At 35.1% G+C, this 140996-nt stretch overlaps 16 protein-coding genes and 2 long non-coding RNA genes across 22 annotated transcripts in view; 11 read left to right on the top strand and 7 right to left on the bottom strand.

Moving 5' to 3' along the window:
• Positions 1-1417, top strand: part of LOC128679866 (keratin, type I cytoskeletal 9-like) — a 1789-nt gene extending 372 nt beyond the window's left edge. Inside the window, exon 2 of the mRNA XM_053762349.1 lies at positions 98-1417. Coding sequence (XP_053618324.1) covers positions 98-1287 — 1190 coding nt within the window. The 3' untranslated portion in view covers positions 1288-1417. The remainder of the gene's footprint in view (positions 1-97) is intronic.
• Positions 1418-3213: 1796 nt separating this feature from the next.
• LOC128679874 (uncharacterized) lies at positions 3214-4477 on the top strand. Its single transcript, XM_053762361.2, has 2 exons — positions 3214-3348; positions 4048-4477. Exons 1-2 carry the CDS (start codon positions 3282-3284, stop codon positions 4353-4355), a joined length of 375 nt encoding a protein of 124 aa, XP_053618336.1. The 5' UTR covers positions 3214-3281; the 3' UTR covers positions 4356-4477.
• Positions 4478-9379: 4902 nt separating this feature from the next.
• Positions 9380-11053, top strand: LOC128676287 (filaggrin-2-like). The gene is made up of 2 exons (XM_053756318.1): positions 9380-9489; positions 10140-11053. The coding sequence occupies exons 1-2, from the start codon at positions 9417-9419 to the stop codon at positions 10847-10849; spliced, it is 783 nt and encodes a 260-aa protein (XP_053612293.1). The 5' UTR covers positions 9380-9416; the 3' UTR covers positions 10850-11053.
• Positions 11043-12471, bottom strand: LOC128676295 (uncharacterized). The gene is made up of 2 exons (XR_010370147.1): positions 11809-12471; positions 11043-11582 (listed from the first exon to the last, which is right to left on the bottom strand). It is a non-coding gene; the product is annotated as an uncharacterized LOC128676295 (long non-coding RNA).
• Positions 12472-13529: 1058 nt separating this feature from the next.
• Positions 13530-14747, top strand: LOC128676657 (uncharacterized). Its single transcript, XM_053756920.2, has 2 exons — positions 13530-13647; positions 13938-14747. Exons 1-2 carry the CDS (start codon positions 13578-13580, stop codon positions 14618-14620), a joined length of 753 nt encoding a protein of 250 aa, XP_053612895.1. The 5' UTR covers positions 13530-13577; the 3' UTR covers positions 14621-14747.
• A 317-nt stretch (positions 14748-15064) lies between these two features.
• LOC128676664 (protein SPT2 homolog) lies at positions 15065-16239 on the bottom strand. The gene is made up of 2 exons (XM_053756934.2): positions 15950-16239; positions 15065-15846 (listed from the first exon to the last, which is right to left on the bottom strand). Exons 1-2 carry the CDS (start codon positions 16020-16022, stop codon positions 15116-15118), a joined length of 804 nt encoding a protein of 267 aa, XP_053612909.1. The 5' UTR covers positions 16023-16239; the 3' UTR covers positions 15065-15115.
• An 18950-nt stretch (positions 16240-35189) lies between these two features.
• LOC128676180 (uncharacterized protein) lies at positions 35190-36969 on the top strand. The gene is made up of 2 exons (XM_053756175.2): positions 35190-35374; positions 36154-36969. Exons 1-2 carry the CDS (start codon positions 35281-35283, stop codon positions 36786-36788), a joined length of 729 nt encoding a protein of 242 aa, XP_053612150.1. The 5' UTR covers positions 35190-35280; the 3' UTR covers positions 36789-36969.
• Positions 36970-38465: 1496 nt separating this feature from the next.
• On the top strand, positions 38466-44834 carry LOC128677860 (uncharacterized). Its single transcript, XM_064436511.1, has 6 exons — positions 38466-38585; positions 38777-40164; positions 42758-42905; positions 43288-43629; positions 43954-44137; positions 44692-44834. The coding sequence occupies exons 1-6, from the start codon at positions 38528-38530 to the stop codon at positions 44696-44698; spliced, it is 2127 nt and encodes a 708-aa protein (XP_064292581.1). The 5' UTR covers positions 38466-38527; the 3' UTR covers positions 44699-44834.
• Positions 44835-46169: 1335 nt separating this feature from the next.
• On the top strand, positions 46170-47099 carry LOC128677825 (uncharacterized). The gene has a single exon (XM_053758952.1). It carries the CDS (start codon positions 46170-46172, stop codon positions 47097-47099), a length of 930 nt encoding a protein of 309 aa, XP_053614927.1.
• A 4262-nt stretch (positions 47100-51361) lies between these two features.
• On the top strand, positions 51362-52910 carry LOC128677339 (uncharacterized). Its single transcript, XM_053758097.1, has 2 exons — positions 51362-51855; positions 52447-52910. The coding sequence occupies exons 1-2, from the start codon at positions 51789-51791 to the stop codon at positions 52695-52697; spliced, it is 318 nt and encodes a 105-aa protein (XP_053614072.1). The 5' UTR covers positions 51362-51788; the 3' UTR covers positions 52698-52910.
• Positions 52911-54201: 1291 nt separating this feature from the next.
• Positions 54202-55906, top strand: LOC128676848 (uncharacterized). 2 transcript variants are annotated; one of them, XR_010370259.1, is made up of 3 exons: positions 54202-54329; positions 55020-55143; positions 55524-55906. XR_010370259.1 is itself a non-coding variant. In XM_053757252.1 (3 exons), the coding sequence occupies exons 1-3, from the start codon at positions 54263-54265 to the stop codon at positions 55675-55677; spliced, it is 327 nt and encodes a 108-aa protein (XP_053613227.1). In that variant the 5' UTR covers positions 54202-54262; the 3' UTR covers positions 55678-55906. The 2 variants fall into 2 exon arrangements, 1 of the variants encoding a protein (XP_053613227.1); XM_053757252.1 differs by having other exon boundaries at positions 55542-55906.
• A 154-nt stretch (positions 55907-56060) lies between these two features.
• On the bottom strand, positions 56061-57435 carry LOC128676859 (uncharacterized). Its single transcript, XR_008405472.1, has 3 exons — positions 57308-57435; positions 56582-56795; positions 56061-56212 (listed from the first exon to the last, which is right to left on the bottom strand). It is a non-coding gene; the product is annotated as an uncharacterized LOC128676859 (long non-coding RNA).
• Positions 57436-64066: 6631 nt separating this feature from the next.
• Positions 64067-109809, bottom strand: LOC128682032 (solute carrier organic anion transporter family member 74D-like). Of its 3 annotated transcripts, none has more exons than XM_064436897.1 (11): positions 103230-103580; positions 88495-89225; positions 79054-79194; positions 73555-73686; positions 72177-72341; positions 70976-71101; positions 68853-68989; positions 67607-67737; positions 66502-66686; positions 65745-65921; positions 64067-64362 (listed from the first exon to the last, which is right to left on the bottom strand). In XM_064436897.1, exons 2-11 carry the CDS (start codon positions 89150-89152, stop codon positions 64229-64231), a joined length of 1986 nt encoding a protein of 661 aa, XP_064292967.1. In that variant the 5' UTR covers positions 89153-89225; positions 103230-103580; the 3' UTR covers positions 64067-64228. The 3 variants fall into 3 exon arrangements, with proteins under 3 accessions (XP_064292967.1, XP_064292968.1, XP_053622474.1); XM_064436898.1 differs by lacking the exon at positions 103230-103580 and adding an exon at positions 109385-109809 and having other exon boundaries at positions 64087-64362; XM_053766499.2 differs by lacking the exon at positions 103230-103580 and adding an exon at positions 89296-89527 and having other exon boundaries at positions 64087-64362.
• A 906-nt stretch (positions 109810-110715) lies between these two features.
• Positions 110716-113759, bottom strand: LOC128682039 (deoxynucleoside kinase-like). Its single transcript, XM_053766513.1, has 5 exons — positions 113596-113759; positions 113237-113415; positions 112879-113131; positions 112379-112533; positions 110716-111371 (listed from the first exon to the last, which is right to left on the bottom strand). Exons 1-5 carry the CDS (start codon positions 113630-113632, stop codon positions 111195-111197), a joined length of 801 nt encoding a protein of 266 aa, XP_053622488.1. The 5' UTR covers positions 113633-113759; the 3' UTR covers positions 110716-111194.
• An 824-nt stretch (positions 113760-114583) lies between these two features.
• CaBP1 (calcium-binding protein 1) lies at positions 114584-123730 on the top strand. Of its 2 annotated transcripts, none has more exons than XM_053753136.1 (8): positions 114584-114742; positions 114841-115034; positions 115437-115658; positions 118396-118554; positions 119434-119643; positions 121381-121535; positions 122013-122171; positions 122817-123730. In XM_053753136.1, the coding sequence occupies exons 1-8, from the start codon at positions 114721-114723 to the stop codon at positions 122971-122973; spliced, it is 1278 nt and encodes a 425-aa protein (XP_053609111.1). In that variant the 5' UTR covers positions 114584-114720; the 3' UTR covers positions 122974-123730. The 2 variants fall into 2 exon arrangements, with proteins under 2 accessions (XP_053609111.1, XP_053609121.1); XM_053753146.1 differs by having other exon boundaries at positions 114592-114742; positions 114844-115034.
• A 2711-nt stretch (positions 123731-126441) lies between these two features.
• On the top strand, positions 126442-128031 carry LOC128674534 (uncharacterized protein). The gene has a single exon (XM_053753124.1). The coding sequence runs from the start codon at positions 126481-126483 to the stop codon at positions 127912-127914; it is 1434 nt and encodes a 477-aa protein (XP_053609099.1). The 5' UTR covers positions 126442-126480; the 3' UTR covers positions 127915-128031.
• Positions 128032-128649: 618 nt separating this feature from the next.
• On the bottom strand, positions 128650-136416 carry eIF2Bdelta (eukaryotic translation initiation factor 2B subunit delta). Its single transcript, XM_053753110.1, has 11 exons — positions 136196-136416; positions 136086-136119; positions 135007-135756; positions 134256-134426; positions 133659-133786; positions 132908-133007; positions 132035-132214; positions 131176-131303; positions 130557-130734; positions 129611-129791; positions 128650-129176 (listed from the first exon to the last, which is right to left on the bottom strand). The coding sequence occupies exons 1-11, from the start codon at positions 136210-136212 to the stop codon at positions 128971-128973; spliced, it is 2073 nt and encodes a 690-aa protein (XP_053609085.1). The 5' UTR covers positions 136213-136416; the 3' UTR covers positions 128650-128970.
• Positions 136417-137535: 1119 nt separating this feature from the next.
• Galk (Galactokinase) lies at positions 137536-140019 on the bottom strand. The gene has a single exon (XM_053761649.1). It carries the CDS (start codon positions 139531-139533, stop codon positions 138034-138036), a length of 1500 nt encoding a protein of 499 aa, XP_053617624.1. The 5' UTR covers positions 139534-140019; the 3' UTR covers positions 137536-138033.
• Between the last annotated feature and the right edge of the window lie 977 nt (positions 140020-140996).

Genomic DNA, 140996 nt, shown 5'->3' with positions numbered 1-140996 from the left:
TAATTTAACAGTTTTACTTAAACTACTGTAAAATATCTGATTAATAGCTTTGACTGGTGACTTTGATCAAAAATAACACAATTTATGTTGTTTTCAGATGTGCTATTAAATAGAATAGCCCGTTCTCCATGTGAAACATGTGGAGATGGATTTCCTCGGCCACCTCCGCCACCAGGGCCTCCCCCACCGCCATTCTTCCATACACACAACTGGAGTGGTTACCAAAGAGGACGTGATGGCCAGCCACGAGGGATCTTCAGTGGGGCAGCTGCTACTGCGTATGGCGGATCACAGGATGCTGGTCAAGCATTTTCATTAGCTTCTTCTGATGCTGGCGGCGGCAATGATGAATCAAACTCAGGACGTTTTAGTGGCCAGTCGTCGGGTACTGGTGGTTCTTCTGGAGGTTTTAGTGGACAACAGTCAGGTTATGGTGGCCAAGTAGGAGGATTTGATGGCCAGTATAGCAAGGCTGGTAGATACAAAGAAAGTCATTTCTCAAGTGGTAATCAACATTCTGGTGGATTTTCTGGCAATGGAGGTTTTGGCAGCGGTGGTCAACAACAGTCTCAATCCGGTGGTTTTGGTGATTCTGGAGCGCAGAGCTCAGCGCAAGCTGGAGCTCAATCTTCGGGAGCAGGAGGATATGGCGGCCAAGGACAATCTAAATTCAGACAGGGTGGAAGCTATAAAGAAAGCCATTTCTCAAGTGGTGGAGGCAATAATCAACGATCTAGTGCATTTTCTGACAATGGAGGTTTTGGCAGTGGCGGTCAACAGCAATCCCAATCTCGTGGTTTTGATGGTTCTGGAGCGCAGAGCTCCTCTCAAGCCGAATCATTTGGAAAAGGAGTAGGTTCAGCACATGGAGCAGGATTTGGTCAAGGAGGTAGTTCCGCGCAAGGAGGAGGCTTTGGCCAAGGTGGACTTACTTCAGGCTCGAGTCACCAAGTAGGAGTTGGTGGTGGTGCAACTGGAGGTCTAGGAGGTGGTTCTGGAGGTGGATATAGTTCAAGATATGAAGCCGGTGGATCATTTGAAAACGGACACCAATCTCAGGGTGGATCAGGATTTAACAGTCAAGGATATTCTGGTAGCCAGAAGAACCGGGAGTCGTACGGTGATGCCCAGTCTGCGTTGTCTACTGCCCAGGGTCTAGCTTCCCAAGGATTGCAAACAGAAGGGCAGGCTGGTTGCAGCACATGTAGTGGAAAGAGCAACTACGCTCTTAGCAATGCTAAAAGTAAATCCGGAAACGCTATTGCGGTGTCCGTTGGAGGAAAGTAAATGCGAATATTTGTGCCATAATGAATTATCGAAATTGAAATATTATTTTTATAACCTTTGTTATTTAGATTTTAAATTGTGAGACTATTGTACTTAAATATTGTTATATTAATAAAGCATCTAAATAATATCTAATCATTTTATTTATTATCTTCTCCTATAATAATAAATGCCAAATTTGTGCCTAATGCTTTGTTAGCCTAGTGGTATAACCAGACATTTGCTACAGCAGATGCAGGTCGTAACATCGGCCTTTAAATCCTATGACTCATCATAGGGTTTAAAATCCGATTAAGATATTAAAAAATATATATTCACACCAAAGATCAATCAAATCTTCATAAAGATGTTCAGAAAAATCGTTAAGAATAAATTGCAGAACCTCAGAACATCCTATTCAAGACAGGAGTCTTGATAGGAATAATCCTATCAAGACTCCTGTCTTGAACTATCTATATTCAAGACTATAAAGTCTTGAACATAGATAGGAATCTATGTTCCACACGATTGCGATTTGGGTAATTATTTTGTGGAAGGAAATGCATGAAACACACTCTAAGATTATGTAGATTACATATATAATAAACATCGGCTTGATGTCAAGGATGATATGCATGTTTATGGAAAGACGCGAAGTGATGAAAAAAAGATAGAAAATCGGACCTTGGGCTCCAACGATTACCGGCTGAGGTAGAAACCGGAAAAAAGCTGATGAAAAGGAGATGTAATAAACATCACTTGACATGATGTGATGTCCAAATCAGCAGCAAATTATATAAGTAAAACGGCAAATTACTTAAGGAACAAAAACCGCTTACGCCTGCTCCTAGCACAGGCGCAACCCAAGGAAGTGTCTTCAAAGATTAATAACATTAGTCTAACAACAGCCAAGGATGCCAATAATCGAACGAAATAGATGAGAAAACGTAGGAAGATACCCAAAAAACACATTTCCCCACATGGAATAAGCCCGTCATTATACACTTATCTTTCGTACCTCAAATGAAATGAAGTTAAAATTTATTAAATAATTAATTGATGTATTTTTCGTATAATAAAGTTAATACAAACAAACACTGGAAGAGATTAGTCATATATTAACAGCAATAGCAAACAGAAGTAAAGATAGAACGCCAAACAAATAAAATTATAAATTATATAATTTCGATTAATGTTGCTGTTCGCTGTTTGTCGGCCGATTTTGATGAAATTTAGAATGGTTCTAGTTAATGATCCGAGGTTAAACATGGAATACCGCCAATGCTGTTATGATTCACCACAATACCCTTAAAATTTGTCAAGTCTGTCTGATTCTAAGAATTCTTATTTTAAACTACGATTTTGATGCAGTTTTCACTGTTATTTATACAATTTATTCCAGAATGTTTCTATAAACATACCAGCGACCTCGTGCGAAGCCGAGCCGGGACTCTAGTAATAGATGTAAATTGTTTTTACCAATAGATTCATTAATTCTTATTAAGTATCCTATTGCTAACAACGCATTCAAGTCGCCTAAAGGCATCTGACATGACTTTTTATGACTCTCATTTACCAATAGATGAAATTGACAGAAGAAAACTGTGAAGAATTGTTGTAGGTATAAGTAGTGAATCCTCGCAGACATGCAAAAGGTCCAAAGAGTAATCACTTCACCAGGATGTGTAATATTGTTCGTTACACCTAATTTGTCACAATTCGAAGAATTCGCTTAGTTCCCTATTGCTAAATATTAAATTAGATTCCCAACACATTTTCCTAGCAATGTTTCCTTAATACAATACAACCACCTTACATCATCGAAAACCACGTGCAAACAAAATTGTATACACAATGACCACAATGGTAAACAAACATACAAATATTCACCTAACCACGTTTTGGCACCTACCAAAGTGTGCCTTATCATTTATCACACAACAGTGATATATTCTTGTTAGTACAGGAGACATATAAAATGTAACGTGTCACAATTGTATTCAGATCACCTCGAAATGTGGCGATTAGGGGCTTTGCTACTGGCTGTTGTTGTGATAGAAAATGTTACGGCCGAAGTTAGACGTAAGTACGGTTTTTTTTATGGGCTATCATTATGACCTTTTACTTGATTGACAGTGTACTTATGTACCTATACTATTTTGATATTATCTAATTAACTCACATACGAAGGGCTAGAAATATAAATAGAATAGCTACCTGACCTGTCACTATTTAATCTAAAATCCAACAATATGCCCACAATACAGCTAAGAGTCGGCTTCGAGTCTCACAACTAATGACTCTGTATACCCCGTAAGGGATAATATCGCGTTACTGTATCTGATTCTTATCGATGGAATATTCCTTACATCTCTCTTACCTTGGCATTTTCTAATATGATTAGCCAAAATATTTTCACTTATGATGAGAGAAGACAAGTCGTTTTCTTGATTATTCTTCATGATTTAGCATTTACTGATGCAGTTGTACTTAAAAAGCAGTTTATTTGACTATGCCAAGCAATGAAGGTCATGAAGGTCAAGCTAAGATCCTTTAACGATTTCCCTGATTAAGTAAATAATTAATTGTGAGTACTTTGCGACATTATTATATTGATAGATACATACATAGATGAACTCTTTATGGCACTATTTATAGAAATACATAAGTATTTGTCAACAATGCGTCTCACATCTACTTAACCAATCGTCTTAAAATATTGCATTAGTGTAATTGTGATTAGAAATACGTATTGGGATTAATGTATAATTTGTTTTCCAGACGGTGACCTCAAAATAGTGGAACGATTCAAACGCTCCCCCCATTACTGTCCTCCCCCTCCCCCACCACCGCCACCATATTGGCCTCCGCCGCCGCCCCCTCCTCCCCCGCCACCGCCTCCGTACTGGCACCACCATCACCCACATTTCGAGAGATATCGAGAATACAACGACAACCAAAACAAGCCATGTGATACTTGCGGAGGAGCAGGATATTCAGGAAGCAATGCGGAGAGTAACGCCAAGAGTGAGACAGGAGATGCTATAGCTGTCGCTGTCGCCAGAGCTAAAGCACAGAGTAGGAAATAAACTAAAAGACAAAGTAGATAAGATTTTGTCTATCGATTGGACGTTGTATATATTAAGAGTAATAATGTTGTTTATTTGTACGTAGAATTGATATTTAAAATAAAAGTGTTGGAATTACATAATATGTGTTATTATTAGCTAAGTCTTCGGAATAGTAGGGCTCAGGATATTTTCTGGTTGAGGACGCGAGCGCCAGCATAAGGACTGTTTATGATAATAAGGTGCAATTCTAAAAATATGTTTATTTTAATTTAATTTTGGAACTCATCGCTCAGATATCTGTAAAGATTTATCATTGTATTTTTACATGCTATTGAAATGTCTGATTTGGTAGGGACGCTAAATTGTAATCTTCCGCGTTCTATTCAATCTATATCTTTATTTAGTAACCCAATTTTCACTGTGAGAACTTTATTTCAACCATTTACATTGCTCTAGTCCAGAATTATATGGCCATAAAGTCTACCATTAAAAATAAATTGCCTATAGCCGTTATGATCAAAGTAAGTGAGATCAGAAGTAGGTAGAATTATCTATTTTTATTTACAGCCTTAGATAACAAAGGTCTGAGTGTTCCATTTTCATTACAGCGCAAGATCTCTTTAACTTTATCTATTTTTAACTTTGTCTATTTTCTGTCTAATGTCGACAAAATTGGCTACTCATTTACCAAAGGCTAAAAGTTAAGATACAATTGACATTAAACCTGAATTGATGCTTCAACAACAAACCGTTAGAGATCTAGTCTGATCAATGGCCTAACATTGCAAGGAGTAATAACCATGATAAATGCTTTTTAATCTCCCGTTATAGCTCTTTGTTAAGACATTATCGGTTTTTTGCCAACAATGATGGTGAAGTGTTAATCTTATATAATTAAAAGATGTTTTATTAAGTGTTCAGGTAGTTGTATTTTCATATTTTATTTAGTGTTTAGTTTAAAGATTCGATAAAAAGTGCACAAGTAGAACCTAGAATAGTCATTTCACTTGTGCACTTTTCATCATTATATCGGGACAAAAAGTGTTTCCTATAAGGATATAGGAAAAACATATATCCTATAGGAAACACTTTGTCCCGAAGCTCCTGAGGGAACGGAACCTCGGATGTAGCTATATAAATTATTAAAACAAAAAACAAATCATAGAAAAGATAAAAAAATATTTACCTATAGCTAAAAACGTAAAGTAGACCCTTATTTCAATCGTCATTTATCATTCATTCGTTCATTCGTCATCATCATTTCAGCCTTTTCCACCACACACTCTCTTCTCGTACGCTACCCTACTCTGTTCTTTGTTTCTCTCATTCGTCCATCTCAACATCATTTTCTCGGATTTGTCCCAAAACTAAATATTGTCCGTTTGCTAAATAAAAAAAAAACAGATTAGTTATCCAACAAAACAAGTTATCTTTAATTGGACCGCGCCTTACAATATCTGTGCGAAATAATCTAAGTTCAAGTTCGCATGCACAAGGTTGCGTGATTCAAGCCGTGCTTGTGATCCACTAAGCCGAGCGAGCGATTAGCTTTAATTTAAAAAAAAGAAAGAAAGAAAGAAAAATAGTTTATTTGGTACATAATGACAATTAAATCTAAGTTGACAATACAATCCGGAATTAAAACATGCACCAAAGTGGCCCCCACTCAGCATGTGTCGTGTCTGGGCCATGACGCTGGTTTTCTGCGGGTACTATACCTAAATTAAAAACTAAATTTAAAACTTATAACTACGTAACCAGATTGTGGCACTACGCAACAGTTATGTTAAACTAAATTACACATAGGAAAAACACAACATTCCAATGCTGCAGAACTATGATATCTGTGAACTACTTAAATATTTTTTGAATTTAGTCTTAAAAGTAATAACAGTAAATGACATTCTCATGGGAGGTGATATATTATTCTAGCAGCGTATATTTAGGCTAATTTGTACGTATTGTGTATTGTAATTTTTTAAACTCTTATTTTTTGTGTTGAGGTAATTAAGTTGCAAGGCTCAATAATGTTATTATATGGTACCTTAAAATTTGTATTTTTGTGAAAAAATAAGTGTATTTTATGTTTTTACGTCGGTTAAGTAAATAATTTATATCACTGAATTCGCAATATTTAAGACGAACACGAAAAATCCTTATTTTTCTTGCAAAATACTCAAATTTTTTTTTTATAAAACCTAGCTTTTACTATACAACATGCTTTATACTTACACCCACGCAGAGCCTTGTATTATGGCGCGGATTTTGGCAAAATCTGTAATTATGCAAACCATTACCATCTCAAGGAATTAGGAAACAGAATCTTCCGGTCCATTGTCACGAAGCAAGAACCGCCCGGTATGGAGCGGATGAGATGGGTTGCAAGATCTATTAGGTCTCCAGATTATTTAAATTAAGAAAGAAAATGTAATAATAATATCCATACATATAAAAAGAAGTCCCCCTGTCGCATCTGTATGTATGAACGTGATAAACTCATAAACGGATTTTCACCAATAGAAAGTGTGTTTGCAGAAGAAAGTTTAAGGGCAAAATCATTATTGTTTTAATTAATTTAATTACTATTGTTTCACCCGAGTGAAGCCAATATGGGGCGCTAGTTAGCTATTCCAAATAAGAATTTCTAAAATTTGTTGGCAGTTAACAAATCTCTCATTGTTACGAATTGTACAAGATGTTATGGATACTGTGTATGGATACTAATCTGACCTCTCGGAAATAGAAGGAAGGATACAATGGTACCCTATTTTATATTCCAGCTAGTTAAAATACCAATTGAAATTTCAAGACGGTTAATCCAAAAGAAGGTATTGTTTACAACTTACATTGTATACAAGTTACTTCCGTGGGATTTTCACGAATAATTTCAATGCCTCGATACACTGGGCGTGGGGGATGGCCTCGTGTAAAGATATAAAACTGCTTTGACCCGCAAAAAAATTAACACACCCAATAACGGAATAAACAGCAAAACATGGCTGTCTTTCGATTGTTACCGTTGTTTTTTGGCATCGCTTTTATGGGACCGAGTCCGTCTGCGGCCCAAGGTTGTAATTTTTTATTGATACTCTATAATCTCAGCGGGCTTATCGAGCTCGATAGATCGATAAATTCGCAATATCGGCACCGTTAGGTAATTGTAAGTAATGGGACCCTTTGTGATCTTTAATTTGCAGATGCCTCAGCTGTTAGTGGAGCGGTCAGTGGCTTAGTTCGAGAGCCCAGGAGTCACGCCAACAAATTATGTCGGAAATACGGCATCTGCAATAATGGCGGCTTCCAGGGAGGCTACCAAGGAGGCTACCAAGGATACCAGCAGGGATACCAACAGGGATATCAACAACCGTATCCACCAATCAACATAGCTATCAGCCAGTCTCAATCTTCGGCGAACGAAGCCGGTGGTGGCTATAGTAATGGATACTACCCTAACAATTACCAATACAATTATCCTAACCACGGTTACCCTAACAATGGTTACCAAAGGCCAGGTGGCTACTTCGGCAACGGTCAGGGGGCATTCAATAACCAATTTAACGGAAACTATTATGGTCCTTCTTTGGGTCAACAAGGAGGAGGTGGATATGGGTTCCATGGGCTTCTATTTGATGAGAATCCAGATGAAAATAACGGACCAAGAGGTAACCAGAATGATGGCCCCAGTGGTCCTGGCGACTATAACGATTATAATCAAGGGCGGTCTAATGAAGGAGGTCCTCAAAGTAACAGTTTTGCCGCAGCTGGTTCTTTCGCAGTTGCTGGTAGAAAAAACTAATTAATTATAGATTAATAGAGAAAAATGCTTTATTTTGAAAATATCACAAAAGTCGGTCGATTAGTTTCGATATATTTTTACACAATGAATGTGCTCAAATTTTAGGACAATTTATACATCAATGGTAGGTAACAAAATCAGATTCTGCTCCATATTGCAATAAAAATGATGACCTCGATGCATTTATAAAGTCAAGATTAATAAAATGTCAGATTTTATTTTTTGTTTAGAGATAAGCATTGGAAAAACCAGCGCTTTTAGTTTAATTAACTTTGCATATGATGTAGAGATATCGGAGTGGGTTATTAAGTAGATTTGGATTCAGATTCTAGATTTTATTACATTGCCATTACTATAAAATTGCTTTACCAAAAAAGGATATCGCTCGCTCATTAAAGATATACCGTTGAAGAGTTATTTAAGATTAATCTGTATCCTAAGTGTTTAAGTCATATATTATTTATTATGGTTATGCTCAATAAATTATTTTAAAAAATTGTGTTATGTTTTATTCCTCTCGTTGCTTCATCTAGTCCCTGAAACATCTTGATATACATATGTAAATCTATATAACTATATACATATTGTATACATGGTATATAGAATTTTTTGTAAGAAAAAAATTGCTTAATTCTGTCAACCTAATCAAACAAACTATTCATTCAAGTGTAGATTCAATTGTTATTTTTATTATCTAATTAATATTTATTATTTTGGCCTTATTATGAAATTATTTAACATTAAGTAACTTAATACTAAAGTCTGTTTTTGTTTTATGAATTTTATTTTTAAATCAGTCTACGACGACCTCGGTGGCGCAGTGGTAAAGTGCTTGCCTCTGAATCGAGATGTTCCGGGCTCGATCCCAGGTCGGGTCAAGATGGAAAATGATATTTTTCTGATAGGCCCGGGTCTTGGATGTTTATCTATATATGTATTTTTTATAAAATATAGTATCGTTGAGTTAGTATCACATAACACAAATCTCGAACTTACTTCTGGGCTAGCTCAATCTGTGTGATTTGTCCTAATATATTTATTTATTGTTATTATTAGTCTACGCTCTTTCTATTGTGGGTCAAGTAGGAGGAATATAATCTTCTCGATCGGTCATCTAATATAATTACTATACGGTAATTTGCTGTAACAATTCGTCAATACAGTGACCCAGTAAGTGCGAGTGGGGGCTATGTCTTTACTATAAAAGCTAGGAGAAATGTTGTGCAAGTGCTCATTGCTAGAGAAAGGTACAGCAGTGCAATTATACAAGTAATCCTAGGACAATGGTTGCTAATAAGCTGGTCATCTTGATGGCTGCCCTGGCAGTCGGAAATGCAGTGCCGGTATGGATCACTGGTAAGATATCCCTGAATTTGAAGTTTATTGATAATTCCTTCTTTTCGTCGTGGTCATTGTATGGAAAAAAACATACAGGTTTTTTTCCTTTCATCAGCACTTGATCACAATCATAATGTTTCAGTATACCTTTTGACTATGTACTTACATTGTTATATTACTGATAAAAAAATATACATAAATTTATATTTAAAAAATGGTACGCCCTTGTGGCATAATAAGGACCAACACTGTTTGAATGAGTTTCTTTCGGCATTTCTTCTCAACAGTGGTCGTTCCGAAATGCTAGTAGTTTGTAGCTTTGGTAAATATCATTTAATTTAGAATATGATGTGAAAAAGTGCCAGTGAAGGCCTAATTTCTGAATAAATGATTTGATTTTGATTTTAGTTCAGGTTCTTTTATTTATTTCGAACTTGAATTTTGTGAACTACCTATACCTAAATTGAATATAGTATAGGATGTATTGATATAATAATTATTGTATCGTCAATACTCATATGTACACAATGATCCGTAAAATTTTTAATTGATAACTCGGTGAAATTTCCTGGAATATTTCAAAATCGGAAAAAAATACCTTTTAAGAAAGCAAAATCTAAATAGCACCTATCATAGAAAAGATCTCCTACGAGTATTTTTTTTTTCAGGAGCTGAATTCCTACCTACCACATACATGCGCATCGGTCGGTCTCCGAACGTCGCGTTTGGTTTCGGCAGCGGGTTCAGCAGCAACATTGGCGGCATCGCACACGCCACAGGCATGAGCTCCTCGTTCTCCACCGGAGACGCCCAAGCTTACGGCTCAGGCATGGCCGGGGGCGACAACGGCTACGCCCGAGGGGTTGGCGTCGCCAACGCAAGACCATCGTACCCACCGATGCCTTATAACAACAATGGATTTGGACGCTTTGGATCAGCTGTGTCATCAGCACAAAACTTTGGAGATTACAGCTCGGCTATCTCATCTGCTCAATCGCATGGACATAATGGAGCCGCAGCATCAGCTGTCCAAAGCGCTGGACCAGCTCGTTACCAATCAGCCGTATCATCTGCTCAGAATTTGGGTTTGGGATATCAATCTGCCGTAGCTGCAGCTAATAGCCATGACGGGCACTATGGATCCGCTATGTCGGCTGCTAACAGTGGCTATGACGGTGCTATTGCCCAGTCTAGAAATGATATAAGTGGCTATGGTGCTGCGGTGTCTGCAGCGCAGAATATCAATGGATACAGAGCTAGCACGGCTCAAGCTGTGCAGCAACAAGGTGGAGCTCTTCAGCAAAGTGGTGCTTCCAGCATTAATGCTCCTGGCATTCAGGCTGCTCAGTCACATGCTGTTAACACGGGGTACTACTAAGTTATAATTAAATTAGTTACTTAATGTATTCTTTTGTAAAAAATGGTTACTTAGACACTGAGATGACCAATACTTGCTTATCTCACTGTCTTTGTACATTTGTATGGGTACGAAAGGACAACACACAATCAAAATGGTAATTGCTATTGTTTGGGAGAATATAACATAAGGAATTGTCAATAAAAGACTGACAGATACTTAAAATTTTGTTTATTTTAAATTTATGACATAAGTTATCCTATTCCTACATACAAAATGCCTAAATCATAAAAAGTGACCTTCCTTAGGTTACTGTATTATGATTTGTTTTCAATGTTGACAGTTTTCACATTTCCAAAAATACGCCCATTGTCATTGACGGCGGCGACTGTCGTAATTTGTCCATTTCCCGACAAGGCAGGGTCGTAATAACCTTCGACGCCTTTCTGCCAGTTCCAAGAGCCTGAATTTGCTAGTCCAATGCCTTCTAAATTTAATGGTGAGAAGAAAAATGGCAGCAAGAACGGATTGAACGAAGAAGAGGCAAAACTTCTTCCCGTATTCAAATCATTAGCTTCTGGCGATAATCTACTGGATACTGCTACACTTTTGATGTTATCATCAACAGTTTTTGCCTCGGTGACAATTGCGTCATCTGTGTTGTCAAGCTTTGAGAATCCGAATCGTAAATACTTCTCGACATCTGGATTGTCTGACGAAATGGCAATAACTGCGTCTCCAGAGGGGGATGATCCTAAAATAAATATATTTTTTCCTTGTATATATAAAATATCTATAGAATTTCTTCAAAAAGACAAAAAAACTGTTCTAAATAAAAAAGAAAGAAAAAAGAAAAATTAAACTAAAAAGATATAATTTTATCTCAATCATCATCGATATTGGTAGATTATACTCTTCATTATTCAGTAATATTGGTGAAGATTTGAGTAAAATAAATTAATTTAATAAGAAATACACACCTGTTAGAAAAATTGGTGTTCCTCGAACGATTGAAATTAAACTAAATATAAAAAGTACTTCCATAGGACAAACCATTTTTATAAAACAAGTCAACTATTTAGAAATAATGTCTGGAGTCTTATTACCCGACAAATGAGTATATACTCTTAAGAACAACGGCTTATATAGGTTGATATGATCTATAATTTAATAAATTGCAGAGTATAGAGGTCGCTGACACCTGAAGCACGTTTAAGACCAAACATATAAAAAGTTAGGTACTGTTAACGTTAATCTGCCAGAGGACTGATTGGCAGGTGATACTGAAGGAAGTCAAGAGTGTTTTGATTGATATCATAAATCAATGGACATAAAAGGTAGTACATCAAAATCCGTTACTAACTAAATAAATTCCAAACATTGCCGCCAGCCTTGGTTGCGCAAATTAACACGATTTTTTATTTCAGATAAATTTTTCTGCATGATCCTTAAAACTCATATTATATATATCTCAATCTACTCTATCTCATAATTTCCTGATCCCTTCGTCTTTCCGGTTTCTTCCACGGTCGTTAAGTGTCGGGTCCACTTTCCTACTTTTTCTCCACTTCGCACGGTCATCGGCATCCTTGGTTGTCAGACCACTGGCACGCTTCTTGACTAATAGGAACATATATGTACAAATGCAATTCAAATAAATAACTTTAAAGTGGAAGAGGTGGAAGAAATAAAATAATTTCACCACATAAATGAATATAAATAATATATATATATTAGGACAAATCACGTAGATTGAGCTAGCCCCAAAGTAAGTTCGAGACTTGTGTTATGGGATACCAACTCAACTATACTGTATTTTATAACATATACTTGTACATATATAGATAAACATCCAAGACCCGGGCCAATCAGAAAAAGATCATTTTCCATCATGACCCGACCGGGGATCGAACCCGGAACCTCTCGGTTTAGAGGCAACCACATCTCAAAATTATTTCACTGTAATAATTATGCGAATTTCACAAACAGCTACATCTGCATAATGAAATATGATTTTTAATGTAGGTTCTAATTAATTAATTAACGTAGTTTCTGATTACCTTTAATATGTTACAGTTATTTCAGATCTCAATTAATAAAAAGAAAACTAATTTGACATTATTGTAATTTTAAATGATAATATTTCAAATGCTAAATTAATGTAATTTACCAACATAAATATTTTCAAATAGTTACAATTATTATGGAAAACATCAACATAACATACAAAAAGTGGTCATCTAATGGACAGATACGAAATGTGTATGAATTTCATATGATCTCATGAGAAAATTAATAGGTGTTTCGATAATTGGGTGCCTCTGATAGCTTTGCAAGAGCTCGAATACATCAAGGCATTAAAATAAAATATGCAAATTAAGTAACAAACAAGTCTTTACTAAATAACATAATGTCGAAGCCTTCGTTTACCACATTTAGATTTTATTATAAGTTCTAATCATCTCAACTAAGTAGAAATTGGCTAATCAGGATATCACACGAGTGCCATACGCAGTTTTATTTTTATTGGTTATCAACGGAATTGGATGATACCATTTCGTTAGAAAGGACATAAATTTTATCATATTTTATTTATGTGTACCGGTAGCACATATAATTAAAAATCTAGTCGGGATGCGAGTGGGGGAATATCTTTTTCGTATATAAGCTTGGAGAAATGGTCCTCAGCTATCCATTACGGGTGAAAGTCAAGTCAAGACTTTACAAGATATAAAACATTTTTGTAACAATGGCAGGAAAATTTGTAGTTTTTATTACTGCTTTGGCTATGGCCAATGCTGTACCTATATGGGTTATTGGTAAGTTAAAACAGATTTTTTTTTGTTGTAATTAGAGTTTGTTTAGAATACTTATATTACATATACGTGACGTGTAGTGAAAAACTTGTACCTAGCTAAAATACGGCAATTTATTTGATATAGCTGATATTGATTGGTCCACTACTGACGTAAAGAATATTACCCAGAAACAAATATTGTCATCTTTTCCGAGAACACAATTAAGGAATACTATATTAATATTTTATTTCCTTAATTGTAATGATGTCATTTGAAGTCGAAGTCCTTAAAATGTAATTGTTTCCCATCAGCTCCAAGAAACGACCCCAACATTGGCCAAGCTCCAAGCCTAGCCTACGGCTTTGGCAGTGGCTTCAGCAGTGACGTCGCCGGCGTCAAGCACTCGACCAGTATCGGGTCTTCCTTCTCCTCCGGCGATGCGACCGCCTACGGCCAAGGCATCAGCGGCACTGGCAACTCCTACGCACGAGGAGTCGGCGCTGCTAACATAGCCCCGACTTACTACACCCAACCGAAAACAAATGACTACGGTTACGGACAGTATTACAACCCAGCATTACCATCAGCTCAAGCATACAACTCTCCTCAATACGGAACAGCATTAAGGCAGAATATTCCACAATACCAACCCCAATATCATGGTTACCGTGCTGCAGTAACGAACGCTGTAGACAACGGTCAGTACAGAACAGCGCTGTCTTCTGCCCAGAACGTAGAAGGTCAGAACTTCGAGTCAGCTGTATCAGCCACCCAGCAAGGCCAAGGGTACAACTCTGCTATATCCAATGCTCAGTCGTTGAATGCTGGTGGTTTGCGATCGGCGACGGCGGCGTCAGAAGATGTCAATGGCTATAAGGCCAGTACTGCTCATGCTGTGCATCAGAATGGCGGGACCCTTTATAACAGTGGAGCCACCACCATCAACGGACCTGGTATACAAGCTGCTCAGTCGCACGCTATTAGCTATTTCTAAATTAGTACTCAATAAGTACACTTTGTTAGACAACTCTATCGTTGTGTGGACTGGATCAATGAAGTAAAAATATAGAGACGACTAATTAAAATACTTGTCTCTTATATTTACTCACTAAACAAATGTAATCAAATCAAATCAAATCAAATCATTTATTGCGTCCTTAATGTAATACAGGTGTTTTCATAGAATTAGAACCAATTAAGGGCCCTGACGGGCGCTGCAATGAGAGAAGGGCCATTATGTTATAAAAACTAATCATATATATGCGTGCTTTATTAATTTTATTGATAGATTTCTGTTTTTTTATTATAGGGGTATTAGTTTTATGTCAAATATTTAAATTATAATTATTAAGATATTGAATATATTTTGATATATTAAATTATATTATTAATAATAATCGTTAGAAATTTCAAATATTAATTAAAATAAAAATCATAATGAAACTTACATACTTATTTATTACCCTGTATCAATTAACCACATTACATTTTAATTAGTCTTAGGTCTACTATTATACTTGATAGTTTTAACATTGCCATAGACACGGCCGTTGTCGTTGACAGCTGACACAGCGCTGATTGTCCCCGGTCCAGAGAATCTGGCATCAGGGAAACTTTCGAAACCTTTAAATAGATTCATTGGTTCAAAATTTCCGAAACCGAGTCCTTCAAAGTTTATGGGATTGAAGAATAAAGGGGTCAAAAATGGGTTGAAAGCTGACGTTGAAACGAAACTGCGTCCAGAACTGGAGGCGGCCTGACCTGGAGCTGATACTGCTGATGTGGAGACGAACTTGCGTCCAGAAGTAGTGGCCCGACTTGGCACAGATAATGACGATGTGGAGACGAAGCTGCGTCCAGAACCAGCGGCGGATTGACTTGGTGCAGATAACGCTGATGTGGAGACGAAACTGCGACCAGAAGTAGTGGCCCGACTTGGCGCAGATAATGACGATGTGGAGACGAAGCTGCGTCCAGAACTGGCGGCAGTTTGACCTGGGGCTGTTAACGCTGATGCGGACACGAAATTGCGTCCGGAACCGGCGGCGGCCTGACCTGGTGCAGAGATGCTGAAGCTTCTCGACTCGATTCCGCCTGGACTTCGAGTAATCACTGTCTCTTGTTTGACGGACTTAGCAGGGAAATTACTAGTGAAGTATCGCACTACAACAGGGTCATTGGACGATATAGAAACCACCGCATTGCCAGAGGGCGATGAACCTGAAACAATAAAAAAAAATAAGTCAAATGTGTCTTTTTTCAAATCGCATATAAATAAAAGGAATGGTAAAATTTATTTATTTTAATAAAAGCAAAGACATACCTTTTAAAACAACAGGAATAGCCTGGATAGTGTAAAACATGGCCAAAAACACGGTTAATACTATCGAACTCATTTGGAAAGTATCACTAAGATATAAGACACAAAACTGACAAAAATGAAACGGCGTAGTCCAAATCTCCAGTATATATAGAGCTGGTATAATCAGGCAATAATTTTGGTGATCAACGAAATTCAGCGATCGTTGAACCTAAACGTGAGTTAGTTCGTGTAGCTATCTTATAGCTATTAATTAATTTGCACTTAGCTCGGGTGGACAATCTCTACTGTTCGCAAAAGCCACCATAGACTACTTATATGGTCTCCAAGATACTGTTATACGTTTAATCATTATGCTTTATTTGACAGAGAAATAAATAAAAACTGAGTTAAAATCTTTCACATTATTCACATTCAAAAGCTATATTTTATTACGGTTGACTTTATTACTCTTTAATATTGAAAGGATACTATATTATTTCTTATGCTAACATGCTTTTTTATTTGTATGTTAATTTCGTTCCTTTTTTAAAAGTATTATAAATATATAAAAAAAATATAAAAAAAATGCTAATTCGGCCAGTATAGACCTCATACTATAAATTATATGTATGCAATTATTACGTCTACTAAGAATATCGAAAACCACACGAGGTGGAGAAGAAAAAGTAGTACAAACACACTGAAACACACCCTTGTAGGTAGTTTCTTGGAAATATTTTTTAATACTTATCTGTGTTGTGTAACTACTGCGAATCAACTTCAAATAAAATTACTTCATTTAAATACAACTTTTTCCCCATTCGAAAAAAGATTTTATTGAAAACGTGATTGAACTAATTTTCAAATTTCATCAAAATCGGTGGTCCAGAGCTGTACAGACTTGCCAACATTTATAATATAGTATGCTCTTTGTTCTATGAGCATCTATACACTAAAGGTTTTGAAGTTAAATAATGTATTGAAAAGTGTATATATTTGTATATTTCTGTGATAAAAATTAGGAACTGGATATTTAGACGCGGATGAGATTTATGATTTACAGCCTCCCACTTAACAGCTGCATCACCTTTGAACTCTCATAGCAATAATAATTAACACTAAGATTTTATTGATTTCGTAGAAAGTAGTAAACTATATGGTATTTGTACAAGAATCTAGACTGTAACTGATTTATGTATGATGATTTAAAGGCGAAGTAGATATTATTAATCTTAGAACGTATAAACACTCCGATAAAGTAAATTAATATAAAAAAAAATATTAAAATATATTAGATTTTAGTGTCTGATAGAATTGGGATGGTTTTGATTTTGTGAGAAATTGTTATTTCTTCCTGTGGGTACCTCTATCTACACATATGTCTATACCACTGGCTAACATAATCAAATCGCAAAATACAGACATCAACACTTAATTAATATTGAGATTACGGACAAACAATCAAGGTACAGTTATCATATTGAGTTGCAAACATCAATAGCGAGCAAAAAGACAATAATTGGCAGTCGACACAATTGGCAGTTTGGCCAAATTAACACAAATTAAAGAAGTGACAGATACAAGATACAGACTATAATGTATCTGTTAATTCTTGTAAACAAAAGAAAGAAAAAAAAATAAGGCAACCCGCACACTACTAGCTGACTGTTTAGCTCAAATTCAAATTCAAATCATTTATTCAGAAATTAGACCTTCACAGGCACTTTTTCTCGTCAATATTTATAGTTATTTCTCACAAGCTACAATCTACTGGCGTTTCGGAACGACCACTGCTGAGAAGAAATGCCGAAAGAAACTCATTTGAACAGTGTTGGTCCCTATCATGCCAGATTGGCTTACCATTATTGTTTCTTACAAATGTTTTTTTTTGTTTCTAATAATATATAAAAGTACATAATGTACATAGTCAACAGGTATATCAAAACAGGTTATGATTGTGATCCGAGTGCTGATTATAATATATATATATAGCTCACAAGTTAAACCATGGATTTAGTAGGTACACCGAGTATGAGTTAAACATATTGCATTAGTCATGAAATGACAGTTACTGAAGTATACGACTTGAAAAAAACACTGAAGAAGGATCACTGAGAAATAAAAAAATACTTTATATAAGAAGTAGGTACCTACAGTATTTGTATAAATGTGTACACTAAAAAAATAGATAGATATTGCAACTAAGAAAAAGTTTACCTCCTTCGTTTAAATCCACAAATAGGATTATAGATATATTTCCTGTATGAGCAATAACGCTATTCTTCTGCACAATGATTATTTTGTGACATCAACACAGTGATTTCGGCTCTGCGCATAAATATTTATATTAATTCCCAGGTGTTAAAATGGTAATGATAGCAGAATTATAGTCATAAGGCTTCATGCCTTTTGATCTGGAGCCGATTTTAATATGGAGAACCGTTCTGCGCCGATATAAAGTGAAAAGATAATGATGAGGCTGCATTAAGAGTTAGAACTTGCACCATGAGGACATTTCCGGGTGTTTTGTCTATATTTTTCGTTGCAACCGCATTGGCTGGCAAACCAAGTAAGTGATTGATGATTTCGGAAAACTGTTGAAGGATAAATTGTATTCAGATCATTTTGACAAGTTACACTCTAAGATTACACTAGTAAACTCTCAACTTAAACTATTAAACTGTCTCTCTCTCTCACACACACATAATCTAATTTATGAACACTCCGAATTGTAACTTAGTATTTTACATTAATTTTCAGATGACCAAAATAACATAGAACTTCAACCATCAAATGGAATAATAGGCGTGGCAAGTATCGCTGGCATCACCAACAGGAACGGAAGGGTCTCCTCCATAACCGGGGTCAAGATGATACCATCACTCGACTCTTCACAAATACTATCCAACTCACCATTTCTATACCCATTAACAGTCACTAAGGAAGCTGACGGCAAATATGCTTCTGGATCCATCCAGTTTCACCCAGGATCTGTCATTGTTTCTTCTTCAGCTGGATATGGACCTGATTGGAAGGTGTGGCCGAAAATAAATGTGCCTCTGCCATCAAACATGTTCTTACAGACTCCCCTAAATATCTTTGGAACGGCAAAGGCAATAGACCCGTGGTTTCCGAAGGATATATTCAAACCGATACAACCGCCGCAAATCAATCTTCCTAGAGACTGGTTTTATCCACATTTCAATCCATTTACGAACATTTGGCGCTGAATCCAGGATGAAAGATAAGATTAATACTTAATGATAAGTAAAATTATTCATTTTTTTAATTTGCCATGCCCAAATAAATTTATGGATAAATAACATTTCAAAACTATATTTAAATAAAAGTTATAGATGATTGTTCTAATCTCTGTTTGCTCCCTTTACCTTTTCATGTGGATAAACTGAACAAAGAAAAACCTCTGTTTGCTAATATTATTAGTGATAATTAATCAAAAGTTCCATCAAACAAATGCATTTGTTAGCATAAAATGCAAGTAAAACTCATGCAAGTAAGATGCATGGATCCGTATCTTTTTACATTACTTACACAATTGTGCTATATTGTGGTAATACTAAAACTATGCAATTATCTGGCCAAATATAATAAATACCTACCATTTATAATAATAATATAAACGCAAAACTTAATATATTATATTATATTTATTTTTTTTGATAACTGTAAGTATTTACATGCACTAAAGCCGTTGCAATTAACTCCAATAAATGTTGTCAGTTTTAAAGGTCACTTCATTATTACAAGAAAACATTGCGTGCTTTAAATAGATTTGTAAATATAGTACTCTAATTAAAGTAGAATTTAAGTTACGCCAGTTTTACAATAAGTTAACATAGCTTGTACATTTCAATTTTATTTTATTAATATGCAAAGCCGTGGATTTTGACGGCAAAAATATATCGTTATTCGAAATCACTAAGATCACAAAATTTTAATAAATGCTATGATATAAACAAACAAACAGTTATGTGTGCTGTTGCCTCAAGCTAATTATGTCGGCAATCAGCATTGGAAATCGTACACCCACTCCTTCGTTATGCAACTCTAGAGGATTATTCTGCAAGAAATGATATACTGGAATGGAAAAAAAAGTATTTCATTAACATTCAAAGATGACTGACGCTCATATCTAGATTTCACTGTTATCACAAAATCGTCGGTTGATGTTTAACAGGATTGCTGAAATCTACGATTTGTTTGGTAGGTACCTATTCCCTTTTATACAGTTGTATCATGAATTAGAACTAATTATGAATTAATTAACTTATGAATTAGAAGAAAAATTTAGGTTTTGACAATTTGTTAGGCTATTGACAAGACTGCATTAATATTGTCAAATAAGTAATTGTTTGTCAGAGCTACATTTTTATTTAACAAACTTATCCAATGTTTACAAAGAAATCTTTAATCATATTTTAATTGACTATATTCGTATTTTATATAAGTAATTATTTTATTATGTGTAGCACGAATATTCAATGTCTTTATATTGAATTCACTCAAAGGACATGAGAAAATAACTATTTGCAGAGGATATCCAATAACACTGCCAAAACAAATGAAAAATATATCTCGTCTGAGAATAACGCAACGCGCGACAGACCCGCGACACGCTTACGACTTACGTGTATTCGCCACAGTATAGTAAGTTCACTACTAGCAACCAGCAGTCTACGATGCGTGTGTTACCGTTGTTGCTTGTCGTAGCCACACTGGTGGTGTGCCACGCCGCGCCACAGCGACAGACCAGTCTGCAAGCAGGGAACCACCGTGAGTCTAATTTTAAGTAGACTATTGTGAGGTCGTGTGGGAAACTGGTTTGACGTCTTGGAAATAAAAATTGATTTTAAATATATACATATTGGGAAGTACGGTACGGTACGGCCGTACCGTCCTTTACTCGAAGCAATACAGGCCAATTTCAAACCCCAATAACTTCGTTTTGGATTTATAGTATTTCACAAAACGCTACAAACTGCTAGCATTTCGAATCGACCACTGCTGAGAAGAAAAGCCGAAAGAAACTCGTTTCAACAGTGTTGGTCTCTATCACGCCCGAAGAACTTAATGTTTCTTAAATATATTTTTAATGATAGTATAACAAAGTACATGGTGAATGGTGATATTAAAATTATGCATAATTTTGCATATTAATTCAAGTCCTCCAGAACTAAATTTATATGTAAAAGTTAATAACAAAGTATTATATCGCATCTTATGCCATTTCATGACTTTCGTCTAAGTAGGTATTATTGTTTCCTAGAATACTAAATTACGCGAAAAGTGCGCGAAAAGTGTGTTGGTCCAAATTTTGTGGATAATATTTATATAACATGAGAATAAACTCAAGGCTAAAAACAATGGAACATTCATGTGCAGACTATACTGAGTCATATTCCTATTGTTTAACTCAGTAGGCCTATGACCCATCAGAATCATTGCGAAAAGCAACTTCCACACTTTGAAGTGACTTATAAATAAAAGATCGCGCCGAATTGAGAACCTGAACTTTTTTTAAGACAGTTAAATTTAGAACGTAACGAACCAAAGATGTGTCTGAGGATATTATGTTACTTAATCATGCAAAATCTACTGTCCGAATGGCGAAAAAATTTGGTACTCTGGTAGAATAGAATAGGAAAAATAGTAAATAGATAAGTACTTTTAACCCTGATTTTTTTGCGGTGAATCTAGAAATGTTTACAATAATAATAGTGACTCATTTTCTTGTTATATCTTCATCAACATAGAAAATATATCTTCATCAACATGACACAATGTCTAAATATAAATGAGCGTATCGTAAAAATGATTAACATCGAGATAGACAACGGAAGATAAACCTGTCCTTTGTCGTAAACTTGGAAACATACAATTAATTCTATACGTATAATAAATTGAATAACGGTAGTATCACTGGCCGAAACACAGGTCACAGTTGTATGAAAAAGTTAATTTGATTTTTAAGATGAGGAGAATGGATAAACAATTCACTCAGATGACATTAACCAGACTACGCAGTCTACGTGACACAAAAAAATATCATAATTCATACCTAGTTATTGTATTCCAGTATTTCATATACCACCACACCCGATAATATTCTGTATAGGTTTTGGATTCGATTTCCAGCGCAAGCAAGAGCAATAATTTGTGATCACAGTTTATGTGTCTACAGTTCTGGGTGTGTCACACCTGTTTCTGTGTCCATCGGAACCAAGCTTAATGAGTTGAGAGTTGTCCATTTTTTTTTTATAACTTTCAGACGGTGACAGTGTCCCATTCATAGAGGAAGTAGTCGTGGAGTCCTCTCTCCATGTGAAGACACCCACAGCTCGCCAGGGGCGGACCAACACCAAGACTAGTCTGCAAGATGGCGCGCGGATCTCGGAGATGAAACCCAAATATGTTAACTATTCCTAGCTGAAGAAGCATGTTGCGGATACACTTTTATTTAGTGAATCAAACATTTTTTAAGAATATATATTTTTAATAATGTCGAATAATAAAAAAAAATCAGAAAACTAGTCACTCAAAATTCCACCCTCGATAACATCCGGCTCAAAACTATTCATCACAAATAGCTGGCAGATTCCCTCTCTGGATTGGCGCATAATTTCTAGATTATGCACCAACCGAAGAGGTAGAGTAACCTAGATAATTAGGTTACTCCACCAATGAATCTTCCAAATGATATTCTTGGCTAAAATTGTATGGCCGAGCGGCCGGTAGATATCGTTAGTGAATATTCGCGTTGTAGAAACAATATAGTTTATAAAAATGTTGTATTCTGACCTTTGTGACATGGATACCCAGAGCTAAGAATACTTTATTTAAGTTTATAATGTACTGTTAGCATTTAGAAGAGGGTTTTTAATTGTAATAGATAAATAATAAGCAGCACCTTCTACTTTTTCTATTTACTGTCTGTTTCTTTCTTAAATAAAAAACAATAATTAATTAACTTAAAATAACAATAAAAATAACACAAAACAAATAATATTATTATTCGTTATTTCTCTTTCATGTAAAAACTATGGAACGGATTTAGGTCAATTTTGTATACGGATAAAAATTAAGAAGTCGCGTATGTACACGATAAACTCAAAAACTACCGGGCTGATTTTTGTGTAGGTATTTCGGAAAGTGGGAAGAAAAACAAGATTTTTTTGGCTTGTCGATGAAATATATAAATATAAAAGATATTCAAAATAAAAATAGCATTCTTTCATAAATGATATTTGAAAAACATATTACAATTTATATTATAAGTTTAATTTAGTTAGTTTTAATTTAATTTATTTAGTTTTATTTTTATATTTAAAATGTAAAATCAAGTATTTTCCAGTAAACATAAATTAAGTGTATCAATTGATATTAGAAAATATCTTCAATTTTAAGTGTAGAACAAACACAAATATCAGATGCATGTATCCCCGTATATAGAATTGCAGGCGTATTGAGCACAGTTAGTTTAATGGCATGTCCCAGAATTCAGAAGTGAATGCAATAAACCTGTCTCACTAGATCCTCAGACGTCTCAAATTAACTGCAGTTTGCAGTCACGTAGGACACAATGCTCGAATGCAAAATCAACTAATTACAATAACGAATTAATTTAATTAGATGTTTTACTGCGCAGAGGTACTTTTGCGAATTTATGCGTGTTGTTCCAGAGATAATTTTCTTTAAATTAACTTGGAATAGCTATTCTAAGTTAAATTATTACTCTCTAATAATTACTTACAATTATTCTATAAATATAAGTAAATACCTATTTACTGAAATATTTAGATTTAATTATTGTGCATGTACCTACATGCACAATAATTAAATCTAAATATTTCATATTCCATAATGATGAAAGATGCGTTAATGTGTGTTTTGTAAGAAATTATTTTTTTCACAGTTATCATTTCATCTTAAAATACTCGCAATCTTATAATCCTATCCTTTTAAGACTTTGCCAAAATATTGAATGTGTATGAGAATGTTTTGTACTTGAACTAAATTTAAAGAAATTCTGTACACATGTAGATAATAACCTGGCATATGGCATAATAAGGTCACGTTTTATCTCAGGCGATAGATACTCAAGTCGCAACTACAAGCCCACACGAAACATACAAACACGAAGCACGTTACTAACTGAATTGTAAAACATTTAAGAATTAGTTGAAAACTCTTTACCTGCCTAAACATAATAACAGCGACTCGCCGATGCCCGGATAAACCCTGCGTGGTTTTTGTGGTGAGGTTTTATAATGTTGTTGGATATTGGAGATTATACTGAATAAAGGATTTGATAAAAAATGATAATAACGTATGTTACATGGTAGCCCCCTAGTTAAATGTTTCAGATTTTTTTAAACTCCTCACCAAATTACAGAGCAAAAATGTGAAACTGGCACGTCAATGTAGATGTGGTGTCAGGTTCGCTAGCTGACTACTAAGTTTGTTTACAGCAAAGTTGCATAGACATGTTATAGCTGATTCGATTTAATTCGGGAAAGTACCCATTGGACCTTTAAAATTGGATCCCATTCAAAAATAGGGTCCATTCGTCCTCCCTTCAAAATCAAAGTACCCACTGGACCCAAAAAAAAAATTACCTACACAAAAGGACCCATTCGACCACCTATCATAGTCACTGGACCTCCAAAATCACTCTTTACCTATACCATCAAAATGGGACTTGTACAATAATGCTGAAAATTTAAATGACATAGGAAAATTCGGTTCGTATTAACTTTGAAGATGGAAGACGTTTGGATTTTTTTTTGTGAAATGCAATTTCCGTAATAGTATATGGTACTTTGGATATTGAATTTCACCAAAAAATTAAATGGGTTTATACTAATTAGTAGTATCAATTAATTTGAAACAACTTAATAGTAGCGGTTAGACGGTGCGACATACTTAGACGAACGGAGTCTCCGTTCGATAAGACTGAACGAGTTTGCAGTTACTTCCTCAGCCATGCTTTAGAATAGAAATAAGTTTATTCAAAAAACTACAGATACACACCAAAAAAGAAAATTAAGATAATAAAAAAAAAACAAAACGTACTTACCCATAAATACAAAAAGTTATTATGGGTGTGTGTGCTGCAGCAATCTAAACAACTCAGTGATGTTATTACTCTAGGAGCAATACACTGATTTTCAGTTGGAGCCTTTACTACTAAGTAGGTGCTGGTGCGAAATATGAGTGCAGTAATATAGTGCTTAAAATATGTACCTAGTGAGATACATACTGGGATACTACGATAAGTAGATAGTTAAATAAATAAACTGTTTATTTGATTCTACAAACGCTAATACAATACATACAGTTAAAGCAATAGATACAGTAATGGTCCGTTAATTAAGGATTTCGAGACAACGACCGTCACCGGCGACTTGTTGCATTGTTCCGTTTTTGGATATTTAATAAATGAGATTTTAATTGTTGCTTGAATGAATTTATTGTGGCTTTCGGGTCCAGGGACGCTGATTTACACATGTTCACAACAATATTTGTTTTTATTTAAGTATAGTATTTATTAATAATATTCAATATATATAACAGTTTCGTGAAAACATATTTTTTGTTTTATTATTTAGCAAATGCGTTTATAATTCTTCGTTTTAACACCTACTTAAATATAATGTATCCGGTGGAACAAAAGAATTCAAAACTCGTTTTAAACATGCCATTTATAAACGTACGTTTTTAACATAAAAATGTTTTTGCCTAAAACAATATCATAAATATACAAAATGTTTCTATATTTACCCGGCGTCTTAGGTGAGCGACAAATGCGTTTGGCAGCACGATTCGTGAAATGAAATGTGCGTGTATATATACATACTTGTGGGCTACACAATCACGTATACATACACGCATCGTCGTCGTACAGATTGCCGTCGTTTATTTAGGATTCATGCTTTAGCTGGGTTAGGAGACACTGTCGGTGTATCATAGACGAAGTGTCAAATAATAATGTTATTCTAGACAAGGCGCGCGTCAATAAGATGCGCACGCGCTGCGAATAATGTACGGTTTGCGCGTGTTACGCAGATACAGGGGGATTAATTTAAGAGAAATACGTTTCATATTTTTATTCCATTTTTGAAACCATATGGTATTAAATATACAGCCTGTGTAGTTAATATGATTTGCATGACATTATGTTGTAACGTCCGCGGTACAAAAGGTGTGTGCGCGTTAAATGTCATTATTAAGCAATTAGTAATAAAACGCGAAAGTTTAAAATTAGTTAATACTAGTTTATGCTCGCGGCTTCTCCCGCCTGAATTTCCCACGGGATCTTTTATTTTTTCGGGATAAAAGGTACCCACCCTATGTCCTTTTCTAAGTCCTGATTACCTATCTAACTGATATCGACTGACCTATATAGCCGGCAAAACCTAGAAGTAGCCAAACTTTGTGGTTTAACCGTAACACTGTACATCAACCTGTATTAGTCGTCCAAATAAAAACTACATATATTTGAATACAATCACGGTGAAGTTTGTGTTACCACCGTTAAGAAATTAAATATTGTAGGGTTAGTAAAAATTCCGTTTTACTAATTGCAACATGCGCAAAAAAAACATGCGCAAGTTTGGGTGCAGCTAAATAGTGATGGTAGTTATAATGTGTAACTTTTTAAACACCAATCGCAAAAGTGTCACAATATTTTTAGTACATGTAAAACAACTGATATAAACAAATTTCTTTCTATAAAAAATAATTGAATGAGTGAATTTTTTTTTCAATAAAAAAAATAAAAATATTACCAATAAGTAATAATAGTATGTTATAAATAGATTGTATGTCCGAAATAGAATGTACATGTGATATAGAATTGCGAAATTCTTATTGAAGTCATCATATATAAGCTGTGACTTTGTTCTTAGTATATCCCGAATCTAATGAGAATTGGTTCATTTTTAAAAAGTACTGTGTACAGATGTTATAACTGTATGATATATTATACTAGTACCTCAATGTTGCCTCAAATTCGTCTTACTCTGAATCTTAAATCATTATCAGCTAACCCGAAGGTTTTGCAAGTAACTTCAAGTATCAGTGATCAGCTTCATAGACTACTAGCATTTCCCCGCAGTTTCGCCCGCAAATTTTACAGGAACAGTATTTTTACGGAATGAAAGTTACTCTATGTCCTTCTCCGTATTTCAAACTGCATGTACTTAAACAAAATTCAAGAAGATATGTTGAGCAGATGAAGAGTGAAGAGGTAACAAACAAACTGACTTTCGCATTTGAAAGAAAGAAAGAAAACATTTATTTGCCAAAAACATGAGTACAAATATACAAATTGATGTCAAAATGAATTAAACCTACATGTTTTACCGAATATAGGTATGCAAATGTAAATAAATAAAGAGGAGCATGCTATCCACTACAAATAACAAAAAAAAAAGAATTATAATGTATACTAGCACTAAATTCTATCCGAGTCTATCATTAAAGAAATCATTTTGTAATATTGGTTAGGATAGTCAGCCCTATTGATCCCACAACGACGTCGGGTTACGTTCGCACGCAAATTTCGCGATTAACTTTTTTAGAATTCCGCGCGTCGTCGCTATCATTTCTCGGAAGGCGCGACGATTTCTGGGCCGGATCTGCGACCGTTTGTGAATATGTTACCCGAAATTTTATGGAGGGGGCGGCTAAGCAATTAAATGTACTTACAGTACATTTGATTGCTTTGCCCCCTCCCCCCTCCCCAATAAACAAAGGAAGAAACTGTGAATGCGCTTAAGTGAGAGAGATCGTAGGTGTCTCATTTTCTTTGGACAGCGGAGTTAAATTAAAACATCGAAGGGCATCATCATCAATTCACTCTTTTACTTGATAAAATTGTATATATTTTGATGTTATTTTTGGATTAACGGTTAAGATATACTTAATGAAAAAATTCAATCTTAATGACTATGTTTTTTTTTAATGTAAATGTATTTTAAATGCATTACATTGTTTTATAAAGCCATTATCGTATAATCAAATCGACTTCGAATTGAACATAAATATATTTGACAATAAAAAACTTCATGAAAAATTCATTAATAGCCTATTGCGTATCGTCCTAGTGGTAATTTATGACATAGTCTAAGGCCGTGTAATTAAATTCAGGTAGGATTCCGACCTCAGCTAGGATTTATATTCTGTCTCCGATATTCGCAGGTGTTTTGGCGGAATTGTTCCCCAAAAGAACAATAAAATACGACGGCATCTGCTGCATCTTAACTAAGGAGATTCGATGAGTACACAAATTAGAATTTCCGAATTATAAATAGGATTTTCAAAGGATTTGTGTCTAAAAATTAGCTTAAACTAAACGTATGATAATATTATAGAACTATATATTAGCACAATATTTTAGCAGTACGACGTTAAAAAGATTAAAGCATTTTTTAAATAGCTATAACATGACCCACTGCTGGGCAAAAGCCTCCCGTCTCTCTTTTTCCATGTGTCCCTTTCTTTGGTCTTCTCCATCCAATGTCTGTCGAATGCCCTAAGCTCATCCGACCGTCTAGTCCTATGCTTACCTCGCTTTCTATACCCGTCACTTGGAATCCAGGTTATAAGAATGTGGGTCCATCTCTCAGGCTGCATTGGGCAAACTTGACCTACCCAGCGTGACTTAAAGCATACTTACTTATTATTATACTGGAGAAGGCAATGGCAAACCACTCCATTACTTATGCCAAGAAAGTTATTGTGTGTGTTTCATTCCACGTAATGACCACGACCCTCAGCCATGAGGAATACGACTGTGAAGAAGACTTATTATTTGCGAATGTTCTTTTTTTTTCGATGCAACACAATCTAGGACTAAAAGTTGAGAGGCAAGCCATCAATCCATTTCTGGACAACATTGTCGGCTTCGTAGATCATATCATACTACTACTTAAAGCATACTTACTACATGTAGACTTAGGCACAACGATCGCCACACCGACACTCTCTGTCTCTCTCTCTCCTCACCCTCGCGTAATTTAGCCGCTAAACAACAGTGCTTGCATTGCTGTGTTTCGGTTTGTAGGGTTTAGCCACAAGGTCGGCCTTTGCAGCGTCCATAGGCTGCAATGATCTCTTCCTGATGAGCAGCTACCTGTTAACCTGCTTGATAGTATAAAAAATATTTTCAGTTCTCAGTTTGTTACATATTATTGCATACTATAAAAAGATCCTACCGTATCTGTTTGTATAAACGCGACATACTCAAAATCTACCATAAGTATTTTTTCTTCCTGTATTTTAAGTGCATAATTATAATGGTTTAAACTTTATTTTTAGTAAACTGATTTATCGGTTTACTTAATATATTTCTATTATAAGTTTAACTAACAAACTTGTATGTCTAATTTTAAATCAGACTATAAAAACTTAACCATTGTGATTGATGACTAACCACTGATGATATAACATGGGAACAATACGGCTCGTCATACCTCGCTCGGTCAAGTATGACGTAAGACAGAAACCCACTGCCCTATAGGGCATTGGCGGGTTTTGGGAACATCTCTTCATCTATTATAATGAATATTTATAAAATGGAAATAATTATTACATTTTTGGTTTTGTGATTGTTTGACTTAGAAACTGCTACACAAAAGCTCATCAAATTAACATATTGAAAAGGTGTCAAAGCCGATAGATTATTATTTTATAACGATCATTTTTATTATTTTAAACCGATCATATACTTTTTCATTTAATATACAAAAGATTTGAAGGTAAAAAAAAGACAATAAATCTATGAAAAATAATAATAAAAAATCAATTAAATGGCTTGTTGACAAAAGACATTCATAGACTATTGATTACTTTATACCTAAACATATTTTGTACCTCTTTTTGTACATCTGTAACATCTTGTATTATCATGTTTTTAGTAAATTACGATTATGAACATAATCACAAAAGACGCGTTGATGTCTGTTGGAAGCGTAAAAAAAAATTTAATGCGCGCATACTTTATACAAATGACGTGTAATAAAAGAGGATAAAAATTATCGATTCCGAACGAGTGCTGATCCAGAATCGATAAATCAAATCGATGTGAATCGAGAAAACAGGCACGTCCGCGCTCACTCGCACCTCGGCTACGGAGGAAAATTTGTTAATAAAAACTATTTTTTATCATTATAAATAGAGGAAGTCCAATAGATTTATTTGTGTTATATTTGTCAGTAGGTGTTTGTGGCCTCACAGCCGATACAGATGAAAGAGCTATATGGTTATTATCAATTCTAGTGAGTTAATTTAACTCGTGTCCGGGTTTCTTTAACGTTGAACTGAAATTAGCGTTTCTTTTTGAATTACAAGTCTTCAGACAAATTACTTTTTTTAATTTTTTTTTTTTATTTTACACGGAGCTTTTAGTTCGATTCCTCAAGACATATATACTATGATTTAAGCTCGATTAATTTATTTGTCATGACTGATGTAAACTATTAAAAACTTTTTTTTTTAAATACTCAAGTAACTTTTTGGGGTGTATATGTTTTTATTTTTTTATTTTTACTTTGTTTTAGATTTTTATTTTTAAGTGCAATAAGACTAAATGAACATAGTTTAACATAGAAACAAATATTTTTAGTATATATTATAGTTATTACTTATTTATTGTATAGCACTATATATAACACTCCTATTCACCCTATTTGAAATTTAAAACATTTTCATTATACATTTGTTGACGACCTCGGTGGCGCAGTGGTAAAGTGCATGCCTCTAAACCGAGAGGTCCCGGGTTCGATCCCCGGTCGGGTCATGATGGAAAATGTTCTTTTTCTGATTGGCCCGGGTCTTCTATGTTTATCTATATATGTATTTGTTATAAAATATAGTATCATAAAATATAGTATTGTTGAGTTAGTATCCCATAACACAAGTCTCGAACGTATTTTGGCTCTAGCTCAATCTGTGATTTGTCCTAATATATTTATTTATTTGTTAGTAGCAGTTATCGGCCCATAATATACCCAAGTCCTGCATGCAAATGTCCTATAGTGGTCAAGACAAAGAGCAGGAAAATGCAACTGACGTCAAAACGTCAATCTACATAGAATGGCGGCGCCGGCGCAGCGCAGACCGAACTCAGACAGGGTGGGGCCACGTCACTGCACTCCATGACTGTATTACAATGCAACTGGCATGCAAGATCTGGTTGCGTTGTGGTTGTCTTTCTACATCGACGGGTTGACTATTCTTGATGCCTTTCCTATTAAGACAAATAAAACTATAAATAAAATTAAAACTAACTAAATTAAACTTATACCAAAAACTTACAAATTACATATTTATATTTAAAAGAAGGCATGGAATGACTGCCCAAACCACAGGGTCTAGAAAGTTCAAATTTAGCACGTAGGTTCCTTATATGGTCTAGGGGTACACTAAGAAAGGATTTTTCCAAATTCATCCTCTAAGGGGGTAAAAAGGGGGTTCAAAGTTCGTATGGGGAAATCAGATTAGTTAAAGAGTATAAATATATCACTGAAGGGAACATCACGAGGGCTGAGCCCGCGGCAAAATCTATTTACAAAAATGCCAGTCCATTTTTAGAGAAATCTTTCCTTACCTCCTTGCTCCTCACCATTTAAAATAGGATTTTAAATGGGGTCGGCGCATAATATCTTAAAAAAGAAAATAAACTAAGAAAAGAAGAGAAACACTGAAGTACCTATTAGCTAGACCTTGTAAACGAAAAAAGAATGTTATTAATAATTATAAAGTAGAAGCGTGAAAAAATATTTAGCCACCTTGTACGACATGATAATCTAATTTAAAACCTGATAGAAAGGAAAATAGAAGTGAAAAAAGAAAGAGATAGCTAATAAGGCTATGGACCAAACAAAGTACAGAGCAAGAGTGGTGTCGTACAGAGAGGTCAGAACGATGGCTGAAGATAGAGAGAGATGGATAGAGCTCCACCGACTAAAATATTGAATGTTGAATGAAAATACACAACTACTTACATTTGATTCTTTGCATCTGTAAACTGTTATGACATTATTTTGAAATTAATTTATGGCCGACTAGCCACGCCCCGGAGCTTCGCTCCCGTGGGAATTCCGGGATAAAATGTACCCTATGTGTTATACATATGAGTATGTGTGTACGTATACACACACATACATCGTCACAAACTTCCGCATTTATAAAATTAGCAGGATCACTATTTATTTTAAAATGTGCCATTCCCTTATCTTTATGGTGGCATCTGTACCAGACACTTTTTAGAGTCTATATTAATCCGAAATATAAAAATTATCTTTCTCATATGAGCTTATCCGGGGTGCTTCCACCTTACTTGACCTTTAGTTACGCCACTAAAATACTCCCTGATAACATTTTCAGATTCACAGTAACTCTAATTGACCGAGCGAGCAAAGCGAGCACGGTCTACAAATCAACTTGGGGCAAAAATATATTTTTTGTATGTATATTTATAACGCGATAACTTTCGAACCGTTGGTCTGATTTTGATGAAACTTAAAAGGTATGTAGGATATGTCAATAGAATTTTTAAGTTCGCGGGGCATCAAAATTGGTTAAGACGTTTTAGAAATATTCACAATTTTGTAAAAATGTATTGTGTTAACGAGGTCTAACTTCGCGGCGAACGACTAGTAATAAAAATAAAATATAATAACAATATTACCAAATAAGCTGTTTAAATAAAGATCTTATCCAAACGACTAAATACCGGGGCTGACAGAAATACAGGTGTTATCGTGTTTAGTAGTCCGCGGCATGAATCACAGGAGTACAGCCGACATACTAATGACATGTACGTTATTGTACATGTTTCCGGCATATATTCGTTTGCCTACTTTAAAGGACGTTTGCAAAATTCGCATTCGATTAATCAGAATATTTTTAAACTTGCCAACTGAGTATTTTTGTAGCACGAGTTTTTGTGAGTGCGAAATGTTATCACAACTACAAATGAACAGCTTCTACTGCAATCTACAAATGAAAATCTTACGTAACTTTTCCATATAAAATTTAGTTGTCGAAACGATTGTGACTTCTCTAAATATCATGCTAACCGTGATAACCTCTCATTATTTTTAGATAATGTATTGATTTATGACAAAACTTATTTCAGTCTAAAATATTTAATTCATCAGCTTTTTTTGGCGTCAGTTTGTTCATATCGACAACAGTCCAGCAAATACTATAATTTTCCGAAGAGCTCCCCGAGGTTGTGATAGTGCGAGGTTGAATCTTGAGGGTTTAGAATAATTATAATAGAATTAAGATCTTTTTCTATTACAACATCGTATTTCACAGAAGGAAAGTCTTTTGGTGAAGTCGCTCTTTTGCTACTATCTCCGGGGCTCGCTCCTGTGGGAATTTTGGGTATTTTTAATACCCTATATATAATTCCAGGTTATATCCTACCCGTGTACCAAATTTCATAACAATCTGTCCAGTAGAATTTGCGTGAAAGAGTTACAAATATACATACATCCTCACAAACGTACGCACTACTATTTAGCTGGCGAAAAGCCGTGATAGCGATGGTATCTCAACAAATGGTAGACGAATTGAGATACCATCAGCTTGGGCACGGCGCGCCGTTCTTAAATGTACGTCATGGACTGAATACAGAGAGGCATGTACCCCAATAAACGACCATTATGTTTGATGGGGGCGTAAATCAACTTTTAAAGATGTTTACTGCGCGTTAGATCCGTAAAGGAAAGCGGATGAAATAATAAACCTTAGGTACATACTTATTGCTATATTTGTGTATCTTGCTTGCCGTCATTGATTTTCCGAGCATGTTTATAGTATTAAATATTTGCCAAAAATATTGTCTTTAAAGTTAAAATTAAGAATTCTGTAATAAGACCTTCACAGCTGTACACTTTTACGACATATTCTAAATTAAATATTTTATTATCAAAGCTACAAAATGCTTAAATTTCGGAACGACCAATAAGAAATTGAGATCCCTTAATAATAATTAGAAAATCAAACTAAAGTGTTTAAATTAGTAAACAAGACAAAATCACATTCAAATTTATTTAACTTCACATAGCCCTTCAGGTAATAAAACATGTTTACATTTTATCATCGATCATGGCGTGGTTGTATTTTTTCCAAGAAAATGTAGTAAGTATTGTAAACAATAATGTCTCCAAGCGACATGTTGGGATTAGTCAGACATAGTCTGAATGAACCCTTTTGTAATTCCAGCCATTGCAGGGGAAGTCGACTTTGTTTCTACAGAATGGTCTTACCTTATTCAAGAAAAGTAAAACATGTTAAACTTGTTAATATATTACTAGCTTTTATTCGCATTATTTTATCTGCGAAAGCGGAATAGACATGTTTCATACAAACTTTCAGCCCCCACATTATACCTAGTCGCTTGGGGGTTGATTTAAAAAAAGTAGCCTGTTTTTGAATAGGAGCCTTTAACTACATACGTTCCAAATTTCTTGGTGGAGACTGCCTAGCAGTGGGACGGAACAGATTTAAAAAAACAATCAAATTTCGTCATCGATCCAGCGGATTAGCCGTGAACTATTTCACAGACAGACTTTCGCATTTATAATATTAGTTTGGATTAGTAATGGATATCCCTGTTATTCATAAAAAAATTAAATTACACATTAAGCTAAAGTATCTTCCGTCTCTTTCTGTCAATGACAAATATAAGGGCGAATGCTTTAACTTTTTTAAAATAACGGGGTGTATGTATAAATAATACAGCGCCTGTATTGTATTGCCTGTACCTACGTGATTGTTAACTATTTATATATTCTCGAATTTACCTTCCATGGCCAGGTCATGGATAATCTCCTCTAACTATCCATGGTCTAGGAAGATAATCCTATAAGTATAAGACACGCGATTCTTCCTTTTGACAGCAATACTTCAGGAAACGAGATTTCCCAGAATATTTGTTAATATTTTTCCATGGGCACGACACCTGTGATAAATGCGTTATTGTGTCAACATTTTTCCCAACTCTGACTCACTTTATTCAAGTCTAAAAACATCAAAACAAAGCGGTTAAATAGAGACATGGCTGGCATCTCCCGACTAGGACACCCAAATGTGCAGTTTCCATAACGGTTGGAGAACTCTGGCGAATGGTGTAAAATGACGGGCGAAACGTGCGCAGGCGCAGCCGCGGCGTGGCTAGCATCCCAATGAGTCCAGATCGTCTGGAGTATATAAACTGAGGTTTGCCTGGCTTATAGCTGTATACTGGACAACACTGCACCTGGACTCACTGTTGCTTTATACTGGACTCCGTAACGGTTACTAAACTTGGAAAGATGAAGTTGTTAGTTGCTTTTTGTTGCGTGTTGTGGCTGGCTGATGCGTACCCGTATCCGTTCCCGTACTATTATGGAGCTGATATGGATACATGTAAGTTATTGTTCAAATTGCTTATATGTTTTATTACCTTATACCAAACTTCTCAAAGTAATATGACCCCAAAGCTTAAATCAAATCATTTATTCAGAAATTAAGCCTTCACATGTATTTTTACGTCATATTCTGAATTAAATAATACTTACCAAAGCTATAAACTACTAGCATTTCGCTGAGAAGAAATGCCGAAAGAAACTCATTTAAACAGTGTTGGTCCCTGTCATGCCGGAAGGGCTTACCATTATTCAAAAATAAACCTTACCTTGTGGTAGCGTGACTTACGCATTTATGATTTAATGATTTTGATGTCTTCTCATTCTTCTTCGTGTCGATGATAAATCCGACACGCTAAACTACTGTGGTATTGGTAGTATAGTAGTATTACTAAATCCTACCAGAATTGGAATACTTCAATGGCTTCCTCACAAGATGCCGTCATGTTAGGCTGATTATGTTTGATGATAAATGCTTCGAACCTACTATGTAATCTTCTTTGGAATAATATAAACGACTTAAATCTACTCTTGTGTTGTAAGATTTTAGAATCATTTTGTCTTATGAAACTATGTAAATTATTTTTTCTCTCATGATGATCATACAAATAGCCAAACGGAATTATTGATAAATATTTTAAAATTATATTTTAAATCACAGTTTTTTGTGAGTCTTATTTTTATTTATGTATTAAAGTTTACTCGTATTTTTATTTAAACCAAAGAAGCACAATTTTAATTGTAACTCTAAAAAACATTAAGTGAAATTCATCGTTACAGTATCTTATGGCTCAAGCGACAGTTCCCGCGGGGGCATGGTGCTCAGTCGTTATTACAACCCTTACTACAACCCCCGCGTCGCGGGGGGCGGCATGGCAGCTTTCATGTTCCGGCAGCCCGAGCAGAACCAGCCACCATCCAGCCAGTACTACTACCCCGACAGGCGTCGACAAGTCCAGCAACCTGATTTCTACCCCCCGCCCCAGCAGAATGAAGTCTTCTTCCCCCAGTCGCCGGAGAAACCAATAACTGAGGCGACAGAAATCGCTGATCCAACAGAAAAAACTGAACTATTTTCCACCACGCCCAGAGTCACCATCGTACCTGAAATCTTAGAGCCTGAAGTGGAAGATGAAGAGCCAGTACAGAAGCCAAAGAATAGGGTGTCAAAGAAGAAACAAGCTAAAAGGCCGGTAGATGATGAAGATGACGAAGAATACCAGCCAAGGATGCCGGCTTCGGCGTATTTCCCCATGTTCTTTGGGTGGGGAGGAAGATCAGCTAACGGTGGTGGGCCAGGTGGCGCCACGGCCATCGCGAACGCTTACAGCACCGGCCGCGGAGGAGTAGCCACCAGTCATGCCACAGCCTATGGCGTGCCACAACAACGGCCGGAACATAAATTACAGCCTTAATTAAGTATTATTGTTATTATTAGTCATATCATTTTGAATCTATGTCAGTTTGTGTATTTGTAAGCCAAAGTCGCAAAAAACTTTGAAAAATTTAAAAAGTTGTAAAGCGTAAAATGAAACGAGCACGCTCAATAGTATAAGTACATATTTGTTAAACCAATAAATAACTGCCAAATATTCATTTGTGTTTTTTTTTGCTTTTAAATAAATCATTTGGTAAATACCCAAATAAATACTGGGATTTTATTAAATACTCACTTTTGGGGAATTCGTCTCAGCATCTCATAAAATATATTAATTAATGTGTTAATTATATTACGCTTCGCGTAAAGTCAACAAAAACTATTTCGCGCCGTTTTGGGAATTACATTTATGTAAGTAATTAAACTACTTTTGTTTTATACATTTTCCTAGAAATCCTTGTCATTGGGATTATTTTCATCGATTTGTTTTATAAATAAAAACGCTGCTGTGATATAAATTTCAAGCACCATCAATTAAAAAGTATAAAATTTGGATAATAGATCTAATTGAATTAAAATAAAAACGTGAGAAAGAAGTACATATGTAGGGAAATACATTATTTATGTATGTATATACATTAATAATGTATTTTATTGAGTCTTCCTTGAGACAAAAAAGTCCATATTATATGATAGCACGCGGATGTGGTTGTTTATGCATGTATTTACTGCAGTGATGCATATAAAACAGTATAAAATTTATATAAAAATTATATTTGTAGATAATGAAGTCGCAAGATAATAGTTTAGGTTTATTTGTAATGTATTTATGTATTATCTGTAGACTAGGTATTCCCGCGGGTTCGTGAGGTAAAAAGAATGTCGTATATTTTTCAAACAAAATAATTCGTAAAAAATCATATATTTCTTGACCTATATCTATCTATACTAAATGAATTTAAAACGGTTTAGCCGTAAACTGTAATAGACAAACACACGGTTGCATATAGATACTATATTGGATACGTAATAAAATAACATAAATAAACAGTAACCTATGACTTACTTTTATGTTGTAACAACAGATCACTATCGTGGTAGACAGGGCCGTGGGTTCAATTCCCGCTCGATTCCGAAGTTAATAGGACAAAATTTTCTATATTGTATTCCCATTAACATTAATCGATATAAATAATAATTAAGTAAAATAAGTTAATTAAATTACTTTTTAGAAAAAAAATTAGGTAAGTATGGTTGTGTATTTATAAAAAACACATTGTCCGGCGTAAAAAACTGACAATTACTTGATAAAAACATTGAAATTAAATTTCATCATATGAATCAGCCGAAGAATTAAATTTTGAAGAAATACACATACATAGAATAAGTTGATGAATATTTTTACCGAATGACTAGGCACGAGAGCATAATCAATTAATCTTGTATGTATCGTACTCTACATAATATAAAACATATAGTAAGTTCCCAGAAGAGAAAAAAAAAACGTAATACTAGTTTCAAGAATCGAATATACATTTGGATATTTCAAGGCTCCAGCTGAGAAGATCTTGCGATACGACGGAGCCTAAACCGTGCACAAAAAAGTCTTCGATCATATTTACCTGCTTGAACGTTATTACCACTTAAACAAAAACTAATTGTTTCTTCGTATAATACATTTACGCGTGTAGTCCGACCACACGTTTTCTCAATTATACTAATGATATAAAAGGATGCTAAGTGATAATTCTATGTTAGTGAAGTTACTGAGTAGACATGAAGCGGGCGGTGTGTATCGCTTTAGGCTTGGTGTTGAGCTTTAGCAATGCATCAGGTAAATATCAATTTATTACTTGAAGTCACAACGTCGTATAGATTTTACGCTATTTGACAATATGATAGAGATAGTCGTATATAGACATTGCATAGATGTCCGTGGTGTATGACCACTACAAATAAATTAATTGATAGTCAATATATTCTATCTATGGTATAATTTTAATCCAGAGTGTTATTCATTTTCAGTGAGAGTGCGCCGCGGTTACGGCAGTAGCTATGGCGGTAGCAGTGAGGGTGGCGGCGGCGGCGGCGGTGGTGGTGGCTTTGGATACGGCGGAGGGGGCGGATATGGAGGGGGTGGGGGCGGAGGCTTCGGCGGTGGCTTCGGAGGAGGCTTAGAGGGCATACAGGAAGGAGTCAGCAAGATCCTAGGAAAAGTGCACGATGGCCTAAGCCATCTTGGAAAATTAGGTGCAAGTGGCGGTTTAAGTGGCGGAGGGGGGATTGGCGGCGCAGGGGGGCACGGTGGAAGTGGCGGATTTGGGGGTGAGAACGAAAAAGTGATCTACACGAAATCTGAAGACGGCAATTCTGGAGGCTTCGCGTTCACCGGCACACTTGGCGGTGGTAAAGGTGGATACGGCGGCGGAGGGGGATACAGTGGCGGTGGGGGTGGATACGGCGGCGGAGGAGGAGGAGGAGGAGGATTGGGCGGCGGCAGTTCTGGTAGCCATGGGGCAAATGGCGGATCCAGTGGACTCGGTGGTGGCCATGGAGATGCAGGGTTTGGCGGTTCTGGGGGTAGTGGAGGAGGTCTTGGAGGCGGCTTCGGAGGAGGATATGGAGGCGGTGGTTCTACCGGTGGCGGCCACGGTGGTTCTGGAGGTTATGGAGGCTCAGTAAGCGCAGGCGGTGGAGGCCATGGAGATTCAGGATTTGGAGGTAGTGGGGGCGGTCTCGGAGGTGGACATGCTGGAGGTGGCTCTTTAGGGGCAAGCCACGGTATCTCTGGCGGCTATGGCAGCTCTGGAGATAGTGGTTTAGTAGGTCATGGTGGAGATTCTGGAAAAACCAGTGCAATAATCCTGAGTATTGATAGTTCACTTGATAATGGTGGATCTGGATTAAGTGGAGGACATGGCGGCGGATACGGCGGTGGCGCCGGATTCGGAAGTGGCGGTGGATTGGGCGGTGGGAGCTCTAGTGGCCATGGGGGTAGTGGGGGATATAGCGGTGGCTATGGAAGTGGCCTTGGTTCTGGAGGTGGATTAGGTCATTCTGGTGGTCTTGTAATCTCAGGAGGCTACGGAGGTGGTGGCGGGGCTGGCCTCGGAGGTGGCATCGGAGGTGGCCTCGGAGGTGGCCTCGGAGGTGGCCTCGGAGGTGGTGGTGGAGGTGGCCTCGGAGGCGGCCATGGAGGCGGATATAGCGGTAGTGATTCTCTCGGCGGAGGACACAGTGGTTCTGGGGGTTACGGCGGAGCAGATAGTTCAGGCGGCCATGGTGGTTCTGGTGGTTGTAGTGGTGGTTGTGGGGGTTCTTCTGGAGGCTATGGAGGATCTAGTTCTTTCTCTTCCGCCAGTGCAAAAGCTTCTGCCTCAGCCAGCTCCGGCAGTTACGGTGGTTATGGAAAATAATTCCAAAAATGTTATTTGAAAATAAAATCTTATATAGAAATTAATCAAAAGATCTTATATAGAAATTAAATTATGCAATTGTGTTGTTGTGATTCTTATTTAGTAAAAGTAATTTTAGTATTTATGATTTTGTATAAAATAAAGTGTTTTTTTTACAGTAAAGGCCTTTTTTATTATTTGTAACAAGCTTTTGCCCGCTGCTTCTCCCGCGTGAATTTCTCTGCAAAAGCGAAACAGACATGATTTTCATATAAACTTTCATCCCCTTTATAGGCATTTGGTCTTTTAACTAAATGAACCAAATTTCATTAAAATCAGTCCAGTGGTTTAGTTGTGAAAACAGAACAGTTAAGACAGAAAAAGTTTCGAATTTATAATATTAGTATTAATTTAATAATCAAATTTACTAAATAAACGCCTATAGCTAAATTTCATATAAATAAAGTTTTTAATAATTTGTTTGGTCAGTTAAATATTTCAAATAAAAAATATCACATAATATTTTTGCAAGTAAGCACGTGTTCCTATTAGTGTTGCCCCACTTTTTCGATTAAAACTGTCGTTTGACTATCGATAGTTCGAAAGCCATATCTGGCTAGTATAGTATCAATACTGTCTAGTATATAACTATCGATGCTATTGTTTTTTCTCAAACTATCAATAGTTGACTATCGAGCGGCAAAATTGACATCGACAAAAATTATTATAAAGAGGTTAGCGTTTGTGAGTTTGTATGTTTGAGGCCAGTAATCTCCGAATCTACCAAACCGATTTCAAAAATTCTTTCACAATTACAAAGGTATATTATCCAAGATCGCTATATTTTATTTCAAAATTCCCACGGGAGCGAAGCCCCGGTCAACATCTATTCATATGTGAAAGGGACACCGAATTCACCACTATTATACTTTTCCAGGTCCTATTCGATGAGTACCTAATTAAAATGTGTCACTTCTAGAGCACCTCGGGAATGTTATTGTTGCCTATAGCAGCCAAGGCTATGTACGATATGTGACATCCAACCACAGACAGCCGGAAGCGACTTTGTTTTATTCTGTGTAGTCTAAACTATTATTATAAAGAGGTAAGGGTTTGTGCGTTTGTGAGTTTGTGACTTTGTGAGTTTGAATGTTTGAGGCCGAAAATCTCCGAAACTACCGAACCGATTTAAAAAAATCTTTCACCATTAGAAAGTTACATTATCCGAGATTGCTATAAGCTATATTTTATGACAAAATTCCCACGGGAGCGAGGCCCCGGGCAACATCTAGTGATTATAATAAACTGCAACGAATATAATAGCTCCATATCATCCCGTGGACGTCGTACGAGGCGTCTAAGGGATGTATAGTTTTTGAAGACAAAAATATGCGTACAGTTTTAAATCCACAGCCAAATCTTCAAATTGTCAAGGTATTTTTGTAAAGACCCGAGACTTTATTACGTACCGGGACCAAACGGTAGCTTACACAGACACATAATAAAGTAGCTTACTTACATCCAATCAAAGACCTAACCATATTTAATATTGTGCCAAATCTTTACGAATCCTTGAGACACGCTAAATAACAAATCAAACTATGTATACATTTGATTGAGGAAAATTTAAGTACAATTTTAAGTAGTTCCGTGAATGCATCTTATTAAAAAAACTTGCGTATAGGCATTCTAACAGTGTTTTAAATTGTAGTATACCTTTTTTTTAAGGTTCGCTATTAAATTCATATTATGACAGTGCACAAACACTAGCTGAGTATATCCTTCTTCTAATCATCATTTAATGCAGTGTGTGGATCCGGTAATGGGAAGAAAAAAACATTCTATTTATTTAAATATATGAAAAAATATTATGTTAAAGGAGGATTTAAAACCTAAAGCTTTCTACAAGGCTTCTTTAACATTTTTTAATATTATAAATGAAAAGGATACGGATATTTCGTCAATTTACAAAGTGGCTTGTAGTTCCCGCCCTATAAGGACGATGCGACGACTTCAGTAATACGGTAGTCGCCAAGGTCAGAGAATTGTAAAAAAAACTTATAATCTAAATAAAATAGATATATTTAGGATCATTAAAATAATTCCATAAACCCAATGTCTTTTAATCTGCAATGTCTGATTAAAATGTTACAATACATTAAAAATATTTATAGAAATGCATAAGAAGAACTGAAAAAGGCAGTCAAGTACAAATACATTTTTTAAATCAATATATAGAATATATAGATAAATCATTTACTGGTCCAAGACTAATCCAAAGGTTCGGGAGGGTTATCATAATCATTACTACATTTTAAAACACTGTTGCATATTATAAAAATGTCTCACTATCGCGTCTGTCTGTATGAATGCGATAAACTCAAAAACTACCAGACAAATTTTTGTACGTTTTTCATCAATATATAGTGTGATTCCTAAGGAAGGTCTTTAATTTTTATGGTTTTACCCGATCGAAGCCGATACGTACCGCTAGACTTATCTAAATCATAATCTATAACCGAGGAACCGATAGATCCTTAGGCACGTGAGTTCAGATCGAACAAAAATGAAGACAAAAAGTTTCGGCAAAAACGACTGAAGAGGATGGTAAACAGCAGGTTATGATTATGACATAAGCGGGTGTCTGAAGTTAGTATATAAGGCGAAGTCGGGAGGACACGAGTACAGTCCAACAATGGCGCGACTCGTGGTGGTCGCGGTAGCCCTAGGGCTCCTTGCCTACACTAATGCAGCTCCAGGTAATATGATTTTCTTATATTTTTCGTAAGGATGTTGAATGGTTTCATATATCTTTACATTACCAGTGCTAATCTGGAATTTTATAACTTCGTACCTGTCAAATACCACAGCCATAATATACACAGATATTGGGATGTTCCATAACCAATATCGATGCAACGATAAAAGTCCGTGTCAGATGCCTTTACCTGACTTAAATAAAATGTGATAATAACAGCAATAACATACTCGATACAAAATAAGGAGCCAAATCAAATATAACTTGTTAGCGAGTCGACTCAGACAGTGCAGTATCTGTTAATAGGCTATAAGTATTACGACTACATCTCAATAAGACTGAGTAGACAAATATAAATTATTGTTAATATATTGTTTCTACAGGATACGGAGGTGGTAGCCTCGGTGGCGGAGGCGGTGGCGGTGGCGGATATGGCGGTGGCGGAGGCGGCGGATATGGCGGCGGTGGCGGCCTAGGAGGCGGTGGTGGCCACGGCGGAGGTCTCGGCGGCGGCCTCGGCGGAGGCTCAGGCGGCGGCGGAGGCTTTGGAGGAGGCCATGGAGGCGGCGGGCTGGGAGGCCATGGTGGTGGACTGGGTGAAGGCGGAGGATTAGGCGGAGGTCATGGAGGCGGTGGTGGCCTCGGTGGAGGCGGTGGCCTCGGTGGAGGCGGTGGCCTCGGAGAAGGCGGTGGCCTCGGAGGAGGCGGTGGCGGCGGACATGGCGGTGAGATTTATTTTTTAATTTGAATAACTTAGTTACAATGTCCGCTAGAAGTGTGCATTAGGTCATCATAAATTATCCTTATATTGTATGTGCAGCAGTGCAGTCATTCAATGTGGGGATGATTCAAATTCATTACATGTTCAACGTTCAACATACATTTCCATATTCAACTTAGAATGATATACTCTCTATCACTTATTGGCGTTAAAAACTTACATATCAATGTTTTGACGAAAGTTTGGATCATTCAAAAGTATGTATACAAAAGTTGTGCTAACACTCCTAGAAAATCTGAGTATTTTTATAATGAAATCGTGTCTTCAGGCGGTGGTGGACTGGGCGGTGGCAGTGGTGGTTACGGCGGCAGTGGTGGTCTTGGCGGCAGCGGCGGACACGGCGGTGGTGGACACGGAGGCGGTGGACACGGAGGCGGTGGCTACGGCGGTAGCAGCGCGAGCTCTCACGCCAGCGCTAGTGCCAGTGCCGGAGCCGGGGCCGGCTCGTACGGGTGAGAGTGTTCTTTAGCTAAATATACTATAAAAAATATTTGCTAATAATTGTTACAACCTAACAATACAATATATTATATTTAACTAACTTAGTTATAACTGTCTGCGGCCTGTCCCGGCTTTGCTTGGGTAAAAACATAACCCTAACTAATATCATAAATGCGAAAGTAATTTTGCTTGTTACCTCTTCACGCTGTATTTATTGAACCAATCTTCTTGAAATTTTACATCCATATAGTTTGACGTACGGAGAAGGACATAGGGTACCTTTAATCCCTGAAAAATAACTACTCCCGTGGGAAATCACGCGGGAAAAAGCTGGTAAATAATATACACCTGAACTTCCTCAGGAATTACACAAACTATTGGCATTAAAATCCGTGCAGCAGTTTTTGAGTTTAACGTGAATAGACAGACAGACAGACGCGGCAGAACTCTTTGTTATATAATAATGTAAGGATGCATGGATAATAAACGAAATATTTTTCGGAACGGACATGATGGCTGTTTTAGCTTTCAGATCAGGGAATAAAACTTATTTATATTGTTACAGACGGTGAGCAATACAAAGACACGAGGAAGGAGATCCAAGAAAATTCCAAAAGCAAATTGTGATAAAATAAATAGTAATATTTTCGCCATAATTACGTACATTGTTCGTTATGTATGTTTATAAATAAAATAGCATAATGTATATTTATATTAATTTATTTAAAACCCAATCACCATTCGTGGTTTAGCAATGAAATAAAACAAGTAAAAGATTTTAGATCATCGGGATTTAAGATGTGCTGACGACGCCATTTCTGTTTGGCATCATACTTATATTTACATCGAACAAATTGCGCCCTGAAGTTTGCGTTCATTGGAAATTCGAGATAATAATAAAGTTGCCGTCTTATTCATCGAAACCAGTCTAGCCGTCCGCGCCGTTTTGCGTGACTGAGAAATAAGCATATACATACTAATATTATTAATGTGAAAATCTGTCTATGTCTATCTCGCTTTCACAGCTAAACCGGTGGACAGATTTTGTTGATGTTTTGAAGTCAAACATAGGCTATCGCGGGTGGAACTGAGGGTAACAGCTAGTACCTAGTACCTACATTGTACATATTATTAAGAAAGTTATAGCATGTACGTACTATTCATAAAAAGTTATAGCATTTACGCGTGTGTTTTGTCACTAAGTATAGCAATTACAATATTTAATATAGACTGGTACGAGACAAAAGATAATTTAACTTATAGATGCTTTAACTTTTTTTATAAATGAGAGAACTATAGCTTATTTTGTAAGGTTAGAATAATGATAATATACGTATACCCTGTGTTAAAAAATGAATAAATCCTAGTCTTGAACCTAAAGAAAACTTTTAGAAAAACTTATGGGAGGCTCCTAGTTACTTAGATCAGTATCTTGCAATGTTATTAATTTATCATTAAAAAATCAAGTCAAGGTTACGGAATAAAAACCCCCGAAGTTCGCAAACACTACGTACAATTTTTTTGCTCAACAACCAACATTTTTTAAGCGCATGTCAATCATATAATAATTTATTGTTCTGCTGACTAATTAGTTTTATTTATTGCGTCGGGTTGAATTCGTAAAATATACAAAAAATGGCTAAGCGCGAGTCGCCTTTTCGATTATAGCTGTACCTAGTAATATGCCAGGTATCTACGAATGATAGAACTAGGTTTCGTTTTTTTATTATGCGTGTTAGGTAAATCAGAAGGTTATATATATATTTTTGTATTACGCAGTTAATTCAACCATATAAATAAGAAAAAGGAGTAGTGATACTGAACATCACTATATAAACAGACAGAAATAAAGGATAAATATATATCGTGTTGTACTGATCTTATAATTTCTAAGTTTTTGTGCGGCGATCGGCTGGTCATCTTTTGTTCTCAATCCATTTTAACAAGAACTACATTAACATAAAATCTCAGTGTCTACGGGGATCTACGCTATCTGGTCGTACTGCAAACACATAAACTGCGAAATTAGGAACAAAAAGAAAAATGTCAAAAGTTTTAAGGTCGCCACCTGGTAACAGTGTACATCAAGTTTCCTCGGAAAATGATATTACCAACCTGGATCCTGATATACCATTGAGTTATGTGAGTAAACGAATGAAAAGACCTCGTCAGGAGGACCAAGAAGAAAATAATAATAGTAGTCTATTGACGAAAGAAGAATTATTAACTATATTGACTCAGTGGAAGAAGGATCAAGACGTGGTGCTAAATAGACTATCAGTTGATATAGCGGAACTGAAAGAACAGAACTCCAGTATCAAATCATCTAGCATGGAAGTAGAAAAGTCTATTCAGTTTATTTCCAAACAATATGAGGAAATGAAGATCAAACTACTTAATATGGAGCAAGAACGTAAAGAAAACTTGTCATATATAGCCTCGCTAGAGAATCAAATTGAGGACTTGCAAAAAAGGTCGAAGTCCGCAGTTGTCGAGGTCCGCAACCTACCTGTTAGCACACAGCAAAATAGGTCGGAAACACAACAAGATCTTTGCGACCTTATGCAAAAGACCTGCGGGACTATAAATGTCGATATAACGAAATCCGACATAAAAGATATATATAGGATTAAGAATAAAACTGGATCCACAATAGTGGTGACAGAATTAACATCTGTATTATCGAAAAACAAAATACTAGATGGAGTCAAGGAGTACAATAAAATTAATCCCCACAGTAAACTCTCAACGACATCGATTGGGCTACCGGGACCACGAGTGCCAATTTACATAACTGAAAGCTTGACGAATAAGGATCGCAAACTTTTCGGGCAGGCCCGGGATACTGCCAAAATCTCGGGGTTCAAATTCTGCTGGACCAATCGGGGCCGTATTTATATGCGGCAATCCGAAGGCGGTCCTCGTATAGAGATTAAAACTGAAGAGAATTTAAAAGCACTGAAAAAGGCATGACTAATTTTTATAATCTTAGTTGATATATTCAATTTTGCTAACGTTAAGTTTACCATAACTCAGTGTATCCCAAACCTCTATTCCAATACTCGATCCGCTGTTTTAGTCAAACTACCCACTTTTTATTATTATGCTATTGATAAAGTTGTCCTTGTGTCTCAAAAATCATCTATATCGCATACTAATTACTTTTACACTTATTTAGAATTAACATTATTTTTAATATCATATATAAAGATCTACTGTTCCAACGATTTAGATTACTTCATAAAATTACAATTAGGAAATACCTACACTTTGCATGGTAGATTATGTTTACCATTGTATAAGTGCCTAATATATATATGCCTATATTATAGTAAGAAATACCATATAAAAAAATACTGTAAACATTTTATACATAAAATATGTCTATATAACGTAACTACATTATTTATTTACTTGAATACGATACTTGCCTTGTTCTACACCAATGTAAAAAGCTCTCAATCACAAATTTACAATGACTTAATTTGTGCGTTTTGTACCTCTGAAATATTAATACCTCAATTACATGACTTACTTGCCCAACTTGCAAGCTACTACTTGCCCACCGTTATTTTCTGTCTCGTAGGATTCACTGGCTTGATTCCGCATTGGATACATGAGTATGAAATGAGTCATCGATATGAGTGCGTCAAGACTGTTTCTGTAAAACTCAAATTTATGTTTTGTCAATTTTTAAGTGTATTGCAATGCTTTACTAAGGATTATCTAAATTATAATGTGTGCTATACCTATTTGAACAGTGAAGAAATTATGATTCATACTTGTGTAATTGTTTTATTTTATATATAAAATTCAATACATTAGTATCATCTATTAATGCTGAAATTGACAATTCGGACCAAATTATTTGTCATAGGGTAGAGGACCCTAGTACTTGTCCAGAATTACTGCAATATAGCTCTAAGAATGATAAATCACTCACTATAGTAACATGTAACATATGTAGTATCAATTGTAATATTGATTCTTTTTTAGTATTTGTCTCAAGGATTGAAATACCCATAGACGTTATGGTATTGACAGAATGTAGAACTAGTGAACAACGAAATCCACCAATAATACCTAATTACAATATGTATCATACTAAGATCAGTTTAAATCAAAATGATGGTGTGGTGGTATATGTGCGGAACGGCCTTGTAGTTACCTCTGTTGATGAACCCCCATTTAATGATGGAAATTGTTTACTTGTTTCTATAAATGACTATACTCTGATTTGTTCTTATCGCCCGCCATGTTTTTCTAATACTAACAATTATATAAATTCATTGGATAGAGTCTTAAAATCAATTAAAACGAAAAATATTATTTTGACTGGCGACATTAATATAAATATAATTTCTACAAACCCAGACAGTAATACTAATGAATATCTCAATCTCATAGCGACTTATGGGTTGCTTCAAGGGATTAACTTACCGACTAGATACAATAATTGTCTAGATCATTTTTCAATTAAAACTGATAGAAAGTGGCAGACAGTTGTTTTTGATAGGTTAACTGACCATTCTCCAATATTACTGTTCTTATCTGACGCTCAAGTAAATAAAAAAAACCCTGCACTTAATAAAAATAAACTAGATTATAACCGCATATTTGAACATCTGAAAATTAAATCTTGGGATGAACTATATAATTTCAAAGATGCAAATATAGCAACTGAATACTTAGTTAACTATTTGCAATGTTTACTTAACCAGAACACTAACCGTGTAGTTGTCGCTAATAAGAAACGTCCTCTGAAACCCTGGATTACTCCAGGTATAATCAAATCAATACGCAAACGAGATAAATTACATAAACAAGCTAAAAGAAATGTAAATAATGATGAACTAAGTAAAACGTATAGAATATATAGAAATATTTGCAATAATATTATCAAATATGCTAAAATACAATACTACGAGACAGAATTTAACAAAAATTTAAAAAACAGTAAAGAAACTTGGAGATTAATAAAGGAAATTTGTCGTTTGAATGTAACAAAGACAACAAATGCTAATATATTAAATATAAAAGATAACCCAGTAAATTCTTTGAATGTAGTCAACAATTATTTCACGGGTGTAGGTAGTTCCCTGGCAGCTAAAACAAAAAATAAGCTAAAAACGAATGACATTTTATTAGCCAAATCAGCAAAAAAAGAGAACACACCGGTAGAATCACTAGCATTGTTTTTTACAGACCCAATAGAAGTTAGAAACATCATCAATAGCTTAAAATCAAATAGTGCTCCTGGTTGGGACCAGATATCAACGTCGTTCTTAAAAACCTTTTCTCCATTTTTAGTAGAACCCATATGTTTTATATGCAACCTAAGTTTTGAAACCGGCATATTTCCAAATTTATTTAAAAAAGCTAATGTATGTCCTGTATACAAGTCGGGAGATAGGTTGGATCCATCTAATTATAGACCAATTTCACTTCTATCTAGTCTTTCTAAAATTATTGAAAAAGTTGTAAATACTAGGTTGATGAGTTACTTAGAAAAAAAGGGTCGTATTGTGGATAATCAGTATGGGTTTAGACAGGGCAAATCGACCGAGGACGCGGTACTAAGACTGACGAGTTTGGCCACATCCTACTTGGATAAAGGAGAGAAATGTGTCGGAGTTTTCCTAGACTTTAAAAAAGCTTTCGATACTGTGTCTTTACCCATATTGATTACAAGGTTGGAGAATGTTGGTATACGCGGCTATGCCTTGGCATGGTTCAAGGACTATCTTAAGGATAGACAACAATGTGTTAAAGTTGGAAACCATGTCAGCGACAGTGCAGTTAGCAACTACGGAATCCCTCAGGGAAGTACGTTGGGTCCTAGTCTCTTTCTGTTATATATTAATGATCTGTGCAGCCTAAATATAAATCAAGCAAACATATTTGCATTTGCTGATGATACAGCGATCCTGTTTCATGGTAAAACATGGGAACAGGTTAATAACCTAACTGAAGAAGGTCTGGCTTGTATCAGCTGTTGGCTAGAAGATAGCCTTTTAACATTAAATACATCGAAATGTAGCTATATTTGTTTTTCAATAACGGATGCAACTAGTCCAGATCCTAATTATAGAATAACTCTTCACACGTACCCGTGTAACCGTATGGACCGACGGTGTTGTCTGGATTGTGCAGAGTTAACCAGAGTTCATAGTGTGAAATATCTTGGTGTATTAATCGACTACAGACTTAAATGGGATGTGCATATTACTATGCTAGCAAAAAGGGTCAGGAAACTAATATATGCTTTTAAAAACATAAGAGAAGTTGCACAATCACGTCTGTTGTTGAGAATATATGTAGCTCTTTGCGAATCTATACTGAGCTATTGTATTTGTGCATGGGGAGGTGCTGGCAAAACTATTATTATGGAGCTAGAACGTTCACAACGGGCGGTTTTGAAGGTACTTATGCGCCTACCATTTCGATTTCCAACGAGTGAGTTATACAAGGTTACCAAAGTCCTCTCTGTAAGAAAATTATATTTTTACAATTGCATTCGTAGGTATAATTCAAAAGTAGTCCCGAGCCTACCTGTGCAAAATAAAAGAGTCGACCGCTGCCCAGTTCCCTACACTAGGACTAAATTTGCACAAACTCAATATGACTTTCTTGCTCCATATCTCTATAATAAGTATAATGCAAAATATACGGCAAAAAATTTAAACAATTATAAAATAAAGACGGAATTAAAACACTGGTTAGACAGTTTTGATTATGATGGTACAGAACAACTACTTGAAATATTGGGTTAAGTGTATAATTTAAAATAACATTGCATTAAATACTTGAATAGTAATAATTTTTTATAAGTAATAAAATAGTTACGTCTATTAAATAATTAGTACAAATACCTAGTTATATATATAAATGAAGATACTGATTTACTCCGGGATACCTTGTAATGTCAAACATGTGAGGGGGACCTGGTGACCCAAGACACAGGCTTTTGCCTAGTTTGGTGTCTCCAGAGCTCCCACAAGTTTTATATTTATAATTGTGATCTGTGTGTTTATTTATGTCCTTGTATACTTGTGGAGCTAAATAAAGGTTATTTGTATTGTATTGTATTGTATTGTATTGTATTGTATTGTATTGTTATAAAATATTTAGGTATATCGATATTTTATACAACCATTTTGATGTAGTATTTACTATTTGGATATGAAATTTATTCAGAAAAAATACCTATTTTAAGTGTGTCTGTCAGAGTTGATTTAGAATTATCCCGTCGTCAACATTTGAACAACAATTCTACTCAGCCGTTTGTAAATTGTACACAATTTTAACTCATGAAGTGCGGTAATTCTTATGTAATGACTAAAATAAGACTATATTCCTAAGTTTATCTAGGCGTATCAAACCGAAGACAATTAATTTTACCGTTTTAGTAACAGGCTAATTGTAGTTCTAGAACGGTTGTAACTTCGCAGCGTTAAGTTTTTGCACCAAAATAATTTCCTTGAAATAAGAATGTTTCCTTTAAATTTAGACAGTAAAAGTTCAGTTAGCAGAGTATTTAAATGGTTTCCAAGTAGAATATATAGCAGTTACATTGAGCTCTCATGAATAACCACACTATTTGATAGTAGTGTAGTTAAGAGAAACTTCTCTGAGGGATAAAAGTTATTTTATTCAATAAACATGAATAGAGCTACAATTGTGGTCTTAGCTGTAACTATATTAGTGGTATACGTCGCCGGATTGCCTGGTAAGACCACATATTTTCCTATTTTCATTATTCTACCGATAAGATAAACTCTATGCCATGGCCACCACTACGTACGTAAAACCTTTGTGAAAGAGCATTTATTTTAAACAGATAGTACACTATTTATATATATATAATGCATATGGACATCGATATAGTTGTCAGATCAATGAATAGTGTGATCATATGTTATCATAACTAAAGTAAGTATGTCAGGACTTTTCGAAAATTAGACGAATTCAGTATATGCGCAACGCAATCACAATATAGTCAAGCATGTGAAGTTGCCCATGCTCTTTTACGGTATGATGACAAAAGTGGCAGTGAATTTGCAATGAATTTAGTTAGATGTGCTGGTGGCTGTACGTACAGTACATGCGAGTACACTCAAATTTCGAAATAAAATAGTGATATAGAAGATCAGAAACGGGTATTCTCTCGATTTGCAGAGTATAATTTTGGAGAACAACAAATTGTTACAATATTTTGCAATTTATATATAACATGCTCTATTCATACAGTTAACGAGCAAAAAGGAACCTTACACTCGGTTGGAAAGTGACAAAAGATGATACATTATCCTATTTTCAGGTGGATTTGGAAAAGGCAAAGGAAAGGGAGGAAGTAGCAGCAGTGAAAGCGGTAGTGAAGAGAATGGTGGCGGAGGTGGGAAAGGCGGGGGCGGAGGTGGAGGCGGCGGCGGCGGCGGTGGCGGCAAGGGAGGGAATGATAGCGGCGGAGACAACGGAGGGAAAGGCGGCGGCGGAGGTGGCAAGGGAGGGAACGGAGGCGGCGGAGGTGGAAAGGGAGGCCAAAGAAAAGTAGAGTTTAAGAAATGGTAATAGAAAGACAGCGGTATACCGAAGTTGCGGATAAGAATGGAGAGTTGCGCGTCGCTTTGAAGTAGTCAATGTTTCTAGTTTTATTAGAAAATAAAATATAAATGTAATTTTGTTATATTCTTGTAGTGCTACATGCTTAGTATTTAAATTTAATATACTACTGTTGTGATGATATAAATAAAGTAACTTTACTTACAATATATTATCAAACATTTTACTTATATAAGATTTTAATGTTCCTTACCTTCTTCCAAAGTCATATCAAAATGTTTCCAATCAAATCGAGTTACAAGAACATGGATACAATTCTCCGAAACGCAATGTGTTCGTCTAACTATTAAACACTTTTTATTTCGCAACTGAAGAGCAAAAAACTCTCCACTAACAGCTAGTAAGTGAAAAAAGAATAAGGTATTGACCGATCTCAGACAAGGTCAAAAATGTTTGTAGTCGTGACTGAACACAGGCTGGAGTGCGTAAATAAATAAAGGTAGGTACAGTCAACGTTAAAATGATATGACCGTCTAGAGTAGATGAAATGATCAGAAAAACATAAAATCAACTTGATATATTCATTTGGAATCTTCATATTGTTGTCAGCAACGAAGGTATTCAAAATATCGTACTACTCATATTCAATATGACTAATCAGGTCCTTCGAAAGAAAGAGAGGAAGCCGTAAGAGTGTCAATTATCATAGCTGGTTCATATTGTTTGAATCACCCTAAGCAACTGATATAAATATGAAACATTGTGAAGTAACATATTTTGTTAACAACAATATGATGTGTGTTAAGACCTATGTATACACGTGTTCAGCGTAATCAATATTGATCATCATCATACTCGTATCCTCATGGCTGAGAGTCATCAAGAGTCGTGAGCACCTGTGGCTTTCTAGACCACGTCCTTCCGGGCTACACGATCTTATGTCTGTTTTAAGACCTGAAGGATTTTGCTGTGTATGTTGGTGACCTTATCACATCTTCCATTTCCAGTCCGACTAATACAGGATTCAATTTATTGCGCATGAAAATACTTAGAAACCCGTGACCCCTTACTTTTGGAATTATAAAACATTTTATTTGCCATTATGCGAATAATTTTTTTCGGAAGTAAGGGATTTTTCTTCAATCGGGAACCAGGTGAATGTTCTGAGGCGACAAGATATAACTTTATGGAAAAATATTTATCATAGGAATCAAATATCCAAATCTAAAACATCAAAAAATGTTTGATCCAAACTAAATCCTGGCTTGTAAGGGGTATGATCTGACATGGCCATGATAGCGAAATGTAATTACCCCAGTTATTTATATAGTGATAAGTTTGATCGAAGTAATACTATATTACTTATATATCAGACACTTGAATTATTTTTTAATTTGAAAGTCAAGGGCAAATCGAAATTGGGCCGAATTATGTTGTCTGTCCACCTTTGTGTGTCAGTCACACGGTGTCACAGATTTTTGGTGACCGTGACGGGTCGTCTGGCAGGTGTGATGCAGCGTGACATCCTGATAGCATATATAGAGGGTTCAGAACAATAGGGACATAGTAGCACCATGGCGAAGTTGGCAACTACTGTGGCTCTCATGGCTTTGCTAGCCATCGGGATCTCGGCAATTCCTGGTGAGTTTTTTTATTGTCACTAGTTCATTGGTTGAAGATGTCAGTCTTGGTCTGGAAACTAGGGACGCCGATAATCGTGCAAAGTGTAGGCGAAAGAATTTGAAAGCGGACCACGGACCCCGTCTCTCAACGACTGGGAAACAACCAAGGAAACTCTCCGATGAGAGAAAGAATCGATTGAAAATATCTTACCCATCAGTAGGTCCTGATACTAACGGACTAGTGTAAGTAAAAAAAGTATAAGATAGTCTTTTCTAAATCAAAATGAGTTAGTTATTGCAAATAAATATTAAGTAACTAAATTTCTATTTGTCTATTTTTCCTTCTTCCGGAAGTGTAACAATCGAAACGTAAGATACCTATTTACAAAAGTTAATTAACACTGGACCAGCAAGAGAACAATGGAGATAATTATTTTACATTAAAATAATTTTAACAATGTGCGCTCACGGCTTCCAGGTAAAAAAAAATGAGACGCGTTTACACATTTCATATACTAGCTGAGTTATACTTATATATATAAGGATATTATTACATCGTAATCAGTGCGCCAGTCAATCGACTCGCGCATTCTGTTTTCAAATTTCCTAAAATGGCTTGACTATAATCATTATAATCAGACGATCAGCCAAGAACTTATCTTTTTTTCCTCCTATCGAGTGATTCATCCAGCAAATGTCCTGTTTTCAGGAAAGCGATTGAGACGCGGCTTCAATAACAGCGGGTATGGAACCAGCCAGTATGGCCGCGGCAGCGACGAGCGAGACAACAGTAGTCAGGAAGGGAATGGGTGTAGCAGCGAGAATAGTAGGAGGTAAACTTCTCCATTTTTGTTCCTTTTTCTCTTCATGTTTGATTCATAAAATAATCTTATTACTACTGAACTAACTTCTAAAGTCATGAAAGTTGAATTTAAATCTATTTTAGTCGAAGCTGTCTCATTTACACATACACACTGAGACGGCAGTACTATAAAGTTGAAAATTCGTTTTTGCGGCGTATTTAGATATATAGACTCCCTTGTTGCTATAACTAACGTCACTGCGTCATTAGCTATTGAATCACAATATATAATGGACCCAACTTCAGAATAATGGTACTAACAAACTTCTGACCAATTCTAGCTAATCGCAGAGATAATTATTATATCATCAAACGTTATCCAAATGTTCAATATATTAATGTAAAAGGAAGAACTAACCTTGATTACAGTCGGGAGTTTTCCTTCGACCGAAACGGCCGTCAGAGCGACAACAATCGAGGGACACGTTCCTTCGCCAAAGCGTCCGCTTCCGCTGCCGCTACCGCGTATAACCAAAACCATGGCTCGAAAAATTTTGTACTATAGTGATGGAAAGCTATTTAAAATATTTTGATTGCAAGTTAATCAAAAATAGGGTTATAAAACGTTTATGTGAATGCTATAAGTGAAGAATATAAAGTTATATATAAAGCATAAAACTACGGCTGGTAATTCTTATTTTAGGTTGAGGATTAAGTACTATTATTATATTATTAACTTAATAATAAAATAATAATTATTTTATTGGAAACTATGAATAAAGGTAATGAGCATTTCTACTTTGTATTTATTCAGCGTAATTGTTTCAAGTTATATTATATCTATATATATAGATAAGTAAAAACCATGACCATTGAGATCACCTAATTTAGATGCTTTCCCCTGCATACTTTTTAAGATTTTAAGGTATTGATAAAATCAAACCAATATTGCGATTGTGGACAATTTACTATTAATTACTTACAGCTAACAATAATATAATTTACAAAGGAATATACATTAGATAATTAAAATATCACATGAATACATCGAATAGCGCACTCTCGGTAACACAGCTTACCTAATAAGTTTCATTAATTATCTGAAACAAAAACATAGACTATACATTCATACATAACTACGTTGGTAAACAATTTATCTATTTCTTGCCATCCACAATCCTACCCTACTAATAACTATTATAAATGTGAAAGTTTCTGAGGATGTAACTAGAGTACCTAGTCACGCAATATCTACTGAACGGATTGTTATGAAATTTGGTACACGGGTAAAATATTACTTGGAATAAAACATAGGGTAGATTTTACCCTGAAATTTCCACGAAGCACAGTAAATGTATAAATGTCTCGGGTCGGTAATTGAGAACATTTTCAAATTTTTGTCCAATTAATGTTTTGTTATCTGACTGTTAATTAGATTAAGTAGGTATATTAAAGATAAACAGACTTACATTTAGCGTTTGCCCACGGCTCCTCCTACAGAAGACGAGCTAGCGCTCGCGGTAGACTTAGAGAAGGATTGCGAAGCTCCCCCGGGGTAGTGGGGCACTCCGAAGCCGGGGCCCCCGGCCCCGTAGCCGCCCAGTGCACCGCCGCCGCCACCGCCGCCGCCGCCACCGTATCCTCCGCCCAGCGCGCCTTCATAGTTCCGTCTCACCCGCTCACCTAAATAAAGATAAATAATTATTGTGCTGGTCATATCATGATTGTATGCAGAACAAGTATTGCAGCCTGAATTTTGTATTGCTAACAAACTTTTTGCTGGATTATATGGGCTGTTATTTTTTGAAGTGTAAACTTCTTTAGTGGCGTTGTGCACTTTTTGTGATGGGTAAAAAATATCTCGCGTCAGGACACGTGACCCTGAGCGAAAATTCGTAAGACATCAAAAGTGCACAACGTTAGTATTCAAATTTTCACTTCTGCCTGCACTCCCGGAGTGCAACACGTTTTTTCTAATTAAATTATAAAATAACCCTTTTAAAACAAAACCTAAAATTATTGTACAAATAAACATGAAAAGACAACGTTTACGGCTCTCACGAAAAAAGAATAATCGGCAGTATGAAACCGGGAACACATACTTTTCTTCCTTCTTTCGAGAGGGTGCATAGAACATTACATTTAAACAAAATAGTTAAGGAAAATATAAAAACATTAATAAAACATAATATTACCCGGTGCAGCAAGCCCAGCAGCCACCAGGGCCGCCATGATGAAGAATACCAACTGCCGAGCCATGCTTCTACTGGTGTACACCACAAACTGTGTCCAGTCCCATTTCCCACTGCCATTTTATACCACACCCGCTATAAACTGTCCACTCATCCCAGCTCGTTTACGCCGATTTGCAATTTTCACAGTCATCCAGTTTTTTGGCGTAGTATCTAAGTTATCTGGGTACAGACAGCTACACATCAAGTCACTGCAAAGACCTTTATGCAACAGTCAACAGCGGTATATTCGGGAACTGGGTAGATGTGCTGTTGAATGTACTTATTCAGTAGGCTTTTTTCATATCCGCAAAAAGTATATGACACGTATTTAGAAAGATGTACCTACTCTGAATAAGGTTGGACAGGAAACTTTTTGATATATTTCGTGGAATTCACAAAATAAAGAAAATAATTCCACTTACTTGACCTCATTTATTAGGAAGAAATAAGAAATGTGAAAGAACATGAAAGTTACAAAGTTACAGGATTGTCCATATTAATTACTTTGCTTACATGACAAAAAATTTGTTAACAATTTGTACCTATTTCTAAAAAAAGTTAAAATATGATTTATCTCTTTGGTTTAATTTAATGATTACCATTAGACCATTAACTCATCTTTTACAGATATGTTCTGTAATTTTGTGTAATATAGGTTTTAAATGTGTAAAAAATGATTTTTTCAATTAAAATCAGACGAACTGATATCTATAGATACTAGTATTATAAAGAGTGTGAGGCGGGTAATCTCCGAAACTACCGAACCGATTTTAAAAATTATTTCACCATTAGAAAGGTACCTACATTTTCCTATATTGCTATAGGCTATATTTTATCTCAAAATTCCTACGGGAGCGAAGCCCCGGGCAACATCTAGTCTAATATAATGCTGTAGGTAGGTATATACTAAGGTGAGCCCCCGTGTTGACCGACACGGTACATTTTCAACAATAGATATCTGCTTTTTGTGGTCATGCTTTGACACGACAATAGTCAGGAAAATCGAAAAAACTATTCCAATAAAATACAAAGATAGCTAGTACAGGCATCTGCACATCGAACTAATAAAATTCATTGTCAATTCAATGCTATTATCGGCTCATAGAGATTCACGAATCTGATCTAAAAACATCCACCTCTGCTGTAGGCCGGTTTTACATGAAAAAGTACATTCCATTTTGAAGTAAATGAGAATCAGTACAACTCCAGTTAGAACGGGCGTCCGAACAGAAAGACGAGATGTTTTTCCTCAGGCAGGAATTTGCCACGGACTAGATAGCGAGAGCCAGACTCTCTCTCTATTTTGGCTTGTCTAAAAATAACCTTAAAAGTTTTAAAGTTTCCAGCCGCCTTCCTGGTGTCAAACCTCTTTGCGAATACTATCGTAGCCTATCAGCTGGCTAGGCTGTGTCCTTTGGTCGCCTAGTAGGACATCCACGGGAGGATAGCCCTCCTACTCTAGAGCGGAACCTCACGCTAATACAATCAGCCAGTAAATAGGTATTATCGACATTATTAGCACTCTGCGAGCAGTACTCTCAGGAGACGTGACGTCTTCATGTTCTATGTTCAGTTCAATGACTTTCCAATCGGTTGGTAGTAGGCAAATGAAGCATCCATTTTGTAACACTGTTTTTTAGGAATTGAATGATTATTGTATTTTTAACTAGCGGCCAGTGTTTGGCTTTGCTCCAGTACCATAATAAATTATACACTTACCTTCCTTAGGAATCAACATCACAATATCAATAGCTAATTATTACAGCTACCCACTTATACATATGTTACAATTATTTATTTGTAAACAGTACAAAAATCCGCCCGGTAGTTTTTGAGTTCAATTTAGTTCAATGCGACGAGGGGCTTATTTTTCAAATATATTAAGATTTTAATCGTTTATGTTGGTCTTAAACAAAAAAATAAAAAGTACTAATGTCTCAATATTTTGTTTATTTACAAATAATTAAAAATATGTGACCCATGTCACTGTAACAATCTATTATGTACTTAAATTTAATTATTAGGTTAATAACGGTACGCTAAATACCCAAGTAGAAAATTTTACAAACGTACACATGACTACTACTATATTTCGATTATATGCTATATGTAACTTAACCTAGGTATTCCTAGGGCAAACGTACGTCAACGTACATATTTTATGCATAGATAACGTATGTGTTGTTTTGGTTCATTATAAAAATGTAATAAATTTTACTAGTCAGTAATTTGCAATTGCAAATTATACAGACACCACATGATAAAATATTTCTTTTCTAAAGGCAATGATGAAAACCTACTGACTTTGTAATCGAACCGGGTACTGGGTAAAGGGTGTATACTACGTGACGTGTAACCATAGCGTGTATTCGTCGCATATGACACATATCTGTGACTGAACCACGTAATATTATACGCGGGACAGAGATGAACGACTCGCCATCGCACGTGAAGTGTGTGAGTGAGACAGACTGGATATGCGTTATCAATAAGTGTCAGGCAGCTGACACCCCATATACAACCCCCATTCAATTCACAATAACAGCAAATAAACACTTATTTTTCACTTTTATATAGACATGCGTACACCAAATATATTTTTTTATAGTTGTTGTTTTCTATATTAAAATTTCCAGATTTTTAAAAATTAAAAATACATACCCTCATACTCATAAAAAAGTTAAATCATACTTTTAGCTAAAATATGTTGTCTCGTTCTGTTAATGTCAAACATATTTCATATGATTCACTTTTTTTCGAGTAAAAGTGATAATGATAAAAAAATAAGAATATAATTACAATTCAATGTACAATATTATGCTATTACTTTTGTTCCTATTAACGCTTCGAGTAGATTATATTATGTCGTTACAACATGGCATTAAAATGGGCACCGCAATATGCTTAACAAAACTTCATGGTCATATAAATTTAAAACTAAATCAGAGGTATTATTTTCTAACACTAAATCGTAGACTAGTAAAATTGTGTTCACTATTACAATATATATTTTATCTTATGTTCGCTTATTCAATACACAGCAACAATCAACAAAATTATCTAAAAAGCTACCACTGAAACAATTACAACTAGACACCAAATATAAACATTACTATTGTAGATAATGGCCCTTGTAACTAGTTAATAAAAAGTCATCTATATAATGACGACCTTATTACCATATACCAAAACCTAGATTTCACTACACATTGCACAAAGTTAATGCACGAATAATAGAAATTAGGAATCAAAATTGTTAAATTGTTTTAAATTACAATTTAGAAAGATAATATTCGTAATTACTTAACAAGCAAAATTAACGTTACAATTTAGAGAACAGTATGGCGCGAATATATTTTTATATTTTTTATTTTAGCGGGAAAAAACCATAAATTTACTATTGCACCGAAAATGTCCGCTGCACCAAATGGTTACGCAATATTCTAATTTCTGCCAATATTACTTAAAAACTAACAATAATATCCAATACAAATGAAAAAATATTAGAATATTTTTACTAGATTATTAAATTATAAGTAGTTTCAAACTGGGTTTTAGCCGGTCAATAGACGTAAGTAATATTATTCTCGTGTATAATGTCTCTAAAACTTATCAATAATACAAAAAAATGTGTAAAAAAAATTAAATAAAGAATTAAGCATGACCAAATGCAGAGTATAATATTAATTATTAATGCCTACATATTGCACGCGCTTGTGAAAATGATTATTCGATTTAAGTAAGGGAGTGCCCACACAATCGATCGGAATCGGAATCTTTAGCCAGCCAGAAAAACCTTTATGTCTATGGAATAAGGGTGTCGCTAATACCATTCGCATTGACTTGACATTGATCGTTGTTCGCATCGAGCCGATCCAAATGGTGTGGAAACTTCCTAAACCCTAAGAATTTTAGTAAGTATATTTATTTATTATGGGAAAGTATATTTTTTACATCACAGTTTTTAGTTAAATATAAGAAATATTCTTAGAAAGCATAAAAAGTATGTAAATAAATGGATACAAACAAAATAGCTAAGGTATTTTAATATATGTATGTAGTTGCTTTAATCTCATTGACATATAATATTAAATTTTAAATAAATAATTGTGTTGTCGTAAAAAAAATATTGTAGATGCGCAAAAGAAAAATCATTTTACTAATTAATTTAATTTGATACTCAATAGGGTAGATGACATTTTTATCTTTATTTTGATAACAATTCGAAGTTCCTTATATTATTAGAACACCAGTGAATACTGTCTGGTTTCAAAGATATGACAAAAATAACATCACACATTTTTGAACTCGTCCAAACAGTTCATAATAAAGAATACTCTATGATCTTAAATAATGTTAATCTTTCATCTAGAGCATAAATATATTTTGTTTGTAATAACTTTATTGCACGAAAATAAGCACATTAATCAAAATTAATACAAGAAAGACACATTGTACAACGGCGGACTTATCCTATGTAGGGATCTCTTACAGTCAACCGGCGATAGGTTGAGAGGACGTGTATACAGTAGCAGGCTCATCAGAAGTAATAACGTACAACATGAACAGAGAAGACTATAAATTGTAAGATAATAAATAAATATACTTAGGAAAAGTAAAATATTTTTACAATTTTCTGACCTTGTCATCTACCCTATTCGTTTTCAAGTTAAGAGAGTATTTTTAAAACGTATTTAACAATACTTATTGTACGCTTTTAAGAATGTCATCCATTTCAAATTACACTAAACAAACTTTAAATCAAATTCTATTTCTAATGATTTTACACGCAACCCAGCCCTTATATTTATTATATTAATTTTATTGAACTACGGCTCGTTCTGTACTTTTTGTCTTGTTTAATAAAATAATAAAATTACCATATAGTTATAAGACAATGACAACAGATATAATATAAAAATGTCATCTTTATATAGTTATGCCATATCAGTGATTAATAAATTGATAAAATATAGAAACTTGCCGACGGTAGCACAAGCCTAGCTCGAAGTAAAAAAAAGTCTATTTATGGTAAATATTAAAAGAACAGTATAACGAATTTATTTCTTAAAAAATATATAAATATAACAGACCATTATCTAAAATCGAGAACGCAAGAACTACACTTAAAATATTGTGATTATACAATTCATTTATTTATATTTACAGACTTTTATTTATATAATTTGTATAAAAACAAACTAATCTAATAAATCTAATCACTAGCCATGTGCTTCGCAAATATCGAATAAGGCTGAGTATACACTAAAATTTATCGTTATTTTAATACAAAATATTATTATGTATTTTTTAAGACGTAAAGTAATACCTAGATACGTATGAGTTGTGACACGAAAAATGTAGTGTATACTCAGACTATGTTTTGTGTATTCAGTCCCAGTTATTGTGATTATGTACAAAAAATGTGATGCATTTACTAAAAGGAAGTATTATTATATAAAGGGACTTTTGTGTAAATTCAGCCAATAAAGCAAGATTTCATTTCTCCTTCATTCATCTAGACCTGTACACTTAAAATACATTTATAACATACATTTTCATTTAGAAAGTAATTCTGTTGAGCAGCATTCAAGTAACTAGTGTACATAAAATTATTCCCAAGTTATTTATGAATATTAATTCTTACATTAAACACTGGTTTTAACAAATAAGGACATGTTAAACAAATGGAACAGCCTTTTGAATTTGAGATGTATTTATATTTATAAATTGACATAAATACAGATTAAGTGAACAAATTTATTTTATGTTATTCTCGTTGACCTCGTTGTGTCAGTTGTTTATATTTGAGGCATGTGTGGCAGTATTTAATAGAGGTAAATAAGAATCAGTGAAAAATCCGTCGTCATATGTTAAAAAAATCCACCCGAACGTACGAATGTTGTCATTGGCCATAAGTCTTTAGGATTCTGGTTTTTTCCACCTTTATAACAAACATGTGCAAGTGACAAATCGGAACGTCATACGTCTGACGATAATTTTACGACGTCCTGCATTATTTCACATTATACAACATATAGAATTAATATTACCAGCTTTATGAGAGCATTTAAAACTGTGGCTCGTGTAACATCGACTGTGTACACGTGTAATGTCATAGCTGCGTAAATAGCTGTCTCGAACTAAATAAAAGTTTTATTGTTGCAGGACATTTTAGGCTAATTGATAGATAGTTTACTGGGCTAAATAGATAGCCCACCTTCATATTTACAACAATATTAAACTGTAAAAGGGAATTTCGAAATGTGTCTCATGCATGTGACGTCAGAGCTTTATACTAGTCAATCGTTTTGAAACAAGATAGTTTGTTCTTGTCTTATTATTTGCGGGACATTTTAGCCGTCGATTCGGCTCGTCTTCAAATTTATTTAAATGGCGGAGGTCAATTCACAATTATACACTGCAAAAGCCTCGAAACCACAAGTCGGTTTATTATTACAGGACATTTTACTGTCTATTCGGCCCATCGTCACATTAATTACACTGTAGAAGATTTAGAAATGTATCGTACTGGTAACATCAGAACTGCGTATTAGACAATGGTCGGTTGTACAATTCTGCGCCGTCGAACAATGCCGAGGTAACTTGTAAACGTGGTACTACTGTACTATTAAGGTCAATTGACATGGTTCACAAAACAGTGTATAGTATTCAGAAGTGGGACTCATACGTGTGAAGTCAGAACTGCAAATTACACAATTTTTTTTCTTTAACCTATCAACTCTGACCTGACGCGATCCTATTAATGTTCAATTGTTTCTAAAATCTCCATCATCAAAGAGTTGGGGTACTTTTGATGTCAATTCACATGATTCACAAGACAGTGTACAGTATTCAGAAGTGGGACTCATACGTGTGCCGTCAGAGCTGCGTGTCGGGCGCGCGCGGGAGACGCGCGCGCGGCGCGTCGCTGGGGTTCATGTCGATGCGGCCCGCCTTGCTCCACACCAGCATGTCCATTATGAACGCCAGGAACATCAGGCCAGCCGATAGACCTGCGGTACAAATTATCTATACATATAACTTATAGTAATCAAGGATACAGAACAAAGCTGTTCAAGCTTCCGGCCCAATAATTTTCCACTGACTAACACAGAACAACGCAGAATTACATCTGGAACAGACATACTTTACTAAAGAAAAGTATGTCTTGGGAGAACAAACTAAATTCTATACAACTGAGTCCTAAAATAAATTTCAGATTTATTCATATTCCACTTTTTCTATTTCATTTAATATCTAAGATAAATGTTAAAGTGAGTTTGTATGTTCCTCTTCAAGTTTCTATTCAATCGACATTCGTGAAATATTGCTAGAAATGATAGATCTCTGAACTGTACCCGTGACACATTGACGCGGGCGAAGCCGCAGGCAAAAGCTAGTACATGCAAGTGAGATATATATGTACATATTTATTTATTAAATCCTTTATTTAGTACAATCTACGATATCCAACAAAACATTATAAAACCGCACCACGAAAACCTCGCAAGGTTTATCTGGGCATCGGCGAGTCGCTGTTATTATATTGAGGAGATATTAAAAATTGTATTTATGGAATTTTTGTCTGTCTGAATTTGTTCGGAATTACTTGTTTAATTAGTCCAACTTGAAATCTGGCATAGGTTTCATCGCGATACGTTACTTAGAACCCGAGATATAAACAATGATAAGAACACGTAATTAACGTGAGCGAGACCGCGGGCAAAAACTAGTAAACTAGCACCTCGCGCGCTCATTTCACTTACCGCGTTACAAGATAAAATACTCCACACGGTGGACGACACATATAAACTCTATGTTACTAAGTACAGCGTGGCCAAATAACAGGTTTTGTAATTTTATTTACAACTTCAGTTTTGTAATTTTATTCCATGAGATATAAAATGTATCAAGTATTCCTTGTTAAATATAGTTTTTAGGGTCGTCAGTTATACATGGAAAATAATGTCAGACAAATGTCCGCCTCTAACAGCACCGCAGATGCGAACCCCTTTCATCGCGTTTTTCATCACATTTTCATACATTTCCTGCGTTATCTCAGTGACTTTGTCTCGATTATTTTGTTTTAATTGCTGAAGATTGTCCTTGAAGGTCACACATTCCTTTAGATAGCCCCACAAAAAAGTCAGGAGCTGTTAAATCAGACGATCTTGGGAGCCAATCAATGTCACCGTTTCTCGAAATTAATCGACCGAGAAACATTATTTTTAATGTTTCGTAAAACGTTTTAATAATTAAAACATGTTGTTCCGTTGCTGCACAAAGTAATTTTCGTGCAACAATTACTGTCATATTTATCGCCAAAAAAGATGTATACCTCCAAATTGGCCACGCTGTAGATAAAGATATAATTTGGTAACTAAAAAAAACTCACCTAGGAAGAAATGTCTCAAGCTGTGGTTGTCGTAAGAGGCGCACGCGGCGAATAGTCCGCAGGCGGTGTCGCGCAGGCGGCAGGCCGCGTCCACGGCAGCGCCGAAGATGATGGGGCACGGCACGTTGCCGAACACACCGATCGCGAACTGAATCACGCCCATCGCCATTGCTTTGTCTGGACGTAATACATAATAATCCTTACAGTCGTATTCATTTTTTATTTATTCATTTATATCTTTCTTCTTTATACTCATATGCCTCTTGACTGAAAGTCGTGGATGACCACGACCTTCAGTAGTAATATTCGAATTTTTGTTCCTTTTGATGTGTTTTTCAATACAAGTAATGATACTTGTATTGAAAAACACACAACTTTCTTAGCACTTAATGGACGACGGATGTGGATTAACAAGCGTTTGTCAGATGTTTGTCAGAATATAATTTACTAGCTTTTACCCGCGTCGTCTCCCTCGTGATTAAACGGGAGCAGTTATTTTTCCATTAAAGGTACCCTGTGTCCTTCTCCGTACTTCAAACTATATGTATGCAAATTTTCAAGAAGATTGGTTGAGTAGATTGGAGCGTGAGGAGGTAAAAAACCAACAAATAAGCTTACTTTCGCATTTATAAGTTAGGATTAGGATAAGATTATTAAGAAATCTGTTGCGCAGTTTTAAAGATCTATATATACATACGGACAGACAGATGTAAGCTACTTTATTATTTACTATCTATGTAATTATAGATTCACTCACCATGTTTATCAGTACACCGTATAATGAGCAAGACTGCGCCGACTTCGCCGCTCGCGTGCACGAACATGAGCGCCGCAAATATCGCGATAAACGCGTATATCTTGTTACAGGGGCCGCTGCACTCGCCGCTCACCGCAAACCCTTCCAGCACGGACAGATCGTTGTACAGATTGTATTTTTCTACACTGAAAAGTGAAATAGATATTTTAAGCAATAGCTGGCAACACTGCGATACTAGCGCCACTACAGCGGAAGCGGCGTGAATAAGGAATCAAGATAAAGATAATACTAGAGCCAGCTCTGAAAAGTACATATGTGGCGGTCCAAATCAAAAGGGACCTTATGGCGCCCGGCACTTACGCTATTATTGCCGATGTTTTGTATGCGAACAACGGCTATAAAGACCTAAGTGCCAGCCGCCATAAGGTCCCTTTTGATTTGGACGGCCATTATATTGCTATCTCTTCGATTTAGTACATGACTTTCTTGACAACAGGTGTTGCTGAACTATCGATAAATCCACAATCGATAATTTCAACCAAAAAAAGGGGGGCGCAGCCCCCCTGCACGGGGGGTAGGGGGGCGGTACCCCCCGCAAAAAATATATAGATAACAAACCTAGCTGGGTCGGTTAGGTTAGTGTTGTGAACACACCAAGCTATACCAACAAAAGTTAAGATGGTTAGGTTTGGATATGTGTCCAATAAGTTAGGTTAGGTTGGAAAAAAAAAGGTTGGGAAGAGCCTATACTTGATGCATGATGGTAGGTAAATAAATATTATTGAACAATAAAGATTAGGCGTTATACTTTTGTACTTAATTATTTAGTGAGAAACATAATTAAACCATTATGAATATTAGAACTATATTAGGCTATACTTAGACTTTATGAATATTAGACTAGACTAATTTGGGAAATAACTGAACGGCGATAAAATGTCAGGGCAATCAAAAATAATAGGCTATATCAAATTAAGAATTTTAAGCAAAAAGTTAGTGTACCAACCTAAATTAGTAATACAAAAAATTAGGGGAACCAATAGAGACCCGCAACACGCAACACGTTTGCCTGTAACTAGATACCACAAAACAATGGAGTACTAACGCGTGCATGGCCTTCTCCCCCCGGCCGCCGTCGTCGATGCAGCTGCAGTTGTAGTATATCCACGTGCTGTTGTCCAGCTGCCGGCTGTCCGCGCACCCCGCCTGGCACGGCGACAGGTACGTGAGGGCGTCCTGGGAAACACATATCGTGCTAGCTGCGCCCCGGGGCTTCGCTCCCGTGGGAATTTCGGGACGAAATGTACTATATGATCTTCTCCGTACTTTAAACTACGTGTATGCAAAATTTCTAGATTGAATTCTAGCAGGTAAAGCGTGAAGAGGTAATAAGCAATCTTACTTTCGCATTTATAATATTAGTTAGGATATACTAATTGACAGATAAAACAATCTATGTTAATTATTATCATCTCAGCCCTTTTATGCCCACTACTGAACATAGGCTATATCTGTATATAAGAGATATTAAAGAAAAATAATTTTAGGGAGTATTTATGCGACTAATAGATGCCAAAACTTTTTTTTTTTTTTTCATTTGTCTGTCTGTATGTTTGTTCGTGCATAACGCTAAAAATGCTTTATGGAATTCGACCGCCGCGGCCATTACAATTTGTCAATTTTTATCAAAGACAATAATTAGTTTTATTATCTGACTTCGAAATAATTAATATGTATTGTAGTAATGTAAATTTTGTAAATTATTGATTTTGGAAATTATTCCTTCAGCAAGAGAATCGATGGATGGTAATGACAGCGCGGCAGCAACGGTCGAAACGCTCTGAGAAACACCCATACCATATATTTATTTATTTTATTATCAGCAAGAGGTGAAACCGAAACTTACAACAAAAATATTGTCTTTGCTAACAAAAGTTGCCGCCAACAGCGCACTCTTATTGGAAGGTTGTAAAATTGTACTTATATTGTGTAAATGTTATGATAATTTAAACTATTTTTTTAATGATAGACTCAGATAAAAATTTAGTTAATTTAGTTACTTTTTATTCGATTTTGTTTTGTGGGATGATAGCATGCTCTCCATTTAAATTTGCATACCCGTGGACGGTGAAACATGTAGGATTAAGATTTTCTTATAACACCACATTGTAAATATAAAATGTAAACTCATGTTTTTGCAAATAAATAATCTATGTCTTTTTTTTAACTTCGTGTAATTTCTAATATAATTATAGTGTTGACGTCGAACCTTTTATTAACAGCACAGCCCTAACCTAAACCTCACTATACGTGTGTCCCGTATACATGCCATTATATATTTGTACACTCACCTGTCCACACACAGGACTAAACGACACGTTTTCACAGTGACAGTTGTTGCTGCACGATAGACTGGAGTTAACACTGCCCGTCTCCAGTAACCTGAAGTTTTCTTCTGGACAACTAACGAACATTAGCACCACCATGCCTGGAAGAGAAATCAAATTTATAAATTGAACTTAAAATTCTATCGCTTGAATATTTGAAAACTATTTATACAGAAACCACAACCACTCTTTGATATTTAACACTGACAAATTTAATTTGATATTTAAAACTTGCACTCTAGCGCCACAATCATATATTTATCAATTTATTTCGATTAATAGCGAAAAAAAAACGGGAATAGCTATTCTTCCGAGGAAAGATATCACATGTCCTTGTCCGTAATTCAAACAACATGAAAGCAGAATTTCAAGATTGTTAATTGAGCAGATAAAGCGTGAAGAGTTAAACAAACATACTTTCGCATTTATAATATTAGTTGGGATAGTTTCCTATCTGTAAAGTGAACTAATTGTGATTATAAAATACTAGATATTGCCCTAGGCTTCGCTCCCGTGGAAATTTTTAGATAAAATGTAGCCTATAGAGCAATCTTGGATAATGTACCTTTCGAATGGTGAATTTTGGAAATCGGTTCGGTAGTTTCGGAGATTCTACGCCTCAAACATACAAACGCTTACCTCTTTATAATAGTAGTATAGACTAGCTATTGCCGGCGGCTTCGCACGCGTTTTTTTCCACAGTAAAAGTTTTTTTTCCGGAATGAAAGGTAGTCCAGCGTGAAGAGGTAACAAACAAACTTACTTCCACAGTTATAATATTATTAGGTCCTTACATATGAAATTGGCGTTTTGTTGTACTGGCCACTATAATCACAAATTTCTCTTCTTTGGCTAGGAATTCCAAATTCAATAAATTAATTTATACAGCTATTTACACATGTATGTGTTTCGTTAACCTTCATTCATTTGTTTTTTCTTCTGATTTTTCTGTTTGCATCACTCAGTTTACAAAATGGAAAACTGGAAATATCGCGTATTTACGAGTACAAGTTCCACCGTGGCACCAGTGCTGCTGAAACGTCTCAAAGGGCTAATGATGTGTATGGCGGTAGTGTCGCAAAAGAAAACACAGTGCGTTTTTGGTTCCGACGTTTTCGTTCTGGAAATTTCGATCTGCACCCCGTGGACGGCCGGAGACCTAGTTGATAATGAAGAATTGAAGGCTATTGTGGAAGCGGATCCATCGCAAACCACGTCCGAGTTAGCTTCAGGCTTCGGTGTTAGTGATAAAACTATTTTAATCCACTTGAACCAAATTGCGAAGTTTAAGAAACTTGAAAGGTGGGTACCTCACGAATTGAGTGAAGCAAACCGGCAAACGCGTGTCGACTGCTGCATTACATTACTTAATCGGCACAATAATGAAGGGTTTTTAAATCAAATCATTGAATGTGTAACCTGTGATGAAAAGTGGATTCTCTACGATAATCGGAAACGCTCATCGCAATGGCTGGACCCTGCCCAGCCAGCCAAATCCTGCCCCAAGCGAAAATTGACCCAAAAAAAGTTACTTGTAAGCGTTTGGTGGACTAGTCCCGGTGTCGTTCATTACCGTTTTCTCAAATCTGGCCAAACGTTTACGGCAGACGTCTATTGTCAGCAATGCAAACTATGATGGAAAAGCTAGCTGCTAAACAACCGAGGCTGGTCAATCGCTCCACGCCATTGCTGCTTCACGATAACGCTAGGCCATACACTGCACAAAAGACGGTTCCAAATTAGAGGAGCTTCAATTGGAATGTCTAAGACATCCACCGTACTCCCCGGACCTTGCTCCAACAGATTACCATTTATTTTCGAAATTTGGATAACTTCTTCCAAGGGAAAAAATTCAACTCCGATAGGGCAGTCCAAACCGCCTTCAAAGATTTTATTGATTCCCGTCTGAATGGTTTTTTTTTTAGTAAAGGGATCAATTACTACCTATGAGATGGCAAAAGTGCATTAAAATAATGGTTCTTACTTTGATTAAATAAATATGTTATATTAAAAAATATTCGAATTTTTGTTCCTCCTATACCAAACGCCAATTTCATATGTAAGGACCTAATAGTTAGGATACACACCAGCGCTGTAGATGGCGGCAGTGGCGGCGGTCCAGGCGGCGACCTGCCGCGCGGAAGGAACCAGCTTAAGAATAACTACTCCTGAGGTGATGATGCCCAGTCCCATCACAAGAATACCGCCAAGACCTGATCAAACAAATGTTCGATTAATTTTTATTATGTAAATGTTATACTCGTATTGAGTGGACTTCGTGTCGCACTTGACTTTGCATATGCAGATTATGAAAAAAAATGTGCCTTTAAATTTAATTAGGTAAAAATATTTTGGTCTAGTGCCGTCGAAAGGTTGCATATATTATGTAAACAGAAATGATATCTGGATCCAGGTTAAAATATCAAGTTTTATGTGCGATTTAACCCATTTCTTGGGTGTGTGTATGCAACAAAAATTATTTTATTATATTCGATAAGATAACGGATTTCACGATACCCAAACGGCATCAAAGTCCAAAGACAAATCAAGGATATATTTTCATTGATACGGAGATTTGAGAGAAGCCACACCACACAATCTCTCATACCAACTCCACACTGTCGCGGAACACATGCCGACACGAATGCGTGAACATTGCGTACTTACTTATGAGTGCTTTTATTTACCGCAATAAAAAACCAGCAATGTATACCGAATCCGCCAAAGTTTGGCAAACTGTGGAGCCGGTATCACATTGTCGCGAGTTCTCAGTTTCATTCAGGCTGTGACGTCGCGAAATCCGTTACAGTATGTTCGTCGTCATACGTTCATCCGAGACAAAAGAAGAAAGAAGACGAGAAGGAAATGTTTCTCTAGGTATTTGGGTAGGAAGCTGTGGACTCCGCTTATCCGCATCAGGTGAAGAACTGAGTGGATGAATTCCACGAGTGTTTTGAACACCGCCGTGGGCTATCATTAGTGTTTATAAAATTATACCATACACAGTAATCAATTCAATTATCCTATTTTATAAATAAGTAAAGTACTGGTACAGTGTTAATTTTATAAATGTTTAATTTAAAAAGATTCTTTATTCAAAAAAAATGTGCGACACTAATGAAACGCTACACGCCGCGTTCGATCTCAGAGTTTACTATGCTTAACCAATCCACTGGACCATGGAGGCAGTTTAAGATAAAAAGCCATGGTAAAAGAGACACGAGGTTACCCCACATAACCAAGACACCAGCGTTGGATGTTACAGTAATGTTCATCGTAGTACCTCACCCGAGACAAGGTTTGCATCGTGCGTGGGCAGACGGAACTGCTTCTCCAGGTATTTGGGCAGGAAGCTGTAGACTCCGCTGATCGGCATCAGGTGCAGGACCGAGCTTGCTGTCCGCCACATCAGGATGTCGTTGGTCAGCTGGCGTTTTATTGTCGCGAAGAAATCTGGAACGTAGCATAGGTTGTTAGAAAAAAGTATTTAGTATAGGTTAAGATTAATGTTACATTGCTGCCTCACTACGGGTAAAGAAGAAACACGAAAAAGAAGTATAATGCTAATTTAGCATAAAACAATACCTGATTTTTTTATAGTGATTCTGGCAGAAACCTTGTTTGAAAATAAACGGGGAAATACTAAAAAAGAAAAACCCATCTCTGACTATAACAACGAGTAGGTATAAATCCTTAAAGTAACAAATACATTTCAGTCAGTGTTTGAAATCCGAATCAGAGAATAACACATATTTGAAAATTATGATAGATATGACAATGTAGTCTTTCAGTATCGGGAGGCATATCAATAGTTCGAAGTTTGCACACACAATAAACAGAAAATAAATATCGACGAACATCAAAATATTATTTGAATTCTTGTGTGTATGTTCCTATCTCGATAACGGCTCGGAAAGCGTAGTAGTACTTCAGAAGATTTCAATGAGACTACATACTCTATATCGCGTTTTAAATTCGGGCCATAATGACTCTTCTGATGTAAGTAAAAAATTATAATTTCCAATTTATATGGGCAGTGATGTTTTTCATAAAGTTTTTTTCTAACGTCGCAATTACTACATCCTTCACACGCTTACTGCCCATAATGTGAAAAGCGAACTAAGAACACCAATTTTGATCTATAGTATAAGTAGACTAATAATACTGGCTATTATTAATCTGTTCATAATATCTCTAAATTTCCCAATAATACATTCCGAATGACTTTTCAATAAAAATAATTCTATCAGATATCAGAAAAGCCACCATCATTGCAAGAAAGAAGTTGTACTTAGAAACATATTTATTTAATTCCAAATATATGCTTCTCTATCCGGTACACACGTGTAACGAAACATTTTAGTGGCGTTATCTTATCAATTGCCTTACTTTTGCCAGGACAGAGTCACCTTGAACTTGCTTCAATCATTGTGCTGATTATATCTTTTATTCGAGAATCTATCGAATAAATATCTAGTAAAGATATAAATCAAATATGTTTTCAACTACATCTGTATTAATTATTGTCGCGTGAAGTTCCGACTTTCAATAGGACCACTCCATATACTCCCGTGGATGTCGTATGAGGCGACTAAGAGATACATGGCCAAGGTAACTGATAGGCATGTATAGTAAAAGATTTTTTAATTTGTTATTTTGAGCTTACCTTTGAAGAAGGGTTCTCGTTTCTCTGAGAGTTTCTTCGGAGGCGGCGGCAGCGGCTCCTGCCTGATCTGGCGCGGGAAGAAGAACATAAGAGTGGACAGGATCACGATGAACCCGGCTATGAACACCATGCCTGCCAGAGATATACATACATTTTAATACATACTAAATGAAAAAAAAAGCATAACAAGAACATAATGTATGATAGTCACTGTCATCGTAATAATTATATACTTATATGTTAAAACTATAAGGGGGACCTGGTGGCCCAAGGTACAGGTTTCGGCCTAGTTTGGTGTCCCCAGTGCTCCCACAAATTGGATTTTATTAGCTCTCAGTTTGTTACATATTATTCCTTAACTTGTGTAGTAAATAAAGATATTGTATTATTATTATTATTATATAGATAGACGAATAGTATATTCGATACATTTGAACCTCATAGAAAATAAATAAAAAGAACTCCAATTAAAAATTAAATCGATTTTGATTCTTGGCTTATTTGCTGCAATCACAGATCATATTGACGACGAAATAACATTCTAGATTTACATTTTTCGAAAATTTCGTAAGCTCAATAAATATACAGATTCTTCAAATAAATCCACATTCCGTACATGCCACTCGCTAATGAAAACTGAACACACATAGTTGTATTTACTAGCAAGTACAAGCACCATTAGGTTTTATTACTTCCTTCCACATAGACGGCCATTCAACCGGCCAATGTTGGTTTTTCGCGTTAGGCTCGCTAGCAAAATGTCTACCTATAAAATGGCAAATATTGTACTTCATTAACACGCAGTAAATGAACCACAAATACTCTTACTCAAAGGATACAATCGCATATTAATGAACGCGTTAAACGATCATTCATTTTTGGCCAAAACAAAAATTGCTAATATCAAGAGCAAAAAACTGGCTAATGAGGAAACACAACATGGCGTTTATTTAGCAGCAAACTGTTCTTTGTTTGAACAATTTATAAGTAGGATCGAGAATAAGAAATGTTATAAATGTATATATTATTGCCATAGAAGTGAGAATTGGTGTGAATCTGAACTGAAAAATAGATGAACTAATCCGCTTGAACTTTTCATTTGTAGTAATTGAAGACTACAGTGGCGCCATGAGTAACAGGAACGTTTAGGAAAATTTTATTTCGTGAACAACTTCTTTATGAATATGCCACAAAATCCATGGTCTGTAGGAAAAGATAGAATTATTAAAAGAAAATACATTCTAATAAACGTAAGTATACGATACTAGTACTGATCCCTCATACATATAGGATACTTTTTATCCCAAAATTCCCGCAGGAGCGGAGCCCAGGGCGCAGCTAATTGCACAAGTCACCTAGTGATTCTCTCTTCTTTAAGAAAAAGAACATTAAACATTTTAAAAGTAATTACTTAGGGAAGGATAATTTCGTCATCAAGAGCTGACACGACTTTCCCTCCCCTACTGAATCTAAGACGCAATATCGAAAGATAGATCCAAACAGAAACATTTGCGCCGACACAAGGTCGCCCGGTCGACGCTCAGTCAAGGGCGTTCGCTTGATACACTGTTTAACGCAGTTCAAACTGTTTACGTTAACTATCAGACGGAACTTACTATCGAGACGAGACATGTGACGCAACGAGTCCTTTATGCAACTATGGGACTTGACATTTGTATCATAGAAGAGCCAAGGTCAGTTCAAAACCGGTTAAAAAGTAAAAGTGAGCTGCGTATCCTGTCCACCCACTAAATCCTCATTACGAACATCGCACGCATAATACCACAAATACATTTGTTCTAGACGTGATGGCGCTAGGATCGCACTTTCCATATAAGAATTCTTCGGAACACTAGTTCAAAATTTGGCCACTCGCTGAGATAGTTTTGTGGCAGTGTAATTGTCGGCAACAAGACGGCCGCAGCCTTGGCCGTGACCGGCCGTCAATAGAGCGCTTATTTTAGCCGTGGCGACGTGCCGTGATGTAAGCGGGTTATGTAAGGCGCGCGGCGTCACGCTGGGAAAAAGCGAAAGCACGGTGGAAATTGCAACGCGATGCATCGAGCGACGACTGCCGCTACGCCGCACCGCCCGGACACATCGCGCGTGGGAGAGTTCAGCCCATGTCACTACTTTAGTAAAATCGAACCTGCGATAAAGATTCAAGCAAAATGTTGCATTTTACATGTATGTACGATCATAATAACTATTTTAAATCAAAAGATTAAAATAAAGTAAAAAAATAAATAATAATACATAAAGTAAGATGTAACACTGAGTTTAACACAGCTTTAACACAAGAGTTCCATAATGTTACAACCATCTCTGATACTCAAGCTCTAATATATGCTCGATCGACTCTTCATTAAATGAAACATGCCGTATTTCATAATTTTTGCGTTACTGCATAAACATAGAAGACGAATGTATTATCTTCATATTGTCATGCGTGAGACACCCATCGAAAGAACGTAAGAATGCAATAATGATACACGGCTTACACAATCACGGAGCTGGTGCATCGTAATATTAAGCAATTGAGATTATCTTCTGTTATATTGAAGATTTTATATCATTTTCGCAATATTTTGCTATATCTGGGCAGAATCAATTGCAATTACTTTGTTTAGACAAGATGGAGATATTAATAAGATTTTGTCAAATAATGGTTTAAAATGAAACGGTGAATGGTTTAAAAACATATATATGAACATAAGCAATTGTATGATTGGTATTGAGCATGCGTTTCCCAAAAGAAATGGTCACCCAAATTTACTAACATGACATAAATGTCGCCTAATAAGATGATTTTACGGTACGCGACACAAAAGCACGTGTTTGAACATAATTGCGGTAGTGACAAACACCGATGTAGTAAACATTCTACTTCACAGAATAAGACTGGAGGCGATGTTACAACTGGGTTCGATACCGGATTAATATTCAGTAAGCTGTACACATACACCTGGTAAGTTTTCAATTACGTGTGCTGATGCTTTAAGACCCCCCAATGGAGAAAACATGCAAATTGGCGTAGGTTGTGCAAATTTTTGCTTACTTTTAAAACCAGTTCTCTTCAGACATTAAAAACGTACACAATACAGAAAGCGATTTAAAGAAATGCCCAATCCAAGGTACTGGTAAACAATGTCTTCAAGAGCTCATTAAAGTGAGCATTAACAAAATGCCAGATACGATGACACGTAAATTGTGTAAACGAAAACAAACTCGAAATAAACCTAAAAGAAAGACGGTAAAGTTAATTTTAACACAGCAAATGTAGACACTGACAAACTGTCCGTTAAATAACTCGTTAAGATGCAGGGCTTCATTCATGAACCTATAGCAGTTGGACAATAAGGAAATACGCAGAATTCAATGAGCATTCGCGAATTGGCAGCATTGTGAGTCGAAGCACGAATGAAGCAGTTTTCTACTTTGCGAATTTGAGCGGCGATGGCAAAATGAAAATCGAACAGGATTTTAGCTCTTATTTCTTTGGTGTTAAGTAGGTGTTGGTTATCTATTGGTGCGTCTAATGTGGTGGTCATACGTTTCGTTTCGTACTTAGGTCACGCAATGCTTTCTTCGTGGCTTTTGCGCGGAAATCTTCGCAAGTCTCTAACGGTAGTCAGAAGTTCCGCAAAGGAATGCAAGGGGACTCCGGTTCTAAGCGTACCTGTTCAAGAATTCTGTGTTTCTATCTATTATGACGTTACTATTCTTGTAATTTCCTGATAATTTCCTGATATCTGTCAGATTGTCATTCTAGGAATAGTCTATGTATTCACATTAATCTTAACATAAAGAAACAAGTTTATTAAACTTTTCGCAAATCAATAGTTAAAGTAAATATAGTCAAACGTTGGCATTTCTAGACAAATGTAAATATCAAAACATTTCAATATACGTAGGTATAATACTACAAAATTGCTTGCAAATGACTTAACCAATTACGTCGAATAGAATTCCTAATCAGACTTTAAGTCATACATTTGAAATTACTTGCACATGCCATTAGAAACTTGAACCGCAGCTTCGTTGGTGATTTTACGACAGATTTCCTATAAGGCTAAACTACAGATCCCAGATGGCTTTGCGCATGGTTACATTAATAAATTAATGTTAATATGTGTGTATAAATCATGTACTACCAGCAGTTTATTCATTATACGATAATATGCTGAGGGAATATTATAAATTATTAAGTGAAACTGATTGCAATATGAATTCGCAAATAATGAATTAAGCTGTAAGGTTAAAATCGTTCTCACTTATAACCAAACACTTTGAGCCAGCACAAAAAATAATTTTAATATAATGTTGAATCCCGGATTAATTTAGTCTGTATTGTCGGATCGAATACGGAATTCCCATCGTTGATTTCTTTTCTATTCTGAACTTCCCAGAGACTGTTGTAATATTTTTCACTTTATTACTGTGTATCCACAGTTCAGATTTTCCTAGAAAAAGCCCAGGCCCTGGGCCCAAGCCCAGGGCAAGCAGCTATAGTTAACAGTAATGGTGAAAGTAGAAGCTGCGGTGAAGTTTGTAGCGCCGCTTCTTCTTCTCCTGCACTTTGGAAGCCGGCAGTAGACTTAGTTCAAGTAATTTTTTTGACGTCAATAAGTGATGTATATCATCATAAATTGAATAAAGAATTTTGAATTTGAATTTGAATTTGAGGTAGATATTTTAATTCAATTTGATAAATTAATACCTATATATAGAAGAAGATCAATACAGCACAGGTTTGCCATATAACCACTTAGTAGTTTAAGACTCGACGTGCTTCGAATGCATAAAATTGGAATAATTATGGCGTAAAATATCAAAGCGTTAACAACAATTTGAATTGAAACTTCCATATATTTTTTCACCCAATACCAATGAGAAAATACTCACATATACATATATAAAACTTGAAAGTCATTCAATTTCTGTTTCGTTTTAATTTTAATTTGCAATATGGGAAATTAAATAGCGTCTATGCGTCACCTAGTGGGGCTGTTACTTTTGTTTAAAATCATTAAAGCGAATGAAATCAGCCTAAAAACTAAATCAAAACACGTTATGACTCATAGATTTAGGTATTTCCGATAGTCAAGGATGAAAAAACATCAACATTTTTTGCGTGTCTCTAGCTAATTTTAAACTATCGTATAAATACAACACAGCACCTGAAATCCGATCGGCTTATCTTACAAATAGTGCCACATCATTTTTTTATATCCCAGTAAAAGTAGTCTACTATTATAGTAGACTTCTATTCCTTGGTCAATTAATTTCAGGCTTTCCATTTTTAATATTGTTTTAGTCTTTAGATCATTCAACAATCATTGAAAAATTTTGTGCATGTGCCAGACCCACCAGCTTTTCCATTTTCTAGGACGATTCCATCTCACAAACATGGTCAAAAGTAATTTCAAACACTACAGCCAACCAGTGAGAAGTTATTAATGATACTAATTACACATATTATGTGAAGAAATAACTCACCAAGCCACCAGGCGCCAACCCATTTCGGATCACTAGAATCGTAGCCTGGGTCCAGTAGCGGGTTCACGTACACCCTGGTACAGAGAGCGCCGAGGAGGAAACCCAGGGCTGGTCCAATCACACGGATGCCGATGGTTATGGCTGCGAACAATGGACACAAAAGTAACTTGAGAACAATAATCAATCTTGTAACAATTTTAAATTATCAAGCACCATAGTTATTCCTAAATTTCGTCAGTGTATTGTAACGTAACTCTATCTTCATCTATCTATTTCATTGGAACGGTTCCTTCGCTGTAGAGCGTCGGAAGTTTACTAAAACTTTAAAACCGATACATAAAAAGTAAATGTAACTCCAATTTAACACACTCTGCAAAAGAGAGCTGTATAATTTTTATACAGTTTTAATCTAGCTGTATTAATGGAGGATATTAATGGAGTGCCAGATGCAGAAGTCAGCTGTAATGTAATATATAAATGAAAAATATGGTAAACGTAAAAATCGTGCAAGTGAATTCTGGGAAGATCATGATCTCTCGTTTAAACATGCTGTCAATATTAATAGACATAATCGAGAAGGCGGAGGTCTCCATTATGCAAATTGAGATGGACTCGCAGACAAAATAACCTACAGTCATTTATCTCAATAGTAATAGGGCTGAGAGGCTAATTAGGGGTCGTTAAACCATGACGATAAATTATTCTATCCAAGGGATTCTCGCAGACTTACATGCATTGTTCAAAAGAATTGTCGGTTCAACACAAAATGATGATTGATATATATGCCAAACATGTTACTCGTCAGATGATGATAATAATTATTAGCATAATATATAATTATTTGACATTTCAAATCCAAAAACGATAACCTTTCGAACGACAAAAGGCTCTTCACAAAAACAAGACCCCGCCTGATCTACCGAAGAATTTATCATCTCATCGCTCGAAGCGTGTCCCAGTTACGAAATTAAATTAAGCCTTGTAATAATAAAATAATAAAGGTGCGTCCCGGGGTTAGTGACCAGAAAACAATCAGGTACTAAGGTTCCAAATGTAATACTTCCCAGAAATCGGCCGCATCGCTTGCCAAAAACGTTCCTCGAATGTTCTTATACGGCGATAAAATAAAAAAATTCACGCTCCTATTATCATCACGCGCTTTTGTAATAAATAGTCGCAACGTCGTCTGGAGCTTGGGAGTTTCCAAATCGGCCATTGCTCTCGGCTGCATACACGTTTTTTAGCAACTCGATATACACCAAGCTTTACCGGTCAAGATACGTCATTAACATTGTTTCCGAATGCTTCTCCTCCGAATTAACGCACGACGATTGTCAAAAAATGACGAATTGCGTCATTAAGCACCCAAGATATGCGAAACTTGTGACTGTTCCCAGCGGGACATGGCAAAGATAAATCGATACTATACATATGATTTCTGACAATAAAAAAAAAACTATTAAAAAATTTCAATAAAATGTAACTAAAAATTATATTTTACATAATATGATCAACTTGAAACTGAATACAGACAGATCTACATGAAATTCTAAAGGCAGTAAATATTATGTAAACCATCACAAGGGAAGACAACACTAGAGCAGACACCTATATAAATAATAGTAAATAAGATAGATAAGAGCGATGATGCTGGAGAAATTTCTTTTATTATTTATAAGTCTATGATAGTTGAAAAAACACAGCAGATATGAAAGGCATGAGGGCTGCAACCGATAACCTTGCTGCGTCCGCTTCAGTAAATAAGGTCGTCCAACTGCCACAATCTCTAATAGCATGATATAAAATATGAAACACAACTATTAATTAGTTATTATATGATTTTATAAGAATGTAATACTGTTACTGTTTTAAAGATGTGAACATGACAGAGTGGAAACATGGGACTGTAGGTAAATGAAAAAAGTACTAGCATTGATATACCCGTCCACATTGTGTACGATAGGGAGAAGATTCAGGTCAAAAAAAAAGTAATTAGCATTTCACTATGACATATAACAAACTAAACTGGATTAAAATGAAAACAATAAATTAGGATAAAAGATAATGATTATTTTTATGCCAAATACATAAATAATAACATCGTTAATTGTTAATATTTCTAAAGTAAGACTGGGATAGTCTTCGTTCAGTAACAATCGAAATTATCAAATTTGGTCTACTAATGGTCATTGCACCCGTTGCAAAATTGTTTTTGGAAGCGTGTGACTAACGCGCTTCGAAGTATATGAATAGACATTGTGTAGTTCCTTGCGTATATGCATACACCTGTTCAAACACTGTGCGATGAATATTCTAAAACATGATAATAAGAATACATTCGACTTAGTAGTTCCACTTCCTGATATCTTTCCTGATGTCTTATTTTATACGATTTTATTTTAAATCGATCTTATAATATCAAATTGGAAAAATTCACAATCATACAATTACGATTCCCAAGAATTTATTGCATACAAGAGATTAGTTATATGGTAAAGAATTGTATCAGTTCTATATCAATCATTTGATAAACTAATTCTACTGATAAATTGCAATTTCGACCTCATGTTGACATACAGAAAATTGCACGCTATCATATGACATATATCGTAATCTAATCTAGTGTGACGTTACTTCATAACTGACCTATGACAACTACAGTATGTGTCTCAATGCAATTCGATAGCTAGAGTACTGGTGAAAATTTTGCAATGGACGTTTCTTATGAAAATTGCCACCGAATTATTTCTTGAAGTTTACAAAATACAATTGTACAAAACAAATTAGGTCAATACCATTCCTGTTGTATACCAATTATAACACAAACAATACTTACTTACCAATTCTCGGTATTTACAATGCCAAAACTACAATGCCTTATTTTCAAATCCTTATTATTGGCGGTGTAAAAACTGTAAAAATTCCATCTCTCTTCTTGAAAGGCAACATTTTTATGTAAAGCGCAGTCCGTTTAATTGACTTAACATTGTAGTTTTAATGAAAAGCATCATTAAAGGGATTTCACTGTAATTAACCTTTATATCGTATTGTTTTCCATTTTAATGAGAAGCGTAGCAAAAACTCGATAACTTCCATGAATTTATCAATGTGTCTTATTTTTGAAGCGTTTCAAAGTATAAAAATTAAGTGTTTTTTTTATCTGTGTGATCTGCGTTAAATATTGAATAAATAACAAAGGGTCAAACGAGAGAGATGGATATATATTTGCAGTATGTGCAATTTGTAAAGAAGACTCTCTTCACACTAGATAATACAATCGATTCTCAATATTGTCTAAAAAAATAAAATTCATGATAAAGCTAGGATATTGATATTTTATTGGTTCAATCCTGAGCACAATCTTGCCTGGTAAAATTACCACATCGCCAGCAATAACCAATCATGCTACACTCTCTCAAATCCAAAAATCATCAGATAGAATCCTAGATACAAGTCACAAATATACGGGCTTGTAATATTTTATGTCGTAACATTTGCCAATCAACTACGCAACAGCCACGTGGCGCTACAATTTGAGATCTGCTCTACTAACCGATATACGTAAAATAGTTCAAACTATTACAGCTTTATTATATTGTAGTCAACGCTTTTAACAAAATTGGGATCCATTTTTTAAAACGTGAGCTTTTATTTTGTTTGGTTTATTATTTATTATCCAGACCGAATCGTCGTCTAGATTTTATGCCGCACTTCTTTCTAAAAACTTTAGGAATTCCTTAAAAAAACTTACTAAAAGCAGTCCTTTGAAAACACCTGACTGTTTTAAAATAAACAAATATCGTGAACAAAGTCCAAATTTCACCAACCTTCAGGCTACAATGTTAGATATCTTTACTTTATATCTGCTATCTTTATGTCTGATACTTTATATGATCTACAATGCAAAGGCGACGTCGGCATAGAAAGGGAAAACGGCGACGTAACCATTGCCAAGTTTATAGAAAGCTAGGTTCTTGGCGAAGGCACTACTAAACAACTGAATATCGGTTAGGATACGATAGAAACTACAGATGTTATACAAAGCAATGTTGTAAGGCAAATAATATAATGAGAAGAAAATATAATCACACCAAATATTATAGTATGCTTTTTTATGCGATTATGTTTTCTTACGACTAGAATTATTAATTACAAAATGAAGAACTTCACAGATACATCTCATGAAGAGCTAAGCTTCTAGCTTTAAACACACCAGAACTCCACAAACCCTACCTAAGCGTAAAAGTTAAGACTAAAGGCAACAAAAACTATTAGTTACGTATGCCCGTGCAACCCAAACGATTACATTTATCTGATATTATTGCCTTTCTATAGAGCACTACCGTGGCAATGTGCCAATTTGAACACCAAAAAAATGGCACCTGAGAGAATGACGTGCTCTATCATGATTTGGAAATAATATATCATTGTACCTATATGCCTTTCTACAAATATCCTCTTAGTTTTAACCAGAATGAGATTTAAAAGAGATTGCAAAGACAGATAGAGACGTGTGGCGTATACTCAACTGACAAAATCTCTTAAATATGAAGAGGAAGAACAGATTTACATTTAGAAGGCTTCAGTTTAATCCTGATTTTCTACACTACAGTCCACAAGGGTCTTATATAACAAAGTTATTTCGGCACACAAGTGACAAATTGATATTAAACCACGGGGGGTTATCATCTGTGTGGTTCCATTTAGCTGGTAATTTTCTCATCATGTAGTCGGGCCACCACAATTCATTGTATTCCGTCTGACGGACGGCGGTGTGATGCAAGATAAATTTGAGACGAATGCGGCAGGCGGCTAATATTATAAATGTTGATTTTAGTTGATATTTGTGTGCTTGTTACCACTTCAATTTGCTTTTACTCAATTTTCTTGAAATTTTGGTACCACGGAAAAGGATATAGGCTATCAATCGTCCTGGAAAAAAGGACTATTGCCATGGAAAATTCAAGCTAACTCTAGTAGTCAATAACTTTAACAGAGTTGTATATTATATGGCTGCGATTGGGTATTCGGCAAAACTTAGGAAACATTTATTTTTAGATGATTATCTTAAAATTGTTTATAAACAAAAAAAAACAACATCAATGACAATGAGATATGGACTCTCTGTCACACCATTTTGACATTTTGACATCATGGAACATTTCCCCAATCTTTTAGCATTCACTGTGAACATCATAAATATCATCCAATCACAAATTTACATCGTCCCAATCACATGTCGCCACAGCCACAGCATACGCTTTAGGGCAGCACCAGATACAATTGCTATTTCAGTTATCGCAAGTGTGTCAGTAGGACGGCGCGTCTCGGCGACAATTTCAGCCTATTGAGGATATTAGTCCCTTGCGTACTCCGAGGTGCATGCCCTAATTTTGTCTTTGCGTCATCTTGCGCGCGTATTTATAGCCAACTTCAAAAAAAGGAGGAGGATGAAATTCGTCGCGATATTTTTAAAAGAAAGAAAACGAGAGACATCATTCATTTTAATAATATTTTTTTGTGAATGAAGCACCTATCTTTGAAGCCAGGTGCCCTTTTACGACATGATCCTTACCATACCTTCTCATTTATTTGATCTACAGAGTACTAAAAAGGAGACCCTCTTTCTCATTTAGTGTCTGTTTTCCCATCATTCAAAGTTTTAAGTACTACATATATCGTGCAAGATGGCCTCTTCTTGGTGTTTTACTAGTACATAGTGGAGATTCAAGAATTAGTGTTTGCACAACAGCAAGTTCTGATGAAAATATTTTATAAATAAAATGACCATAAACACATACAAATCGTTCACTCAGTATCACTAACGATTTCTCCGAATCCCCAAGCCATATTTGTAAATCGATAAATAAACTGCATCCTTTACTTCTCGATTAACGATAAATCTTATCACGATTTAAAATGTTTTATCAACATTCAAATGCAAAAATATGCACAGCGACCACACAATAATTCATTCTATACGGTACTAAATTACAACGAACTTGTTAATTTAGGTCGAACAATTTAAAATGCATGGCATCATGGGCCTCGATGGACCTAATCGATTAAAATATTCTATATCGATAGGCTTTTGTATTTTGTTCTCAGTTATTCGAAAATATTACCTAGAAAATTCATAAGTATATTACATAAAAAAGTGTTGTGATTAAATTTTAATGATTTCAACAACAACAAAAAAACTGGCCAAGAGCATGTCGGACTTGCACACCAAGGATTCCGTAGCAACAACTTATTTTGCATGCATTATAGGTAACTAAATAAATATACGCTAATTATATTAATAGGTCGGCATAATCATAGGCCCTAATGTTAAAGGTTGAAGTTTAATTCAATATTTGAATCGCTTTATACAGATTCCTAAATAGGATATGCAATTATAGAAATTATCTCATATTTTATAATCTTCTTCATCGATTTTGGTCAAACCAATTTTCTTTTCAAGTTTTTATTGAATTATTTATATATAAATTATGAAAGATAACATGCGAATTTAAAATTGGGTATACCCAATTTTAACAATTAAACACGGTGACAGAGTTTTTACTACTTTCGAATAATCAAAAAACTGTTTTAGAAACCTTCACATCTCCTAATGATAAGCCACAGTACTATTTTGTCTGAAAAAAAAAATTCAGACTTATAATATTATTTTTCAAAATCATACTATACAATTTTGTAGCGGTTCATTGAATCTACCTACCAAATTTCAACCTTATAGTCTACGAATAAAATTACTGTGACTGAGTGACAATATACGGACAACCGGACGGACAGACGAACATGACGAAAGTATAAGGGCTCCGTTTTTAGCATTTGGCTACGGAACCCAAAAAATACATACCTTGAAAAGGCTTCGTAATCCTATTATTACTTTAGTAAAACAAAATCAAATACTTATTAACAAAGAAGGCCGTTTACCAAGTGACAAAGAGGTAAAGTGAACACATACAACCCAAACAAATATTATTAAAGGAAAAGCCACGGATTTTGACCTCCGTCTTTTAAGTATTTAATTTGGAAAATAAACACAATTGAATAAAAAACTACTTTAATCCTATGAATACAAGATATAAAAAGTAAAAACACGTAAACGAGAGGAAACATTTATATTTGAAACAAAGTAGCAAATTCTCATTTAGGATTAAAATACTAACCATAGTCACACTACACTTTCATAACTATTTAATAGAAGATTAATTCAAATTATTTGAATCCTACCTTATACCTACCTACATATACATTTACCTTCATACTTTATATATACTTAGCTCTATAAATTTCAAGAATTCAAATAAACCAGAGAATTTACTATCGATATCGAGCGAAATGCGCATACACGATCGATATAAAATGATCAATAAAATCGTTAACGGGAATTTAGATTAATTATAAAATTAATTTATTGTTTATCGATAAAGATGTGAATAATGTGTTTTGTCTTTAACACGATTATCTAATTGATTTGGTTTTTTAAACTGTTCTAATCCACTTTCATTATGTTTTCTGTGGCACACGTGTAATAGAATAAAATGGGATGAATCAAGAAATAACTTATCCAGGTTTTAGCCGCAGCTCCTCTCCGTAATGACTGTACATAGTCTTTGTAAAATATCTAAAAGTCATTAGCGTATTCATTACTTGACAAAACAAAAAACAAATATCTACTAAACATATTACCCATCTGTGACGACGCCCATTTGTCAAACACAGGAAATCGTCATTCTGTTGAGACATTCCCTAACGATAACACAAGCACAAACTCCAGACAATTAGTTACTTAACTCCCCACGGTGCAATAATCCATACTGTTGACATTTTTTGTCATACACATGTGTATTTATAACAAAAAAATTCATTCAATTTTCTATCGGCTATCATTATTCTTTTTGTTAAATTAATTTCATTAGTGACCATTTGTAATCTATCTATAACAAACATTCATACCGTACGTGAGATACAATGAACGCAGTCAGTAGAACTAAAAGTCAGTAGGTATAATTTTTTCCTCCATGCCGTCTGAGACTCTGAGCAGAGCAGGTATTTATTTTTTGCAGCATTTCCTTTGAAAACTTTTTACATTATCTTACATGTATAAATCAAAACGAGTTGGTATTTAAAATGCCATAATTTTCCGGTTATATAAGCGTAGATCGCAACACGGATCTCCTGACCAAAAGTAGTAACTCATCGCGGTACCGCTTTCTTTTTAAATTTTGAATGGTTGCATAAAATTGCAGATGTGAATACGGGACACCGATTGTTAATTGCGCAAGCCTTTCGCCGGGAGTAGGGTGACCGCGCGCACTTTAAGATTATAATCCGACTACATTCCTGAAATAAAACATGTTGTCATCATATAATCATTTAAAATTAAGTGCTCCGCAAGCTAACCATTTATAGACTAATATATTATATTGACAGCGATGGCAAGGCCAACTCTTTGTTTCCTTTGCCTATGCGCCTATGCGTGCCTAGCCTAAAGTGGAACTAATTAAAACTCACGACAACATTCTGTGAAATAAGTAAGCATTTCAATCAGGATTCTATGGATTTCTAACTCCATTTAGTTATAATGGATTTAAAAGGGTTTATTGATTAATGGCTTAAAATAATTCAGCCAGGGCCTGGTGGTAGAGTAAGCCATAAGGGTAGTAATAGTAGGGTAAGCAATATCGAAAAATTGATTCAATGATCAGAAAATGTAGGATACCCATAACGTGCAACGTGGAGAGAATTTAGGAAAACGAACCCGGCCCTAGGCCGCTTTGTGAAAAAAGTAAACGCTCAGATGGCAGAGATTTGGCTAGCAGTGGAATTATAGCTTAGCGGCAGCCCTAACCGGAGGGCGTCCGGCAGAGTCCGTCGTAGGCAGCGCAGTGGGCGGCGTATATGATTTATACAATTTTACACGCCGAATTTATTGCTTGCAAAGCGCGATCCAGCCACAATCGCAATCGAAAGAACAATTTATGAAGCGCAAGCGCAACGCTCGTCAGTGCAGCTTATTGTTTGCGAATTTGCAGTCGCAAGTTTCAATGCAGCCATTATAATGGCTGCTTTTAAGCTTTTATCTGACCGTATGTACACCTACTATTTTACGATTGGCATTTCCTTTAATTTATTTTCTTGGATCGAATGTCGATATCATATTTTTGAACATGAGTTGCAAGTCTCGCATTTAAATTGGGACTATTATTATTATTGACTGATTTTAGATAGAGAGAAGCAATGACAATATTTCTATGATATTCTTTACATTATTGTAACAAACATATAGACTTTTCAAAAAACTAATTCTCCTAGTTTTATTACGCACTCCTACAACGTAAGTACGATTTCTTTTTGATGCGCTACGACATGAAGTAAATAAAGGATAAAATCTAATAAGGACAACAATAAAACATTAATAAATTCACTCACCCATATAAAGCGGGGACTGCCTGCTGCCGACGTTGTCATCGACGTAGGGTATCCCGAGCGTGGCGATGCCGGTCTGCCCCACGCCGACCACCAATAAACAGATGAAGAGCCACGGGATTATCACCGCCGTTATGGATGACCGCGTCTCGGTACTCCTGAACTGGCTCGCGTCACAGATCGTCGCGTTCGCGTACTGAGAACACACCGGCGCAGGACCCGCTCTATGCGCATCCAAATGCACATCCAACAGCCGCGTCCCGTACAGCATATGCGGCACCACACAGCCGATCACTCCCACTGCCAATATGAGCATCATGCAAGCGATCCATCGAGGCCTATGTCCTCGACCCGCCAGGTATGTCAAGAACAATGCTGTACATATCTGTCCTATCTCTGTCGCCGCTAGCAACACTCCCGTCGTCTTCGACTCCATTTTAAACAGCTTCTCTATCGTAGTTGTGACGCTCACGAAATATGTAAGGAACATGCCCTGCAGTACCCAGCCCGAGAGAAACACCAGCATGAACACTCTGGTGGAGTGGAACGCGGAGCGCTGTTGCACCTGTTGCGCTGTTGGGATCTTGCAGTCAAGGGATCCATTGTTGTTTCCTGTTGCTAATCGTTCCTGTTCTTCTGGAGTGGCTTCGACGCCTTTCATGGCGGCGTCCTCGGCCGGAGGGCCCGCGGGACCCGCCTCCCCTCCCGCTGTGACTGTCGCGACGACGCTCGCCCTGCGACAATAGAAAATCTTTTTATAATCTCACTCTAAATTTCAACTTTACACGTAATTACTCAACTCACGTCATTATCTAGCCGCAACTAACGTAATCTACTACAACCCTCGGTGATCGGCCGGGCGGAAAATGTTTACACGCGAATATCTAATGCGTTTCCGTATAACGGGGCGCGCTGATCAACATGCGAAAAAAACTCGAATTCTTATTTTAATTCCAACTCCTGCGCATATTTCGGGAGCGAGCTCGAAAATAGAGGAGGCTGCGTGCGCACAACCAGCACAGCGGAGATAGACTGCATGGAGTGACTGCAGCGCGATGCACCCGTTTCGCCCGCCCCTCGATTCTTCCCACACGGGGTTTTTATTGGCCGTCTGACCGTTTTTTGTGCCGTACGCATTTACACGAGAGCCGACTGCACGACGCCCTCCTCCTAAGATTCCCTCTCTCGTCTCGACACTGCGGAATGTCTTTGTCTCACTATCCGAGCTTTTAAGCTCTCTGTTTACATTTTACTAGTTACGGCTACGGCCATTATTTTTAAGGTGTACTTAAATTTTAAAAGGATTTGTTTGACAACAGGACTATTGGGTTGTGCCGCAACCCAAGCATTGGATAGTATAAGATACACGTTTTAATACTTGTTTGTTTTTAAAAGCAAATTCGTAAAATATAAGCAACTAAAGCAATAATACTAAATTAAGATAAAAACAACCACTCATCGAACTCATCAAACGATCAATAGCTTTTAAGTGTAAACTAAACAAAAACACATCGCCTCCAGCTAATCTAAAAACGATGATAAATGTCTTTATTTAGAAAACAAATGGTACAACATCGATTGGTAACTAAAAGAGAATGATACAGACAGACAAACATCGCAATAACACCAGGAGCGGAATATTAATGTGTACGAGTCACACGTTTAACTGGACTTGCAGAACTGACCAGGGCGATGACCAGAGGACACGCAGACAACTAAAGCAAAACTTTGCAGTGCTACTAGACCTATAGTAATCATCTACATGGCTTGGTCGACATATAGCTGCACACACACACAGTGAGAAGATGTGCCTAATATTTGTAGAGTAACTAGTAGTATATGTAAAAAGACAGGCAATTTATCCAAAAACATAGGCGCTAACTATGACAAAAATAGTCTCTGGTCTAGAGCGATGTTAAAATTTAATACAGCATGACAAGATACGCCTCGCGACATTTCTCGTTCATTTCAAAGAAAACACTAACCATAAAATACTTTTTTAATATTCCTGGTCGGACGATAGAAATATTGTATCAAGTAATGCCATAAAAGGTGTTGATTATAACTGGAGTTCCTTAAGGAATTAAAGATAATGTAGCCGTAATAAATTTTCACAAACATTTATCAACAGACACAAATCAGTAGTAATACGTTTAATTTTGACCTATGAATTCGCAAAAGTAAATCATTTGGAGAGATATATAGACTTCATGAAGCTGATACGATGATAAATCGTTCACATCCCAAGAAACTGAAAAAGAGACACAATGGTAACTAGAAGAACATTCTAGAAACTAATTACAAGATGAATCAATCGACCCATTTTTTACTGTGCCGATAAATGAACTCATTGTCGAATGCATTCCAAGATAAGCAGTCGAAACTGCAGTACTCGTTGCAACGGCTATCGGACGACGCTATCGTCGGTGATAACGGGACGCTCGGGTGCTTGCAGGTTGCCGACCTATTTTATCTACAGACTATCTATAGCCCATCGCTTCATGCGCAAAGATTGTTATTTAAACACAGGCACTAATGATTGTCTTGTACTGTTGACCGCACTTAAAGATCTGTTCCAGTAAAAAAAAAATCGATGATTCTTATCTACTTTACTACCACAGATTTTTATAAAGAATTTCAAAATAAAAAAATTAAGGTAATTTAAAAGTAGATATTAAATATTCACAAAAATGCCAGTCACGACAATTCGTTGCCTATAATAACTTCAAATTGCCGGTAATAAGATCAATAAAATATTTGAAAATACAATTATTTGAGTAAGCAAAATTGTTCACAACATCACTATTGTTTGTATGTATTGTTTGTATATTTTGCTTCACCTGTGTGTGAACACAGGTGAAGCCGGATCTAAATATTGTTATTTTTAAATTTTCAACAGGCGCACTATTATTCGGCACCATGCTTGGAGACAAAATAAAGCAAAACAGAAAACGTCTCTTTGATATGCAGCCAAATTTAATATTTATAGCTATGTGCTGAAGTGCCAAACTTCTAAATTATATTATTATATTTCTAGATTAAATCTACACTTTTTAGACTCTTTGCGATCATTATTCTCCGAATGGTAAATGGTAAAACAAACGCAATTAGGAGGATGTAAAAAAAGATCATCAGAAATACTCGCTTATGTAACGTAGTTAGGGATTTGTATTAATAGATTCGATTTAGATGAAATCGAAATTTTATAGTAGAATACAGTTGGTCGACTATTACTCAAGCTAACTTAGGTGTGATCGTTTTCCTTCGTTATATATCGGGTACAAATGCCGCAGCGTTTGAATTCCTAACAGCAATCGACGTTTCGTTCGTAACCGGGAACTATTCTGAAGTCTTTATTATGCTAAAGCTTAATAATTTAGGAACGATTAACAAAATCCAAAAACGGTCTTCCCACACCTCATATTTGAAAGACATATCCAACGACGATGAATAAAAAGTGAGCCGAGCAGTCGATGCAAAGGCAGCTCTCGAGGACAAAGTCTAACAATTAATCTAATCCGAATTGAGCGAGCCATGAATCATGTCGCCGCCAGCTTATTGGCATAAATTGAATAAATGATCGTTCAACGAAAAGAAATAGAATCCTTATCTTCAAATGCAGCTATATATCAAAGTAATCTAAACATGATGAGAATACAACCCACTGAATACCTTATAACTTTTTACAATATATATAATGTCCGTTGCTGCGAAATCAGCGACTTCTATTTTTAAAGATAAAAAGAAACAACAGACAAAAAAAAATACAAATCGAAAACATCAAAATTATCTTCAACGTCAACCCATATCAAAATTCAACAAAGCACAGTGCTGAAACACAAAAAGATACAGGGCATACATTTCGGGAAACATCACTCGATCAAAAATTAAGGAAAGTAATGGAATAAATACCTAAAAATAAAACTAGACTAGAGTTTACATTTGGAGATTTTAGTAGATAATAAAATAATAATATACTAAATAGTTTTAATGCTTGTAGAAGATTAACACGAATAACCTTACAATGTTCTTCACAATTTGTAATACCTATTGCGTTTTGAATTTCATATTGACAGCAAGGAAGTTAATACCATTGTAACCAATTCAGAGGGAATAAGAAATACAAAATGGGACTCCTTTGAATACGCTGAAGGAAAATAAAATAACAGATACGATGCAGAGATACTATAAATAAAAGATGATCTCGAAAACAGACATACTAATAAATATTAAATAAAATTGTCTTTAAAATGTATACATAGGTATACAATAGATAAGATTAAATCTTATTCCAAAAACGTGGAGAGGATGAATGTCACTAATAATGCATTGAACACATGACATATGGACGAAAATAAAGGGAAGTACATGGGCGATGTGGTATCAACCGAGTGAAGCATTGAAGACGTCTTATGATCACTCTGGTGAGTGAGAGGACAACGTGCGCGGTCAAGGCGAGTGAGCCGATACCTGTTAGTACCGATGACACCGCGCACACGAGATTGATCACCAATCTGAACGAAAACGCAGACAATAAGAACAGTTTTGGCTTAAATTCAACGGTTCTAAACAATATTGAATATTCAGATAAAATTGCACAATAAGAAGAAAAAGTATAAATTAATGTATTTTTTTATATTCGAATGAAAACATTTATCACAGGTACATTTTCATAAACTGTTCGAAACTAACATAAAATTATACTCATATACTCATAATTACAACAATACATACTGAGAAAATAAATCGTGATATACATAGGACTCAGCCTAAAATATTTAACAAAAGTTATAGATTTTTTTTATTAAAAAATAAGTGACTAATAAATTGAAAATGGTAAAACTGAATATTCCATAGGTATTATAAAATTAAGACCAGCATGGAGTTATTTAGCTATAAATTTATACAACGGTAGGGCATTTGAATAGCTAATAAATCTAATAAAAGATGTATTTGTCGTGCAGGCTGCAAGTTCAGTGCAGTCAATAAATACCAGCACCATCACAGCTCAAATGAAGGCAATAAACTCCAATTGAACTATTAAATTGTAAGAGCTGCCAATTGCTACTAACACATGATCGCATTCAGATGATTTTTCAATTCATTAACAAACAATAACAGAGAAAATGAAATGAACATCACAATTTAGGTATGCATTCGCTTTTTAATCAAAATAAAGTTTCTAAGATCCTTTAAGACATAAGCTCATCATGCAACGTAAAAACCAAACAGAATTTAGATAATGCTTTTTTTTAATTTTATGGTACATATTACAATATTTATATAAATTCAGAATTAATTATTTATAGGTACTGAGCTTGTAAAAGATAATAAAGCTGTTGAACTAAAACTACTGCTGCATCTTGTGAACACGATACAGGTGGGTGTCAACAACACGTAAATTTTGTTGGAGGCTTTATTAACCGGATTTTGCCCACTATAATTCAACACATAAGTCACATAAGTAATATAGATCCAAAAGTTACCATCAGATTTTGTCCCTGGTTAATATTGTAGGAGAGCCAATTAATCGTTTAATTCCTCGCTTATAAAATACACAAAATATAGTTTGCAAGGTTACTGAACTACAACCACTGAAGTTGCTAATGATAATATACACCCGATGGTGACGAGTTTATTAGTTTATTAAAGAAGATTTTTATTCTTCTTTTACGTTAACAATAAATATAATTTATCATAATTATATATTTATTTCCAGAGAGCAATATTATATTACATAATTAGGTCGTTAATGGAGTAAACGCCTTAATTGATCACCTATTAGCATTTAAAATTAATAAATAATCTGTGCTCAGACTCCTAGGAGCAGGATCCAGTTATTTTAATTGACCACGTTCTGTCGGTCGATCCAATGATAGTTAATAACATTTACAAACTTACTTGCGTGACTACCACTGTATTTGCAAATCAAATCCAACTTAATGCGTGTATTAATTTTCAACAGCAGCTGCTCTGTGTCGTTGCACCGAATGATTTATACCAACTGATAAGTCCCAGGTAAGTTAATTATTACAAACCAATTCTGATTTGCATTGATAAAGCTAGAGTTGCTATAATGATAAACGATTATTGGGCAAAATAATGACAAATTGCTCGCACCCTAAATTTTTCATGTAATTCTGTACATGGAAGAGTGAAATTCAATACCATTTTTATAAAAACAATTAATAAAAATCAACAATACGCTATCTATCGTCACCAATTGGTGACCGGATCCGAAGGGACCGATAAATCAACAACATGAAAAGAAGAAATTTCGATTAAATGGCTGTTTAGGCATTTGCCTAAACAGCCATTTAATCGAAACTCGATAAGGAATAGTAAGAAAATAACAAATAAGACTTAAACGAAATTCACATAAAAATACGTAGAGTACTATGAACCGCCTGGATAAACCTAAGTGTCTACATAAACCAGCCACGAAGATGTCCTGTGGCGCGAACTTGCTGCAAAGATACTAATATACTGGTTTTAACTTACTGCTTAATAAAAACGCGTAAATAATTCTATATATTCTTCCATAAATTTCATAACATCAGTGTATTCGATTAACTTGGATGCTTTCTTTGATGTAGTTCAGCACAATTTGAAATTATCTTGAGAAAACCCGGTCCCCGTTGACTGATCAGTTACCTGATGTACGTGTACCTAATAAATATGGCTGCGAATAGATGAATATAATCGTTTAGACATATGACATGGTAGCCTGACGACCAGCTTTTAGACGTGTTGTATAATAGGAAATTAACATAAAGAAAGAAGAAGCGCAAGAGCAATTTCAAAAAGAAGATCAAATATATAAATGTTGTGTCCAGTCATTATGGTCTAGTATGGAGCGTGTTCACGGGTATACATTGCGCAATACTGACATAACAGCACCTTGACATTGTTGATCTCATACACGGCTCCGTGCCAAAGCCATCAGGTAACAAGACAGACGCGGGAAGCTCGCTAATCGACACTGGAATATGAATTACTTGTACACAAGGATGCCGGTGAAATATACGTAGGTACCTAAAGAGTATGAGATTTAAGCTATTTGTTTTAAAACAAATACCATTTATAAGACGAATTAAAAAACTGCATTCAAAGTTTCAATGTTGGAAAAAAAGCTTATGATAATTATAGTAGACATAACATTGAAATCATGTCATTATTTTATGCGTGACAGAGCTACAAAGACCGCACAAAATATTCATCGTACGTTACGGGTATATAATATGAATACGAAATTTTAAAAAAACTCGACAAACATCGCAAATAATCGTTGTAGATACAGTAAATACATAGGTAGGTAGATAGATAGATAAATAGATAAATAGATAGATAGATAGATAGATAGATAGATAGATAGATAGATAGATAGATATATAGATAGATAGATAGATAGATAGATAGATAGATAGATAGATAGATAGATAGATAGATAGATAGATAGATAGATAGATAGATAGATAGATAGATAAACTCTTTATTGCACCATTCACAAAGGAGTTATAAGTTACAACAAGATATTCAAACATAATGAGTGCAAAGGCGGATCGCTAATGCAATTTCTTCCAACCAACCTTTGGATGGAAAGAGAAACAAGTAAACTAAGAGGGTGCAGTAAACTTAACAGTATTAAATAAATATACAAAAAAATAAAAAATTGTTTACAAGCGTAAATGTTGATGTTATAGAACAATGAATAAATATATAATAGATTAAAGAATAATATAATGAGACTTTGTAAATCACCTTTTGCAGTTATTAATATAACTAACCAATGGAAAACTGTACATATGACGTAGTGAAGCCAGAGTGTTGGATAGGACAAGGTCGAACCAACGATCGAGTACCATCAATTTGACACTACTCACCTCCGCTCATTGAGCAAAGTGGAACGTGTAAATGAAGAAACGAAACGCTACCCTGTAATCGTTTAACAACTCAATGATGAAACGAATGTCACATGAGAGACCAATATCAATTCAAACATTGAATTGATTATGGATGAAGCAACAGAAAACTTGATTTGAGAGCAAAAGTGACCAAAACGAACAAATTTGTACGGATGAATTAATTTATGTGATATCAAGTCACGAATGTTCGTGTGTTCACTAGATATATGTTGTGTTCGAATAAGATTTATGCATGTACATTATTATTTCACAACAATACGATAAGAATTTGGAAAAAAAATATTATAAATTTTAAAATATCAGAACAATAGTGACAATACTTAAAGGAGAGTCGAAAGAGTAAGGTGAAAGTGATATAGCGTGTCTCAAATTTGGGTGTTGTATCGACGGCGTATCAGTAACGCCTTCGGATTCGGTCATATTGTGTATTTGCATACAACGAGTACTTGAATTCGTGTGGAGAAATCTGGAAACACAAGTTTTTACTGTTCGTTTATTTGTAGTACATATCATTATAACGTACTAGGTTTTGCCCACAACTTCGAGTCAGTAAAAATCCGTCGCCCGTGGGAATTTCAGAAAATACGAAATTCAGAAATTCAGAATTTCTTAGTGCTTCCCTACACTGTCCTAGGATACAACAAATGTCAGCTTTTTACACCCAGTAGTTTCGGCTGTGCGTTGTCTATCAGTTCAGTCACTCAGTAACGGAAGAGTTAAAAAGCTGCAAAGCTAGTGTTTATATAAACTGAACCAGCAAACTGATGCTACAATTGGCATATCTGGATTTAATTTTTTAAATATACTACTTGACTTATTTAAGGCATCTTTTATATTTTTTTCTTCTTGTCAAGTAGTATATTTAAAAAAGAAAAGAAACAAAGCCCTACACATAAAAGAAACACCCTCAGATGGTGATTGACGTACTTAACAACATAAATAAAAGTGGTTTGAAAGTGATCAAAATAACATTCATTTCACTGTTCCCGTTTCGTATTATGTTCACGCCACGAATTAAGGGAACTGTGTCACTTTTTTAAATTATATACATTTATACACATTAAATACATTTGATTTGTAAGAATTATTACTATCTTCATCATTCATAACAACTTTAAAACTTTTTTACTGACGAAAATGCCTGAGGGTTAACGTTCCGAAAACAATTTTTCATTCATCTTATATTGCTTTAAGTGGCAGGTGCTTTTGCAAGCTTATAAAAGACATTCAGACTTAACCTGCTTAAAGTTATTTTCTAAATATGTATTAATATATCTAATCTAATAAGTGTTAAATATTTTGTCTAAAGTGTTACAACACACCCAAAGATTTTACACACACAAATTATCACATTAATCACATTGATAAATGTTATTCAGCGTCTAATTTTAAGAATAGTATAAAAACTTCAACATTTTGTAGTAAAGGTCAAGTTTATCGTTTGAAGGCAAACGCTTTCCAGTTGCCGGCGTTGGGTTATCACAGTTCAGCCATTGGTATTTATCTGCATTTCACCAACAAGTTCAATGTCTACTCTAAAACACGTTTACACAACATGAAAATGATAACTAAAACACTCGGTTGGACCAAGAAGAAAATTGTTGCTGAAGAAACCCTTTTCATAACATGGAGTAATTTGTAACACGACTATCGCTATATTATTAAGTTGTATGGACAGAGAAAATGGTAATACTAAATTATTTCAAACCTATAAATATAAAAGCAGAGGAAATGACAAAACAATTGAAATTCAACCATGGTGAAGGTAAATTTGAAAACTGTGATGAAAACCAACGAAAATTCTACAATAATATATTTTTTTTATAAACGATAATTTGTTTTCGACCGAGCACAATAATACACAATAGACACATATAGAGCACAATAAACACATTTTATTTTATTTTCAATATCCTAGATTAAGTTGAGATCACAAGAAGATAATGATGTCAAGACATAAGTACACTGTTTGACTGTCTCCTGAACCAAATTAAAAAAAAAAACGAATTAACAAAAGCATAAAGCACATACAAACACCAAACGATTAGATGACTAACCCTAAATTTCCAATGACCATGAACCGAAAACCCTCGCACCACCGGATGCAAAACGGAACAGTTAAAAACAAGTATTAATTCTAACAGATAGCTGTTACTCGACCCACATCGGCAACCTCGATATGGCGAAATCGCAATGTAATTTCGCGACGTACATTTTTTGGAACACTTTTACTTTGGCATCGGGCTCGGTCCAGTGTTCGGTGATGACACCAATTTCTCTTTCAATGGATCCCGCGTCTCAATTGTTGCTACAAGTGTGCTAGATAAGTTATTTCCTTAACCAAAGAATACGATTGTACTTTGAACTTATTGTGCGTTTGAGAACTAAAATTAAATGGAAATTGTGTAGCCTATGGGAATAATTTGAAAAATATTCCTAATGATATACAACCAGTTGTGCATATTATTGTTGTTGTTGGTTCAAGAGAAAAATGGGAGAGTATGGCTTCTATTATCAACCATAAGAGGTCTTTTATATTTAGTAGATGAATGAATACATATAGTTAGTTGGCTAGTTGGTGTAGTCTTTCAAGAAAATAAAGCTGTAAATTTTTATGCACCGTTTCTTCTTCACTGACTGATACTTTAGAAGCGGCAGTAAAATCAACTTTAAGTAAATTCTTATTAACGTCGATATGGGAGTCATCGTACCCAATGTTAATAATTTTAAATGAAGTTTCATCATTCATTTCATTGAAAAAAAACTTACATTATATCTCCACCTGAAGAAATTGTAATGATTACCTTCAATTAATACACACATAAAATAAGAAACACTTAAACTATCAACATGGTAACGCCATCCAGTTTCTTCTACAACAGTAAATACGTCTTTATATAACCATTGCGTGGATGGAAACGTACAAATCCGAACGAATTTTTAGCACATTCTTCGGCTTTTATTTTCTTCCGCCCCCACACCACGAGATGCAAATAAGTCCCCTATACAGCAGTTACACAGGCATTTTCCGCAAACTTTTCGCAGCGCGCGTCATCATCACGTAAATCGAGAAACGAATGCACTCGCTGTAAAACATAACTTTCTATTTCGTACGCAACCACATTCGGTTAAGTGCTTTTTTCGCATGCATCTGCACAAAGGATAAATGAAGAGAAAAAAAGAATAACGTACATGTTAGTTATGTGATAACCAGTGGTGTAGCTCAAAATAAAGAATTTTAACATGTTGTTAGTAGTATATAATGGGATGGGGTATAAAATACAAAAAAAACATTAAAGATAATACAAAGACAATAAAAAGACCAGTATAATTAAAAACCGAAACCCTATCAAAATTCTACACAACTTCTGAGTTGCTAAATATGTTTTCTGTTCTAATGTTGTTTTCACTTACCGAGTATAGAACGATCGATCAAAATTTTATTTCAATCGAAACCACAAATAATTTCTGTAGGGATGGTCACTATGTTCTAAAATGTTATTCCTTACATTTGTAAACGATACAAAATCATGATGATAGATTTTAGTTCGCTCAAAACATCAACAACTTGTCTTTAGACCCCTACAAGTACTGTGTGGGCCTAGAGGACAGGTTTATAAACATGAACTTGAAAATTTAGTGAATGGGAGTAGACAGAGACGGAGCGAAACTAACGCAGGCGTGGATTACTTTCATCTAAGACAAGGAAAGTAAACTTTTACTTTCGGTACGAAAAGTTTATCCATCTACATATATTTGTGGTTTCAATAAATGTTGTGTTTGAATCGATAGGATTTTAAATGTTTTAACCAATAGCTTATATCATATAGAAGAAAAAAAACTATGCTTAGATTTAAATTTTATAGGGAGTAAGAATAAGATTTGATGCTGCCAAAATCTTTTTGAGAAATTACTATTTACTATATAATATAAAAATTTAAGTGAAAAAGTTTATGTAAAGCTAATTTCTGTATAAATGATCTGATATGGTTAGGGTGGTCATAATGATAAATTAAACTTATAGTAACCAGATTTTTTTCTATTAAGGGACTGAATTATTCATTAGTAATTAATTATTGTGGAAAAATACACCTACAATTAAATGTATTTCACACGAAAACAAAATAAATGGAAAAGTATCTATTTATTTAAATATCATAGGTCGAGGACAAAATCAATGTTCGATAAGTAAAACTTACCTTAATGAGTTAAATATGAATAAATACATATGCATATAAATTATAATAAAATAGAAATTAATGATGATGAAGTATATCAAGTATAAACCGGTTCGAATGAAAGTGAATCTTTCTTAATTAGTTTCGTCAGATTGGAAACTTGGATAAGTGGGACCAACGCCCAGTTAGATAAACTGTTAAGTGTTGCTATTGTGATAACGAAAGCTGTCTATTTCATGTTATAAATAAACTTTGCCGTGTTCACAGAAATCTTAATTTATTGCATAGAGATCAATTAATGGTAATGTATACTGTAACCTTTTGTTTTACATCATCTTTTAAACATCCTACTGATAAAACTATCTAAACTAATAATGATTACAGTGATTATCCATTAGAAGGTCTCTGAAGGAGGTTCTTCTTTAATTATGAGAATTTTATCAGAAAAAAATATAACCAAGGGACTTAGTAATACAATAAAAATAGCGAAAATAAACAGCTTTCAAAAATCACTAACACGCAGTAAACCTTCGAAAGAAATTACGATTAAATAATTTGACAATAATTTTTTGAAAGGATTTCTTTCAGACTGGCAATAAATTAACCGATCCTCTTCTATTAAATTAACTAAATACCTGCACATTCCTATAACCTTCTAAATGACACTTGATTATACAGGTTCACCCAACAAAGTCATAAAGCTGCATCCTCGAAGCTGAAGATCGTAAAACCTACGGCTATATAACTCAAATATTTCCAAATAGTTAATTAAGAACCCGAGTGATTGCAATGGTTTGCGGTCATTGTACGATAACAGCGTTTATCTCATTTTTACGATCACAAAGTTGCAAAACATTAACTTATTACGAAAAATTGTTATCTTGAACACTTCTTCGCAGTATTTCTCATTGCATTAAATTATGTGAGAATAATTACAATTAAACAAGTTATAGAACTACACACATTTTAGACGACAGTAGAATATGTGTTACAGCGTACTAGCATTAATAGGAGTAATATTTATATTACTAATATGTGCAGAAATTACTAAGATAGTGATTAACAAAATAACAGTATATAAAACAATTGATCTTAAGGCTTTAAGAAACTCTACAATTAAAACATTTTAGAAGCTCGATTGGAAAAGATAAAGAACAGGGATTTTCGAAAGACAGGTATTCTTTGTAACAAAAACAAAACACTCCGTGAAATCGAGAAACAAGGAAAACGTAACATTTATAAAAACTTTGACCTAGTTTAAGAGGAAAATAAAGAAGCAGAACTTTATGTTTATTTCCCATAAAATCAATACTATGGCATTAGTGGTAACACCAATCCATATACATAGATAAGCATTTGCACGTAAAAATAATCTCTTCGTATTTTTATAAACTGCAGTATCTTAGATACTAGATAACCTAACTGCAACAAAAACAAACAAAACACAATCATTTATTTAATCCGAACATACATTACTGCGTCAACATAACACTACATTGCTTCATACTAAGGCTCCATATCATATTAATTTCATTTTTTATATCACGAATTACAACGAATTAAAAACCGACACAGCTTCCATACGAAAGAGAAATCCCAACTAAGCAATGCAAAGTTATTCTAATGGATTTCCCAAAACGAAACAAGGTATCGTTTATCAAGATAATATTAAAGAACCCTTGGAAGCAAAGGTCGAACGTCTGGAGGTCGAAGGAGAGCCAGGATACGTATTTATAGCGTATGATTTATTCAGTACAGTAATTACAGAGACTCAAACAGCTCTCGGGTCGATCGATACTGTGGAAAATCTTACAATATGACGAAATATGCCAATCACGATTATTATAATTAGAACGGATTCCCGTAATGTGTAGGAAATGTAACAAATTTGTTTCCAGAATAATCAAAATTCATTATTTTATTGATTGAATGCCTAGGTTCATTAATATTTCGATCTAGGTACGATATTTATGTCGAGTACATTGAATATAAAGATGGATTGTCAAGATTAGATGCTCATGTCTATTCTGTTATCTGGACATAGACATCGCGATAGCGAAGTTGCAGATCAAATGCATTGTACTAAACAAAATCATTTACAACGTAGATCCACATGTAGCACTTAATTTTACATTTTATCTTGTGAGAAAAAAAGACGTAAGATACCAGCGTGTTCCATTGGATTATACTAACACACTTTCTGATGTTATTGTTGTAATACAAACGAATGTAAATGGAGATCAACTTAGCCCATTCATTACCGCCCAAAGCACTGAATATATAAATGTCTACCGAATCTAAAATGATTCCATCCATACGATTTTGGACCTAATTTTAACCTGCATGATGCGTGCATACGTGCCTGATCCTTGGCACTGATATGTTAATTTTATTACACCAGCTTAAAAAAATATCTCAACCGGTTCCATTTGGAAAAGGAACGTAAGTGACACAAAAATTACGACCTCCACATTTACAATGACGGTGTCGAAAATTGAGAGAAGGACGACAAAAAAATAACAACCAACTGTTTAGGGCAAAAAACCTATGTAGAGATAGGAGACTAAACATTTGCATTTTCGTAACGTGATGTAAGAGAACTGGTTTAGAAAATTGACCAAAAAATTGGACTTACGATGTTATTCGGCGAGACGAAGGTGCTGAGCGCACACCTGTTGACAATTTTGTGCTTTATCTAATGGTGGGGTTCCTCAGGGAGAGTAGTTGAAGCTTTTGTCGACGTCGGCATGCGATGAAAGGATATCACAATAAATAATGTGAGCGACGGAGGTGGCGTCGCGTTTCGCGTGTAGCCGGCAACGGAGTGCCGGGTGCCGGCGGCTGCGTCGGCCGTGTAAACAAAACGTGGAGGGGGCCCCGAAAAGCCTGCCGAATCCACTCACTTACGTCACTGTGTCGCGCGCCTGATGAGTTCCGACAACTACTCAACCGGCCGTCTGCAGAAGCCGGCTCGCTTCGCCACACTGATAACTTTTACCTTTCAAACGCAAATTTTCCCACGATTGGTGATTGCTGAAGCTGAATTCATTATCGTTTCTAAGATTAGCCATGTGGTAAATCCATCCATATATTAACCCCGATTTAAAATAGATATCGATCGTAAATTAAGGAATACTCACATAAATTTAGAGCCCAAACGAAAGATCCAGACAAAAAATCAGAGATAGGGACTGCCTTAATTTTCGTACAACAAAGTTATTAAGTACAACAAACGAACTTATAACATAAATTGAAACATTTTTTCAAACTACAGGGCAGAATGATCAAAATTAATTTCAATAATGAAAAGTAATCCATCAACCATTATGAAAACTATATCAGCAGTTTGTAACTGAAATAAAATACATTCAAACCAATAAAAACGGAACTTTTAGACAAGATTAATGAAACCTGAACCCAGACCAAACTCCAACATCCCGAGAATACTAAATTATTTTTTAAAATTTAGTTTTAAAGATGACATAGACGAAGTAGGGATCAACAGCTGGTTGCATTGGAGTAAAGTATACTTTCAATTTTAAAATAATAACATTACAATACAAAACAAACACCTCCACTGCCAGAACTCCAAATGAAAAAAATACAAAGCGAATAAAATTATGAGTTACTACAAAACTCAAATAAAAAATGTTAATGTATTCCAATTTAAATTCAATATAGCCTTAATAATCTTTTTACGCAGAAATATCACGGTATGTAGAATTAAATGTATTTAAGAACTTGTCTGTGCCGAGCTAAATTATAGCCATGTCATTGATATTCGTTGTGTTAATGTGCACTTACATGATAAAGAAGTAATATTAGTCCGTTTCTTCATGAGAATTTATTTTCAGTAATAACTTTTATGTTCAATAATTCCTATTTAATCATTTTTATGACATACATTATGCGCCGGTTAACTGCTCCAATAGGGCAAGAGGCCTGAAGTACGAAAATTAATGATGCAGAAAATCTTTAATCTGAATAATATGCCGTATCATCATCTGGTTTACTGACTATTGGCTTGGTTGTTGGTTTACTGAACTGAATACTGTTGGAGCGCCATTTAAATTTAGCCAATATCTGATGGACGTGTTCTGTGATAGAATCTGGGTCAGTGCTACTAATAATCTTGCTATAATTTAGATGTTTCCTCTCTTTCTCTTCATATACTTCTCCCATTATTTGGGTTACTCTCTTAGTTGCTCTTATCCTTCGACTTCTTTTGGCTTAGTCAGCGAAAACGACTAAATATTGACCATGATTGCCCTTTTCTACATTACTCAATGTCAGCTTGCAAGGAAATTAAGTAATGATCATTTTATACTTTGATATCCACTATATTGCCGTTTTAAAGTTTTCTTGTAAGAATCAAAAATATATATTACATAGCATAAATTCATTCATGTACCTACCTATGTACTTATACTATATGACTGAATGTTACACGAGGTATTGTAGAAAATATATGACAAAAAATTCAACAAAACGTACTTTTCTGTTCAAGGGGACCGCATAATATCCAACAAATAAATATGTAATAAAGATTTAACATAAAACAGCAAAACACTTGGGGAGTAACCAAACGATGAATTTTAAATTTGTATCGATGAAAGTCAAGATATGCTCATCGATCGATTCTGTTAGTAAGATTTCAGTTTATATGACGCAAAGAAACAACGTGTGTCGAGCGTTAATATTAATGTAGAATATAAAACAGAGCATTTGGTTACATAAAACATTATAACGTTCCGTTGTTTTAAATCGCTTCTGTATCCGTCAGTTACTTAAAGTAGGAAGGTTTGTGATAAAATAAAGACATAATTTCTTCTAAAGCGAAGAGCGTAAGCGAGCGAGTGTAATCCTCTCTTCTCTCCAAAAATCTATTTGTCTAAACTACAAATGCATGTAGTAGAAAATTCTAAATTCATCTAACTCAAACTGACAAATGCACTGCGTGGTCAAAATTTTTAGCTATGCCAGGATAGCTTATAACTACGTGATGTGAATAGAAAGATAATGAATGCTAAGTACTAACGTATGTGGAAACAAATAAACTAGGTACTCGAAAGACACAAGGTCACTAAAAGGTCGCTAAAAGGGCTCAAGAAATTAATAGAAATCAAACCAATTGTTGCAAACAAGAGAAAAAATATCACGGAGAACATAAATTGCAATGCACAGGGTTGGCACAATCCATTCGCCTATTTTTATCGTGTTTATATCAAGTAACACATCACCACAAAATATCCAATAATATGTACACGTATAGTTTGTTTTATTATGAGTTTGTGGTCAAAGGTAGTAAAAAAGGTGTGTAGTTTTTATTTTTTACTCTTTATGCGACAGAGATGTACAAAATTGTCATTGATGTAAATATAGATCGTATTGATTGACATCGTCGAAACACCAGACGACATATTCTGAGAGATCTGTCTGACTAGGTACATAACCCTAAATCTATTCCACGTGAAACCCAAACATTGTGATTGAGACAGATTGACATTATACAAATTGAAAATGACGAATTGATCGCCCCGATCCTTCCTAAGTCTGCGACTATTCATTCACGAATATTGGTGTTGATTGGTATAAGTGGTTTTTTTAACCATTCCTAATTTGAGGCGATGGAGGGGCAGACGTTGGCAACTGGTCCTTTTGGAAGATTGGATAAGGTGGTCAGGGAATTTTATATCCTTTGCCTTCTTTACGACTGACCCTCGATGGGGTAAACCTATTACCTTTATTAAATCCCGACGCAGGTGATTGTACCGAAGTGTTAACACATCATTTAAGCCACACCATCACTGCGAGACATAGGCCTCTCCTAAAGACTTCCACATAGACTGATTGAAAGCAGCTAGCGTCCAGCGTCTTCCTGTTACTTTGACGTTATCATCAGAACATCTGGTTAGTGGATGTTTTGCGCTGTGCTTGCCGGTTCCATTCCAGAACCCTTCTGCTCCAATGGCCATCGGTTCTGGCCACTAAGAGTTCCGTGCACCGCCACCTGTATGTGATCTGGTTTGTATAGTACAGACCAGATGTTGATGTGTAGAGAAATAAAAGACTCTCGCTAAAAGTGTTAAAATAGCGCGGCTTTTAAAAAGAGGATTTTGTAGATAAGCTCTTTTTAAATTGATATCGGCAATTTCCTCTATTCATACTACTCGAGAACGAAATTGCCGATACCACTACCCGTAGTATGAGCATAATTTTCGGGCGTGTATATTCCCCTGAACGATCGGTCATTGAGTAGCATAGAGCAACACGGGTCTTCCATACCAGAACGGAAGACCCGTGTTGCACCATGTTGAGTAGGTATGACTTCCTTCCTAGAAACCTTCCTAGTCTAAGAACGAACATTATTGTAAAAAAAATGTCACACGACACAATTAGCTTGACAGGTAGGCAGTGCCGTGCCTTATAGATGGGCCATCGAATCAGAAAACTCATTAGCAACATAGGTATGTTGTGTGGCGTGTCGTGCTGTGCTTTCTCCAAAATTTCTTAAGCCATTACGCCCATTAAAATTGTTAAATCTAGAGCCATGGCTCAGCTTTGCTGCTTTCTGAATGTACAACCTAGCAATGCAGAAGATCACATGGACAAAATCAAAAGACAATTCAGAGACGACACGCACATATGTATGTGTATTAACAATGTAATATTAGAGTATGGTGTCCATAAAAATACGACAGTCACGCTTTCTGCCTGTAGGAAAGTGAAAAAGTGGCGAGCAAATGAGGTAATATTGTGATAACCCACACCACGCACCCGGCCGCGCTCACTTTCGTTCAGAGATATAATACAAAAATATAGCTTGACTTTTTAACTACAATAACTAAACAATTTATTTTATCTGAGTGAATTCGGGACGAGCAGCTAGTTTACTATAAGTACATAGTGAGAACATAACGGTGTACATAGGCGATATTAATGATTCGAGTTAGCGAGTTTCGTCATAGAGTAGTCATCACAAAAAACGTAGTTTGGTCTCACCACACTAATTTAATCACACTACATATAATTGAAAGCAAAACTTTTGTTGTTTTTTTATACACCCACAGTATTAAAAGTTTGAGTTTGTGTGATGGAAACCTTGGTCTGCTAAACTGGCATATCAGTTTTCTGCCTCACAACTCATCTTTTATCCTATAAGCAATGAGCCTGTAGATTAAGTAGACCCTGATAGCCATCGCCAAACTGAACAATCTCAAATATATACATACACTTTAAAACCAATTTCTTTCCCCATTTCAAATTAAAAAGTACTACTTGTACAAAACTGTTGATTTTTGAAATATTTTTTTTATAGAGTGATTAAAGGGTATACTTTTTAAAAATGCTTTTTTTACAATATATAAATATTTATTACATACTCAACAAAAGAAGGTAAAAAGAATGAGGAAGATAACACCACACACAGCAGTTACTTAATTGGTGAATGCTGATATCTACCAGCATTCACCAATAATATACCTATATTAGGTAGATACCATAGCAATTGACTATCGTGACAAACTGATTTTACATTTCAACTAAAGTCACTCTTTTTCGGTTTCTTTTATAAATATAACAATAAACACATTACAATAAAATAACACTATAGGACAGTAATTAAGTTATGTCATTTCACAATAAAATATTTAAAAGTAAATGTTACATGTACTATATAAATGTATAAATATCCACAGCCTAGTTAGCTTGTTTGATAACAGTGGGACATTATATTACAGAATGAAAATGATAAAGTATGAATACATTTCAAACAAGTTATTATTGTATTTTGTCCTTGTAACAGTTTCTACTTATTAGAACACAAGTAGGTTTATTTATGGCATGTGCACACATACTTACATTACAGTACCAAGGTCAAATTTTAAGTAAAAAATGTTACTGTATAGGCAAATTAGTAACATTTTTTATTTTAAATGTTCAACTAGATTTTGATATCTAAATCAATGTCGTAAGATGCTATATATTATTATTTTTTATGCATTTGGATGTTGTGGCCAGAGCTTGAGGATACCTTTTCCCAGTAATGACTGGGATTTTTCTTCCATTTGTCTCTTTCTATTGAGCTCTGGCCACTTTAGTAGGAATTTTGTTTTTAATAACTTTTTGAATGAACAATCTATTTAGTTACTATAGATCCAATTAAATTAGAGTTAAACTCAAAGAATTGATGGAAATGTTTTCTTCCTTTTAACATTTCCTTCAAGTATTTACCAGGCTAAAGACTAAACCATAATTTGTTCAGAAAAAAAAATGTATACATTGTGTTCAACAAACTATATTATAATTGTTGTTTGTAGAATATTGATATAATAAATCATAATATTTAAAAAACAATGTTATTTCTTACAAATGGATAAATTGAGACAAGTTTGTTACCTGTTGGCTCCATTTAGTAGGTACATCATTGATGTGTTTTACTTTAAATATTATTTGAGTTGTATGTTATATTTTGCAGAATAAATTAATTTGTTAATTCCTAGTTTTAAGAAAAAAAAATTAATTATTTTTTCTTTAATTTCTTTAATTAATGGTAATGTATTTATTACAAGTAAAAAATATTTACAGCTACTTCCTATTATATACTTAATAGGATCAATGTTAAATATTCATATTCTTTGCTAGATTTTTATTATTATGAATGTACTCTGTTGCTTAGTGAGTCCAGTTTTAGAATATAAGGTGTTCTCAACCATAAAACAATGACATTACTGAAAGGTACAACACTAAATTAAATATAACGTATGTAAATTAAATTAATGTAATACATACCTTATGTAACTTGCGTTTCTCACGGAATCTACGAAGCTGGTCGAGTTACTTTTGCTTTCATCTGAGGTCTATATATTGATGGCACCCAAAAGTCAGTCGCAATGTCTAAACTATTTTTATGAGTAGTTAGAAACAAAATTGTACCTGCAATGACTAAAATACAAACAATAGCCCAATGATCACCAATAACGCGAATTAAATAAACTATTTGGTGCAAATTACTGGTAAAAACCTCGCCTAAAGCTGAATTAGTAATCAATTCATTACCACAACAAGAAGTCATCACAAATATCACATAAATTTGACTACTCAATTATAATATTGAATTTTGTAATAGATTTATTTTAATAATTTGATTTTAAAGAATTGACCTAAAAATAATTAGCATGTAAACCAAACATATTATATGACATGACAAATTTGACAATGACGGCTACAAAATTAGCAGATTACCTCCATTGAATTACCTCAAATTACTGACAGCTGACAGACGGTGGCAGTGACATATATAGCACAATTTTTTTTAAATATCATAAACAAAGATAACTTCACCATACACCTATACTGTCCTGCTTGCATTGCATGGCCCCGACTTATTTATCTAAGTAAATAGGCCAATAATTTGCAATGAATTCGGATAGATAGCGTGTGATCCCGACCTAGAATAGGACGATTCTATATCACGTGAACGTTACACATAGCTTTCAACAGCTCATAGGCAACAATAGCATTCCCAAAGGGAGTTGAAGTCAGACAGATGGCCGGTTTCAAAATCTAACAGTATGTATTAATATAGCAGATTTTGATGTAAACCTTATTCTTGGATTCTACTCAAGCTAGTAAAAAACGTATTCCAAATTAAAAATGAAAATATACCTTATCGCAATCATATTTTTATTACAGTGCAAAATAAATTGCTGATGAAATAATAAGATGTTTACATAATTATAATTATAAGTAATAATTTAACATGTTAACTATGCATGTGAAATTCATTTTGTTCTATTTGGCGTCTGCTTGGTGTTTAATGTATTTGGCGTCGTAGTAGGTAGAGATCTGATGATGCAGCGCCCCCACGCCACAACACTTGAGCTCGCGTAGTTGCGACGAGTGTGGCCAAGACAAATTGTTCTCTTTTGCTTAAAGGAAAGCGGCGACGGAACACAGTAAGCTTAGAGTATAGTGACAGGCTTCATTGTATGTGTGGGTGCAAGCATTAGTGTTGTGTTGTGTATTATAATAACAATAACAAACCTGTACCTACAGTCTGAAGAATATATATATATATATATATATATTTGTGATATTTATATTATTTTAAATTAAAATAATTCTTAGCAACTTAATTTTTAATACAAGATTTAAGAATCACAATAAACATTTTATCATAAAATTGTTTGTAATTTGCCTAAAACTACACAAGTCGTTATCACAATGAACATTTTAAAAAATATTTACCACCAATCATATTTATTTTGCCTATAACTAGGCAGGTCCTTATCATATTCATGTCAAATGAACTGGTAAACAAGACTAAAGAATTGTGAATTCAACTCACAGATATAAGAACATTACATGTTATGTTCAACTGTGCCAGTCTATTGTTTTAAATGCATTCATCAAAAGTCAAAATAAAAAAGTTTGGTTAGTGACCAACAATCAAATACAAAACATTCAAATTTCAAATACAGAAATAATAAAAGGAAGAAACATAAAAGGAGATAATTTAAAACCCTACCAACCAGCTGGTAGGTAGTCACGGAATGTCTTAAAGATAACATTGTTTACCAGAATTTGAAATTCAGTCAGTTTAAAGTCTCATTTGTGGGACTATCTTAATAGGGGAACTAGTTATAGGTTTCTTTGGACTCAATTTGTTGGGTGACCTCATGACAACATCGACAGCCTTCCTGAGGATTTGATGTTCGCTCTTTTTGTACTCATCTGTTATTTGGGAAAGATCTAGATCCGCGTCTATGACCAGCACCTGAAATAATGAATAGTTCAATAATGATTCCATGTGAACACAGAATAAAGTGATTGTGACATGGACCTCTTTGTGAAATCCACAACAACAGAAACTTGGGTCTTGATTCCAGCTGTGGATACCCTTTTTTGTATTTTATGATGAGTTTGCTTAAATATAATGATATAGATAAAATATCAGACAGTTGTAGAATCATTAAAAATTTTGAGGTTTGTTCCACAGGAGTAAGTAATTTGGAACAGAGGCTAAGCTTCACACAATTAACGTTCTCATAGGTACTGCAGCGCATATTTGCGTGTGTCTACTAGCCGTTAGTCGCGTACGCGCCGCAACTGGATAAACCTGCTTACGCTGGGCCAGTAGACTACCTGAGGGATGCGCAACCACTGTCACAATATTTCATGCTCCTGCTTAGTAGAAATTGAAGAAATTTTAATTGTTTTTGTGCAATAAAGTGTAAATAGATAATCAAAAAAGTGTAAATAAATGTAAATATTTAGATTAGCAGATGTAAATCTAAAAAATGATTTATTTTATTTAAACTCCTTTGCCAACCCTACTAAAATAGGTAATGATTTTGGACGCTCCTTAGAAAGCTTAGCTCTGTTCTAATTTCTTATTAGTTTCTTCCTCCTATGGTTTATGGTTTGCAGATCTTCGAGGCGTCACAGCCCCTAAGATTGTGTTAATTAACACAATTAATAAAAAAGTAAGACCAATCAATATTCACTCAAGTGCTTTTGATAAGCATAAATTATTGTTCATATAATTTCAGATAAATAACAATACCAGAACAGAACATGTTTAAACAAGTATTACTTATTTTAATTGACTTATTCCTTATCATAAAAGTTAAACAATACTATAGGCTGAAGTATGTTTCTACTAGATTAACTTTTTTATGAATAACAGGATTATTAGATGATGATTAGAATATTTTCTTTTTGAAACAAACTTTTCTGTTTCAGTAGTGGTTAACACTATTTTTATTTAGATGGATATCTTACCGGTGCTGGGCATTCACCAGATGTCCTGTTAATGAGCCAGTCTTCATGTAGTTTATGCAGCTCTTCTATGTAGGACAACGGGACACACTGCTCTTCAGATCTGGCTCTCTTTCTTATCCTCTCATGGACAATAGATGGTGTTGATTTTAAATATACTGGAATCCACATACACCATCATTACTATTTCACAAAAAAGATTAAAAGGTCACTCGAGTGATATATACATAAGAGTAGATGAAGTGACAGTAAAATTGTAAATAACCAAAAATGTAAAACATTTTACATCTCTGAATAATGACCATATTCTATTATTATTGAAATGTACAAGATACATTTTTTAAAGTTATTATCTCATTCTAAAGGTTCTTTAAGGTTAGTGAGCTATGTTTATATTTTTAAACCATGTGAATAGAGCTCTCTTTCTAGGTGATACCACCATATTCACAGTAAACAAAGTTAATGTTGATGACTAATAAAAATCGTATGAAAATTGCACTAACCTATTAAGTCAGCCTGAATAGGAACTTGATGAATAATAAACTGGAACCATTCGTCAAGAACTGAGAATTCAGCAGGATGAAGCACTCCGCTCCTCATCATGTTCTCCACGAAGCAGTGCCGCGCACTAAATATGGACCGCTCCATTAACTTCACTGGAGTAGGGGTCGCCTTTAGGTGCATGTTCAACATTGTCAAAGATACATATGATTGGAAAGTCATAGCCCATTTTACAGGGTCCTTATACATCAAGTCCTGAAAAGAGGTGTTAAATTTGTTTAGAGACAACGACACAACTTCAATGTAGGTTAGTTAGAACTAAGTACCATACATTGAACGAATACAAAACAGCCTACTTACCAAAAGATTCCATCCTCTCAAATTACGCCATTCTTCTACAGGTTCAGTAAGCAATGTAATGTCTTCAAACTGACGAAAATGTTCCAGAAAAGTTGTTTTGCCACTTCCAATATTGCCCTCGACGAATACCGTGAAAGGCCTAGGTTTGTCAGCATTCATTTTGTGGAAGTAACGTTTAGCTAGAACAATATTGAATAGGTAATAATAATACCAAGTGGGTAGTGAAACGACTAACTGACTAATTTTGTGCCTTGAAGAAGCACAGACAGAAGCCAGAATTCCCGCCCAAAATTACAGACAAGCGACAAAAGCAACAAAACAACGCGGGAAAATAAACGTCAAAAATGAATAACACTTACATTTTATGTAAAGTGATGTAAATCGTGACATAAGCATTATATAAAAAAATACATTTCTTAACGACACTGATAGGATTTTATTATTATTCTAATAAAACTAATCCACGCTGATTTCGTGATTAGTACCACTGCAACAACCAACGCTCCATTTTGATTTATTCCACTCACTGTCATTGCTGTCAATTCAGTGCTGTCATGTCAGTGTTGCCAGTTTTAGCTGGTTTTAGCGAGGACCTTAAACCCCTTCCACACGACTCAATCTTGCCCAATTTGATTGACGATTGAATTAGGTACAATCTGTTCGTCCGTCCACACGTAAACAACTATATCGCCAATTTCAGTATTTGACTGAGCAATCCCAAATCGGGCGATACCTATCACACAATGACCTTGAATTTCATATTTCTGTCCACACGACCCAATTTGATTGTCAATCTAATCAAATTGGCCGTAAAATTGGGTCGTGTGAAGGGGGTTTTAGAGAATAGGCGTATGTGCGTACCCACACATTATTTATTCCGAATCCGGAGGAATTTAATCGAATCAGTTGCTTTGCTCGTTTGCTCTTCTCATGGATGTAATCATAATAGCGCTCTTCTTTCATTCCAAATGTTCACATCGCTTCACTCGTTCTTTCTTTATCCGTACGGAAAAAATCTGACGTCAGATTTAGCAAAAAAATACCTGTATTAATTTCTTGCTCGCATTCAAAACAACCTAATATAGGTTAAATAGAAATATATTATTATATATAAGAAATGCTATAAAATTTATAAATGTTAAATAATGTGTTGTAGTGTACATTCACAAAAATGTCATGTTCCGAAAAATTTTATGTTCTCGGGAATTTCTTCCTATTCAATTCTCATAAAAAATTTCCGAAGAAATTTCCGAGAACATAAAATTTCTCGTTAACACAAGGAGAATAGAGAGCAAGACGATTACTTTTATTTATGGCGCGAATATTGAAACAGCCAATGATACGAGTCCACGAAATCCATTGACAATTTTGGAGAAAGATTGACGTGTTTATTTCCCCCAGAAATTGTCACTTCAACTCAGTTCAAAGAAATTTGTTACAGCCGGTTTATTTATAGTTCGTAAAGTAGCGTGAAATTAAATAATATGATCCTCAAATACTGTTTGGGTAAGTTCTTAATAACATTTTAATTAACCGTGTTGAATTACTTCGCGGTTGTTAATTATTTTTAGCCGGCGAGTTTTTATCATATTTTTCTTTTCCAGTAGGGCTGTTGTGTGTCGTGGGGACATTCGCCCTTTATAATGGGCCCACTGACGTGGTGGAACTCACCCCTGATAACTTTGATAGACTAGTCTTAAATTCTGATGAAGTTTGGATAGTAGAATTCTACGCTCCCTGGTGCGGTCATTGTAAGAACCTTGTTCCCGAATTTCAGAAGGCTGCTAAAGCGCTGAAGGTACCTATCTAATTTATTTACAAAATACAGTAGCAACGAATTACCTACCTAAATCTTTATGTTTATATCCCCAAGACAGTGTGCATCTACATTGATATCAAATTTAGAAAATATAGAAAATAATAAGCAAAGGCTTTTTATATAATAGAGTAGAATAGTGTTAGTAGATTATAACTAGACCACTGGTTACTCAAATTTCTGCTGGACCTATTTGGGACTATTAAATTATACATAAATGCTGCATTTTTCTACTTTGCTTTGGAAAATAATCTTCTTCTTATAATTTTATGTAATTAGGTGTATTATTTTCCTAGGAAATCAATATAAAATTTGTCAAATGTGAAGTATACTTATAAGTAGGTACATTGTATATTTTATTTATCACTCACTATTTTTTCACAGGGTATCATAAAAATGGGAGCTGTAAATGCTGATAACCACAAATCATTGGCCCAAAAATATGGCATTAGTGGTTTCCCTACCCTCAAAATATTCTCGGGTGGCAAACACACCCCTTACAATGGGGCGAGGAACGCTGCAGGCTTCATTGAAGCAGGATTGAAGGCAGCCAAGGAGAAGGCGTATCGTAGCCTCGGGCATAAAGCCGGTGGATCTTCTGATAAGGTAAAATTTAGAAAGAGAGTGTTAAATTTACTAAAACATGTGAAATCAAAGCAGAAGGAATACCATTTGATAGATCGAAAGTCTTTAGCATAACTGAAGTAGCTTTTACAAGATACAAAGAAACAATCAATATTTATAATATTTATAAATAAAATATTTTGTATAATTCAATCAGCAGCTGACATTATTTGAGTATTGAGCACACCTTGTTGTCTAAATTATTCTACTAGCCTAATCTAATTTTTCATGATAATTTGGTAGAAAACAAATTATCATGAAACAACACTTAGATATCAATATCTAAAAAAACTAAACCATAAATTATTTACAAAACACATCTTATGGGATAGACAAAGTTGAGTTTAGTAAGGCAAAAATTTTTTTTTTAATTTATTCAGAAAGGTCTTACCTTCACAGGCACTTTTTCACGTCAATTTTTTTTTATCATAACTATATTTTAAACTGTAATAATTAAAATTAAATGGAGTATAATATAATTTAAGTGTTAGAGTCTGCTTAGCCTAAGTTCATGCAATGGTTAAAGCAATCAAAGTAAATTATTATATAGTCAAATATGTATGTAAATTTGTAGCTTTTTATTTTGGTTGATTTAGCATGGCAAGTGCATTATTTTGTTACATCCTGTCATTTCATTTGCCTTTACGTTTACAATTCCATGTTGAGAATCTATACAACTTCATGAGTATATGTACATTGAAGAATATTGCAATATAATAATAATATATAACTTGTGCTGTGTTTGTATAAAACATAATATCTTGTTGTGTCGTAGTCAAGCATCTTACACATGCACATTTTCCACATCTTCTAAATTAAATAACATTTATCAAAGTACTAACTAATAGCATTTCAGAACAACCACTGCTGAGAAGAAATGCTGTGAGAAACTCATTTTAACAGTGCTGCTCTAAATCATAATCATCTTACATCTACATAAACTTAATATGCATCAAAGCCCTTTTAATCCCACTAGCGAAAAGGAAGAAAAAAATTTATCGGTCATTCCATTCCATGGAAGTCAGTAAAAAGAACTTCACCTACGAATACGAAGCAGCTTGAACAGCCACCAAGAAATGTAGTTAGATCAACAGTTGAATGGAAAAGATTAAACGCGGCTCTTTTCCATAGAAGAGTGAATGATGTTGATGATCCACCTAGTATTATACCAGTCAGAGCTCGTAAACAGTTTCGAGCTAAGTTTTATAATAGATACAGACGATATTAATAAATTTGTTTGTAATAAAATTTATCTGTCTTCAAGCTATAATATTGTTTCTAATAAATTTTAATAAGAACAGGGCCAAAGACTCCTTCCAAAGAAAAAAGGCCTTAGCTTTTTTAGCTTACTCAGCAGCAGGAATATGAAAAAAAGTAAAAGGCGTTAAATATTAATGTACCGTTTATTCTATAATTATAAACCTCTCATTATGTATTATACTATATATATATAAGTAAATACAGGGAAATGTAAAGCAAGAAATATGATCAATTTGTGACTTATAAATAGTTATGCCAAGTAGTTAACTTTCTGTTTGTACAAAGTTCATTGACTGGATTATCTTATCTTTACCGAACTCTGAGGCCAATATTTACAGATCTCAGCTTCCGAAAGCCAAAAGATAAGAGAAGATATCATTTCAAAAATAAGTGATTAGCGTTGTAGGTTTTAGATAATTCTATGAAGATTGCTCGAGATGAAAGTATTCACCATTCACACGTTAAACTTTTAGATGAAAAAATGACCTACTATAACTACAATAAATGTGAATATTGTATATGTGCATTTATTCTGAATAGATCATATAAATGCATGTGGGAGTGCAAATTTAGAATGGCGCGATTGTTGTCGAAGATTCTTGTTCGCCTACGCATGGCGCCCACACATCCTCTCGCTTTCGATTATTTTTGTTGCATACTTACGCATATTTTTTATTCATCAACTAGCCAGGATCTTTGTTAACTTATAGCTTCTCGCAAGGGAGACATTCAAAACTTCTAAAGTATATTAATCTATCAGATATTCCACTACTTTCACTGGAATGCATGATCAAATTCCATCAATTTAGGGTTTGCCATGTTGTGAGTATAGTACCGGATAAAGAAAACCGAAAGTTCTGCTTAGAAATCGTGATGTTGCCCAATGTTTTTTTTCAATGACAGTTAATTTGCGAAATACTATCATTGCGACACGATTTTAAATGTAGCAGAATGTCAAAACAGCAACATTAATTATTCTTTTAAACAATCAAAACAGCTACATTAATTATTTTTTAAACTTGGAAACGTAGAATCCTTGTTTCCTGCAGTGAATAATAAACGGATTTTGATGAAATCCACTTCTTTCTTCAAAATATTATATACATTACATTGTGGAGTGAAGATTTTTAGATTATTTAGTATACTTTTTCACAAAATACTTCTGTCTGTTTTGGGATTTTTTTTTAACAGCTAGGCTAGAGAGATAAAGTAAAATATGTGCTGTGGTGTGCACTGCACTATTCTCGCTACGAAGGCTTTAGGTTTTAGGTAGAAATAAATGCGACACTATTTTATATTTACTTTAAGAAATTTTAATTCTTCTCGCCTGTTCTTTTGTGCTTTTCTCTCGTCAGCCTGAAATAATGAGATCTATTAATAAATTATTTCAAATTATATCAATATAGTGATCCCTGTATTCCTAAAAGATTATTATTTAAACAAAATGTCCAATTTCCAGTCGGACTCAGACGTTGTAACACTGACAGACAGCAACTTCAAAGAGCTGGTATTGGACAGTGAAGACATGTGGCTGGTGGAGTTCTACGCACCGTGGTGTGGACACTGCAAGAACCTGGAGCCGCAGTGGGCGAAGGCTGCCACCGAACTCAAGGGCAAGGTCTGTGGATGGTTTCCTTTTTATATCAGTTAGCTCTAAGATAACTGGTTGTAACAGTAGCTTATATCAATATAGTAAGCCGAATAAAAAGAAGGGTAAATATTTTCACATGTATAATATTATAGTATAGATGAAGTATCCATATTCATAAACTGATAAATAATATTATATTTTTTTATTTATCACTTAAATTTTTTATTTACTTCACTATATAGTGTCTAATTGTTTTTACATGAGCTCACTTGGGGCAACTGGCTTTCCGAATTAATAAATGTAGAATTATTACATAAATTCTAATCTTGCCAAAATATGATATATAGAAATTCTTTCTTATCTTGTTACAAGCACAGCCCACGAGATTTCAAAAGTTTAATTGGTAAATAAGCACGTTTAGAAACGTGCACGATTTGTGTTTATTAGCGATATCATTTTGCATGTAGATTTTATTGTTTGTTGGTTAAAAAACTACAAGCATATAAAATATAAAGTGTTCACACGGATTTTAAAATATCCGTTTGTGACAGCCATAGAGGTTGGCCACCTCATGGAATATTACTTTCTAGATAGTATAAATCGTCAGATTTTGAACTTTTATATATTTATTGTTTTGAACTCCAGAAACTGACAATCATAAACACTATTTCTATCATTTAATTGGCGTGAAAAAATGTATCACGCATGCAAAGTGCGTGTCTCACAATTTTTGTTGATAAACTAGCTGTAAATTAACAATGGGTTTAATTAATTACAATACAGACTAGCTCTTATAAACACCTCATGACAATAAAGTAAATGGTCATTTATTTCATATAAAAAAAAATATTTAATAACTGTTTGTATAGGTATTCTTCAAATGAAATAAAAATGTATTACCATCAGGTGAAACTCGGCGCTCTAGACGCAACCGTCCACACTTCGATGGCCTCGCGCTACCAAGTCCAAGGCTACCCCACCATCAAATTCTTCCCATCAGGCAAGAAGTCCTCAGACTCGATGGAAGACTACAACGGAGGTAGAACTTCGAGCGACATCGTGACTTGGGCTCTGGAGAAATTCGCAGAAAATGTCCCTGCCCCTGAAGTTTTGCAGGTAATTTTACGTCTTATTTTTTCATTTCTCGACGATCTACGTGGCGTAATGGTCCGCTATCTGGATGCCCTGGGTTCGATTCTCAGTGCAGGCTAACATTTGTACTTGTGATCATAGATATTTGTCTGCGGTTCTGGGTGTGTTGGGTTTCCCTTTCTCTGTTTGTATCTAGCAGACTCACGATAAACGATTAGTGCTTAGTGTGGGCAGTTGCGCGTTGTCCACTATTCTTCTTCACTTCTTGGTTTTTCTGGTGACATTTTGTGAGGTTAATGACCTGTTTAGGAAGGCACGTGAAGGCATCGGTGATTGTCATAGGTAGTAGTCGTCGATCTAAGTAGCATGCCTGGAATACTTACATGCTTTGCATAATTTGAGCTTTACGTCCAAGCATGGGCCCATAATTTTGCATGTTATTGAGTTTCCAAAGGATTAGCTTTTTTCTTCCAAAGGAGAGTAGAAATTAATATACTGGTAGCGGCGACCAATCTATTTCACCGCCAGAGTCTGAGTTACTTGACGAGTGTTACCTCTGCAAACGCACAAACGACTGGCCTATTAAACTCCTCGATCGGAAATAGGATTTATTTGTTATTGTTTGGAAACAATCGAACATTGTTTTAATAACAACAGGCCATTGTCAGGTGTTTGTGTTGTATAGTTAAAGTATTCAGTTGAGAATTTTAAAAACATTATTAATTTTAAGCGCGAGATTATTTTCATTCTGTGTGTGAAGAAATTCATGTATATTATTAATATAAAAATACACATTACGTATATCTTTCAAAAAGTTTTGTCCTTCCAATCATCATCCAATTAATTTTGTTTTTCTATATACATTTTAAAACGAAAGTTTAAAATAAAACTTACTGAAAAATTTCGCTATTACGAAGAAAAAATTGAATTGCGTAAGTAAAAATTTATAAAACGAACAGTCTAGTGCCGTGTCCGAATTTATGTGGCGTTACTGAGCTAGAGTTCAGTATTAGCGTGTATGCTGTTTTGATTTAACTGGGTTGCGATATGTCGTAAAATTTATCAGCTTTCTTGTATGGATGTAAAATTGTAAGATTTCCTATCCCATTAAAATATAATTTTTTTATAACTTAATAAACAGTTTAAATAAATAGTCTGCGTACTTGAGGCCTCGTTTCCGTGGGAATATCATTATAAAAATACACTATAGGTATGTCACTCAGGAATAATATAGTTCCTACTGGTGAAAGAATTATATAAATTAGTTGAGTAATGTAATGACTGATGTTATTGTACATGATGTAAATTTAGGATATTCAAGTGCGCAACATTCGTGGTAGGCAGTACAAAAATACTGTTAACGTAATATGATGTAATAGGGTAATTATGAATGAAAACTTAATAGTTTTCATAGGTTTCAAGTTTCAAGACTGATAAATAAATCTACTGTTTACTAATTAATTTTTATCAAAAAATCCTCATCAATATAATTACCCTATTACACCCTATTACGTTAACAGTATTTTAGTCATCTAAAAATATGAACGTCAGTGGCAATTTTCAAAGATACCGGATGTATCTGATGGAACAGCATAATAATTAATTGTGTACCAAGATACATATTTTTTAAGGACCTTGTAGTAAGAAAATGCCTGTGTTAGAGAATTCTACTTTTTCATTAACATACTTTTAAACACTTGGATACATCTATTTTCAACCATGTAGAAATAAATTTAATTTATAAAAATACTTCGACTCTAGATTGTCGATGAAGAGACAATGAAGGCATGCGGTGAGAAGCCCCTGTGCGTGGTGTCGATACTTCCGCACATTCTGGACTGCAACGCCGCGTGTCGTAACGACTATCTCGCCATCCTCACCAGGCTTGGGGACAAGTACAAGAATAAAATGTGGGGGTGAGTTACCCTACACTATTATATATGCTATTATCATTGGTTAACATTCTAGTGTCAAAAATGTTACTTGTTCTATGTCGAATAAAGGATATTAAATATGTTTATAGTGCTAACATTATTAAATGAAGTGTCGATGTATTTCCACATTTATGCTAATATCTAAAGTTATGTTTGTCGATAAAAAGAGTTCAGTGACCAAATCCAAGACAATTTGCTATGCGAAGGGTCTGTTTCACCTTCTTTGCTTGCTGATGAAGTATCTGATAGTCTATATGTCACTCAACGAATAGATAGAGTTTAAATTGTGTTTTACAAGTGTTGTAGTGTTTATCCTAATTCTGTATAAAAAGTTTTCTAATCCAAAAAATAACAAACTTAAAAATGCGATCTTTGGCTTTTTTGTAACTGCGATTTATTAAAAGATATTTGAAAAAATATATAAAGGTACAGTTGAATAATTGTCATTATTGTTGTCAGCTGGGTGTGGTCGGAGGCGGGAGAACAGCCAGCATTAGAACAAGCATTGGAGTTGGGCGGGTTCGGGTACCCGGCCATGGCGGTCGTCAACGTGAAGAAGCTCAAGTTCTCGACACTCAGGGGCTCCTTCTCCGAGACAGGCATTAACGAGTTCCTCAGGTCGGTTTGCTCTTCGCTTCTTCTTCTAATAGTTCCGTAATTATTTATTTTATAACTGCTAAATCCTTACATATTATAAAACAAAGTCCTCTGCCGCGTCTGTCTGTTCGCGATAAACTCAAAAACTACTGCACGGATTTTCATGCGGTTTTCACCAATAGATAATGTGATGCCTGGGGAAGATTTAGATACTTTCGGGACGATATAATAGAAAACCTTGCACATAAAGCAAAACATAAAGTTACAAATTTGAAAATTTTATTACCTACCCTCATTGCTGTTTCCAATTTCTTCCAGACAACCATTTGCTTAGTCTAAGTTTATAGTGATACATAGTCTATCACTCATATAGACGAAACTTACAAGAATGAAGTTTTTAGAGTATGATACATACTTTTCATACATGTTTGCTGACAAGCTATTCCATTTTTCTGTCCCCACTAGTCTCTTAAACTCTATATCCTAGTAGTACTTAATCATATTAATAAAATCTATCTAACTTTATAATCTGTGATGGTTCTGCAGTAGTCTTTCATCGTGCCTACAAACCCTGTTGGTAAATCCATCACCGTTAAGAACAATTACCAATATACTACACTATATCAATAGAAGCTGATTTATTAAAAAGAATTGTTAATTTTGCAGAGATTTGTCATTCGGTCGCGGCCAAACTGCCCCAGTGAAGGGCGCCGAGATGCCTAAAGTGTCCAAGACAGAGCCCTGGGACGGCAAAGATGGTGAACTGCCGCCCGAAGAGGACATTGACCTCTCCGACGTGGATCTTGAGAAAGACGAGTTATAAACACCTTGGAAGTGACTTAAAGACTGTTTTGTGTGTGTGTCAGAAACCTTGGATTTCATGGTGTGAACCATGTAGCACATCACTGAATGTTTTGTATGACGTAATGTGTCGCGCGAAATGAGCGTAATTATTTCTATGTAGGTCATAAATAAAGCCGTTTTGTAAAATATTTAGCCATTACATAAGTCAAAGAGTAGTTTATTTGACATAGTACGCCAAACTCTTACATGTACTTACATGGTATATCTATGGTTCTATGTAAATAATCTTAATGAGAGTTACAGTATAAACTCCTATTATTGTTTCCCAGTTATTCATACCTTTGAAATTAATGCAATACCTGGGAACACATGTCTACCTTCTCTGTGGCTAATGTGTTGTGTGATGTTTGATGCATACAAGACAAAATGGAATCACGTGTTAAATTTTATTCTATATCTATGGTAATCACAAATATTGAATCTTCTCAAAAATATATGTGTGGAATTTTCGAGTTTATTTTTCGATGCTTTATATTCTAAAATCAATTTTCATATTTTTAGCGCCTTTTGCTCAGTGTTTCTAAATAAATTGTGAAATAGCTACTGTATGGAGTATGAATGGTGATGTTCATAAATAAGTCTCAATTAGGTTTAAAATTGATGTTTGTAAATGGCTGCAACTCTTCCAGTAATTTATTGCATTTATTCCTAACAAGCAGTCATAGAAATAACTCTTTATCATGAAAAAATAATATTCAATAAAGTTTTATTATATATCAGCTTGTCTCATTTGACATACCTTTCTATTAGTGGTAACACACAAGATTTTTTAAAGTTCACTTAGTCCCTACCGTGTCAGCACAGTGCAAAACACGTAGCACGGATATAAAATTAATACACTTCAATCAAAATGATTAACCTATGTCATTCAATTTCTTTTTGTATTATTTTAATTAATTTCTATAGGTACCAAGACATTAAATCACAGTCATATATATTGAATAGTTTATTTGAGCATTATTTTGGGTACAAAGACAATCTAAAAAAAATCAATAAAAAGTCATTGATAATTCTTAATTACTAATTGGTGAAAGTATTGCTTCAAAATGCAATCGCTTAGCACAAATTAATTTGATAACCTTCAAACACAGATTCATATTTCTGTGGTTGCTAACAAAAACACTCTTCTGCATTTCATTAAAAACAATTTAATACTAAAATCTGCATTGCATATTTTGGATTATTAAGGCACTATTAAAAACTTTAGCCTCACTTAGCAGTCAATTCTGATATGTTATTAATTACATATAAATCAATACAACATTGGCAAATATGCCCAATTCTTAAATTGCATTTGGATTCGGTAAAATATCTTAAAATCTATCTTGAACACATGATACATTTGTTCTGAACTCTTACAATTAATATATTGTTATACTTATATTCACAAAATATCCATTGGTTGATTACATACAGTCTTACTTTTTTCACATGAGCTAACAAAACTGATACAGACAATGTGAAACTTACTGATCTTGAGAAATAACACTTTCTTTTTTATACTCCTATAAGTACATGACTAAATATCAATGTTGCTAGCTGATACTATACATACTATGTTACCCAATAAAGGTATACATATAAGGTAATAAATACAGTAAATAATAAACATCAGATTTGGGAGAGAGACAATTAACTGGACTTTGTTGTAACAATATAATGTAGCCTTTATATTGATGTTGGTTTGCTACTGCAACATACAAGAAATAAATTATGCCTTGTATGAAGCCAATACTACCAAATTGTCTATTTTTCAAATCAAATTGGTATTATTTATCTTGGTAATGGTAAGTTTCTTATTCACAGCTTACAGTGTTGGTATAATTTCAAGCCTTCTACTTAAAATCACAACCAAAAATTCCACAACATTTAGTAAATTAATGAATAGTAAATTATAGATTCATCATTTTTGGTAAAAGAAAAAACATAATGAAAATAAAACATTACAGCACTTTTTCCATATTCCCAAAAACATAATTTTCAAGATTTACCTTAGCCACACACATTATTTTGATAATTCAAAAGTCCAAGCTTCTTTACAAAGCAAAATGACACATAGTTAAAAAAAACAAAGTAGCTTCTCTACTTTGTTTTTTTTTAAACTATACATATATAGTGAATTTTTAGGTAACAAAATGTAGATATTAAAACTGGTGATGAAATTATTATGGGGCAGGCAATAATGCTTTTGGCAATGTTTCTAATTCGTATATGAATTTAACATGAATGGCAAAAGTTCAACTAGTTCAGCTAGCATACATTCCTATAGGGAACATTACAGACATTGCCTATTCGGTTTATTTATTAATAAAGCTGATCATTTAAAGATTCCTCCATTTTTCATAAAAATACAAAGGTTATGTTTCTATTACAATAATAAATGATATGTTGATATCTTCCTAGAGCACAAGAATTTTATATGTATAAAATCAAGTTACTAAAATGTAACAAAATAATACTTTTCTAAAAAGGTTTTAAATCTATGTAGGCTTAATAGCAGCAGTGTATACAGATGCTAATAATCTGATTAAACAGGAGTCATAGACATTATATTGTAACTTGACTGTTTTCGGCAGATTATCGGATAACATGTCACAAAGTAATACACACTCATACCAGCTAGTATTAAAAACACAGTAAGCGCTACAATACCCCACGCAGAGAGACCTAGGCCCCTTCTAGTCGCGTTCTGGGAAGGAATGCCAGGAGATGTGCCCATTAATGTTTTCTGTCCTGAGTTTTCCTTATAACCTTTTGAGGACTTGCTACTGCCACCATATGATCTTGAGCCTCTCAATGCTTCACATGGAGAACATATTTCATTTATTACTGGAAAAATAAATGTTACACATTATGTATAGGTACCATATAAGTGAGTTTGTTTCGAGTAACTAGTGTAAACGTAACTTATAAATGAATGAAACGTCAGCTTAAATTGACTCACCAAGTAATAAGAGACAAACTCGTATGAATAAGCGCATCATCTTCAATTTCCTCTAAGCTCACCAGTAATAGCAGTAGTTTAGATCGCACTAAAGTGGATAATTCGTGCCAAATAAATCCAGATGTTTATCGGCGCATGTCGATCTTATGAATAAAAAAAAATAGTTTTTCTCACTTATATAATACCTAATAAATACACGTACACCTATAAAAAGCAGAAAATAAAAAATAGGACCCCTTTTTAAAATATTTGGATAAAATCAATTACATATAAAAAATCGAATGGAATGCGCTTAATCCTTTTTGATTTAAATTGATTGACATAACTGACTTTGACATTTCTTTTTGATTGTGATTTGATCTTGTTTGATCTCAACAAAAATGTTTGGATCTCAGATTTGATTTGATTTTTTAATTTTTCATGTGAGCAAGACCGAAGACGTTTTCTCTGGTATGTCTATGGTCCTTCATTTCCTGTTAAATGTGATGGCGTGTACTTCCGGCGAGTACGTTGTCAAAGCAAATGTCAAAAAATCACAAAAAAATTACAATGCCGGCGATGTCGCGACTCCAATTTTGCTTTATATTTCTACTTTATGGACTACTAATAAGTGATGGTGTAATTGTAGATACAGTATCTAGTGACATAAAGATAAAAAATGTAGAACGAACGGTAAATATTGCCTCGCAACTCGTAAAAATTACATCTAAAATAACCTTGGAGAATGATGGTAAATCGCCGGCAAGGAACTTTTTGGTGGCAGTGGAGCCGTCACAGAAAAACAATTTGGCTTTCATCGGGGCTAAGGACAGCAGCAATCGCGATCTTCGACTTATGGACACTACCGTGAAGGGTTACGATAGTTCACGATTTTGGCGTGTCGAACTTAAAGAGGGAGTGGGCGCCGGCTCTACTGCTGTTTTTACAGTGGAATTAGTATTTACTAAAGCGCTGCAGCCTTATCCCACTAGTATCACTCAACAAGAGGATCAGATAGTGAAATATACTGGCAACTTATATGTGTACTCACCTTACCCAATCGCATCTCAAAAGACTACAGTAGTTTTGACTACGAAGAACGTGGAATCGTTTACTAAACTGAAACCCTTTATCCAACAAGACGGGAACATCATCTATGGACCTTATACAAATGTTGGCCCATACAGTGAAAAGGAATTATTAGTTCACTATAAAAACAATTCACCATTTTTGACTGTAACTCGGCTTGAAAGATTAATTGAAGTATCTCATTGGGGAAATATAGCTATTGAAGAGGTAATTGAAGTTGTTCATTCTGGAGCCAAGTTGAAGGGCCCATTCTCTCGCTATGATTACCAGCAAGATCATCATAGTGGTCCCGCTAGCGTCCGATCATACAAGACATTGTTGCCTGCCTCAGCCTCAGATGTATACTATCGTGATACAAATGGCAACATCTCTACATCCAACATGAAAGTAAAGAAGGATTCAGTTGAGTTGGATCTCAGACCGAGATACCCTCTATTTGGAGGTTGGAAGTCTCATTACACTCTAGGATATAATGTTCCAAGTTACGAGTATCTGTATAATTCTGGCAATGAATTCTTATTGAAGATGAGAGTAGTTGATCACATCTTTGATGATATGCAAATTGATGAAGTAGTCACTAAGGTAATTCTTCCTGAGGGGTCTACAAATATCAAGCTTAACTTGCCATATCCAGTGACACGATTACCTGATAGTCTCCACTACACTTATTTGGATACAAAGGGTCGCCCAGTCATCACTTTCAAGAAGGAGAATGTCGTTGAAAACCACATTCAAGACTTCCAACTGCGATACTCCTTCCCGCGTTTGTTGATGTTGCAGGAGCCTCTATTAGTCGTAGGCTTCCTGCATGCTCTTTTCATTTGTGTTATTATTTATGTAAGATTAGATTTTTCTATTCACAAGTCTGAACATCCTCATAAGGATTAATTATTTTATTATGATATGTTGCACACAAATTAATATAATTCTGTTTGTATGGGATATTCGTATTTTTGCATTTCGATGTCGCAAATGTGTGGAAAATAAACTTATGTTAAGTATATACATTTTTCTTTTATTTCTAAAAGTTCTGGTCTTATAATTTATTTGCTGTTTGTACATCACAGTTGTACATTAACATCAGTTACACAAATAGTTTGCTGATAATCATATGCCAAAGTAATATTAAATAGGTACCTACTTCATCATCAGCCTACCCTTATCCCACTTTATGTGGGGTCGGTACAGCATGTCATCCACTTCTCCCTGTCTGATGTTAACCGATCTGTTACTTCCTTTTTAGCCATATTCTGCCTAATGCACTCAATCCACCTCTTATTCGGCCTGCCCCTATTTTCCCATTCAATTTCACATCCATAACCTTCTTACAATATTATTTTCCACCCTTCTCATAACGTGACCATATCAGCCTTTTATTTTCCAATTTTCCTATGATGACCATGCCATCGAAGCCTTTTACTTTCCAATTTTCCTATGATGGGTGCTACCTTGAGACTTCCTCTCACATTTTCGTTCCTTATCTTATCCATCCTTGTCACTCCACACATCCATCGAAGCATACTCATCTCCGCAACCTGCAGTCGCCTTTCATCCGTCACCAAATAAATGCTAAATAGGTACCTACTTATCATAAAATATATAACAAAATGAAAAAAAAAGTAATTAATGGATTTACATTTTTATTGAAATGTTATCACATTTTCAGTAAATTATAAATATTTTATGTACACGAAAAGAAAATATTTCCATGAAAGTGTATTTACAGCATTTCATATATTTTACATCCACAATTTTAGAAAATTCATACGTACAATTAGAAAAAAGTACTTAATTGTATACATATAGTACATTGAGAGCAAAAGGACATTATTAGGATAATGAAGATAAACCTGTCTTCACATACAAATATTCTATCTACCTTCAAAGACTTAATAGTATTGGCTGTTTATTCAAACTTATGCGAGTTATGCAAAATGTTGCTATTTAGACTCCATGTTCTGCTAACTTCGTTCTCAGGACCACAGGCGCGCTCGTGCACGGCAAAATGGCAAGTTCAGTGACAACTGCTGTGACGAGGTTTGGAGGAGTGACGTCATAGATTATGTTCAGCGGAGTCAGGTTGGGATTCGAACGCCAATCCTTTAATGGTGAGTTGTCGTCTGTTTTGTCAATTAGGTCGTCCGGATCACCTGGAAGAGTAGAGGCTTCAGTTACTTGCACTAAAGTAGCATTTTGTACTGCCAACCATAGTAGCAGACAGCAGATTGTACCAGACATTCTGATTTTATTCCCTCATACAAGCATGGAAGTTGTATGTATGAATAACATTGATCCTCCATTTATGCTAAAACAATAATTATAGTGGGATATGAAAACAGTGGAAAAACATCCATTATTTGATTTATTCTATTTAGAATAGAGCGATTATTATAATATTTATAACATATGTAAAAATCATCAAAATTTTAAATGTTTTTCTACAATTCGGAAACGCTACCAGCTCGTTGTAGCCGACGGCTTCGGTCTGCACTCTGTAAGATTCACCTATATTTGGAAGCCTGTGATATTCACAAGAACGATGTTCCAAAATGATGATGAATGAACGAATGAAAATGATATTCACCCAGCTCGTTGTAGACGAAGGCGTCGGTCTGCACGCGGTCGCAGAACTTGTGCGTCTCGCAGGCGACGAGCAGCGGCACGTTGTGCGCGCGCGCCGCCAGCGCCGTCTGCGCCGAGCCCAGCGCGCCCAGCACGGACCCGTTCACCAGCAGCGAACTGGCGCCCAGCACCACTTTGTTCACCTGTCACGTATTGTATCGTCACCATCACCCCGTTCATGGGGCACAGCCATTCTTTACCCATAGGGTTGTCACGCAGTGACTACGTAACCCCCGTAAGGTTTTGTGATATTGTATCCTTATCCTTACATATTATTAAACAAAAACTGGAAGCGGTGATGATGTAATGGTTAAGACGCCCGCCTGTGGATCGAAAAGTCTCAGGTTCGTATCCTAGATACTCGTGCCTTGAGTTTGTATACCAATCTAACTCATGTACCTATAGTAGTTTTCATAGAGCACCACTTGCTTTCCGTAAAGGAAAACATCGTGAGGAAACCTGCACACCGCTGGATAGTTTAGTTCACTAGTGTGTATGTGACTACCTGCCACTGAATGGCGGTAAGTAAAAGTCATGTCAGATGCCTTTAGGCGACTTGAATAAAATCTGACACCAATGTTAAAGCAATAACACACTCGATATGATGATGATGATTATTAAACAAAGTACCGCATCTGGCTGTCTATGCGCGATAAACTCAAAAACTGCTGCATGGATTATCATGCGGTTTTCACTAATAGATAGTATGGTTCCTGACATACTTAGAAGTCATGCGCAAAACAAAAATATTCACAGTCTTGTTAAGTAAACTGATGGCAGTGATATCAATGTAGATAAGCAATCCTTTGGCTGACAATCGCCTTAGCATTTCCCTCCCGGTATAAAGGCTTTGTCTATATTATATAAAAATAAGTCAAGGAAAATTGAACCTTATCAAAAATACTCACATTTTTCATAAAGAAGCTGATTGCAGTGATATCAATGTAGGTAGTGGGCAGTCCTTTAGCTGACAGCCGCCTTAACATTTCCCTCCCGCTGTCGTTTGTGCGGTGGCCGACCACCACAGTACTGAAAAGCGGCTTGTCGGCCCACGCTTCTGTTAGAATGCGTTCTATTAGGGATGAGCTGTGAAACAAAAAATTTAATATCATCTCATACTGTCTCTATCATAGTCACGTGTTTATATCATTACACACATGCCTACGCTTTACTCGTAATATTAGTGAGAAGGTAATACTTTCACATTTGTAATATTAGTGTGGACAGGACAGGACAGGACTATAGCAGAACCCCGCCAACTTACACGCACACCAAGTACCATAGCACACCCCACTCGTCAGCCTCGACCCCGCGTATCATCCATTTTTTTTCTCGAGAAATTAAAATAAGGTGTCTCTTTGTTTCTGTTTCGTTAGCAGACTTTTCGGCATAAAAATATTATACATTTACAGAAAATGAACAAAATTACAATTTACAGCTAAGTAATGTACTTATAAGTAATTTATTACTTGACGTGAGAAAGTTTAATCATTTTTAGCTTTATCTTTTTGAGTTTCCAGCACTCACCAGCCAAATGTGAGAATTGTGTCACCGGGCAGGATCTTGTTCCGTACAGCTAGACTGATCGCCTCGCCGGCCGTGTCTATCTGTTCGTGTATGTAGTTGTCTATCACGTCTTGTAGCTTCTTCTTGGCCTGTTAATGACATATAGAACGACATTATTATTATTCTTCTTTAAGCTCTCAGCCTAGGCTGGCATTCTAATGATAGACACGGGCCATGACCAAGTGGCTATCATTTTTAGGGTAGATTAAGGGGGTCAGTCCGTGTGTCGTTAGTATTTATGTTGTAGGTGTCAGTGTCTGTAGAGTCCATAAACTTCCTAACTATTCGACAGGTATTAAGGATTGCTGCTTTCTGCATATTAATATATGTAAGGGGTTTGAGATTGAGTAGCTTGAGGGAATTATGCAAAGGCTTGGGAATGACACCAGTTGTGGACAATACAATGGGAACTATGAAAACTTTATCTTGATTCCATATCCTAGATATTTCATCTTGTTATTATTGTTTCCTGGCTGGTAACGACCACAGACTAGCTGTGGTACCGACATATGGAAAGTAAGCATAGACTATACTATTATTTTCTGCTTGGGCAAGCACCAGAAGAAAATAACTCGGCTGTAATTTTACGGCCGGCCGTTTGCTGACGTAAACCAAGTTTGGGAATGCTTTTGTTTTTTTACCTATCAGCTATATAATGTGGGAACCACTCATTAAAGAAAGATATTGTATAGTGTATTACATCGACTATACTGTGCAATATGAATGAACAAAAAGTATATCCACCCCGGTGAAAGAGTCGCGGCTGTCATTCAAGTGTGACAAGAAAACGAAACTTTTCAATTCAATCATGTATCCTTACGTCATATTCATCCACGGTGTTGGGTAACTGCGTCAGCTGGTGCCTGAAGTATTTGACAGCGTTGCTCTGCGCGGCGCAGGGCTGTCGCATCGACCACAGATACTCTAGACTGGCTGTCAGTTGCGATTCCAAACCGCGCGCGTATTCCGTCTTCGCTGGCAGCGTATAGTCTGTTACCATCTGTGAGACAACATTTTTATTTCAACAATATCTATAACTAGATGTCGCCCGGGCTTCGTTCCTGTGGGAATTTTGAGATAAAATATAGTCTATAGCAATCTTGGATAATGTACCTTTCTAATGGTAAAAGAATTTTTTAAATCGATTCGGTAGTTTCGGATATTACCCGCTTCAAACATAAAAACTCACAAACGCTTACCTCTTTATAATAATAGTATAGATTATACATTTATTGTAAAAGATGTTGAGACGCCTATCTGAGATCAAAAGGTCCCAGGTTGGAATCCCACTCGTGCCACATGAGTTTGTATACCAATTTGACTAATGTATAGTAACTAGTTTTCATTGACCACCACTTGCTTCCGGTAGAGGAAGGAAGGAAAACATCGTGAGGAAACGTGCACTCTGGTTGATTATCAACTTGTGTGTGAAATGGAGATGGCAATGGCAAACCACTCCGTTAATAGTGTCGAGAAAGTCGTGTGTGTTTCATTTCATGTATGACCACGCCATGAGGAATTCTACTATGAAGAAGAATTTTATTTGTAAAAATATTATAGTATCATTAAGTTCACTAGAACTGAGCTACAAGTTGCCCGAGCGTATAGGGAATAAGGCTCACTAAAAACGGACGGGGGTCATACATTTCATATAGACGTGCAGGAAACCCTGTTATTGTTTAACAATTCATACCTTTCTCAAAGCATCAAGCAGAGCTATGCACCTGGCATTAGATCCAGTCACGACTTTTGAAGCAAGCTTCACACCCAACTTAATAATGGCCGGGTGTAAACTAAAATAAAAAAGATTCGGTTATAAAACAATCCTATATCATATAAACTAAATGAATGGTTTCCTCAACATATTAGATGCAAAAAGTTGGTTTCAACAAAATAGTGTTCAATAATACTTAGCGAGAATGTTTTGCAGTAAATATAATAATAAATAATTTAAATTCATTTGTGTAATAATATTAGCATTGTTCAAAACGAATATAAATTTTTCGTTCTCAAATTTAGGTTTATTTATTAATAATAATAATAGTCTTCTGTTACCGGACTTGATCAAGTTTCGACTCAAAAATGTTCCTATAAAATATCTCTGAGCTCGGTGTGCCTTTTGACAAAGGTCTCTTTCAACTGCCTCCATTGGACTCTGTCCAAAGTTACTCTTGTCCAGTTAGGTCTCAATGTTAGGCTTAGCTCGTCTTTCCGCCTAGTTATGTTTTTTATTTATTATTTTTAACTAAAAATAATGATAAAATTGTCCTCCTGCAGGTCTGAATAAGGCCAATGACAAGGCAAGTGATGTGGCCAATTATTGGTCTAAATTAATATAATTTGTCCACTATTTTGACTTGGATAGAAGGAGGATAATAATAATAAAATATTTATGGCACCAGAAATATATCTTGCTTACTTATCGAAAATCAGTAAGTACTTACTTGGAATTTAAAGGCACTTTATTCAATGACTCCTTATCATGTTCTGTTGTGAGATGCTGGAACCAGTTCACCCTGATTGCAGGTTTAGGCTTTGTCCGCTCAACTGATTTCGCTTTGGTAGGCGTACTCTAGTGTAAAAAAATCAGGTCAAATCATTAATTAGTATTTTATGACACTGAATAGAGACGTCACTGCGTCCCATATAAATTACTGTTTACATCTGCCATATTAAGTAAGCAGCCATTTCAATGGGGGGGTTGTAGGTGACCAATAAGCGCTCTAGGGTATTAATGTAGCTAGAAAAGCCCTAGGGTGGTAATTTAAAAAAAACTGTTTACCGCCAATAGCACTGACGACCGACCTATTTACTTGGTTTCTATGGTCGAATTAGACGTCACACCCAGAGGCGCTTGGAGGCAGTAACTTTTGGAAAATTAAATTGATAAAAACAAATTAGTTTTTCATATTTTGTGATAGCCCTGACCCATTGTCAACGCTTGCGGCTGTTTCGCCTTTAGCTAGACCGTTGAACAACTGTATGAATTTCATCATACTGTACCAATAGTTCTACAGCCAATGTAAGAAAACTACACTCACCTCTCTCTTAACCACAGCATCTTCCTTAGCAACCTTAGCTGGGACTTTGACGTCCTTGGGCTTGGCTTTGAGTTCCGCCGCGAGCTTCGCCGCGCGCTGCGCTTCCTGCTTCGCGCGCCTCTCCGCTCGCAACTCCGCTTTACTTTTACCACTTTCCTCTGTTGGCTGTGGCTGTTACAAATATTTTATTTATTTATTAGGCACACAAACATATTACAGACAATACAGTACATAATTTCATTCGACAATAGTTTTAAACTAATCTAAAATCAAATACAGTGTCACAGTAGAATCAAATAAATTATTGTATAAGCCAGCCTAAAAAAAATACATCAGAATAATTTGCATAATGTGGATAATTATGACAGTCGTGATAATCACATATTTAATGCTCCAGTTAATGATTTTTTAGACTGTGTCAAATTTGAATTAAAATACACAGATCAGCATTGCAATGTCTCAGCTATCTCAGCAGATCTCAAATAGATGTTGTTACAAAGCAGTTGAAATCTCAATCAAAATCTAATCTGACATGCACAAACACATAGTAGTTTTCATTTTCATTTCTTAAATACTATCACTTGCTTCCTGTGAAGGAAATATGGCGAGGATACTTGCCACAAGATACATTTTGATTTTTATTGGTTTAATAATAATGAAAAGTAAAAAAGTGATTTCTAGATAAATGAAATGGAATCAGTATTCACAAAAGATATAAAAATTTGAATAAAAAAGGGAAGGAGCTTTTTACCTTTTCGTTTTTAGCTTCTAAATTGATAGCTTGTACTTTATCTGTAACTTTGTCTATATCTTTAGCAACATTTGCTATATCTATCAAAGTCGCAACTACATCTTTAACAGTCATTTCACTTCTCACAGCGTCACCAGACTCTTCACCCTTCTTCTTTGCCTGTTTAACCACTTTCTTTGCAGCTCTTTCAGCTTTAATTTGATCCTTACTTTTATCACTAAGCTGTGAATCAGTTGCTTTAAGTACAGCTTTGTCTACTTCATCTTTTCCTTTGGGAGATTCTGTTTTTGCTTGAAGTGCCTTTGGTGGAGTTCCAAGATTTTGTTTCACTTCTTGCTTTGTTACTACTTTTGCTTCTGTATTTTTCTCTGTTTCTTTGGTAGGATCTACTTTATCTGGAGCACCTTTACCTTTTGCTTTGAGTTTGGCTAGTTTCTTAGCTTCTCTTGCAGCTAATACTTCATCCCTAGATTTCTCCATAATATATTTATTATTTTCTGTTTTTATACTTTTTATTGTAGCATAATCTACTTTAGTTATAGCTGTTGATATAATTTCACTTGGTGCTATGTTTTGTGATTCAAGATTAACATTAAATTGTAATGTTTGAGTTTTGATATCTGCTTTACCTATTTCATTTACTACTGGTAGAGGTCCACTTAATGCCGCTTGAAGTCTTTTTCTCCTGATTCTTCTCTTTTGGGTAGATGACAAGTGACTGTCATTCACTTGTGAAATATCAGCGCCAGCCTGTAATCATAAAATTATTAATGCATAAAAGTTATCCCGTAACCGGCTACCAGTCAGTAGACGATGAGTTAAGAACTAAACACTCGATCAAAATATGACATGAAACTGACAAAACTTGAAGGTACCTATATTATTTGGTCCCAATTTATTGGAATTTAGCAAAACATTTGTTAATTAAGTATCAGAATAAAATGGGAATCCACCTAACGCGAATAACATACGGCAGAAAAATATATAGCTGCTAAATACTGTTGTAACTATTAGCTTGCTAACCTAACCTCTAACATGCCAGGTGTCATATAAGGTAAACATGATGAAATATTAAATACCTTCGACAGTACCATAGCTGCAATCCTTGGTAAGCTTTAAAGTAAATAGCATTTTAAAAATTTGATATCATTTGTAATAAATTCAGAGCAAAGTTTTTGGTCATACTTACGTTAAAAGTGCACGCATTAATCGAAGACTGGTTTAGGAATGAGACACGTATATCTACTATTTTATTTTTTACAGTGTAAAATGTAGGTATCTAACACAGTTAGTACTCATTAAAAGTGCCACATAATTACGATAAAAATATTTTTATATTTTAAAGTGCAAAAAATATTCGGACCCAGAATCAGACAATATTTTCACGAATGACATGGAGTTATTGACTGATTGACATACTGACAGTCATAAACGTCAAAAATTTTTTAGCCTTTTTTCCGTGAGCAATCCTCCATTGTTTTTTTTTACAGATACCTGTCTACCACCTACTTAGGTATATATATTGATTTTCTTTATATAGTGGTTATATGTAATGTTATAAGTCTGGTTTTTGCATTTATATTCAGGAATAGTGGTATGTGTGAGAAAGTAGGTCCACTTTTCGAAGAAATTCTTCAATTTGTTTCGAGGGTTTCAAGATAATCAAATGCATCGTTATTTTCTGTAATAAGTAGTAATCGTAAACCTTAGAAAAACATTTTAGAAAATACATGAAATTAACTTGGGAAATTAACTTCGATTGCATTGCGTGAGAATCATACCCACATATACCACATAGACCACAGATATAAGAACATTGTTTTTATATCTGTGCTCTAGATCGAAGCCGAAGTGCACGGGTTACGCAGTCCTAGTCAAACTTGTCTATAGAATCAGTCTACCTTAGACTGATTCTAGAACTTGTCTATAGAATCAGTCTAAGGTGCGAATCACGTAGGTACAGATTAGGTATAGTCGCCTCGTGCGACATACTCATGGTACACACCACATACTCATGGTATTACCACAGCTGTAACGAGTCGTTGATGAAAACTTACGTGACGTTTCCGCATTAAAATTTTTTAGTGACTTTTATTATTTGAACGACAAGGTGGATGCAACGCTCAGACCAAAGAATTCCCATCTCAATGATGCAGTGGAACATCCCAACTAATAAGTATATTATAAATGCGAAAGTAAGTTTGTTTGTTACCTCTTCTCGCATTATCTACTGTACCGATTGTTATGAAATTTGGTAAGTACACGAGTACAGAATAACCTGGAATAACACATAGGCGTGGACGTATAAAAATATACGTCCATGCACATAGGGTACCGTACTTTTTATCCCGAAATTACCACGGGAGCGAAGCCCCGGGGCGCTACTAGTTACCTATGTGGAGAAGCTTGTGCAAAGTGATCCGCTTGTTTAGACTAAAGTTAGAACCCCATATTATACATTTTCTTTATATTAAAGAGCACATAATATGTAAGTATATACATTTATCTAGATTAAAGTGAAACAAAGTAAAAGTTTGATTAGACATTTATTTTTCTTAAGAAATTAACAAATTGGCACATATAATTAAGATTATTTTTAACCTAAGTTGTATCAAAATTTGGCTACAGTGAGGGTGACCAATACGTTTTGACAAACATGGACAATAAGAAATAAAATCTTTTTAGCATTAAATCTATTTATTTAATTGTTTAGATAAATGCAAAGATAATACTAGGTAAACTTACAAATAAATAAGCTAACGAGGCAATGGACGATGACTAAATTGTGTATGGTTAAAATAACAATAACAATGATATATAGCGAGAATGTTATTTTTACTGCATAATTATATTTTATTTATTGAAATTAAAAATAATAAATAATAATATAATAATGATTTGACTTTATAATCTAAACACTCATTATATATTTACGATAAAGTAAACAAATGCACATCAATAATCTTGAAATCGATTACTAGACTTATAAAAACTTATAAATGTAGTAATAGATTATTGATGTTTTGCCTAACTCGTGTTGTTAATTAAATTGTTATCAGTAAAAATTCTCGCGCCGTAATTTGGCGTTGTAGCAAACACATGCTTATAGGCTTTGGTTTTATCAATTTTACAATACTTGACATAAAATTTTTCAATTAAAAAGTCGATATAATCTTGTGTCTGATTTTTGGGACATAATGCGACGACGCACCCTCCCCAACCTGCCCCAGTTAGCCGGGAATGAATATTCATTTCTTTAGATATATCAACAAGTGTGTCCAGATTGCTATGCGAACATTCATATAACTTTCGTAAGCTGTCATGACTGTCGGACATTAGTTGACCCAGGATGTTAAGAGTTTCATCATTGCTATCACCATTTCGATGACAATTGCCGTTTGACCCATTGGAATGCTCATTTTTATTCGATGTGCTCATATTGCAGATATTACGGAAATCTTCAACTCGTTTGGCTTCTTCATACACGTGCAAAGCTCTCTGTTTTAACTTAAATTCAGTGAGATGTCTCGTATTCGAGGTCAGATACGAACTTTCCATTTCTGGCTCAGTGACTTTCAAAATACTGCAGATGTCTTCTTTAGTGTATAAATCTTTAGATAGGTACTTGTTTACGAGTGATACCATTTCTTCCAAACTATTACCGAGAATATTTTGTACTTCACTAAGAGTGATTATTTTGTTATCTTGAGATATACCTTCAAGAACGCTTATTATCTTAGCAGCTAGCCTACACTCTATTACACGTCGATTGAAATCATTTGTTGCTGCTTTATTTAATTTTGCTAGACTGTGGGCGACAACAAAAGCAGCATCTTCTGGGAGAGCTACGGGGCAAGCAGTCAGTGGATTAAACGTAATATACTGCGCGCTGTTCTTCTCAGCGAGGAATGCTATAGCTTGGTCCATGCCACCCCCTTGAGTGCCGATGTATCTTTCACATTTAGCACATAAAGAGGCAATTTCAGTTTTGGAAAGTGAGGCATTTTGGGCGTGTAGAAAAGATAAACAGGCAGCGCTCACTAAAGCTGATGAGCTGGATAGCCCAGATGCTGGTGGAATGTCACCTTCCACTAATATCAACAGGCCCTTCCATTTTGATATCTTCTCATCAGACATCTCCAAATATTCCAACGCTCCTTTAATCCCACAAATCACGTAATTATACCAAAACGGCTTACCGGTAACATCTGGTTCAAGAGCTATTTCGCATATTTTATCAATTTCCATATTTACATCATCGTATTTACTATCGGCATTTCGTATTTTAATTTCCGGTGCATCTATTGTTGCTGCTGCGATTATAATATCTTGCTCCAACGCCATGGGCAACACTGGGTAGCCACAGTAATCGATGTGTTCTCCAATAATGTTGACGCGACCCGGCACTCGTACATAAAATAATGGGCAGCGTTGAAACTGTTCAACAAATATCCCAAACAATCTCTCTACACGTTCATCTTTGACAAACTCCACGATCGGTACAGTTTCCTTTGTTTTGCAACTCATTTTTTAAGTGAATACGTCGTTTCTTATAAAAATGTAAACAAACTACTGCACGACACGGCTGTAGACGATCGACTGAAAATAAATCCGTCCTTATCAACTCAAACGACGCCAATACACACAGTTAACACACGATGCACTGTTTACAGTTTTAACACTTCAGTGGTATTTTAAGTAGGTATACAATAGGAATCCTCACAATGTACCGATTCCATGCTTACTTAAAAATCATTGTGACGTCTTCACAGCAATAGTGACACCCGTATACTAGGTACATAGAATCGTTATTATCGCGACATAATCGTCGTTACGTCTACATAATCCACTATCAGACACAGTTCTAACTGGAATGTGTAAATACTTTCTATGTTCAATCAGCCTAACCTAAAAAATGCGTAGGTAGCATTCTAGGGGACTGACCGCTCTGCCTGAGAGAGATGCCACATCCACGTGTCTCATGCGTATGAGATAATTATTCAATTAGTTATTGAAACCATAACCGGTACTTAACTGCTTATCAAATTATTTCTGCTTATTGTTCTCTACTTACACGTTTAATTATTTGAGGAGGTTTTTGATAAGATAATACATTGATACTGATCGATAGTTATGTAGTTACAAGTGTCTACCTACTGATAGTTAAAATAATATGATATAAACCACATTGGTACTGTAAAGTTATAAATACTATTCGTTTTCAATGGAAAGAAATGTAATCTCGTTCTATTCCAATTGTTTTATTGTAGATAAAATTTATATACTTACATATGAGGCATATTGCGCCGACTACAGACAAAATGGTAAAAGAAAATGTCATCATTTTCACCATCACCACAAAAGAAAATTATGTAAGTAAGTAGATGTGATTAAAATGGAAAAACGATTGACGATAGAATTCTAATTATAGCTACTAAAATAAGTTTAACTAACAAAATGATGTTACTGTTAAAAACATTTCCATTCATACATTTTAAAATAAAAGATAATAACTACTTTCCGTGCTCCCGCGAGTCCCAAAAAGAAATGAAAACATTGACACCCATCTCAACAACCACAATGCCACAGATAAGATACTACCTAAGTACTTCATGTAAGTAGGTAATACTTAATGCTAAAGTTTTGTTGCCGATGAGAATATAATTTAGAACATCACCGGATTTAGAAAAAAGAGAATTGTCACTTTCTCAATCTTGGATGGATTTCAAGACATATTTGTATACGCATACGGTTAGAATTAAGGCGGGTCCGCTGCGCCATGTTATGAACAGAACATTGTTCAAAAACATAATTTTATCGTTGTAAAACACGTTCGGCCACGCCCCTTTTTATGTTTTTGAACAAATGTTCTGTTCAAAACATGGCGCAGCGGACCCGGCTTTAGAATATAACTTGGAAGTTTACTATACATTTTACACAGAAATATTTCCCATGTGAGCAAAGCTCCAGTGTACGTAAATACGTTTTTT

This window comes from Plodia interpunctella, chromosome 2, assembly GCF_027563975.2.
Source record: "Plodia interpunctella isolate USDA-ARS_2022_Savannah chromosome 2, ilPloInte3.2, whole genome shotgun sequence".
In the NCBI taxonomy this organism is placed as follows: Eukaryota; Metazoa; Arthropoda; class Insecta; order Lepidoptera; family Pyralidae; genus Plodia; species Plodia interpunctella.
The sequence above is the reverse complement of the archived record's forward strand: the minus strand, read 5'-3'. Positions and strand labels throughout refer to the sequence as shown.

Coding starts and splice junctions, on each gene's coding strand:
- LOC128679874 (XM_053762361.2), top strand. CDS start 3,282: ATGTGGCGATTAGGGGCTTTGCTACTGGCTGTTGTTGTGATAGAAAAT. Junction 3,349..4,047: donor TGTTACGGCCGAAGTTAGAC/GTAAGTACGGTT, acceptor TTTGTTTTCCAG/ACGGTGACCTCAAAATAGTG.
- LOC128676287 (XM_053756318.1), top strand. CDS start 9,417: ATGGTTGCTAATAAGCTGGTCATCTTGATGGCTGCCCTGGCAGTCGGA. Junction 9,490..10,139: donor AGTGCCGGTATGGATCACTG/GTAAGATATCCC, acceptor TTTTTTTTTCAG/GAGCTGAATTCCTACCTACC.
- LOC128676657 (XM_053756920.2), top strand. CDS start 13,578: ATGGCAGGAAAATTTGTAGTTTTTATTACTGCTTTGGCTATGGCCAAT. Junction 13,648..13,937: donor TGTACCTATATGGGTTATTG/GTAAGTTAAAAC, acceptor GTTTCCCATCAG/CTCCAAGAAACGACCCCAAC.
- LOC128676664 (XM_053756934.2), bottom strand. CDS start 16,022: ATGAGTTCGATAGTATTAACCGTGTTTTTGGCCATGTTTTACACTATC. Junction 15,847..15,949: donor TATTCCTGTTGTTTTAAAAG/GTATGTCTTTGC, acceptor TTATTGTTTCAG/GTTCATCGCCCTCTGGCAAT.
- LOC128676180 (XM_053756175.2), top strand. CDS start 35,281: ATGAAGTTGTTAGTTGCTTTTTGTTGCGTGTTGTGGCTGGCTGATGCG. Junction 35,375..36,153: donor TGGAGCTGATATGGATACAT/GTAAGTTATTGT, acceptor TCATCGTTACAG/TATCTTATGGCTCAAGCGAC.
- LOC128677860 (XM_064436511.1), top strand. CDS start 38,528: ATGAAGCGGGCGGTGTGTATCGCTTTAGGCTTGGTGTTGAGCTTTAGC. Junction 38,586..38,776: donor GAGCTTTAGCAATGCATCAG/GTAAATATCAAT, acceptor ATTCATTTTCAG/TGAGAGTGCGCCGCGGTTAC. Junction 42,906..43,287: donor CTACACTAATGCAGCTCCAG/GTAATATGATTT, acceptor TTGTTTCTACAG/GATACGGAGGTGGTAGCCTC.
- LOC128677825 (XM_053758952.1), top strand. CDS start 46,170: ATGTCAAAAGTTTTAAGGTCGCCACCTGGTAACAGTGTACATCAAGTT.
- LOC128677339 (XM_053758097.1), top strand. CDS start 51,789: ATGAATAGAGCTACAATTGTGGTCTTAGCTGTAACTATATTAGTGGTA. Junction 51,856..52,446: donor ATACGTCGCCGGATTGCCTG/GTAAGACCACAT, acceptor TCCTATTTTCAG/GTGGATTTGGAAAAGGCAAA.
- LOC128676848 (XM_053757252.1), top strand. CDS start 54,263: ATGGCGAAGTTGGCAACTACTGTGGCTCTCATGGCTTTGCTAGCCATC. Junction 54,330..55,019: donor CGGGATCTCGGCAATTCCTG/GTGAGTTTTTTT, acceptor TCCTGTTTTCAG/GAAAGCGATTGAGACGCGGC. Junction 55,144..55,541: donor AGCAGCGAGAATAGTAGGAG/GTAAACTTCTCC, acceptor CCTTGATTACAG/TCGGGAGTTTTCCTTCGACC.
- LOC128682032 (XM_053766499.2), bottom strand. Junction 67,738..68,852: donor TTAGTCCTGTGTGTGGACAG/GTGAGTGTACAA, acceptor TGTGTTTCCCAG/GACGCCCTCACGTACCTGTC. Junction 64,363..65,744: donor CTTGAGACATTTCTTCCTAG/GTGAGTTTTTTT, acceptor TTTGTACCGCAG/GTCTATCGGCTGGCCTGATG.
- LOC128682039 (XM_053766513.1), bottom strand. CDS start 113,632: ATGCTTATGTCACGATTTACATCACTTTACATAAAAT. Junction 112,534..112,878: donor TATTCAGGCTGACTTAATAG/GTTAGTGCAATT, acceptor TGTGGATTCCAG/TATATTTAAAATCAACACCA. Junction 111,372..112,378: donor CTGGTGAATGCCCAGCACCG/GTAAGATATCCA, acceptor TCATTATTTCAG/GTGCTGGTCATAGACGCGGA.
- CaBP1 (XM_053753136.1), top strand. CDS start 114,721: ATGATCCTCAAATACTGTTTGG. Junction 118,555..119,433: donor CCACCGAACTCAAGGGCAAG/GTCTGTGGATGG, acceptor TATTACCATCAG/GTGAAACTCGGCGCTCTAGA. Junction 119,644..121,380: donor CTGCCCCTGAAGTTTTGCAG/GTAATTTTACGT, acceptor CTTCGACTCTAG/ATTGTCGATGAAGAGACAAT.
- LOC128674534 (XM_053753124.1), top strand. CDS start 126,481: ATGTCAAAAAATCACAAAAAAATTACAATGCCGGCGATGTCGCGACTC.
- eIF2Bdelta (XM_053753110.1), bottom strand. Junction 131,304..132,034: donor ACACCGTGGATGAATATGAC/GTAAGGATACAT, acceptor TGTCATTAACAG/GCCAAGAAGAAGCTACAAGA. Junction 129,177..129,610: donor CTTCGTCTACAACGAGCTGG/GTGAATATCATT, acceptor CTACTCTTCCAG/GTGATCCGGACGACCTAATT.
- Galk (XM_053761649.1), bottom strand. CDS start 139,533: ATGAGTTGCAAAACAAAGGAAACTGTACCGATCGTGGAGTTTGTCAAA.